At 41.0% G+C, this 111,033-nt stretch overlaps 7 protein-coding genes across 11 annotated transcripts; 2 read left to right on the forward strand and 5 right to left on the reverse strand.

Moving 5' to 3' along the window:
* Positions 1-12,465: 12,465 nt before the first annotated feature.
* kdm4b (lysine (K)-specific demethylase 4B) lies at positions 12,466-55,653 on the reverse strand. 3 transcript variants are annotated; one of them, XM_034583072.1, is made up of 22 exons: positions 55,500-55,653; positions 52,003-52,419; positions 50,344-50,519; positions 49,317-49,431; positions 48,630-48,823; positions 42,060-42,109; positions 36,855-36,958; positions 34,064-34,201; positions 27,394-27,590; positions 26,985-27,244; positions 26,501-26,733; positions 26,036-26,156; positions 24,980-25,140; positions 24,180-24,378; positions 22,377-22,453; positions 22,073-22,128; positions 21,705-21,813; positions 18,199-18,387; positions 17,901-18,077; positions 17,282-17,401; positions 15,464-15,556; positions 12,466-14,553 (listed from the first exon to the last, which is right to left on the reverse strand). In XM_034583072.1, the coding sequence occupies exons 2-22, from the start codon at positions 52,390-52,392 to the stop codon at positions 14,023-14,025; spliced, it is 3,690 nt and encodes a 1,229-aa protein (XP_034438963.1). In that variant the 5' UTR covers positions 52,393-52,419; positions 55,500-55,653; the 3' UTR covers positions 12,466-14,022. The 3 variants fall into 3 exon arrangements, with proteins under 3 accessions (XP_034438963.1, XP_034438962.1, XP_034438965.1); XM_034583071.1 differs by having other exon boundaries at positions 26,976-27,244; XM_034583074.1 differs by having other exon boundaries at positions 13,140-14,553; positions 26,501-26,736.
* Positions 55,654-58,006: 2,353 nt separating this feature from the next.
* Positions 58,007-67,327, reverse strand: uhrf1 (ubiquitin-like with PHD and ring finger domains 1). Its single transcript, XM_034583465.1, has 17 exons — positions 67,057-67,327; positions 64,456-64,618; positions 63,895-64,161; positions 63,022-63,176; positions 62,348-62,563; positions 61,961-62,076; positions 61,664-61,850; positions 61,212-61,335; positions 60,989-61,096; positions 60,739-60,843; positions 60,478-60,584; positions 60,206-60,368; positions 59,956-60,093; positions 59,486-59,597; positions 59,239-59,387; positions 58,737-58,835; positions 58,007-58,243 (listed from the first exon to the last, which is right to left on the reverse strand). Exons 2-17 carry the CDS (start codon positions 64,606-64,608, stop codon positions 58,097-58,099), a joined length of 2,346 nt encoding a protein of 781 aa, XP_034439356.1. The 5' UTR covers positions 64,609-64,618; positions 67,057-67,327; the 3' UTR covers positions 58,007-58,096.
* A 1,364-nt stretch (positions 67,328-68,691) lies between these two features.
* LOC117759787 (small conductance calcium-activated potassium channel protein 2-like) lies at positions 68,692-73,431 on the reverse strand. The gene is made up of 9 exons (XM_034582169.1): positions 73,420-73,431; positions 72,851-73,288; positions 72,149-72,244; positions 71,221-71,639; positions 70,856-70,997; positions 70,438-70,548; positions 69,832-69,959; positions 69,621-69,690; positions 68,692-69,199 (listed from the first exon to the last, which is right to left on the reverse strand). The coding sequence occupies exons 2-9, from the start codon at positions 72,908-72,910 to the stop codon at positions 68,876-68,878; spliced, it is 1,350 nt and encodes a 449-aa protein (XP_034438060.1). The 5' UTR covers positions 72,911-73,288; positions 73,420-73,431; the 3' UTR covers positions 68,692-68,875.
* On the reverse strand, positions 72,942-76,480 carry LOC117760573. Its single transcript, XM_034583696.1, has 4 exons — positions 75,865-76,480; positions 73,420-74,553; positions 73,054-73,288; positions 72,942-72,946 (listed from the first exon to the last, which is right to left on the reverse strand). Exons 2-4 carry the CDS (start codon positions 74,536-74,538, stop codon positions 72,942-72,944), a joined length of 1,359 nt encoding a protein of 452 aa, XP_034439587.1. The 5' UTR covers positions 74,539-74,553; positions 75,865-76,480.
* Positions 76,481-78,713: 2,233 nt separating this feature from the next.
* Positions 78,714-85,363, reverse strand: smim7 (small integral membrane protein 7). 3 transcript variants are annotated; one of them, XM_034582172.1, is made up of 6 exons: positions 85,211-85,359; positions 84,954-84,995; positions 80,563-80,740; positions 79,627-79,816; positions 79,393-79,498; positions 78,714-79,257 (listed from the first exon to the last, which is right to left on the reverse strand). In XM_034582172.1, exons 1-6 carry the CDS (start codon positions 85,234-85,236, stop codon positions 79,053-79,055), a joined length of 747 nt encoding a protein of 248 aa, XP_034438063.1. In that variant the 5' UTR covers positions 85,237-85,359; the 3' UTR covers positions 78,714-79,052. The 3 variants fall into 3 exon arrangements, with proteins under 3 accessions (XP_034438063.1, XP_034438064.1, XP_034438065.1); XM_034582173.1 differs by lacking the exons at positions 84,954-84,995; positions 85,211-85,359 and adding an exon at positions 81,545-81,672; XM_034582174.1 differs by lacking the exons at positions 78,714-79,257; positions 79,393-79,498; positions 79,627-79,816; positions 80,563-80,740 and adding exons at positions 82,623-83,306; positions 83,863-83,953; positions 84,050-84,102 and having other exon boundaries at positions 85,211-85,363.
* A 913-nt stretch (positions 85,364-86,276) lies between these two features.
* Positions 86,277-93,862, forward strand: tmem38a (transmembrane protein 38A). The gene is made up of 6 exons (XM_034582170.1): positions 86,277-86,939; positions 89,839-89,995; positions 91,001-91,185; positions 91,789-91,876; positions 92,391-92,508; positions 93,166-93,862. The coding sequence occupies exons 1-6, from the start codon at positions 86,816-86,818 to the stop codon at positions 93,364-93,366; spliced, it is 873 nt and encodes a 290-aa protein (XP_034438061.1). The 5' UTR covers positions 86,277-86,815; the 3' UTR covers positions 93,367-93,862.
* Positions 93,863-97,309: 3,447 nt separating this feature from the next.
* comp (cartilage oligomeric matrix protein) lies at positions 97,310-106,825 on the forward strand. The gene is made up of 19 exons (XM_034582168.1): positions 97,310-97,515; positions 99,567-99,640; positions 99,891-99,942; positions 100,163-100,311; positions 100,536-100,673; positions 101,299-101,376; positions 102,109-102,261; positions 102,600-102,704; positions 103,017-103,124; positions 103,228-103,387; positions 103,570-103,688; positions 103,997-104,049; positions 104,139-104,332; positions 104,410-104,588; positions 104,698-104,746; positions 104,909-105,105; positions 105,376-105,548; positions 106,063-106,202; positions 106,449-106,825. Exons 1-19 carry the CDS (start codon positions 97,431-97,433, stop codon positions 106,505-106,507), a joined length of 2,265 nt encoding a protein of 754 aa, XP_034438059.1. The 5' UTR covers positions 97,310-97,430; the 3' UTR covers positions 106,508-106,825.
* The last annotated feature ends 4,208 nt before the right edge of the window (positions 106,826-111,033 follow it).

Raw genomic sequence — 111,033 nt, forward strand, 5'->3', positions numbered from 1 at the left:
GAAATGAAATCTGACTTAGCTACGTTTTCATAACCTGTTTGATGAGCTGCAGGTTTTAAATCCATGGTATCGTCTCATGCTACTCAGCTGGATGTTTGTGTGACCACTGCATAATATTCTCAACACGATGAAACTGTTCATAAAGTCACTCTCACATTTCAATGTTTGTCAATTACTGTCATAGATCATAGATTTACTTTAAAAAAAACAGCTTCACACATCTGTGGTTACCAGAAGGTTAAGATCAGAACTAGTAGAGATGGTTGACTTGTGGATGTTTGCAGCAGAGAAGTGTTAAGTCACTTTCAATTAACACAAATAATCAAGCTCCTCGCTGAAGGGGGCGGAGACTGGAGTGTTGGATGTGATAATGATCCAGGGGATGATGATCTAAGGGTAGGGGGGGGCGGTGTTTCCTCCCAGGGTGCACTTCTGTAAGATGTTTAAGGAGGGACAGCCGATCAGACAGGGTGAAGGCTGATGTCTCCATTCTCAGTTTCCGCACCAGCGGCTCATCATCGGTTGCATCATGTCTGCAGATGTGTTTGCACAGACTGTCGTTCACAGGAGCTTTGAAAACAGCTGGAGTCAAAACTGTAAATGGATTCCATGTGGATGGATCGGATGTTTTCTTTGTTGTGTATCCGGTTCGGCCATTTGAATGAGATGCTACCTACAGTTGATGGATTGGACTCATATTACATTATTAATACATCAGACATGCACTGACCCCGGAGAATGTCCAAATGAGTAGATGTGAGAATACATCACAAGCAAGTGGGTGTTGGTGAAGTTTCTTGCGACAGACACACAAATTAATAAAGAAAAAGAAAACAAATATCTCAAGATAAAAAAGCGTTGCCATGCCTGTAGAAAACAAGACGAAGATGTCAAGAGAGCGTTTGGTTATAACGCCGGAGTGAACACATCTGAGCAAAGAATCTCCTGCTGCATGTGTGACATGTAAACTACAGAGTAAAGTCTGGACATTCTCCAGAGGTCATGACCAAAAACGGCCTTTGAGTGTCATAGGTGACTTTGTGGACACATTTTGGACTGAGGACCTGTTCATCGGGAACGGATATGAGGAGAGTTTTGTAGGAATAGTGGAAGGTTTGTGTGTGTGTGTGTGTGTGTGTGTGTGTGTGTGTTTGTGTCCTTACACTCAGATGTGAGTAAAGATAAAAGTTTTTTTTGTAAAAATGTTAGACCTTCTTAAGTGACCCAGAGTCTTTAATATTTCAGAGAAACTAAATAATAAACTGAGGGCTGTGCAACAGGATGTAGTTAAGCATTGTATTAAGACTTGTGCACAATATGAAGTGTGTGAAATGATCTTTATTGAGGACGGTGGTCTTTCAGTTTTAGAGAAGGATTTCACGTTCCTCTGTGAGTGAGAGGAGAAAAACACCAACCTGCATCCTTGGAAAATGTAAAACACTTGTTATACATTATGGATTTCTTGTGTGTGAGAGTATTTTAATATTTTTTACTTAAACAAATAACCTTAGTCTTTGGATAAAGCCTCTAACAGCTGCAGAGATTCAGGTGTGTAGAAGCTCCTCAAGCTTCAAGCAGCTGTAGCTTGAACAGAGATGAGATGTTCATCTGCTAAGTTCACTTCTTTCTTTCTTCCGTCGCAACCTGGAGGCTGATTCAGAGTAACTTGTTAAATGTTAACTGTAAATAGAATTAAACAGTTAACACTTAAATATATATAGTGACTCCGAATCACTCCAAGTCTCTTCATGTATAATTTGTGTGTGATTATAAAATGAAAACTCCCAAATTCTCAGACAATATCAAGGACACGACCTTGACTGTTTTATCTTCCTTTGAGAGGATGTGGAGATGTGTTGCTGCTGCTTTGAGGGAAATCCTTATTTTAATAATGTTCTTGTTCCACAGCGAAATCAAAACCTGCTGAAATCTTTATTGAATAAACGTTCTCATTACCAATTAAATAACTCAGGCACGGTGGTGAGGTCTGATCATTAATGTTCACTGCTTCTCAGAAAAGATGCCAATTGTGTGTGTGTGTGTGTGTGTGTGTTTTTTCACACGTTTCTTTTTCTCCACATTAACGTGTGTACTGTACATCTGTGTTTCTGAATATTAATGTGCGCATCCTTATGGGTGCAAGTCTTTCCTGTACGTACGTGTTTTTGTGTGAACATGCACTGGTTGTGTGTTTGTGTACGTTTGACAGTGTCAGCGGCAGCAGAGAGAGATTTCCTTCCTATAATTAAAAAAGCTGAGATGGAAGAGGAGAGGGAAGAAGAGAGGGAGCACTTTAAATGGCGTTAATTATCCTCCTCTTCTCCTTCACCACACCTGCGCTGTCGTCTGAGGGAATTCATTTGAATAAAACTAAATTAAATCTGCATCACTGAGAAAATGTGTGTGTGTGTGTGTGTGTGTGTGTGTGTGTGTGTGTGTGTGTGTGTGTGTGTGTGTGAAAATCTCCCCGTCCTCCACGTCTTCTCCCCGTGACATCACTCATTGGCTTGTGAGCTGCAGTAATGAAGCCTCGAGACATTTTGAGTAAAGGGCCACACACAAGTTTCACATTTGGCTTTAGGTCTTTTATGTTCTCTGGGATTCTTTTAACATTTTATTTTTGGAACGAGAACTAGAGTTTGGGTGTACAAATCTTCAGGTACATTTATTTAAGCATTTACTTTTCATATTTCAGTTAAGGGAGACACCTGAAACAGGCGAAAAATAAATATAAAGGAAATTATGGTGGAAATTATAAAGGTATGAAACACAGATTCAAACACACACATATTAAAATGTAGGAATAACATGTGACACATAAAGAAATGACATTGTGACATTGTGATTCCAGTACGTCCCTGTAAATAATCAACTTCACTATGATCCTCGATGTTGAGCATTTTCAGATTGCTGGATAACAAACATTATCAGGTAGCTGAGTGACTTCCTGCTCAGAGGCTTTATAGACAAATGTAGAAACAAACAAAAAACACACACACACACTCACACACACACTTCAGGCACTTAGCCAAACAAAAATTACCCAAATGTGCATTTGAAAAATCAACCAATTTGCGGGCAGCTGCAGAGCAGATGCAGTGAAATTATGCTGTGACTCGCCTGCAAAGTAAAAGTGATGAGCGTCATCGTTCTGCAAGCTCTGCAGTTAAGAGCTTCCTAAAGAATAAATAAAAGCGGCGGGGCCTGGCTCTGCTTCACTGAACATCTCTCTCTCTCTCTCTTCAAATGTAAAAACATATGGCAAAGGAGTGAATGAAAGTCTCACAGTATCGATACCCCTGGTGTGGCAACAAGCGGAGGTTTTAACAGTCTCCTAATGGGCCCGGTAAAAGGCCCTTTAATATGTTTCTCTCCTTTAAGTGATCAAAACTCCTTTTCACTAACCCCAATAATGATCCTTATCGGGGAGAGAAAGAGAACATGTTCACAAAGGATGAGAGAGAGAGAGAGAGAGAGAGAGAGAGAAACACAGGTGACGGCACATCGGTTGGGCTAAAGGCTAATTGTGTCTGAAATGAGATTTTAAGCGGCTGAATTAGCAGAGGGTGCAACGAGTGGCAGCTGAGAAATGGGAGGAAAATGAAGGGAAAATAAGCGCAGGTCACATATAGATAAGCGAGCCAGTTCTCGCAGAGCCTGCCTGTGTTTGTGCAGCTCTTTAAGCCGTGCACGACGCCGCCTGGTGATTAATTAGGCTGACTTAGAGCAGCAAACCCTGTCATTACTTAGCATATTCATCTTTCATTCCAGCCGTTTAGACACTGGCTTTACAGTCACGGAAATGAACGGGATTGAATTCATGTATCAGCAAAATAAAAGTCGCTGCAGGGAATAAAAATATTCCAGAAAACAATCATGTGGGTTAAAATAACACCAGGAAAAAACAGTTTCACAGGAGGTAGAAGAGAAGCAGACGTGATGGAGCTTCTCTCCAACGGATGAGTTTCCAGGTCACTTGTGAGGAGGAGGAGTAATGTGAGTATTTAAATGAAGGAGCGAGAAGGGAAACGGGCCCGAGACGTGGAGAACAGTGTTTATTGCACAAGTAAGGGAGTAAATATGATGTAGCGTCTCCAGCTGTGCACTCAGCTCCGTCAGCGCGTGTGGTCCGCATGCAAATACGAGGTGATGGATGGATCTGGACTGGTCTAAAAGGGAAAGAGTCACAGAGAGAGAGAGAGACAGAAAAAAAAGAAGAAGAAGAGGAGGCTGTGGTCGCTAGAAGACTAATGGGCCGATTAAGAGCTTCAAGGGGGCGGCCATTTATTTGTCGTGTGTGACTGGATGAAGATTCACTTCGTTAATAAGGCCCGGCACTTACCGACTTTGGTTGTTTTCCTCCCTCTCCAATGAGTATCTCTCTGTCAAATCAGTCATTCGTGTCTGAAGCAGAGGAAACAAATGGAGACTTGTGAGAAAAAGAAGTGCATCATCCCCAACCTTTCATAATAAAAGAACTTTATTGAACTGTAAATGGTGTGGGCTTTGTAGATAATTGGCAAACTTTTTGGAGGAAACCTGGTCTTGTTAGGAGAGACGGCGTTCATCCCACTTGGGATGGAGCATCTCTCTTATCTAGGAATATTACCCAGTATATTAAATGACAACCCAGAGTTGGGACCAGGACGCAGAGCTGCAGTGCTAAACACGTCTCTGCGCTCCCTCTGGATCAGTCACACAACCACAAACCCATAGAGATTGTGTCTGTCCACCGTCCCGTTACATTATTTAAATCAAACAATAACAGAGGGAGAATTCCACACAAAAATCTAATACAAATTAACACAACCTCTGCAACAACTCAGGAAATAAAGACTTTTAAATGTGGTCTGTTAAACATAAGATCATTGTCATCAAAGGCTATTTTAGTTAATGAACTAGTCTCAGATCATAAAATAGATTTATTGTCCCTCACTGAGACGTGGCTGCATCCTGATGAATATGTCAGTCTAAATGAATCTACTCCCCCAAGTCATGTAAATACACACGTTCCCAGAGAATTTGGTCGAGGAGGTGGAGTTGCTGCTATTTTTAACTCCAGTCTATTAATTAATCCTAAACCTAAACTAAGCTACAACTCATTTGAATGTCTTGTTCTTAGTCTTCCACGCCAATCCAAGAAACACCAACAGCCAATCATATTTGCTGTAGTTTACCGTGCCCCTGGGGCTTATACTGAATTTTTAACAGAATTCCCTGAGTTTTTATCAAACCTAGTCCTAAAGACCGATAAAATTATTATTGTTGGTGACTTTAATATTCATGTTGACAATAATAAAGATAGCCTTAGCGTAGCATTTATTTCGCAATTAGACTCAATTGGTTTCAGTCAGTGTGTACACCAACCTACTCATTGTTGTAACCACACACTTGACCTTATATTATCATACGGTGTCAAAATTGAAAATCTAACAGTACTTCCGCGCAATCCAATTCTATCAGACCATAATTTAATAACCTTCGATTTTTCACTATCAGAATATATGCCACTAATAATGAACTCATTTTCAAGATGTTTACCTGATAGTGCTGTAGCTAAATTTAAGGAAATAATTCCGATTACATTTAAACCCGTACTATCCGTCGATATAAACAACAAATTCATTAAAAACCCTAGCTCCACTGAGATTGACCATCTCGTCAATAGCTCTGTAAGGTCATTACAATTAACATTAGACTCAATAGCGCCTCTAAAAAAGAAACATATAAAACATAGTAAATTAGCTCCGTGGTATAATTCCAAGACACATGAGTTAAAACAAGTATCAAGAAAACTAGAAAGGAAGTGGCGCTCCAGCAACCGTGTTGAAAATCTCCTAGACTGGAAGAATAGTGTTAAAGCATATAAGAAGGCCCTCCACAAAGCAAGAGCTGCCTACTATTCAAAACTAATAGAAGAGAATAAAAACAACCCCAGGTTTCTCTTCAGCACTGTAGCCAGGCTGACTGAGAGTCACACCTCCACCGAACCCAGTATTCCTCGATCCCTAAATAGCAATATCTTTATGAATTTCTTTAATGATAAAATTCTAACCATTAGAAATCAAATCAACCATCTCCTGCCCTCAATTGGCACTAATACCCCATCAAGAATAGAAAACTCAGAAACGGCTGAGAATCTTACCAATTATTTAGACAGCTTCTCTCTGATCAGCCTCGATCAGCTGACCAAAATAATCTCATCTTCTAAACCAACAACTTGTATCTCAGACCCCATTCCTACAAAATTACTTAAAGAAATTCTGCCCCTAATTGACAGTTCATTACTGAACACAATACATCTGTCATTATCATCAGGATATGTACCACAGTCTTTTAAAATAGCTGTAATCAAACCCCTCCTCAAAAAACCCACCTTAGACCCAGAGGTTTTAGCCAATTATCGTCCGATATCTAATCTCCCCTTCCTGTCTAAAATCCTAGAAAAAGTTGTAGCCAATCAGCTGTGTGAGTTTCTCCAGGAAAATAATATATATGAAGACTTTCAGTCAGGGTTTAGAGCCAATCACAGCACAGAGACAGCCTTGGCAAAAGTCACTAATGATCTTCTAATAGCTTCAGATCAGGGGTTTGTGTCTGTCCTCGTTCTGTTAGATCTTAGTGCAGCATTTGACACAATTGACCATAATATTTTATTACAGAGACTAGAACAGTTAATTAGCATTAAAGGAACCGCCCTAAAATGGTTTAAATCCTATTTTTCAGACCGCTCCCAATTCGTGCAAATTAATGATGAGTCATCTGTGCGCACCAAAGTTAACCATGGTGTTCCACAAGGCTCTGTGCTCGGCCCAATTTTATTCTCATTATATATGCTTCCACTTGGAAACATTATCAGGACACACTCTGTAAATTTCCACTGCTATGCGGATGACACCCAGTTATACTTGTCAATAAAACCTGAACAAAGTAATCAAATAACTAAACTCCAAGCATGTCTCAAGGACATAAAAACCTGGATGACCCGCAATTTTCTCTTATTAAACTCAGATAAAACAGAGGTTCTAATACTTGGCCCTAAACACCTTAGAGATACATTATCTAACGATATAGCTGCGCTAGACGACATTGCCCTTGCTTCCAATGAAACAGTCAGGAACTTGGGAGTGATCTTCGATCCTGATTTATCCTTTAATTCTCACTTAAAACTAATTTCTAGGACAGCCTTTTTTCACTTGCGTAATATCTCCAAAATCAGACATGTCCTTTCTCAAAAGGATGCAGAAAAACTAATCCACGCCTTTGTTACATCCAGACTGGATTATTGTAATTCCTTATTATCAGGCTCCAGCAGTAAGTCGTTAAAGACTCTGCAGCTTGTCCAAAATGCCGCAGCACGTGTCCTGACAAGAACCAAGAAAAGAGAGCACATTTCTCCAGTATTAGCTTCGCTACACTGGCTTCCGGTTAAATCTAGAATAGAATTTAAAATTCTCCTCCTCACCTTCAAGGCCCTTAACAATATGGCACCATTATATCTTAAAGAGCTGTTAGTACCTTATCAACCCACTAGAGCACTGCGCTCCCAGAATTCAGGCTTACTTGTCGTCCCTAAAGTCTCTAAAAGTAGAGTAGGAGCCAGAGCTTTCAGCTATCAAGCTCCTCTCCTGTGGAATCATCTCCCACTTTCAGTTCGGGAGGCAGACACCATCTGTACGTTTAAGAGTAGGCTTAAAACCTTCCTTTTTGATAAAGCTTATAGTTAGAGCTGGTCCAGGCTTGTCCTAGACCTGCTCTTAGTTAGGCTGCTATAGGTTTAGAAGGTCGGGGGACACATGACACACGGAGCTTCTCTTTCCAGCTTCTCCTTCCTCTTCTCAATCTTTATCACATCAAAGTAATTCATATCCCATCAATACATGTTACTGACTTGACTTCTTCCCCGGAGTCCCTTTGCCTTATCGTCCGCAGATCCAGGGCCGCGGCTGTGGCCACATCATGGATTAGGATCTGTGGATCACGTATCAGAGGTCGTAATGGTGGATCCAGTATGGCGGATTCTGCATCGTGCTGGCTGATCGTGATAACAAAGGCAGATCCTTTATCGTGTTGGCATCAGATACTGGTAGTGGACCACGACCGAGGTGGCAGCTGATGATGGATCCTAATGGCGGCAGTGGACAATAACTGTGGACTATAGTGGCATCCGATCTTGATGGTGGATCATGATCTTGCTGGCTGCTGACCATGGACTATGATTGCAGCAGGACTGCTCGATACATAGTATTTCTCCTCAGACACTTGACCATTAATGACATTAATCCACCAATTCACTGACCTTCAGTTATACTTCAAAATGTTTACCCTAATCAATGCTGCTAAAACCTTTATCTTGATGTTCTCCTTTACACTTGACATCCATTGCACTTCTGTCCGTCCTGGGAGAGGGATCCCTCACATGTGGCTCTCTCTGAGGTTTCTACGTTCTTTTTTCCCTGTTAAAAGGGTTTTTAAGTAGTTTTTCCTTACTCTTGTTGAGGGTTAAGGGCAGAGGATGTCACACCATGTTAAAGCCCTATGAGACAAATTGTGATTTGTGAATATGGGCTATACAAATAAAATTTGATTGATTGATTGATTTAAAAAAACGAAACAAAAAACGTCTGGTTCCCTGAGCTGAGAACTCAGAACATCCCGAGGTCAGTTTACATTGCACTTCCTGTTGTAACCATAGGGTGTGTCCGAAATCACCCACTGACCCACTGTTCCCTGCTTCACTATATATCGACTTCTATATAGAGGATTACTATAATGATCGGGAAGAGAAAAAAACGCTTTCAGAAAACATTAATTTACTCTGCACCGGTAATAACGTCTTTAACGCAGGATTATGACGTACAACAACATTTGGACACTACTACAAAATGGCGAATAGTGCACTATGTAGTGATTAGTGAGAGATTTCGGACAAAGCCATAAACTAAACAAAGATGAACAACATCGCAGCTCCCCAAAAACTGAAGCCTCTTGCTGCCCCCTAGTGGCTGGTTGCAGTCAAAATACAGTCAAATAGACAAACACCTGAGACTGACTTTTGATTGGTCAAGCACATGGGACCTCAACATGGCAGACCCCCCGCATCCAGTATATTTTGGCCTCATTTTGTACAGTGGGAGGAAGTGGAGACATGTCGTCCATTTTTAAATATCATCTATGGTTACAACCTTACCATCCATCAGACTGGATGAATGGTTATAGTTACCAGGACATCTTAATGGGCAATGTTTCCATGGTTACGCCACTTGTGTCCGTGGGAGTTCATAAAGATCAGCCACCTCCGACTACCCGGCCCCGTCCCCTTCAAACGGGGGACACTGGTGACAGATTGAGCTCCACTAAGTCATTATGATAATACTCCCTCCGTGATGTGATTTACTAGGCAGACATGTAATAAAGGCTTAAGGCAATAATGGAGCCTGTCATATCAACCAGCTTGTCAACATAATTGCCACTTCCATTTGCAATTAGATCCCACTGCATTCCCTGATTTCCATTTCCATGTGAGCCGCTCGGCTGTGTGAGAGCCATCCAGCAGGTTGGAGGTTTTAATGTGGTCCTGAAGGACATTTGGGTGGAGACGGTCTCTCACCGGCTTTCACCACCTTTTGAACTTGTGGTTTCTGTCGCCTCAAGGACACAGACTTTTCAGCTTCTTGGTTACTCGTCTCTGAAGCGATGAAAGTTCCCCGGCTCCTTTTCCTCTACTTCACTCCAGTCGGGTCAGCGTAAACTTTTGTCCTTTGGAGTCCTTTCCCTCGTGTTTCTCCTCGGTTTTACCCCTGGCTAGGTTCAACTGAATAAAGAAATCAAACTCTGGAGTTGTTAAAGTAATTGCCAAGCTGGCACATCCCCAGTTCCTCTGCAAAGACACAGCAGGCACTTCAGAATGTTAATGGCCACCCTGATCCAGCGAGGGCAATGCAGCCTTGGCATATGCACAGCTCGTAGTGTTGAGAGTGTGCGTGCGTGTGTGTGCGCGTGTGGGTGAGCTCATGCCCACATTAACAATTTGTCCATAAGACACCGATTTCTTGTTCTTTCTGTGACCTTCTCTCGCTCCACTTCTATCCTCTTCTCATTGGGATTCCAGATTTAGACGGTCTTAACACCGAGGAGTCAAAGTGAATCCCGTTAGTGCATCAGGACACAGAGGAAGGAAACGCTTAGTGATCACATCGTGTCGATCCGGTGTGTACTTTTGTGTCAATGTCAAACATATGATGTAACTTTCTGATGTTTGATGACAGAAAATGCATATATATACTATATATATATATTCAAACCATTTACATTAGTATAAAAAAACATTTTTCAGGGTATCAGTGCCTCCTGTACAATTATAGACACGAGCTTAAGTTTAAATCGAAAAATAAAGATTCTTGTGACCATGTGATGGCCGTGTAGCAATTTGTGAATTGTCATCCGTCATTCGTTGGCGATCTTTGGGAAAGCAGCGCTCACATGTTGCTATGAAACGCCCCAGACCCAAAGCAGCCCACAGGTCTGGTTGAATCAGTAGAACATCAATGTGGAAAACACAAGCTGAGGATGTGTTGGTATGTAAATGAGGACAGAACAGTGTTTCTGAAGATGGAGCAGGTGGTCCTCCTATTTAAATCCACTGCTTCTGCTGCAGTGACCTCTGCCCACCCGTATGTTGTTGTGGTACAGAATGTAGAAAGTGAAGAAAATATCTATTACATTCTGCATTATGTAAAACAAGTCTTTGTGCACGTTCCTCTTCCTGGTGTGGAAAAATAACATGGACTTATAAAGCACCTTTCAATATAACCAAGGCCTCTTTACAGAATAAGGAAAATAAAACAAAATAAAATAAAACAAAGAACAGAAAATAATAAGAGCGATCCTCACTGAAGACGATGGATCTATTGGATCAAATGTTTTTGTGAACAGACAAGTTTCAGTTTTTGTAATAGTCCAAAGATGAGGCATTGTGGATCTCTGCAGGGAGACTTCCAGAGTTGTACATCTCATCCAGATTCCTGGGAAACCGAGTGAAGTAATTTAATGAATTCTACTTCTGAAAAATATAATGAAATTGTGGAATTAATTTCGGGGGGAGTTTCCGCTGGTCTGGCTGCCGGTTCCTGCTAATTACGTTCTAAAAATAACTAGCACGATGAACCCAGCAAGCCAGTGCAAAGACATACCTCCCCGCTGCGTGCTTAATGTGCGACGCCAGAATTCCTGCCAACGAGACGCCGCAGAGAGGAATAAACAGCACCGCTGCTGTTTGCACTGCCAATTATTGAATATACACTAAACTCTCTTTGTCTGAGGAGGCGGCGACAGAGGATCTTGTCTTCAACATGCGATTACATGCCACAGACCCGGGGTCACCCTGGTGGCCTTAATTAAATTTCACCATTAGGAAGTGAATAAATAGAGGAAAATAACAATTTCCCCTGAGGCCTTGCACGAAAAGCTTTTCAACGCTGTAAATGTCACGCTGAAACTGGTGATATTCTCTTTTGAGATGCAGAATATGGGTTTCCCACAGGCACAGAGATGGCTCTGACAAACCATTAGGTTGGGTTATTACTTTAGTTTTAAAATGGTAATTCATAAAGACGGCTTTGTTTAGACTGCAGGGTCTGAATCTATATTCCTGACATGCAGCCTGAGACTCAAGTCAAACTTCAGTAGCACAAACGAGAGACAGGAGACTTCATCTGATACGATATTTTCAAAGATGCCAGAAAAGTTTCAGGGGTTTTGTTGTTTGGACCAAAAAACATTGAATCAGTTTATAAAAATTATTTACATTTCATTACAAACTTCTACACGACTGATTCCTCTCGGCTGGATTTTAGGATTTGGGGTGGAGATTTAATTTGTGCTATTTAACTTGAAATCTGCACACTGTCAGGGCTGGTAAAAATATTAAACCTCTCCGTCACCAGCCTCCATGACGTCAGTGCACAGGGTTTTTGTCCTGATTAAATGAAATAGAAATAACATGTTAGGTGTTTTTTTTTACCTTTGGACCGAGCTGATGATATTTTACTATATCATACACTGACAGTTCTCGTTTTAATATCTTCTGCTTTTATTAAGGCTTTGACAATAAGATTAGACAAGAAAAGTAGTTTTATTGTATGATTTGATTCATGGGATTATTAAATCAATCACAATCATCCTGAATGATGACTTATTAAAATCACTGGATTAACCAAACCAGAGGTGTCTGTGTGAGTCTTTTTTCCATAACTGAGAATTTGAGTTTCCACAAAACTAAAAGTGTCTTGATTGGTATCTGGATATAAACTTACATTAACAGTTATTCTTTTAATGTATCTCTCTAACGTATAATCATCAGATGTTAGTGGTTCTTCAGGAAAGTTTCTTTATCTTTCCATCAGAGGGTTTCGACTCAAGCGACTTTCAATCCCTGTGCTAACACACAAAACACAGAAGCGCTGGCAACTAGCAACCCACTTTAATCCCTATGAAATACGATTTCTTGATGGATGTCATTCGGATACAGGAACACGTCTGCGTTCCAACATTTCAGTTGTTGTGACAGGGAAGAAAAGGAAAAGAAAGTTACAATATATTCAAGACATTTACAAATTTGATTCACAATACACGAGGCCTGCGGTATGTACAAGGTGACAGTGTTGGGAAGTGTAGTCCGTCAGTAGTTTTAATATCTCTGTAGCACCTCTGCAGCACAAATCGGCCACATCCGGAAAAAAAGCAAAGAACATGTAGTCGTCAGTACAAACTGAGTAATATGCCTGAAAAATTCTGTCAAAAATAAACATATTTTTGGTTCGGCCAAGTTTGTGAAGTTCAGAAAATGAAGATAGAAAGAATACAGTTATAGAAAAACGACAACATTAACAATATAGATTAATACATAGAATTTAAACCAAGAATGGTACAAAATATCTCCAGATTGGAGGGTTCCTACGTAAGTTCCTCTTTCCAAATATCATACCTTCAAGCTCATAGAGATAATGTGACAGATAAAAAAAGAAATCACTCAGTGTCGCAGAGAAACTGTCGCCAGGAGCAAATATGACGAAGCAACGGATATTCATGTGCCATGTTCTCCATCAACTGTGTGACTTGTTACAACTTAATTTATTTTCCACATGTAGGAACCCTGAGACAGTTTTGGGTGAGAAGCTGAGGAGCCGTTTGAATGACGTCAAATACATAAAAGGTCTCATCCGTTACCTACGGTGACACAGCTTCACAAAAATGTAATGCATCCTGCAGACAAACCTAGCTGTGTTTGCATTCAGCATGTTTTCTATTACAAATAATTCTTTCAATATTTGACTAAGACATTTAAATACTGAGTTCACCCCTACAATACCTTTTTTACACCCTTTCCCTCCTGCAATCCAGAAATAAAACCTCACAGTAAATATCCTTTTGTTCCACCATGTTGGGCGTCACAGGAGGCCTGGATTGATAGATAGATAATTTGCTGCTGGTTATTTGATTTAAAGTAGAAAAAGAAAGAGATCAGGATAATTATCTTCCTGTCGAAAAAGAAAACGGGAGTGTGCTGTTACTAGATTAATGCAATGAGGTATGGAGTTGATACCACCCAGAGACGTATTCATATTAAGATGGAGGAGAAAAGCACAGCAGCTGACCAAAAAAACCAAAAAGAACATAAAGACCTTTGCAAAAATAAACCGACAAAATAATAATAATAATAATAACATTGTTAAAAATAAAAAAGCCATTACCTCTTTAGCGGCTGCTGCTTCAGAGCAGGCTAAAGCACCACTGCAAATACATTAACTCAAAAATGGAAAAGCAACATGCATTAAGAGTGCTCATGTGTCCGTGTCTCTTCCTGCTCCTGCCCTGAGCTCAGAGCTGCTTCAGGAAATGTTTTTTTGTCCATTAATACAGCACTCACCACAATCCAGCTCCATTAGCTTACTTCCTATTGGCTCAGCCTCCATTGACCAAGTCATAATATTGTGGAGTTCTATTTATTTATTTATATTTTTTTTAATACAGGGGTCCGGGCCCATCATCCTGAGGGAAATGTGAATGGAGCAGAGTCTCCATGTAGGAAACGTAGCTGCTGCTCGGCGTGTAGCTGTCGGACATGTGCTGGGGCGGCGGGGGAGGGGACGGGGCGGACAGGAGGGGGTCAGAGTTTAAAGTCGACCGAAAGGGGGTCATCTGAGGAGTCAGCGTGGGGTCCGAGGCCAGGGATGACTCCGTTAGAGCTTCCCTGAGGATGGCGCTCGTGTCCATTGGGGTCTCTGCGTCCACATGAATACCGTTGGTTGGGGCGGGGGACCCCAGTGGGTACATGTGGGGCGGGGACAGAGGTTGTGAGGTCGTCGGCGAACTAATACTGTTGCGTGTTGCTGCTGGTGCGTCTACCAGGGCTGCCAGTAGGGGGCAAGAGGGCGGATTGATTATATTCGTGGGGGTCTCAGTAGGTTGGGCTGGGCCAGGGGGCAGACGGCGGCGTTTGGCTGCTTTGGCTTCATCTGCTGGGGGGGCCTCGTCCTGGGGAGCATTAATCGCCTGTAAACAGACAAGTACATACTTAGAGAGGACACATCACATCCTATTTAGTGCTCTGCAATAACAGTCCTCCATGTTAGAGTGTCTGAATCGTGAGCATGTACATTTATCCACTTTATCGAGCACTTAAAACCTCCACAATGGAAATGGCAGGTAAACTGTTCCACATTCCCACAAGGCAATAAGATGCTTTCGTAAATGTGACGCTGGCCATTGCGCATTTCTACAGCTTTCAGTGATGACGCACAATCACGATCAGATGAGTGCTACAGGTTTCAGTAGCTAAAACCAAGCGTTTGAGACAGATGCTGAATAGAGGAGCAACTGTTTCTAGCGATAATTCCAACTAAAATGATGAATTATAAATATGTCTCATTTGCTGTCCATTGGAGAAGATGCATATCTGTTCACCTTCCCCTGTCCTCACTCAGAACATGTTAGTGATCATATTACTCTTTTTTTCAAATGAGGGAGAATCAGCTACTCTATAATCAGGTTCTAACCAGTTACAGTTTAAACAAGCTGCATCACTGTGGCACTTTTCTTATTCACTCTGTTTGAATAATATACAGTAATGAATATATTAAAACACATCCATGTTGAACTGCATGTGTTACTGTGCAGATCAGAGCTCATGATCAGTCCTGTCCGATCATCCGCTGACGTTAGATTTATCCATGAAATCTGTTATTAAGTGTATTCAAAACTAACAGGAGGTTTAAAAGTGAACCCAGGCTTCATCTCTATAAATATTCAAGGACTGTGGCTATTCTGTGGGCTGCAAAGCGTCAGTTGTTTGCTTGAATAAAAACTTGAGCTACTCAAGAGTCCGTTTATTGAACGATACAAGCTGTTGGCGGCCTCTTCTTATTATTATTTGCAGAAGCAGAAATTTCAGCAGATTACTCACAAGTCGGGCTCGGACCCTTTTGGGCAGCTCCAGGTCCAGCTGGTGGATCTCTGAGTGTTTGAGCATCAGCTGAGTCTGGTCCTGAAACTCGACCTGCACAGATGCAATAAAAATCAGGTTTTTAAAACGTACAATATGTAACTTCATGCGCCAGCGATCTCACATTCAAAACAATATCAAAAGACCTAGTTTGGTGACGTGAAGCAGCGTGGGATCATGGGAGTCGTTGTCAACACCATTGCAGATGAAAATCTACCGGACGTGACTCAGGCGCTAATCATGTTCACCGATGATGTAACAGATTCAAGTTTTAATGCCATAATGCAGCAAACAGAAATGAATAATCATGATCCATTATAAGTGACCGATACAAACGGTGGAAGGAAAAGAAGCCAACTACAGTAAATACGTCCTCTGCCACGGAAGTTACAGCAGAAACGCACAGAGACACGAGCGAAGCAGAATGAAACACAACAAAATGAAACGTCCTGTTACCTCGATTGAAATTGGGAAACAGAGGACACATCAGTGAGTTATGAAGAGAAGAGTGTCAGGGTGGATTAATGAGTGAGAAATACAAACATGTACCCAGAAAGTCACAGGCTGGATCTCAGCCATGTGAAATGGTTCATCAACAACCGAGTGTTCAGTCAAAATGTCCTTGACCGTGGCACTGAACCCCAAAGCTGCTCAGTGGCTGAATAAGACCATCAGCTCAGTATTTTTAATGTAAATGTAGATCTTTTAAAGTCTTGAGCAAAAAAAAAAAAAAGGGGCAAGGTCAGGGCTGCGGCTGTGACACAGCGACCAGCTGGAGGATTGTTTTTTTAACTCATGGTCACAGTGTTTCTCATCAAACAGGACTCTCAGAACTGCAGCGACCGAGCAACTTGGGGTCATTAACACAGAAAGATGCAACACTGACATACTGAGGAGACACAAGACTTGATATTTAAGAAAACAAGATTGAAACAGTAAAACGAGCCTGTAACCCCCCTTCAGAATATTTTGGCATTTAATTTATGTGTTTTAATACAGGCTGTTGTTCAGCAAGCGATCTCTCAAATAAAAATTATGAAATGACTCAGGTTAAAAGTTTTAAATGTTCTTACAAAACCAGCGTCATGGCAAAATCTAAGATTAACAACCTCCCTTAACTTTGTCTGCTAATCAAGTCCCAGTCTCCGAGTTCAGAAGTGACTTTCAACACGGCCTTCTCTGGCACAACTTCCAGAATCATCTTCTTCAATTCTGAAATGTCCACTATGCAAGCGCTCATCATATTTGCCCCATGAATCTCACAGCATGCTCCAGTGAAATCTCTACTTTACGTTTTGATGCCGCGCTGTATCCAAATGTTTGGCCATAATCTGTAGGGGCAGCCGAGCGTTTCACAAGCTGATAAATACAACCCAGGAACCAAAGCAGATGGTGGTAAAAACCATGAGACAGCGTTAGCTCACAGGTTCAATCAGTTACATTCGCACTGCAGAAGAGCATCAGATGAGACATTCAAATTATCCCATTACGCAGTTTTGTCTGCACCACACCTGAGTGAGGTGCAACTGTATTTGGAAAAGCATTTTACTGCAATTAGGAATTAACAGCTTGAATGTTTTCTATTTTTTAATTCTCACTTGAATCGACCCATCTTCTGCGTGATTCACAGATTTGAACTATAATTTATTTTCCAAGTGACTCAGCCAGTGATTTAAAACAGTTTCTCTAACCTCCAGTTGACAGAGTTTAAATCACTTTCTAGCAGGTTTGATTGTGAATGAGTGAGGCTCATTTCCAGAGGTTGTGTTTCTCCCTCACCTGGTAGAGCTTGTGGGTGTGCTGCTTGATGAAGTAAGCGTTGAGGACCTGACCCTCGGACGTGCAGACCACGATCAACTCCCCGACTTCGGGGAGACCGTTCCGCAGGCAGTCGTGACTCTGGAGGAGGAGCGAGGGAAGAAGAGAAAGAGGAGGAGAGAAATGGAGAAGGTGAAGGAGATGGAGGACGGAAAATTACATTTAAGAAATGTACTTATGTCATTTAACTTATGTCATTATGATTCATAAACAACATAATAAGTAATTAACCTGAGGCAGCAAGCAGAAAGATTCAGTAAATAGAGTTATGAACTTTGACGAATTACATTTTTAGCATGATTTTCATAATGTTTTCCCATTTTTCACTTTTACACAATTTAGACTGCTTTTAAGGGTTTTAGTTGGCAGCAGAAAATTAAGTTTAAGTTGCCTGATTGCTTATGTTTTGTTATTTTCAAACATTAGATTATTTGAAATCATCTTGCATATGTTTTAAGTGCAACCAATTACTTATAAACATAAATGTCATTAAGTTATGCTTGTGGCTACAAAGCACTTTATTTGAGGAAGTGTCTCGATCAATGGAATCAGTGTGGAACTGAACTGCAAGAGAACTCACCAATAAGTTTTCTGGGTGCAGGTTGTCACAGTATGAGCCGTCGTCAAAGTTGACCTCGTAGAACGTCTGCGTTGCCATGCCGATAATGGTACAATGGTAGTACCAGCCGTCAGCGTTGCGGCCAATCACTCTCTGGCCCAGGTTTGGACAGGGCGGGGCTTTGGGTGCTGACCGCGACTGGAAGGAGAGAAACCAAGACAGAGGTTGAGGTTTTTAACTGGAAAATCAAACCTTAACTATAGAGCTATTACCTTAACTATTTTATCATCACCGACCACTTCCCTTGATGTGCACTTACCTTTGTGGGGACCTTCGTATGCCTGTGGCAGGTGACAGACACCACGTAGGGCCAGTCCGCAGGCTTCATGACTACTCCGGCGATTTGGGCGCAGGTGACGTGGAAGGACGTGGCGCAGTTCTCATTCGAGCACTGGATGCAGGCGCCACGGTTCGGACTGGAGTTCTTGCCGTGGCAGAACACGCACTTCTGCAATGAGATAAAAAAATAATGTTGGTTGGTGATTCATGTTGGAGACGAATCCCCCCCTTGACCTCATTAGCTGTATTTTTTATTTCTTAAATTATATTTTCATGGATGTTCAGAGATCACAAAGAATTATTTTCTGTCCTTCAGCTCAAATCTCGCACAGCTAAAGGTTACTTATGATGCCAGGCAAACCTGAAACTTTCTTTTTTTCTATTCAATGAAAATTGCGCTGTAAAAGATTCAAAGTTTAATATATACTCAAATGTAACTCTAAAATGTGTGAAAGGAACAAAGCTGGGTAAAAATAAAGCTTTCATGCTTACAGATGCTTCTCTAACACGCACTTCTTTTTATAGTATGGAAAAACACATGACATTCGGAAATGATGACGCATTCACCTGCATTCACTTCCTGGGTCATATCAGTCATGATAAAGGCAAAGCTTTGTAATAATTCCACATTGTTGGTCTATAAACATGAATCCCTCCATTTAATTTTCACCACTGTTGTTTGAGTTTGTTCCAAGTACTGTCTGTAATTAAGCTACCGACTGCAGAGTCGACAATCTGCTTCCCGTCTCCACTGGCACGCACAGGACCAGTGTACACAAATGTTGCTGCAGTTTCTGGTGTGTTAGAATGGAGGGTTTAGAATAGCATTTTAAAATAGAAATGTATAGTATGGATGTGGTGTGGATCATTGAACCTGCTGCCACAGCTGGGATTCTCTTCCTATGGCCAAAACATGACACCAAGTGGATGAAAGACCAAACACAACAATTTAGCTACAAAAAATATTACACTCTTTGTTTCAGGTCTTTCACACCTTAAAATCCCAGGTACTGAAACAAGGCCTATGGAGAATTTATCAACAACTTCTCTCAGATCTTTGATTCTGTTTTTTTTTTTTTTTTTTTTTTTTTTTTTTAAATCACTAGAAATGGAATGAATTATTTTCAGGCTTTGCCCACAACATGTTTGTGCAGTTCTCAGCGTCAGTGCTGTGGTGAGTTTCTCTTCCCAACTTAAACACAGCAACTTTGTATTTGTGAACAGCAGCCTGAACCGTCACTGGGGCATTGGAAAACTGTTTTTCAACCTTTTTTTCATGCCTCACTCGCTCAACCCCCCCCAGCATAATCGTAGGGACATTGCCGTTTTCCCTTGGAGCACTTTCCCTTTCAAATCCTCCTATTCCGTCCCCACATCCTGACTGTGAAATCACCACCAGCCAACCACATCTGTGAACCAGGTCTGCTTTTCTGCTGAGCTGACTCCACATGTAACACAGTGCACAACTTACAACCCAGCCACCTTCCTTTCATTCACTTCAAACCCCTTCAATCCTCCATGTCTTCAGTGGTCTTTACACCTTCCCACCCCCATCTCTCATTTGTTCCCCGTATCAGTTAAGACAGAGAGAACAAGGGGGAGATGGATGAATAGCCGAGACGCAACCAGGGAAGAGAGGAACGGCGTGTAAGAGAATTTGACCTGTCAAACTGAGTTATAGTCTCAATACACCAGGGCAACCTCAGGTGTGTTTTAGAAAAAATCATCTTCCCTCAAAATCCTAATATAAGTATTTATTTTTGAGAAATCTCTGGCAGATAAATAGTTTTCATTTGAAAAGAAGAGGGGGAAAAAAGTGAAATCATTGACATTCCACTCATTACACAATGCTTCAATCTAACAAACAGACTCAACCCTCTTTCCCAACAGCTTTGACAGCTGCCTCATCTTGTGTGAACGGTATCTTTCTGTGTATTGTAATCATCTATCACAGTGTCTACGTCTTCCCCCTCTCTCCTTCTCTCTCACACCCTTCCCTCTCCATCCACCTCCTTTTGACAAATCACACGGCCAGCAGCTGTAGTGCAGCGCTTGGCCGATCAATACAAAAAATAAAAATTCTTTATTAAAGTGCCAATACTTCATTTCGGTACCAGTGCAGGAAAAATATACAACTGCTCTCAGCAGAGCTTTACTGAGTGATATTTAACCGGCTGCTGCGGCTTAAAGTTTTCGCCGGCTGCAGTAGTTTTCCACTGGTGAAATCAACGACATGAGACCTCAACGTCATGGGATGAAATTCCGTATACAAACTGTCTGTCCATTTTGTTTATCCCTCATTCCACTTCGCAGTACAGCTAATCTCCAATTCAAAATCCATGGGTTCTGCTGGTTTTTAAGACCATAATAAATGATATTTAAGATTTAACGACAGATATGAATGAATATTGGAGGTCCAGTGTTCCTACCACTTGCCAAAATTGAAGTTTATCAGTTTCATGTTGGTCGGGTTTGTAGTTTTATACAGCATGTATGCATCGTTGAGAAATAATTTTAACACAAGGAGACATTACAAACTACGTATGCAATTCAGATTATTGAATCTTAGACTTTTTAAAGACCTTTTTTAATGCATTTTGAGCATCTATTTGTAGAATATGAGAATCTATGACTTTGGCCCTGATAACCATCACTGAGACCCAGGGATGGAGAAACGATGTTAGACTGCTGAATATAGTGCAATCATAACCGGTTCTGAGGGTGCGTGTTCACTTTTTAACAGCCCAGCCATCCAAATCATTAGACTGCAGAATTTCTTCTCATGGCATTTTAAGGAGAGATGGAAGAAACCTGCTTTGACAGCACTTGGGTGCAAATGTCACCCAGCTTGTCTTTGATAGATTTTCAGAGAGAAGGGGAGGGAGGTTTGTAGATTTGTGATAATGCACCAGCAAGCACTGCTACTGTCTGTGAAGTGGAATGGGAGGGGGGGAGCAGCGACTGGGAAGGAGGGATGGCGGAAGGAAAGGAAGGGGTGGGGGACTACTTGTGTTCAAAGACGCGGCAGCAATGGGAAAATTGCCTCCTGCCCACGGGATCGATGCAGTTCATTTGGCACAGTGAGAAATGACAGCTGATTATTCAGCCATTCACCCTCAGCACATCTGTTTTACCCCGTGTCATCCACAGCTCGCAAAAACATGATCTATCCGTCCACCAGGGAAGGAGGGGGGGTAATGGAGAGAATGACAGATACAGAGGCAGCAAGCGGGAAAGACGGGATTCGCCTAAAGGTAGATGAAGACTGTAGGAGTCAAAGAAGGAAATTAAGTGAAGGAGGCAAGACAAATGAAATGAACAGCTGCTAAACAATGAATACCGAGAACTTCTTTGAAAATGTCTTAAAAGAGAGAGGTTGCTATTTTTAGTATTAACCTAAAGATTTTAACTGTGTTCAACATAAACCTGCCTGACTGGCATCACACTGTACCATGGGAGAGACAAATTAATCCTTTTTTTTCTTACCAGATTCTTGCGCGTTTCTGGAACAGCACTGATGTCCACTGGCTCCCTTTCAATGGCGTTGACAAAGCGAGCCTCAGCCACAGCGATGGCACAGATGATGTGGACCCAACTAGTGACACACAGATGGAGACAGACGCCATCAAAACCTTGTGAATACCAGCAAATGTCAAAGTAGCAGACAAACCATGCTCAAAACTACGTCAGTCATTGCACTTATTCTTAGAAAACAAAAGTCAATCTTAATTTTTCCATGCTGTCTCCGATGAATCCCTGAGCAGTCCAAAAATACATGATAATGATTTGCTCTTTCAGTCCCACAACCTCTCCGTGTAAAAAGCCACTTCAAGAACCATGTGTGTGCCACTAACCAGTTGTCCACGGTCCTCTTAAAAGCTCCTCCACGCAGGTTGCAAAGACAGCAATTCTGAAAAAAAGAGAGCAAGCAAGGATTGGGTTCAGGCACTGAGGGAGTCGGTCCACAGAATTTATTCTGTTACACAAATTGATTTTGTACGAGTAAATAAAGACTGAAATTCCAGTAAAATGAAAGGAGAGGTGGCCTCAGAGTTTTGGACCCCACAGTATTACAGATACAATAATTAAACTTGAAGTCCTGGAAAATATGAAACCGTTTTGTTGATTTGATTTATGTGAGGTAGTGCTGCAACTCACCACTGTCCAAGCTCCTGCTGCACATCTGGAACACATCCAGGACTCACTGACAGACTCTGGTTTGACACCGTAACAACCTACAAGAGACAAGAGATTAATGACTCCACATATCTTTCCAAAACCATCTTGCATTTAAAGTTTCAAAAGTATCATCTAGAATCACATGTGTAATAATGATCTCTTTAGCAACTTGACCTGAATATTTATTAAATACTTCCTACATTTCTACAATTATTTGTTTTTTGAGTCATTTTGTGCAAAGACCATGAGACCAAACCTGCTTGTTTACTACTTTGTTCACATTTTATAAAGAACTTGCTGGATTTTCTCATCACTACCTCCAATTTGTACTTCTGGACCAAAAGACTGGCACATTCATGTAACACCTAGGCAGGTGTGAACGATTTTTAGCTGGATGCCCGCTCAGAAACAATGGAGAGTACGGTGCTGGGGTGCAGAGCTGGTGTTTTTGACAGGAGTTCTTTCTGCTTCATGTCATCTTATCAATAGCAGCACTGCTTCCCCATCTGAGCCCAGCTCATCCCTGGATGACTAATGAACTGGCCTTTTTGAAGGTGCACTTCAGCTTTAGGGATAATAAGAACCCAGGAGGGTTGGTGTGTGCGCTGTGCGTTTTACTGGCTGCACATGTGAAATGATGTGGTTGAATGTGTAGCCCAATACGAATCTGCCACACATGCAAAGATTTGAAAAGTAGATAATATGACTATAAAGCCACGATTTAAAAATATACAACCAAATAGAACTTTTTGTTATATAGATAAATAATGATGACATGTGGTGATGAGAAGCAGAGTCTGCAGAGAACCCTCGAAGCGAACACACTCTTACACTGTTAACAAGCCGCCGGTTCTTTCACACTTTGCTGTGACGGACGCCAAATACCCTTGAAAGTCAATTTGCTCGATTTTGCTATGCTTAAGTGTGGAAACCAGGTTAAATAAGTGCCGGTAAAGTTTATGTTCTGGCGCCTACAGAGAGGTCTCTGCGTTGCTCGAGCAGCCTCTTAGCTGGTTTAACCCGAGTCAAGGAGAGTTAAACTACGGAGCCTCACTGAGCGCTGCAACAAGGGAATTGGGCTGACAGTTTGTTGCACTGTTGTAGTGGAGTCTTATCTTCGGTGTTTTCATATTTTTCCAGGACTGTTCTCAGGGGTCCAGGGATACAAAAAAAAAGTTGTGAATAGAGAGGAACAGTGGAATACCCAGTAGAGCTTGTCTGTAAAACTTGTCAGCTCATGTTTGGGCTTGTAGCTGGCTGAGACCAAGATTCTGAGAGTTATAAATCAAACGCTGCAGTGTGCCCACAGCGGCCAGTGTCTTACTGTTGAAACTGAATCAAATCAAACTTTTCCACAACTTCTTACTGTTTATTTAACCATTTCAAATTCACAATATTTTGTTACCAAAAAGAGCTCTGTTTTTAACATCCATATTTCACAGCCATTAGGCCGTATCAGGTTAGATTTGTATAACTTACTTTTTACATAAATAGAATAAATAGCAGAGATATCCAAACACCACCTTCTAACATCCTTAAAATCCTGTTATCTATGCCTCAGTGGCCGCACTGACTTCCTGGTGCTGCTGCAGTGTAAAAGCTGTAATTACATTTCCTCTGCTAGAAAGCTCCATGCAGCTGCAGGACTGTTGACTTTTCGTGAACAGCATACAAACAATGTGCTGTGCTAAGATTTACCTTTCCTGCTCATTTAAAAAAATATAACCAGTACATTAACCATGTGTTATTGCTCCATTGCTGTATTGAGGGTATTTTACTTACTGGCGTGGACCTGCATTTTGCAAGATGAACAGCAAAGCAGGAGACTGGTTCCATCCTCTCCAATGTGACGGTTGGTGGGTGGAGGTTCGGTGTTTCCTGACCCAACGCTGAAGCACATCTCTGGGACCAGTGGGCGAGTCATGCTGCCTGGACGGGGGAGGGGGGTGACTGGGGCCTCACTGGACACATCTTTATGTGGCTGGAAAAGTTCAGAGTAGGAGTTTGTTTCTTTGTATTTATTTCCCACAGTTGTTGTCCTGTTTGTAGGTTGATGGCGTTTTCCTACCATGATGCAAACCAAACTTCATGTCTTTGTCACGTTAACATTGTATTAAATAGAAAAAAAGCAGTCTCTCTGTTTGAATGGAGATGATGAACAAACCAGTTCCTTTAGTTAATTTTGTTGCCACTGCAATATCATCATGGTATCACAACCCAATCCTAGTTGCTCAAACATTATAACATTGGAGGCAAAGAATCCAAACAATCCTGCGAGCCACCTGCACGTCTTTTTTTTTTTTTTTTAAACTTCCTGCAATTGGTTTGAAAGTCCGAAGTATCCCCCAAAAATATTATCATACTGCAAATGATTTGAACCATGGTTCAGTGTGAAATCCAGACCAAAACCACTTCTTTTGGTCGGACTAGATTTCGGTCCGTTGGTCCGAATCGTTTAAAACAATATTAATACGACCTCTAACCTGAGGAACTACTGCAACTCCTGGTTTTGGAGCTGTTTAAACTATTAATACCATCACTGCATCTCTAACATGTATGTACTCTGTAGTGTGTGGCTTTACCGAGTTGTAGGGACAGAAGAGTGAACAGACAGCACAGTAAGGTTGTAGTGGTGCCACTGCAGCGTTGAAGGCCTTCTCTGCAAGGAAGTTGGGTGAGTGATTCTGCCACAGGTGCTCCTGTTTCTTCATGTCACTGTCCAGCGGCACGGGGGAGGACAGATCTGTGGGTGAAAAATAAGATACATTAGGTTGCTGCTTCACAAGCAGACCATCATTCGAAGAAAGCCATCATTTGTAATGATTTTGTTTTTCTAGTAGATGCATATAAAGTATTTTTGGGAAAGGGCGAGGATCTTTTCAATAGGGGAGCTTTTGCCAAGAAACAAAAATAGCAGCATTCTGTTCCAGACAACAACAACGCGACCACTTCTGAATTATTGGCTGATGAACACAAATAGCAGAGACATCACAACTAGCTGCTGTGGTTCTGAAATCAATTTAGCTGTGAAGCCCCTAAAGCTACTGATCCTTGTAAGACCTGAACAGAAGGCAGGACAATCTTTTCACAAGATTCCCATTTAACTGGCTTTTTTCTCCCAACACTGGTCCTCTCTTTCTCCTTGTCCCCCCTGCACTCTCCTGAAGGACAGGCCCTCCGAGTCAGGTCCCTTGCTGCCGACTTAAAGTGACTTTGAAAGCAGGTAATTGGAAGCCGTGATCCCCAGATCAATAAGTGTCAATCAGAAAATGAAAAAATTCAGAAGGGAGGGGAGGAAAAAGAAGCCTTGTCGCCTTGATTTCATTATCCCCACAGGGAGCTTTAGTCCCGTTTGTTTTTCTTTCTCCAGATAGATAATCAAAACAATAATGGGGTTTTCTTCATTTCAAGTGTCGTGATGGAGAAGAGAATAAGTGGGATAACTAATGACGGGGGCAGAGGAAAAGAAGAGGGTGGGCATGGATAGATAGATACACAACAGTGAGCAAGATAGGTTGATAGAAGTTTCACCCATTTTACCATATCATGCGAAGGAAAATTAAACACTTTCCATGCAAATATTTACAATAACACATACTAGAGTTTAAATAAAAGCGCAATGACACAGAGCCACATACCTTTGTCACTGGTCAGCTCTTGCTTTACGATGGACAGAGGGGAGAGCATGGGAGGTTTGGTGAGGGGATGACGCCGACTCTTTTTCACCCCAGTTGGCATCTTCATCTTGGGGTAGCATGCCTGATATAAGTATAAGGCAAAATATATAAGTTTGTGTCAAAATGTGCTGTGTTTTTTATTATGGGTCAGTGTATTTTTTAAATTTGTCAAACGAAGCAGAAAATATATTAAATAATTTCAATGTTCAACAAGTTGACAGTCATTGTTTCATGGGGCAAATATATTTAAAGCATGTAGAGAGTAAAAATAGGCTAATTTGTTATGCAGCAGCCCTACTTTGATTAAGGTACATATTTGTGTAGTAAAATACCAGAAACTGTGGTTTACAAACAAACTTTTTACAAATAAACAGGACATATCTATTGACTCTCAGACATGAAAAATATGACCTCGGTGTCACTCACATCCAGCTTGTTGTCTGCTGTGAAGTCACTCTGCTGTGGGGTAAGAGGGTTCCCCACCTCTGGATCACTGACCAGGGCGTTGTCTGAATTCCTTATGCCGCCTTTCGCAAACTGCTCAAACACTGCCTCAAATCCAGTGATGGCGTTTTGGACGTTTGAAATCTTTTTTAGCTTTTTCTGCTTCTTTTTCTCACCGTCTTCTGTCAGGTTCTGTGGCTTGGCCTCACGTTCTTCTGCTGACAAAGAACAACAGAATAAAACTTCAGAAAAGGGTGAAGGGGGAATGGGTAACTGGATGAGCAACAGTAATTGGATTTTGAGGATTCAGTCTGATTTTTTTTTTTTTATTAAAACAGATATTTAGATATGATGCTGCAAAGTTTATGAAAATTAGAGAAACAAGAAAAGTATCTATATTGATTTTGATCTTAAAATCTACATTAATTTAGTGCAGTAGTTGTAAAACTGCTCGTACCGTCCTCACCTTCAATGGCTGGAGTCTCAGCTGCTAAAGCTGCCTCAGCTGCAGCTGCCTCAGCGGCCTTCTGATCCTCACGCTCCATGGCTTCCAGGGTCATCATGGCCTCTCTGGCTAAACGCTCCTCCCTCTCCTGCTTGCGCTTGGCATCGCGTTCCTCCAACTGACGCTGGTACTCGGCAGCGTTCAGCTCAATGCCTTCTTCCGCCAGCACCTTCACTTCCTCCAGCTTCAGACGACGGAACAGTTTCATCTTCTGCATGGCCCTGGGGTAGTGCAGAGAAAGGTGAGTAAACACTTCATATAATCCCTTCTGAGAGAAGACACACAAATATTTTACTATGATATGCATGTAAACTATACATGTGTATTAAAATCGCCAAACTAATACAATGCACAGTGTTTAAACTCGCACCTTCGCAGGAGGTTTTCTCTGAAAGTGACGCGATGTTCCCTCCAGCGCTCGAGTTCGGGGCTGTTGAGCTCAGTGGCCTTGAGATGGTCCAACACCATGGAGTCCTTGCCCTGCTTCCACAGCTCGTAGCGATTGGGCTGCAGGCTGCGCACAAACACGTCCATGGAGATCTTCACCATGTCCTTACGACAGGTGCACTGGAGGAGAGAAGAGGTGACTGTAAGATAAGAGTGGGTAAATGCTGCAAGAAGGAAAAGCAGGAACAAACTAGTGTCCAAAGAGGATAATTAATTTCTAGTTAAACAGCTCCTGGGAACTGGTGTTACATTACACACCATTCAAGTGTTTTAAGTGTACTCCTTCACAGAGCTAGAGTACTGGTGTTTGTTTACACACAGGCCAGGTGCTACACTGGCCACTTTCAGCTACACTTCACAGATTTATGACTCTGCAGAGAGTGATCAAAAGAGGAGGTAATGTTCCGTGGTGAACAACGAAAAACAAGCATGGAAGAGGCAGAAATCACACAGTATAAAGAGATTTTACGTATTTATATAAATAATTTCTAATGTTTCATAATTATATGCATAATTATGAGAACTGTGTTATGCATTCAGCCAAGAACCTGTCTCTATTCTTCCTTTATGACGAGGTTAAATGGAAGAAGTGTGAAATGGAAGAAGAGAAACATTTCTCTGCTTTTGGAAAATCATGTTTGCAAATCACTTCAATTCTAATACTCCTGACTTTAATGTATGGGGCTTGGACCAAATAAAAGAATCCAAGTGCACGTAAAACAAATGGTTTGACGGTCTCAAAGATGGTTTCTGTCATTTAAGGTAGTTCTTATCGTACTGATGTATGTTCAAGTGTTCATTTTTCTAGTTTGTTTTGAATTAGTTATTGCTATAAACACTGAGTGAAACTTAATGATTGACAAAGATTGGACTGGCAAGTTTTATCGGCAGGATTTTGATACAGCGGCTCCACACTACAATCCCTGCAGCACAGACTATGGCTCCAAATGCATCTGGGATATTTTTAGCTTAATCTTTGTTCAGCGGGAGGAAGAGGAGATGAGTTGTCCTTCTCTATATATAGATAGATATATGGTGGCAACTATTGAAGCTTTGAGTGTTACACCATTGAAACAACGAGGTATCTTCGATAGAAAGAAGTGGTCTTGAATGTTTTTGATGGAAAATTACTTAAATTTCTATCTTTGTGAGTTACTGGTGCCTTATTGGAAAGATATAACACAAATACCACCAGACAGGCTGTGAGTGAGCAGAGGGGATTGTTGTAGACACAGCATGAAGTAAAGTTACTCTAAGGTACGGTAGAGAGTAACATACAGCACGTAAATATGATATTGCGCTGGTGGTTCAGATGCAAATGAAACTGACATCTGCCTCTGGTAAGCACTCAAACTTCAAAATGTCTCCACAAACCTTCATTATGACAGTACCGCTGTATGAATCATTCTGCTGACTGGGGATGGAGGAGCAGTATAGTGACAGAGCTGTTAAATGAAACCACCGTGCTGCATTCGAGTGCGGGGGAAATGGCAAGTACAGCGAAAAGAAGTTTGGAAATGAAGGAAACAAAAGCAGGGAGATGAAACAAACAAGAGATGGGAGAGGAGAGAGAGAACTGAGATGAAAATATTTTCTTTTGTGCCTTGCTTCCTGTATTACATCCTGGCCCTATTATTATTTCCCGAGCTGCACTGAGAGCCTTATGTTCAATTACTGGAAACACAGCGGCGCTCCCTCCCCAGCAAAACAATATCCAGCCTACATTTCATCTAGACACCACTTGACAGACGGAAACATTAAAATATGGTGTCGGGTGGAGGCTGTTGGAGCAGAGAGTGGGAGGGCAGACACGGGCAAGTGCACATGGTTCCAGCTGATTGATGCCATCATGAAACATCATGAAAGTGGAAATAGCATCATGCCAGGAAACTACAGACGCAGAAGAACACCAGATAAATATTACACGTACACTGTGCCGGTTAAGTTTTTCATTTGTAGATAGGTATAAATACTTGTTTTATTTTTTCTGAAAGTATTAAGTGATTATGGAGATTGTTGCCATCCTCAAGGGCCAGGATGAGTAACACTTAATTATCATATAAATACTTAATTAAAGAATGGGAACACATTTTGAAGATGCAAAAGATTTAGGAAAACAAAAACTCACCCTGAGGCAGGCAGTCAATGAGCCCTGAAGTATACTTGGGCTCCTAATGAAGCTAAATTGCTGGAGCCACAGAAAACCAAGAGTGTGGGGACTCCCTATAGAGTTGACTGCATGTGTTGAGTACTAATGACAAAATAGGCCTCGAGTCTGGCCTGTCTGACTTGACCCACGGCAGCCCTCGACAATACTGAATTCCTTATGCCTTTTTTGATCTGGCCGTTACTGAGGTAGATGAATTAAAGAATGAGGAATGATCGGAGAGGTAATTAAAAATTGTTAAGATGCAAAATGCAGAATATACTTCACAGCAGGGCTTTGCATTACCCAGCTGCTAATGCTATTAAAACCTGCTGTGAAATGGTAATCCTTATTTCTTTGTATGTCTCTTCATCGTTGAGGTTTTTAAATGAGATGAATGTTGTAGAAAAATGTTGAAAAAGTTTAAATAATGACTACTTTAACTAAGTTGTTCTTACCCTCCAACGTAACAAATGTAGTATTTATGACCTACAAGGAGGGGGTTGTCATTCTTAATATACAGTCAATAATTAAACAATCAACTACATCTAAACAAACTAGACACAGAAAAAGTTGTAATTCCGGCAACCAGGGTGGCCGTTTGTGGAAAGAATAACACAAAGCATATGTCATTACAACAGAAAAGTTTGTTTACATGGCTGAATATTGCTTATATGTTCTTGATAACTGCAACTCGATTCCCTGAACTTTCATCAACACCAAGACTGCATAAAATCTCTGTGCTTGTCATGTTATTGTGCTACCCTATTAAAATGCAAGTGAGTTCATGCTCAGTGACGAATTTGAATTTTTAATTTGAGAAATGAAGAAGTCACATCTTAAATGTGGGGTCCAGCGTGGGACATGCTGCCTCTGGGCTGTTTCACATCCTGCAAGCACCTCAAGTATAATTGTGATAATAGGTGAGAAATCACAGGTTTCTAATGTGATAATGAACATGGAAGCTATATACTGTGAACTTTGCTTCCTATTGAAAATGTGAGTTTTTTTCTCTGTGCAGTGTTTGCTATAAGACCAATCCTCCTCTCTTACCTGTTTAATAATGCAGAAAGGAATCGACATAACTAGGAGAAAACATTGTGTTTATCAGGTATAATGGAGATAGGTTGCACCTAGTGTCTAATAAAACATCAGTATGTCCGATCACAGCTTGTCTGGGCCACAGCAAAACAAGACAAGTCTGCAAGCACTGCAAGCAAAGACGGAGTGAGTGATCTGCAATTCACTTTCAAGATGAAAAAGTGATGTCATTTAAACTGTGAACTGCGAGGATGATTTCTGCACCTCCACCCAGACAGAAAGAAATCACCCGGGGAGCCTCGGGGAGTGGCGGCAAAGTGTGACGGAGCACCAGAGGAACGGAGAAAGGCTTTCATGGAGAATACTACCGACCCTGGACATGTAAACTGTTAATTGCTATTTTTAGAAATAATCAGTGAGATGCTTTTTGCCGAGCTGTTTTCTACCAAACTTGCCAAAAAACGTAAATATCTTGCCAAGATATTTTCCTGTTCCATCCAAACAAACATGTTCACACTTAAGGGTTTCTCTAAGCCCTGGATGACACTGGGTGATCAGAAGTAAACAAAGAACTTTGGTAAGTGCACACAGGCAAAGCACAGAGTTATAGGTCTGCTTTGACTGCAGGTGTGTTCGCTCAGCCAGTAGAAAGATGGGTCTGCAGTTGAGGAGCTTGTATTTAAGAAGACTGAGACATGAAGCACACCCAAGCCGTCTCTCTTTCTTTCTTTCTTTCTCTCTCTCTGTGGTGAGTCGGCAGCCCCCAAACTGTGACAAATTCAATACCGGGCTCAATCTTTCACAGTCCTGTTTGGTGCTGACTGAACAGGGCTCGGTTGGGGAGGGAGAGGAGAGAGAGTGTCAGAGTTGGGAAGTGACTGCTTGAGAGAGAATGAGAGGGAAGAGAGAGGCCGAGAAGAATGATAAACCAAGCAGGTGGATGATGTAGGTGAACTATTTAACTATAGTGGTGGGGGTGGGTGTACTTGTACGCTTACATAGAGTGAGGCATAGATTTAGTTTTAAACCATTGAACATTTTGTGTGGTCCTCGTTTTCTGACAATTATCAGGGCTGTTTGAGTGTGAAGACTTGGAAATGTGGTTAATAAGGGATGACTTGTCCAATTGGGGACATTTGTCTTCATTCCCAACAGAATGGAAACAGGGACAAAGGCTGTGTCAGCAATTGGGAAAAATCTCACTTTTGGTCAGTAGTTAAGACGAAGGTAAGGATCAGTCAAGTAGTGGGTATGGTAGAGTCTCCAAGACCATTATGAACCACTGCCGGGAATGAACCTCTGTGTAAAATCCCCAAACGTGACCTGTTTCCTTTTAAGAGCTAAATTGTACTCGATGTAATGTATTTGAAAACCTGATGTTCAAGAGCCTTGAAAACATGTTATATGATTCATGTTTTTACAACATGACGACATTTGAAAATAAACCACAAAGCAAGTAATTACAGTTACTAAATTGTCCACCTTGAAAACACTACTCAAAACCCAACTTGAACAAAACTGCCTTTAATGTTTGATTATCACACGTATCTTATAATTCAATGCGTGATTAGGACGTGTATTTTTAAGTATTGGTTTGTATACAGTGTCTGCGAATTTTTTAAGTGCTATACAAATAAAATGTATTATTACTATATTTGTTTCTTTGAATACATGCGTCTGTTGTCACTGCAGAACTAGAACCACAGCTAAAAAGCCTTATTCTAGCGATTCCTGTTGCTGCCCTCATGCAGGCAGGGGAGAGAAAAAACAGAAAATGTAGATAATTTCATTTAATTTCAGTATGATTTATGGTGCTATTGTTAAGAAAAGATAAAAACGTATAACTGCCCAAAAAATGTAAATGGTGCATTAACAGCAGTTTGAGAAGCCAGTACCTTATTAATAAGGAGGAGCAGAATTTGGAGGCATTCAGGGAGGGAACATAAGTAAACTTTCAAAACCCACTCTAAAAAAGACATTGAGCCAACCTTCCAACTCAGAATTATTCACACTGAGGAAGCCTGGATGGCTTCAGCATGCTGCTACAGTACATACAGAATGACTGCTGCTGGGACTGAATTTAAGCAGCACTGGTTGCGAGACAATCTCTGTAACCACTATGCTACCACACCAGCCCCACAGAATGAAAATGTCTGAGTCAGAGACAACGAGAAGGAGTGAGGAAGGTGGACGGGCAGAAAGAGCCCGTCTCACTGGCCATGCTGTCCTCTCCTGACTCGCTGGGTGTGGTGCTGCGCTGTCGATTTGTCAAGTCGGATTACCAGCGCAGAATGGGCCACTCATCTTTATAAGACGTAGAGTGAGGTGGAGAGTAGTGGTGATGCTCCCTTGGGCACCGGGTTGGGCAGAGGGGAGACTAGGGGAGACTGGACTACTGGCTCTTAAATTACAACTGGCCACATGGGAAAAGTAGGAAGGCCGAAAATGAGAAAGAGGGAGACGTACTTCTGCAAACTGGCACCTAATAAATCTGACATGCAGCCAAGTAAAGAGAAAGCAGGGAGACGAGGGGCGTGCACACACACACACACACACACACACACACACACACACACACACACACACACACACACACACACACACACACACACACACACACACACACACACACACACACACACACACACACACACACACACACACACACACACACACACACACACACACACACACACACACACACACACGGGAAGTGAACAGGAAAATGAAGTGGAATGTATTAAATGTAGAGACAAGGGGGGCGGTTCTTCCAAGGGACATTGTAGTTGCACTCCCGTCCACAACCAAACTATGCTCTGTCAATTTCATGCTCAGCAGCCCTCGAGCAAAGAGGCAGTTAGCATCAATGGAAGGATGCGAGGGTATGGTTAGTGTCAAGGGGGACCCCGAGAACCAGATGAGACTTGTATATTTTTAAATGATCTATTCAAAGAAACACGCCGCTGCTGATTCGCACATCAACATATGTTAAGAGTTTCACTTAAAGGTTTCCATGTGTTTTCTTACACGTTTTACAGACGCTGCTAATGCTGCTAGATTACTGAAAACTGACAACCGACAAAAACTAAAAATCTTTAAACATTAGGGTTTTCCAACTTGCAAACATGGCCAAAAGCAGGGCTTCATTCTTTTACTAGTGACAACACTCAACTCCACAGTGTTCTCTCTGTTCATATCGTTAAATCTGGATATTTACATGTATGCATGTGGGAGATTATGCTAAAATAGTAAATCACTCTTCTTGTGGGGATGTGGGCACTGTGCAGTTAAACGCCAGTTTGGATGTCGCATTGGCAGTGCAACAGATAACACTGCGCTGTAATCTCTGTTGCTCTGATATCGTTTCATCGCTACATGACGGATTAACCAGTCGCTCTTATCTTACCTGGGTGGCCATCTTGCCGTAGTCTACCCAGCGCAGGGTGGCAAAGTTCGTGGACTCCGCACAGTTGAAGCCGTGGTTGAAGCCGGCATGGTAGCCATACGGAAAAGTGATCATGAACTCCCCTTCATTCTGAGTGATCTATTGATAAAGGGAAAACAAATCTCAATCAATATACAAAAAGATTTAATTGAATTAATTGCTAATTAGTTTAATGGCCATGCATTGTCTGGGACGTTAATTCCAACGGAGTCCCGGCCAATTCCATGAAGATGGAGGAAAATACTTCATTTAAAAAAGGTCCACTGCAGAGTCAAGTCCAATAAAGACGACTATGTATCTCATAAACTAACTGACTAAAATAAAACAAATTAGGTCAATATATGTCTTCCTTCTTATTGGCTTGGGAGACACTTGGGTTTTGTTCGGTCATAAACACGGTCATTGGTTCCCACGTTTTTTATTGAACATTTAAAGTGTTCTTGACTCAGTAAAACCAAATATAAAAATAACTTTTTGCTTTTTGAATTTTTCGTGGCAAAGATCATATGAACCACTATTAAATGCACATTCTGTCTATTTTTGATTTTAGGTTATTTTACTTCAAAGAAACTAATGAAACTAATTGAAATTGTCCAATAACTGTAATGGATAACCTTTCAGCCCCCACTTACTGAGTGGCCATTTTGCATTTCTTCTTAATGGTGTTTACAATTTTATCATTAAAGAAACGTATTAAGTCATTGGTATGAAGAGTTGGAGGAATACTAGGTTCAATAGAGCTGTGACTCTTTGTCGGTCTGGCTACAGTGCTGAAAAGAAACCTGGGTTGTTTTTATTTTCCTCTATTAATGCGGAATGGTAGACAGCTCTTGCATTGCGGAGGGCCTTCTCATATCTTTCCAGGTTAAGTGAATTTCATTAAGATTGTTGGAGCACAACTTCCTTTCTATTGTTGGTGAAGCTTGCTTAGATTTGCACGTTTTCTACCCCGGGTCTCCTTCTGGATGGGGGTGCCCAGTAAACCTCCAACAGAGGGCACCCAGGAGGCATCCTGACTAGATGCCTGAACCACCTCCACTGTCACCTTTGAAATTGAAGGACCGGTGATTTTCTTCCAAGCTTCCCGATGTCTGAACTTCTCGCACTATCTGTACAGCTGAGACCAGCCACCTGATTTATTTTTAACCAATTATTACTTGCAGCTATGACAATTTTCTGATCATTAAAAAAGTATCTGATCTAATACTAATTAATAAAATATATTCCACTATTACTAATGAAGCTTATCTTCACATCAGTTGTCATTAAGGTTTTAAGGATATACAGGGAGTTCAACTTCTCAGTAACAACTTCCCTCTTAACTTTTCTGACTTGTGAGCAAAATTAATTCAGTCTAACATGACTGCTTCTCCTCTCGCGTGCGTTCCCATGAGCTCAGTGTTACTCTGAGAATGTTTAAAAATGCGAGGACAAGTTAAGCACATTCTTTTTTTAATGTGTTGGCCCGAACCTTAAGCCCTCCATGTCTGCAGCGGATCTCAGTGTCTGTCTCGACATCTTTGTGAAGCCTGGATCCAGGCAATCAAGAGACACATCAAGCCAGACAAGGTGACAGACATGGAGGGGGAAACGGGGGTAGAGGCTGCGAGCGGGATATAAAACTTTCTCTGCTAAAGGCAGTGGTTCATATATCAAACGTCCCTTTTTGCTCTCACAAGAACGGAAGAAGGCGGTTTTATTTTTACACATGAATCGAGAGAGGTACTGTAGGTGTGTAACAAGTAACATGTTCGCTGTGATAATGAATTCCTGAAGCGGGGGGGTGAAAAGATAAATGGGATGGGGGGGCCTCTTCCGACAGTGGAGAACTTCATATGCCTGCTCTCTGCCAGTTTTTTTCCTCTTCAATCTTCTATTAATTTTTGCTATGTGAAGATTTATATTGCTTGCTGAACAGAACAAAAACAGCAAGGTGGGAAAAAAATGCCAATTAATATTCTATGACAGACAAGAGATGATCATTACTCATACTGTATCATAACCACAGCCTCTAGCAGTTGTGGTGTTTGTGTCAAAGCTGAGCCACTAACCTCCCTTGCGTTGTTGTTAATCATTCGAAACAAGCCCATCGCTATTGTGAATTACGCAATACCCACTTCTGTGGGTTGCAGAGAATAGAAGGTATCGAATGCGTATATTTCAAGCTCCTTAATTATTTATCATCAATGCCAACGTCAATTAACCTAATAATGATCATCCCTTTAATGATAAGTGTTTTTAAATGTTAATGTTCAGGTGTATTGTGCCTTGACTCATGTCGAAGAGCACTGGAATCAAAAGGGATACAGTTGTTATATTGAATTTGTTTCCCGTTATTTTACATGGTAAAGTGATGAGAATGACCATGGCCTGCTTATCGTGAAGGACTTTATATTGAAAAACATGCAAGTTAATGTTGTTGGCCACAATTTTATCATTTCAAATGGCATTAGTCTCTTGTAACCAGAGGATATTGAAGAACTGCTTCCACCGGCAAGTTCAGCTCAACATTTGAGCCAGCCCTTGAGTGGGGCGAGAACACTGAATGATGAGTAACACTGTGTCAAGGCTAGAAAATGGCTCTACCTTTGTGCAAGCATCATGACGTCATCTAACACAGAGTAAAGTAAAAAGTTTGTAACAAAGACTCTATTTAACTCCCTCTAATAAAGACCAAAATGAGAACTATTTGCTCAAGGTGACCTATAACATGTCCTATACTGTCATGCACCATGGAGTTGCTGCCACTTACCCTGTCAAATGGAATGCTATATTTCTTCAGGATGGATGGAGATATCAGCGTCATCTTGTGGCGAAGGAAAGCATCGCAGCCTTGGGAACTGCCAGGGAAGAATCCTGCAGAGGGTCACAAAGAGCACATGACGTTCAGGGCCTTTTACTGAACCAATTCTTCAAAGCATTGAATGACAACAAGAATACAAGAGGCAGTGGCTAAGCATGATTAGATATCAAGAAAAACGTGCTGTATGCAGGACTTAATCAAAAGTATGTTGCAAATCGCATCAATAAAAACAGCTTGGTTCAATTTGCAGCCCTCGTTTTAAAAAGCCTTCATTTATCATAATCAATTCTTGGTTCCTCAGTTTTCCTAATACATTTCTCCGATGCATCAAAGAAATGTATTTCTATACATGATTAATTTTTTTTATCGCTGTGTGACTACTTGAGTTGTGCATCTTCACTAGCCTCATGATTTGTGCTCTAAAAAGATATCTTAGATGGTCACTGTTGAAGTTTAAATAAAACTCTGCAATGTGTGATAATCTGCAGGAAGACCTCGCCTGTGTGTGTGAGTGTCAAAAACTGATCGCACATATATTTAGTTATTTATCGATGTCTCGGATCATGAATCCTGATCGTTCAGGTCACTTTAACCCTGATGTCCTGGCTGTGCGAGTCTCGTTTTGTTTGTAGCAGATGACCTACATGTGCACGGTACGCACGTGTTTAAATTCGTGCCTCATGAACTGTAAACTGAATCAACAAACACAAAGTAAACGTCAGTACTGTTCAGGTCCTAATAACTTCTGATTAGTGTCAGTGTTTATAGTTGAAATGTAAAGTGAGCGCATTGGGAGAGTGGAGGGAGGACACTCTCCCAATTGTAAAAACACTGTAAAAACCGACCCGACCTAAATGTGCGTCTGTCCGACCCGACCTAAATGTGCGTCTGTCCTTAACCTGAAGCAGCGGTGGTCATAATTATTCAGTGGTGGGACATCACAAAAAAAACAATGAACGTAGCAGAAAAGATGAATCCATTATGTACCGTCTCTGCATCGACGCAGAGTCGGTACATAGCGATGCATCGAAGAAACGATACATTTCCGCACCTCTAACTTTAGGACAGTTTTGGAAGAGAGTTTAATTAGCGGATAAGTATTTGATGAATGCTTTTAAAGTATTGTCAATGACACATGTTTCTTCAGCTGAAATGTTGTTATTGTAAATCCCGCAACTTGGAAGAGGAGACCTGGTTTTCCTTTGACATCGGCATAAATTAATTTATGGCCTAGAGTGTGGTATAATCACATTACCTCAGTGCATAAAAATGCATTGTTTGTGAGCCTCCAGGTTGGATTTCAGGGGAAAATCTCACGGAACGCATTATGGCACAAAGAAAAGCTGGAAGCACTAAACTGAAACTGGGTGCTGTCACTTCCAAAAATTGTTAACCCACTGAGCGCAACCAAAGAGAAAACCTTGCCTGAAGATGATCTGCTTTGCTGTGGAACAGCTGCGAACATTCAAACTGTGCAAGAAAAAGCAGCAGTTGAATTGAAATATGGAGGCATACAATTGTAACCATGATCCTATTTGTTTGCTGTGTAATTAATCCCAAAAGAATACAGCGAGGTCCTTTAACTGTCCACACAAAAGAAATTCTGCAGTCACAGTACATTACAAGACCATTAATATCGTGTATTGGGCCAATGCGCGACTGCAACTACAACTGTTGTCATCTGCAGAAGCAACTCACAAAGCTGCTGGAACTTAGCAATGTTACCGCTCGTGTTACAAAACAAACCCTCTCCTTAAAAAGCAGAGACCGCTTTGAGATCATAATATTCCCCTCTGACATATTGGGTTTTCAAAGCCCTGACTCTCTCTCTCTCTCTGTAAAACGAAGGACTTGTGCTGTTGCAGACTGAGAAACTCAGATGGTCTTTGCATAATCAAAAGGTAGAGTTTCTCCTCACTTACATCCTCTCTTTACTGTCTGTACCCACCAGCACCTCAAAAAGGGGGAGTGGGTCACCCAAGCATCCACCCAGTTAAACTTTAATGTGACTGACAGTATAATCGGTACCTATTTCATCCTTCATTTTCGCTGCATTGTTTCAGCCTCTGTTCTACTCTACAAAGCCAGAGAGGCAGAGAGGGCCTCTATTCTCTCGTCGCCTGCCTGCTTGTTGGAGCTGATAAAAGGTGAATAATGTGCCGACACAGCCCGGGTATTAATCCCCATTAAAATGCAGCTGGCTCTCTGAGCTCTCTGCGGGGTAATATTAACTTAAAGGCTTCATTCTGTCCTTTCGAGTTTGAAAATTAAGTTCCTACTTCCAACCTTGCCCCCCCCTCCCACCCACTCACACCAAAAAACAAAAAAAAGTCTGAAGTATTGAATGAAGTAACACGGAAATGAGGAGTGATAAGAGCAGCGGCTGTCGCTGTGACAAAATGTTTGGAGAGGAGTTTTCAAGTAACAGGACCAATGTCCCAGCCACATTAGGCATTCCTACGACACTCATAACTGTCTTTTTAGGATCTCGTTAACAGTTGGCTGCCTGCGCTGACGATGGCTTTGATAGGTCAGTGGGTGCTTGTTAAATAACGTTGGCGCTGCTTCCCTCCCACTGCCAGCTGCTTAGATAAGAGAGGAGGGCTGCGATCTGACTGCGAGTGAACGCTGAACGCCGATATGGAAAATGACAACAGATGCCTACTGCATGTATTTTAAGATTGGCATTTGAATGCATTTTGTCATATCTACAGTTCCAGTATGGAATTCACCCATCAAATCTGAACTCGTTCAAATCCAATATCAAATTAATTTGTATCTTTATCTATTAATCGTCCAACAATCACATTGAAAATCACGATTACTATGACAGAACGTATTATCTCATATTGGTGTTGGAGAAAAAAACATCCTAAATTTTACTTCATAATAATTGTTTTAATCAACAACTATAAACTTCAGCTACAGATAAAAACATGAGCTTGGCCGACTACTGTGAAATACTCAAAATGTTCAGCTGGATGATTTGACGACAAACAGTGAATTAGCCCTTATCAGCTTGGGAAGATGAACAGCTCTCAATGACTTATTAAATTATCAGTATCAGTGCAACTGGCAATTTTATTTCTTTATTCTGTATTCCAACCAAATTCGGAGGTCAAAATTTCTCAGTTGAAAATTACAATTTCCAGCCAAAAAGTGTTTCAGGTGCACTACAACAAAACAAAACAAAAAACATGTTAAAAGTTGGTGATTTTTTGGCAAGTGAGGACTGTCACAGTTTTAAACGACGCGCAATTCTTCAAAGGAATGTTAGAATTTTCACTAACAAATGTTTTCTGTTACGTTATTTTGACATCAATATATTCTTCAGGGTAGTTTTCACAATACGATATTATATATTACTTTGAGTAAATGTAGGCAAAAATACTTAATGTCGCCTTTGAGGGGTTTACATTTACAGAATAAGCCAATGTTGAGTGACGTCGGACAACTGCTTCTTTATGGAGTACGGGTAAATGGATTTGACCGGAGTTCACCAGTGGGAACGTCGACTTTGAGACTTTAAGAGACGTTCAATTGTACTTTTTCAGTTGTCTGTCAGAGGGGCAGTAAATCAACACAAAGAACACAAGGGCTGTGGAACTGAGATAAATAAATAGAAACATCCATTGTTTTTTATTAATGTCTGATATGAAACTGGTCTAAGCAGTGGTTCTTCTTAATAGTGTTTTTGAAGCGTTTTTATCGTGTTGAACAGACACTAATGACAGTCAGAGTAACAAATGGGGCTTGCTCACTGCTGATGATCAACATGGCTGCATGTCTTTTAGGTCCACCACTTCCAAAAATGATTCTGTCACAGAAGAATTGCTAAAGTTATGAGTTAAAACATTAAATCACTTTATAATGTTGAAGCCACAGGACTATTGACACTGTGAAAGGTGTTTAATATTACGTGGACTGAGCCGTTTTTCCTTTTTAAGGGAGGCTCACTTGTCTGTCACATATTGTGCACAACATATGACACACACTCTCGTATAAGTGAGAGATAGCAAGTGACAGAGGCTCTGCATTGGTGATTATTGATTTGCTCTGGGCTCTTCGCAGCAACAAGGACAAACGATGTGTCTATTTCATGTAGTTTGGATTGAACAACTCTCCCTCATCGTCCCCACGTCTTCTACCGTGCTCTGAACAACATGCTATACACAAGTTAATCTTAAGTGATAAAAACAAGGAGGAGGAGGAGGAGAATGAGAATGTGTGTTGAAGAGAGTTGCAAGGAGACATCTTGTGCCAAAGAGAGAGAGAGGGGGGGGCAGATGGTTGACGAAACACTCAAGGCAGAATGACTCAAGACTATCTCACTTCAGACCCCATTTATCTGAGTCAGACAGGAACTTATAATAAAAAAAAATAAAAAAACTCATGTTAGAACCATTCAGCAAAGCTTTTAATGTTCAGGTAAACTAGAGGTGGAGTCTGACACCGTCATGCTAACTGGTTGTAATGGGTTAGATTTGTCAAAATCTGCTCCCCAAAAGGGAAGCAAAACTGTTTTGATCACCCCCAGGTGGCTGTCTGCAGTATAGGTGATAAACCCCAACTCCTCCATGTTAGTGGATGGGTCAAATACGTTTTTCTTAAAGATGGTTGTTCATCTAGGTAGTTCTTATACTACTGATGTAAGTATACATTTTTGCAGTGTTTAGTTTTAACAAGTTATTTGATGCTATTAAAATGGGGTGAAATATCATGATTGATCGCGATTGGTCAGGCGCATGTATCAACAGAACCTTGACTTCCTGGCTCCATCTCCCAAACCCTTCTGTGCAGACTAATAAATCCATGTCTTTATACGTGGTTAGGAAAGCTGAACGTAAAACTTTTTCATCCAATGAATGCAAGCAAAACATATTTTTCCACAGTGTATTCTTACTGTTTACTGCGAGGACCACTGTGTCAGCCAGACAAGAAACTGCAGAGAGGTTGTTTATTGTGAGTGGTAAAGCGTTCTTAACAGCGTCAAGCGTGCTGTGCTTAAGGGGGAATGAGACAGGATGTAGCCGAGAGCTGCTACTTTACTTTCTATTCTCCTGTGGAAGGCAGAATGGGTTAGTGTGTTTGAGATGTGTGCTACCGTCTATGTTTTTAAGGTATGAAGGATTTTAACTGAAAACAGTTCCTCACCTTGTGCCAGCCTCTCCAGCCTCTTGCCGTGTTCAGGTGGGATGGCGTACCTGCAAACAGAGGAGGTAAAAATCCTGATCAGTTTGGTGAAAGATTGTCTTTCCTTAGATTTACTAAGGCAGAAGGACAAGAGTTTGACATCAGCATCGACATCAAAAACAATCACACCTTTGTTTCTAACCTCTTACTTTTCTAAATCTTCCTCTTCCAATATTCCCTCAAATCCCCACTGAACATTTTTCCATTATTCCACTCATGCAACTTCTAAAAAGGTATTAAATAAAGCAGACTAAGAAATACTTAGAGTCTTGCAGCTGCAGATGAGGCAAAGACACGACCATATGAGCAAGACAACAATACTGCAATTATCAGAAATGAGAAGAACAATGGTACTGAGACCAATAACAAAAATTTTAAAATAAATATTTAAAAAACTGCACGATCACTCCAGCAAATCGGATTTGCTCAAGAGGACACACCACTGAACACACCTTAAGAATCAAAGCTAATAAAATAGTATGAAAACACAAAACGCTTCCCTACATAACAGCCTTAAAACAAGTAATAAATTGCAGGGACGAAGGAGGAGAAACAGGAGGTTTGGTGGGAAAGATAAAAATGACTGGTGAAGGGCAGGACCAAGAGAAATGACTGTTTTGGGAGTGCTGGCTTATTTTACAGCCCTCAGCACTTACCGTTTTAAGAAATGAAATCACACGAGCTCTACACCTCACCACCCCTCCCTACCCAACCTTCCCTTTTAGCATGCTATGCACACATCATGCACACCAATCACTGCTTTGGTCAATGTTTGCAAGGGTGCGGAGGGAGGGAGGAATGAATTGTCTTTGTGTTTTTCCACTCGGTTTTATTACTGTGCAAATAAAGAAGCCCTGTGCTGCTCTGAAAGTGGAGAGAATATCAACATTACCAGGAAGTCAAAATGTCTGTGCTGTTAATACAATAGATGGGAATTGTAAAGTCTGTATCATTACACCAAACATCAGATGCTGCATTTAGACCGCAACATTATTTGTAAAACAGCATGAAGCGATGGAGCCAGCAACGCTCAGCTCTCATCCCTTTGAGACGTTATTACAATGCTTTTTATTACTACAATTATTTCCTCTGGGTTGCTGAAGACTCAAGAGACCTTAGGCAATGAACTATGGGTGAAAGAAAAAGTCTACACTTCTCCTTCCTTACTCGAGACTCAACAACCACATGAATGTTTGACAAAAAAAAAAAAAAGGGAGAAACAGAAGGAGAGCGTTAGAAAGTAAGAACGATTGAGTGATGGTGAGAGGCTACGACACGTAAGGAGAGAGAGAAAAAAGAACAAACAGGAGCATGAGACACAGAGAGAAAGAGGGAGAGAGAAAAAAAATAATAAACAGAGAAAATAAAAGACGAAGATGATTTCAGACAAGGGAGCCAAGACATGGTGCCACACTGCCACCTGTAGATGAAACCTGAGAACTTCAGACAGGTGCAGCATCCCTTAGTGTTGTATTATTACAGCCTGGATTTACACAGCTAACCACCATCAGAAGCTCTTTACCCAAGTGCTTGATGCAATTTGGGAGCACGCAAGTGACAAGGAACACGTGTATTTAAATACACACATTGTTGCTGTTAATTACCCTCCCTGCCATTGTTGTAGTTTTGAGCATTTTGTAATGTGTGCATTCTGCACTTGAAGAGAATGGGTAATGACTGAGACAATTGGATCAGGTAATGAGTTGCAATTTGTCCTGTGGCTCTAAGGCGAAAGTCAACAATAGAGAAATGTCAGATGAGGGTTCATTTTATTGGTCAGAGTTAAGAGACGTGACCTTGAGTTTTGGTTTTTCATTGCATTAACTCAAGCTGTGTCTGCTACTTCGCGGGAGTTCCCATACGTGCAGATAGAGCACAGACTCATCGCAGGCATCACTAAGCCTTGTTTACTTTTCTATACTGTGCATTTGCAATAGGGCCGTGTATTGGAAGAGTGTGGTGGTACGCATCATGATACTGGAGGTTTAACTCTATATATTATGATGTTGCGATACCAAATATTATGCAATTTCTTTTAAATTCAAATCAAGGAAGAATTGTCATAGTATAAAAACACATATATACCCTGTATGTATATAATAGGATGTGTCCAGTGGTTGAAGATAGATTACAACCCTGCTCCCTCATGGTCGGGGATTTGAGCACAACAAAGAGAATCACCAGGCATATGGAATATTTCTTAACCCACTACTTTGTCATCCCTTCTCATTGGCCACCAGCTGCACCGTGCATATTGTTCTGCATCCTGTTGATAAAGGTTTTAAATAATTCAGCTGTTGTTTTATCCAACACTTGCCAAGTTTTGGTGCATCCTATAATGTGTGTTGTGAGGAACTGTTTGCATTAGTAGTGTGTACCACTTCAATGGCTAAATATACATTTTAAAACTAGATGATGTTAGGTCAGAAGTTTGGTTGGGACGAAGCCACACACTAGTCGTTAAGTTGAAGTGCTTGTGTTCAGCGAGTCTATAACCGTGTGCTGAAGATAAAACTGACAGAGCTCTTCTCATCTTTTTTCACACAAGACAGCAATTAAGTACATTTCCCAAAATGCTCAAGATTTCCCAAGTTGTTTTTGTCCACCGGGAGCCTCACGTTGCAGAGCTTTCTGTGTAAATGTGCACAAGTTTTGGAGCAGCCTGCGCCACAGAACATCCCTCAGACAATCCCTTTCATCCCAGCATCAAACTAAACAAATCAGCCGATCAGCGTGTCTTCTCCTGTTCCCTCCCTCCTAAGGCCACGGTTGCCATGGCAGCAACACGTCTGTCACTCTGGCAGCAGAGAGATACATACAAAACAAAACAGTAAATGAAGGCCTGAAATATTCCACCTCTCTGAGGAAAAGTATGATTTGTCAGCGGCGAGACAGTTTTCCTAGCAGCTGGAATTCAGACATCTTTACGAGCGACACTGTGCATGTTTGTCACATTCACAGAGATGTTGAGTATTTGTGCATTCTTCTCTTTCAGACTTTTACTGTTCAAGGTCATTTCTATCAAGAGCTGTTTCTACTGCTGCAGTACAAAAGTTTATCCCGTCTAGTATTTGTTAGTTAAAACCCTTATATGCTATCAAGTAGGTCATGACTTATTTTACAAATACAAGTTTAATTTAAAATACCAGGTGCGCATGTCCCTCAGATCACAGACAGAGGGAGTTTTATAATGCTTTGTAGATCAGACAGCGCACTGGGATTCTTTGCTGTAGGAGAAGCTAGGATATTGAAAGCAAGCGAAATGATTGGTTGAATGTTGTATTTTATTTTATTGAAAAAGTGACCAAATAATACCAACAACTATCACTGGATCCAAAACTCTTAATATCTCCTTATTGTCTGTATCCCTCAACATGTCACATAATGACGTGACAGAAAATGCAACTGGTGCAACTTCATCACAAACTGAACTCTATCACTCACTTACATTCTGGGATGTAGCTCTGGACCGTATCTGGTCCAGCCACAGAAAACTGTCAAACGAGAATGAGTCAAAACCGCTGGAGTACAGAGGAGGCTGAGGACTGGAGGATTCATTAAAAATTCCTCCATTCCCTGAAGTTGCAGCTGGGCTACGCTTCCAAATATCCCTTTAAATTCTCTTTCGTCAGCCTTTGCCCACCTTCCCCTCACATGTTCTGAGGCGAATCTTTTATCTGACAGCCGATCTACTGCTGTGTGTGTTGGGGCAGAGGGTTGATTGACAGGATTTCAGCAATAAAAATAAAAGAGAAAGATGGAAGGATAAAGACAGTGACTGACTGCTGAGGCTGAGATCATTTACACATCCTCGTGTGTGTGTGCCAGTAATTATCCCACCACACACAAATATAAAAGTGAAAATGATTCAATTTCAGAAGAATAAAGATGGGATGCTTGGTGTGCACTGAGACAGAGAGAGAGAGGGAGTGACAGAGGGAGAACAAAACCAGGCGACAAAACGAAGAGAATCAGACAAAAACAAGGAAAGGGAGGGGGAAAAAAAAGTGTGCATTTAAAAATGGAAATGAATGGTGTTCATCAATCCATCTGGGAGTTAATTAGTCTTAGATGACAGAGACGACAGTCAGGGCAAACTAAATGGAAGTTAAAAAGAGAAGCAGGAAAGAGGCAGAGAAGTTACAATGCAGGGATGTGTGAAGAGCAGAGATTCTTCTCAATATGGGTAAAAGAAGTGATCACAAACCATATTCCTGCATTTTGTCACAGACAGGGCACATCCTCATTGGATCATTAAGTCACTCTGCTAATGCCAATAGATGTGGGGTATAGCAACACAGGAGAAAAGGGGAGAGCAAAGCCGCCCCACAGAAAAGAAGCGAGAGTGACGTTGACATCAACAGATTGACAAGCTTGAAGTCAGTTGGCCCAGTGAAAACAATATATTCATATTTCATGTTACTGTGAAGGCTGGGGTTAAGGTCAATAAATAAAGGTCAATAAAAATGGCTCTTGATCACAAAAGTAATCAAGTTACTATCAAATATTGAAAATCATTTACATTTAAAACTGATTAGAAACTAAATTCTACTTGACAACAATTCACTACATGTGTTCAATTAGGGAGGTAGAATGTAGGGTTGTCACTTTTTATTCATTTATAAAAATGGATGCAGCAGAACCAGAGATATTTTTTTTAATTCCCACACGTTCTTCTTCCTTATCAAACCTACATGACCCACAGCAGACCTCAACCATCAGCTCAGTGAGACATTTTTGTATCTTATACTCGAGCAGCAAATGGAGCCTGAAGCTTCTAGCCTCAAGCAGAGATTTTAAAAAAAATACTGCAGAGGTCTGGTAAACTCACTTCTTTCTGCCTTAATACCCACAGATTAAATTAAATTTTTTAACTTGTATTAAGGTAGCATTAGTTTTTCTCCACATATGCAGTAACACTCCTCAAGGCCCATGAAAGACTGATGTATTCCCTTCTGCCCTTTAAATATGCTTGCATCTAGAATCTTACTAATGTTGGTTGTACGTTTTTTTCCAGCACATCATTGATTCAAACCATTCAAATAAGGTGTGTTGCTGAAGTTGGTACCATCAACTCGTTTGCCCCTTAAGCACTGCATCTGTTAAACATCTGACCAGAGTGGGGGTTCAACAACAACTATGGCTCAAGAGAAAAAAGAATAATACAGGTCTAAACAACACAGGTTTTCTATAAGCATGGTACAACCACCACTGCTCGGCCTGTATAACCAGACTGAGAATCACAGTTTGATGGATGTTTACCAACACACATCCGCACTCTGTATGTTCACACAATAGTTAATTGTAATGATACAGAGCCACACTCCATGAGAGGAGTGAAAACGAGACAGGTAGATGTTTTTTTAATGAGATCACATCGCAGAGCAGGAACTGTTATATCCCTCACAAAGACAAAGACAGACACGAAGAGGAAACGGGGGAAACGGGGTAGGGAGGCATACTGTGACAAGAAGGAAGACAGGTGAGAGAACAAACGAAGAATGGAAGTTTAGGAACACACACACATCTGCAATACTAAGTGTGTGTGTGTGCGCACGCACACGCACACGCGCACACACACACAAAGTTGGCTCTGCTTCCTTCCTGCAGTGTCAGGGATCCAAAAAACAGAGGGAAAGATGGGAAAGCACGAGAACATGTATACAAGCACTGGGGGGGAAAACATCAACAGACATAAAAGGAAAAGAGACAAGTATTTTTCTTTGGGTACCAGGGCCCTCCAGTGGTGAGTGACAGAAAGACAAAAGGAAATGTAATGATACATAGAAGAGAAAGTGAGCGAAATAACAGCTCAAATCAATAGAACTATACTATAACTATATATAACCTCTACTGTAGACCAGCTGCTAAATGGTTTCAGCAAAGTTAGTAGAAAACCTAAAACAGGGGTGTTTTGTCTTTTTCTTTTGTCTAATCTGAGAAGAGATTACATCTGAGCAGAAAACAAAAGAGGAAAACATTTGCAAAACAAGAGGATGAACAGAACTGTTGGTTGGTTCTAAAATCTAAAAGGTCAAAATACAGTTGTAACACAAACTGATTTCAAGCTCGATCAAATATCTCAAAAGCATATTTGCCAAGTAATGACCCCTCAGATGGTGAAAATACCAGCCAGAAGCCCTTGTATAGCAAGCATAACACAACATCTCAATGAGACAACTGAAGTCAAGAGCCAAGACCAAATCACTTGATAAAGCAAGTATATAAAAGTCTGTTGTTTCAAAAACACAAGCATAAAACAAGAACCTCAGTACTGAGCCTAATAACGAATAAAAAAGTATTGTAAACACATAGGAAGTTGTTTTTATTTGTCAATGTTTGTATTTTCACTACCTAATTGCTACTGCTGTCAACTACAGCCGACCATGTTGGTAAATATCTGGTAGCTATATTTACACACTGCTTCTATGCAGCAAGTAGACATTTTATAGCAAATTTCAAATCTTAAAATGCCATGTGACACGGGTGAGGTTGAAGAGGAAGTTTCAAGAAAATAAAAATGTGACTGACCAGGACTTGGATTGTCCGAAGTGCAGGTAGTTGATGCTGTAGAGGTCCATGTCCTCAGTGTGCCATGCAAATGTGGTCTTCCACATGCCGAAATACAGATAAGGAGTATTGACACCCTCAATAACGATGCCGCACTCCTGCTCCACCATGTCCAGCAACGTGTTGAGGTGGCCAATGTTCCACTCTCGAATGTCCTTGACAAAAAGAGGCATTTTTATGAACAGTATGCAGGAAACAGTCTGATTCACAAAGACTATCAATTTGTTACCACAAGGTGGTGCTGTAGTAGAACAAAAATGATAACGTCTCATTCAATGAGCAAGGTAAGAAAGTAACAGCATGTGGTGCAGAAAGCAGAATACATTAAGGCACTATATTCAGGGCAAAATATTTTAATTATCAATGATCCATTAATCAGTGTATTTAAAATATGCATCCCATAGTGGACACAATAATCACCGTACATTTTTTATTAAGTTCTCATGTTATCAAATCATATTGATAACTAGATAATTCAGACAAATTAAGATTAAGTAGTATGTTGTTATAAAAAGAGTTACAAATTGATTTTGTAAATTCTTTTTTCTAATATCATTTGGTTATGAAAAATTACCTTGATCAAGACAAGACAAATAAGATGGGCTGGCAAATCTCTCTCACACACACGCACGTACGCACACGCCTCACCTCATCATAGATGGAGCCACTGACATCTGCACCATAAATGGGTGACACAAATGTCAAATTTTTCCAGTATTTCCTTTCTAGGTCGTCAAAGTCTTTGTGGCGGGGTGTGCAGTACCTAAAAACAGAACAGGACCAGATGTGTTGTCAGTGGTGAGCAGAGAGGTGGCCTTTCAGCTACACCCTCATCTTGGCAGGCATCCATCATTGTAAGATCAGCAATGTGTCAGTTTCAATTACTAGCATGTAGCATTTGAGTTACTTCACAGGAAACAGGACCAATACAAAAATGGTCACAACAGGGTATATTTTACAATGATCATGCTGACACGATCAGTTACTGCAGCAGAGAAAGCACTTTGACACTTTTATTAAAGATTCATGTTTTTCAAATAGTTTTAACTTCTTTCCAGCAGAAATGACCAATAAATACCCAACTGCAGTCTTCCCCATTGTTATCTAGACTGTGGTGGCCTTGTCTAGTTGGTAAAGCAAAAGTTTCACAATCTTTTTTTACACTTCTCATAACAGCGTCAAGTATATCTAACTCAGAGTTTTGTGTCGTTGAGTCATTCTAGAGCTGTGTGCAGAGCTCTTTGCCCAGCTGTCGCGCTCCCTCTCTCATACATGTTTACAATTTTACATGAATCAGAAAACCAGCAATAACATCTTCAAACGGGGATTTGTTCAACTAGCTGTTTTCAAATGATGATGTATCTCAATTACAACTGAAATAGAAAACAAACACTTTTGTTCTTGCTGGAGAAGTTCCGTGCCAATCATACACATGAATGAAACCAAGTGAAAGAACTGATTAACCAATGATCGGTCCCAAATTGACATGCTCATATTGTATTAACAAGGGTTGTGTCAGCACTTATTATAAAATTTGACTACCCGAGAGAAAACTGCTTTTAAGTAACTTAGCAGCATCTCATCAGTTTGAGTTCCTTCCCCACAAGCAATGTCTAGGACCATAGAAGAACTACCACATGTATAAATGAGAGCCCTGGGCGAGGCACTAACTTACTTCTTGCTGTTGGCCAGCTTGCGGTACTCGCCCACGGTCATAGACTTCTTCTGGATGTTGTATTGGGTGAACAGACCCGACTGACCAGTCACTACCTGCATGATGGGAGCTGGAATCACCATGTCCTCGATGGTGTCGTAGGAGCGCCGCGGCTTCCAGCCCTCTGGGGGAATCACCTATTGAAAGGAGGAAATGGTTCGTATTACAGGCAGTGAGCCAACATTCAAACTGAAAGGATTGCATTGACCTCCAAACTGTAAAGTAAATGTTTTACATTCAATAAGATTATAATCAACCACCAATGTTTTGTTGAACTCTAATTTAACAAATTATTCTATTATATTCCCCTGTAGATTTTAAACAATTAGTACTCAGATAATCAAATACTATGCATCTACTATCTATAATCTATTTGACTGAACAGCAAATTATGAAAATGCTGTGAAATTTTAAACATTTGCTGATTTCTGATTCTAAAATGTCTATAAATCATTGTTTTCTTTATCATTACTAGGGCAGCGCTTGTTAAAAACAGCCTTGTTATCTCATTAATGGCTGTATAATTTATTCAATCATCTAATCATCATCACCACATCTCTAGGTCACTGCTAGATGAATTACAATTTTGGACCATGCATGGTTTACATTACTATAACAGCATCGTTGCATAAACTAATCTCACCTGTTAATAATGGTTAATATCCTTATTGGGTGTTGATAAAAATGGAACAATACAGCACTGCCTTGCTGTCGCTGCATCTTAAACAAAGCCCTCCAAGATGCTTTCACTTAAAGTGATTATATGCCTCGCTGGTGTGCTGCTGTGATAAACTATGACCAGGCGTACCAATGTTGTTATCATGTTAATGAGGTCAGTTACATGGAGGCATCGCCTCACCTGGAACCAAATGTTTAACGGTTTCTCCTTCTTGAGAACTGTTCATTCAAAATATCTGTGAAGGTTCTCACTCAACCAGGTCATAGTATCACCAGGAGTCATACAAGTGTACATAGAGAACTGGACTTGCTTGTATTGCTTGAATACGTTTCACCTCTCACCCAAGAGGCTTCTCCAGTTCTGACTGACGAGTGGAGGGTTTCAGGTATTTAACCTCTATGGGTCTTCACCTATGCTGAGAGTCGTTATGTCAAACATGTAGGTCATTCGCCCCCCCCGGCCAACTAGTGGGTCGTTTGGGTCCCCCGAGTCAAGGGGTGAATGGCTGTTGATAGCTGTAAGCTGTAGACCCAACCTGCTATTGTGTGAAACATCTTCAAGAGACACAAGCCACTCAAGTTTCCACATGTTCATTCAAAAACTTTGAAGTTAACACTGCTCTTCATTCTAAACCATTCATTACTCAGGTTTGAAGTTGATCAGATGAGCAGTTGTTGAGAAAATCAAAGAAAAGACAGAGACTCCCCAATTCATTGTCTTATAAATACAAACAAGTTCCATTTTTATGGCTCTATATATTTTTTTAAAGGTTTTAAACAACAATAATAATTTTAGATGGAATCTTGCCTGTGCATGAATAGGCATGAATGGATAGTCACTGCTGTTGATAACATTGAAAAGCTAATGAGACCTTACCATAACAGGACTGTGATGTGATAGTGTGTACAATATACTATACAGTATGCGTCTGTTTTCCTCACCTTTGCCAGGCCGGCCCGGTGAGCTCCTTGGCTCTCCATGTAGACCACGTATTTGGCGAAGTCTTTGAACTCCTCCATGGTGGGCCGGAAGGTCATGATCTTGCAGCTGGGGTTCTTGGCACTGACTGGTGGCAGGGGTGGCAGCAGAGGGGCTGGGGGCAGCTCCGAGTCAGAAACAAGTCCTTTGGCCATCTCTGGGTCGGCAGGCTGAGCTGGGCTGTGATCTGGAGCAGCATCTGGAACTGAGGACACTGCTGTGTGAGGGGTTTCAGCTATGGCTGGCTCCTGGGTGGGAATCCGGTCTTGGGTTGCACTGGAGCTGAGAACAGGAGGTGAGGTCGGGTCTGGGGATGAGGCAGGCACCGTGTCCATGGGCATGTCGGTAGCCATTTGGTCGTGGAAGTGCTGCAGGTAAACCTAGGGTGGAGAGCGTGGGAAACTGGGTCATATTCAGTTTTCAGCTCCTTTCAGAAAAGATTAGGAATCTACAATTCAATATAAGAATTGAAGAGTGCTTCTTTAATGATATTATGTGAGAAACTCATGGGACTCAATTAAATCTTTATTTAATCAGACATTATCATTGAGATTTCAATCTCTTCTACAAGAGAGACCTGAGAATAGGAAACATTTACCATAAGCATATAAATACAGCACCAGGAGTAACTAAATAAAAGCAACACAAGGTCACTAACAGGCTCACCTGTTTATCCAAATGATAACAGGAAGTAAAAATGTTGTCTCGCTCACAACTACCCTTTCCCACAGACTCCACGCTCCAACATACTTGATGGTTCAGGGCCAGTCAGGTTTATACAAGGTTAATAGATTGACCAGTCTCTGGTTCGTTCAGGCCAGTGACAGGCCCACTTATAAGTGGACAGGTGCTCTTTTTAAGAAACAGAGTAGATATGGGATCCTAATACATCACCTATGCAGTAAGTGAAATGTAAACTTCAGAACTACTATAAATATGATCATTTTATTGTTTAGACCCAAAACAGGGTGGGTTGTTAAGGGTCTTGACTAATACAGCAGTTTAACATTAGCCCAATTGTGAGACACTTTACTCAGGTACTTGTGTTGTAGGTAGCCGTGAGGATTTAGCTACAGTAACTGCTGTTGTTGCTTCAAGTTTAGTGTCCGGTGATGCGTTTCACCAACAGTTTTTCCTGTTAAATTCCCCTTGGGTTTGGGTTAGGATAAGATTGGGTTCAGGTTCAGATAAGGGGAAACACACTCCAATAGTAAAACAGCCTCCGACCCAACACCGGCACTACTACTTGGTACTACTGGTAACTAAAGCTTGTATTGTGAATGACAGTTAGAGAAACCTGCAGCATCCCTGAGGCTTCTGTTTGAACAACAGCAATGTTAGAACAGTCATGTTAACTCAGTCTTCTTATAAGAACAACCTCTTCATCACAATGTGGGAGTGCCAACATCTATGAACTATAGGAACTTCAGAACTAAGAATTAGCTGATCAATCTATTAGCTGATCAAAAGCATATTATTTGCAGCTGAGTTGAGGATAATTTATGTAAAGATCTCCAGCAAAATTACAACTTCTTGTCTAGTTCCACCTTATACACTCTTAAGGTTGTTCTGTTTTATACAATTGTACAGTAGATCTAATATTTTGCAATAGGAACTTGCGACAGTTTGAACAAAATACTTAGGAAATCTACATTCGCCAATCCAAAAGCCTAACACTGTATCTCCATGACAACTATCTTCTCATCTACTATCTCATCTATACGTTTCAACATTTTCTTTAAAAAAAAAAACTGGTCACATGAAACAGTAGTTTGTTGCACACAATCTCCTGACAATAGGTTTTCTGGTTGAAGATCAACTTGGAACTTGTATGGTTTTTATCTTTAATTACCTTGGTGATTTGGGTGATACTTTACCAGCAGGAGAGCTCTAGTGCTCTGGCCATAGCTAGCTACTGCTAGCATCCACTGTTGCCAAATTGCATTTGTTAACAGTCAGTGATACTTTGTCCTGACTCTCAGATATTTGAGGTCAACATCTGCATTTAACGCATAATGTCTGTCTGCTACATTCACCTTACGTTAGTATTTGACCCTGGCTTTGTTTAAATGCGATTGTATTTTTCCTTATGTGCATATTTGATTAGCTTATTTAAGATTTCATTTCACCGGGCATTACAGTACATTTTTTATTATTAAAGAAACACTTCTATATTCTTTACATCTAGAACTTATTGAAATTACTTCACTTTGTGGGTCAGCACTTCCTTGAGACATTTTAGCAAATTTTAACAATACTGCAATAAAACTGATAACCACAATCTTTTTAGTCAAGTCACTATAATCATAACTACATTTTCACATCATTTAATATCTAAATAGGCATTCTGAGAATATATTTATATACAAGGAACGATTAACCTACTTCACATCTGCATTTGTGCTGCAAGACTTGCACATGGTTTTCATCATGTCAAGGGCTGCGTATTAAAAACACTTTATCTCATCCACAAACGTGAATTTATACAGTAGCTTATTCAATGTCACACACCTTTTTTGGCACAAGCAGTGTTACAACATGGGTGTTTATTTTAGCCTCCTGCTGCAAAGTAAGTGGTTTTCATTGAACCAGTAATTTGCATGAAACACAATCTGCCTGTGGAGCAGGTTGTGTGAGCCGGAGATGGAGGGAGCCAGGTGTGTATGCTACAGATAAGCTGAATAGACTTTGTAAATAAACCCCCACTGAGAAAGAAGTCTTAAAGTCTAAAACGATCCAACTTACAATCCATACATTACTAGTGTATACATCCACAGCTATCAGTGATGCCACCAATAAGTTGGGATGTTATCTCACTAGACTCAATTACAAGCAGGGACCCTCTTTCTAATGGGGTCTGACCTAATCAGTGAGCTGAGGGCCACATGACCCCCCAGCTGTCTAACCACAACAGAAAGGGGCCTACACAGACCCTTTAACTCCACCTGGGCCTCAAACTTGTGTTAATACTGCTGCACCCTGCCCTCCCAGATACAGACTGGGTCGTGAATACTCACGCCGTGCAGTTGTTGACCTGCAGCTCATGTCAGGTTAAGTGAAAGTAAAAGGACGCTGCCACAGGCTGATGCTGCTGTTAAGGGCGACGGTAGCTCTGCACAAGTAACACCAACTGTTAGCATTTTACCCCAAAACGACAAAGAACCGCAGCGGAAAGCGCTTGAAAATGAGCCGAAAGCCAAACTCATACAAACGTTAACATCTACCCAACGAGGTCGCGCGCGCGCGCACACACAAACACGGAAGCAGCTGTTGGCAGCGTTAAAACAGCGCTGAGGTATTAGGCTAACACTTGCTAGCATGTCGCTAGCTACCTCCATATCTGCAGTAGGGGAAAAAAACAAAAACACCGCGACGATACACACACACACACACATTAGGGTTAGAAGGAGAGCACAGTCCGTGCAGTTGGATGAAATAAACCCTCAGTGGGAAACCTTACCTCCTGCAGTCCACTGGCAGCGTCTCCCCGCTGAGCTCAGTCCAATTTGTTTCGATATGTAAGAATTCCCTGGATCGGTTTTCTTCTAGCATTAGCTAGCCGAGACTACGTCGGGGGTCACGCCCACACCAGGAAACTACGCCTGGTGATTGGTGGAACGACGCGGATGCTACGGATCTTTAGTAAGAAAGCCGGTGATGCGATTGGCTCGCTTGGTTACGGGCACATGAATCAACCAATGGCAATCGACGGTGATAATCGGGCATGCACTCCATGCTCGTGCCTGCGTCCTGTGCACGTCACGCACGTACACACTGCCGGGTTTGGTGACGGCTGCTGAGCTGTCAGCCATCAGACAAATAAAACACCCTCAGTGCGAGTCAACGAGATTTATTAATGTTCTCAAGTTGTGCGAGTTTAAACAACCTCAGAACACCTTGAAATAATGTGCAGGGTTATCTAGTTCATATTGGTGCTTTTAAAAGGGATAGTTCACCCAGAAATGAAAATCCACTCGTTATCTACTCACCACTATCCTGACGGAGGGGATATTGAAGCTTCAATGGGTGAACCATCCCTTTAAATCAATCATAAGACCATTTGTTCTTTAAAATCATTGTCAGAGTTACACACGAAAGTCTAGTTACACTTTAGTTCAGGATAATTTGCTCAAGTCTTCCAGGCAGGTGTTGTGTACTCGCTTTTGTTGCCTCTTTAGGACCTTCTTCAGTATAAACTGACCAGTAGACCCCAAGGGGACCAAAGCCTGGTCCTACTGAGGTAAGACATCATTTCTGAGGTCCTGGATGAGGTTAGGTTAAGGTCAAAGTTAGGCATGAATTGATCATGGTTACGGTTTTGTTTAGGCTCGAAGTTAATGTTAAAGACTTATAGTTAAGTCTTAACAAGGCTAGCCGCACATAACTCTTGTCAGTGTGTTTCTGTATGGGTGTGTGGGAGATATAGATAAAACATAATTTCACCGTTTTATTGAATAACAAAGAATTTATTGACAAATTTTTGCACCAAACATGTGCAACCATTTCTAAAAACTACATATCAAAACTGCAATGGACTAAAAATTATACAATTATAGAAAATATACATTTCCCGGTTTATGCAAATCTTTGTCTCTCCGTTAAAAACTCAAAGTGCTGCACATGTCGATGGACATCATCACACACTGCCACTGAAATTCAACACCAAGCATCACATTATCCATACAAAGACAGTTAGAGGTTTAAGTAGTTAATGACACATTTGGATAATTTAGTTGATTCAATGGCAAATTTTAGGAGCAGTGTGAGATTTAATAAATTTTTCAACTTAATGCAAGCATTTCCTGTTTTTTCTCTTTAATGAGATCAAGTGACCTGCGGAGACACAAAAATTGGACTGAACACCCCCCCCACAGATGGCAGTAAGATTATAAAAGATGAAAAAGTACACATTTTAAATTTTAGCAAAAAAATAAAAATAAAATTTTTTAAAAAACGTGTCTAGACTCGATTAGCTTAAAATGTCAAAACAAGGTCTAAAGAGCTAGATAGACGGGAGTTCTACATTACACTCTGGATTAAACAGGTTTCTTCCTTCAGACTTTAACAAACTTTTCAAAATGGGGGATTTCCAAATCTATGCCATGGAATAAAATTCTAACATGTTTGGCTTCTATACCAAATTCATAGAAACTTTTTTAACCAACTTTGAGGAACTTCATATACAAATATAAAAATAACTTTATGAAAATATATAGGGAACCAATACACAAGCTAGAAAATCCATCCAAGTTTGATGACACGGTTTCCCAACAAGACACTTCCTCCAAGACGGCTGAACCACAGAACAAAAACAAAAAACTAGTTCAGTTTGTTCTCAGTTTTTAGGTCTCATCTACGTTTCACAATCAAAGCGTCTTATTTCCTCCCAAAGGCGACTTTGTTCTCTTGACACTGCAATGCAATTTCAAGATCTGATCATGCCAGGACAAAAACAAAGTGGTAGAAACCTGTGACGACGACTTTACCCAGTTAGTCTAGTGTAGCCGACCGATTTCTAGATAGCAAATCAAGTTGCGATGCTTGCAAACACAGATTTGTAAAAAGAAATACTGAGTACTGAGATGTAAACAGCTACAGGAGACAAAACCTCAACTGCATCATCAGATTGAGACGATTGCATCAAAATGACAATCAGCAACAGGTCCACATTGTACTACTAATAATAATAATAATCTCCAAACAATTAAGGGAAACAACTTAACGTTCTCTTAAGGAGTGCTAAACGTGGAGGGCTTTCCTTAAATCATCATGAATAACATTTGCATTAGCTAACGGAACATAACAAAACACAGAACAACTGAGGATTTTAGCGGAGGAGTAATGGCAAAGGCTGTTATAAAGGAATTTTCAAATTATCAGTAACTACACATCAGGGCAGATCCAAGGTGAAAAATGGTAACATTGAAGTCCACAAAAATTGTAGTTTTATAAATCATAAAAAATATATTAAGAGAAAACTGATTCTTTATTGCGTCAAAATTCCCCTTACAGTTTACATCGGCTTTCCCCGAGGACTTGTGTGAGCGGAGCCAATGATCATCGCCCGCTGCTGTACCCTGGGAAAAACTGATGTAGAATATCCTGCAGAGGTTTGTTGATTGCCATGGAGTTGTTTTTGCCCAGGTCGTGTCTGCAGGCCGGGCAGGTGTACACCTCTGCTTTGAAGGACCGCTGAAGGCATTCCTGAAGAAAACAAATACAAATAAAATAAAATAAAACAATGGCCTTAATTTCTCTGGGCCTCCACTCAATGTATATTTTCACCCAAATTTAAGTTTTGTTTGTAATAATTTTGTGATGATCTTTAATTGGAAGTTTCGTCTCATTCTCAAGAATATTGCAGTTTCGGTTAAATTTCAGAGGTGTGTGTAAGGTTGTGACAACTGGCCAAAAGTAGTTACAGCTCCCATTTAAGGTAAGGTCTCACTACTGCAACACTTAAATAAAAACCTTATGGTTATTAGATAATCATTCATCACAAAATATCCCTTTAAGAGGTGTGCTGAAAAAAACTCCATAGAAACATCATGTTCAGAGAATAATACATTTTGTTTGTTTTCCTTGCTCTATTCATTTCAGATGTGAATGTATCAGGAGCTTGAAAGCTCATTTACTTCATCACGTCATGTGACCATGGGGTCTTTGTCATTATTCCAAATTTGTGACAGTTTCTTACCCGGCAGACGTTGTGTTGGCATTCTGTGGTGATGGGCTGAAAGACCACTTCTTGGCAGCAAATGCAGTGGAAAACTTCCTCAACCTTGTTCAAAAATTTCTGCAAAAACAAAATTTAAGGCATTAAAATATGTTCTCTTAACAACACTCCTGTACCTAGTTATTTTGTGAGTGAGAGATTTTACTTAACACCTCCCATTTATTATTTACAAAAAATCAAGCACTGATGGAGCTTCAACTAGTCCTTTGTTTCACAAACCAAATATCTTCATACAACCCATTTTTCAATCCCATAAATACATAATCTTTAATCACAGAGTTGTCAGTAAAATCTTTTATGCACAAGCAGCAAGACAAATTCTTGATTAAAGTTACACCAGTGAGACATTAAGTCCTAACTTTGCTCTATACAAACTATTTACTACAACAAATCCTTATTGTCTCGACATCAAGCTTAAGCTTATAAAGTCCAGCAGCGAACTTGACCAAAAAGTCATCCTCACCGGTCCAAGTGACAGTGACTCCATGGCTTCATCCCACAGCTTCTTGTTTGGCTTGTCATTCTTGATGAGAGTCTTCTGCCCCTGGGAAAGCTTGTACATCTCTAACTTGACTTTCTTCGGATTCTTGGCAGGTGAGGTCTTAGAGGATTCTGACAGAAACCAAGAAACACATATTTCCATAAAAGGTGTTGTAGAGTTGAGGGTGGATACTACACAAAAGTTAAAAAAAGACCAAAAGACAACTTACCACTGCCCTGAGATTTTCTCTTCCTCTTGGCTTTGCTGGGTGTTGCTGCTGCTGCCGCCGCCTCCTCCGCCTCATTTTTGTTCTCCTTCTCTTTCTGATAACCGGCAGGATACTGGAAGACATGGGGACAAACATGAGCAAGTTTATAATCAGATCAACAACAAGCAGGTTAATATTTACTTTAACAGCTATTAGCCTCTACCAAGTAACATTGTCAAATTGTATACATTAACATACTTAAGTAAGCATGGTAAAATGCTAACACTTGTTTAATATGTTGCTGTAACATGCTCATGTGGGTACGAGAGGTTGATTGTTGTGACATGGCAGTAAACACACATGCGATATGCTCTCATTCTCAACTGAGCCCAAGTGACAGGTACACAGACAGGGCATAACACCCAGATAAACCAACATGTTATTATTTTGTATGCAAAATAAATAATAAAATGGCTCTTATCTAAATCTACCTGCATGGTGAGCCCAAGCTTCTTGATGCGATCCTTGCCATCTCTTGTCCACGGTGCCGGCTCATCATCATCCCGTTTCAGCAGATAGCGCCACACCAAGAAGCCAGATTTGCCCTTGTCAGGCCAGTACTTCACAATCTGAGGGAAGTTTAAAAACATGCGACGTAAACAAACGGATGCTTGAAGTCACAATCTTATAAATCCAACATGTCAAATGAAACTGGAGGAAATGTGTAGTGTTTCGTCATACCTTGTATATGCCATCATATCTGTTTCCTTCCTCCGGGGAATATTTACTGTGCTTGCGCCCCTTGCAGCTGCGAACAACTCTAACTGGTTTGCCTTGCTTCCAGCTCCTAGACTCAGCTCCATTTTTGTCATTGACTGGGACGTTGCAGTTTAGTGCCAGTGCCCTGGTGAGTCAGAAAAAAACTTTTTAAATATGCAAAATAAAACGGAGCAAAAAACTGAGAAATTATTGTGATTTAAAGCAGTTATGCGTTATGTACTTAAGTGTCATACCTGTTCATGTGGGTAAGTGTCTGATCACATGACTGCTCAGCAGTCCTCTTATTTCCAGACAGATCTCGTCCTCCAGAGCCAGTGTAAGTGAACTCATTGCCATCGTCCTGAGATGTAAAATACATAAATTAAAACAATATAACAACAAACCTCAACTACTCTTGTGATTCCCTTAAATTATGACAAAAAACAGCTTTGACCTTATTAAAACTTACCTTTACTTTGAAATAACTGCAAAAAAACAGCAACTTATAAACATACCACATCATCCTCGTAACCTCCAGCCAAGACAAGAGAGTAAGCACCATCGTTGCTCCTGCCGTGAATTCCAGCTACATGTGGCCTGTGGACTCCAGACTCGCTGACCTAGATGGGCCAAGCAAATGAAACATTATCACAGGCCAATAAAAAAAAATTAACAAATTTATTGTCATTTAGTTTATAACCACTTAGATCCAAGTTAATCTAAAGTTAAAGACAAGAACCATTTTTGCTCTTTGCATGGACTGACCTGAACTCTGAACTTCCACAAGGAGCCAACAGGGATGCCAGGGATTGGGCCGTGGTGGTTGGACGGGACGATAGTGCACTGCTTGGTTCGACCAACACAGGCCATTCCCTGGAGAGAGAGGAGTCGAAAGTGTTTGTAGGTTAAGACTTTGGTGTTTAATAACAAAAATAATATAGTGGCTAGTTGTCTAAAATGGAACAGAACATGTGAAGTCAGTTCTCACCTTGCCCCAGTCCCTCTGGCTGGAAGAGCTGGCGGAAGCCATCTTTGATTTCTTCTTGCTCTCCTTCAGCTTCTCTCCAGCCAACACAACCTCACTGGTGTCATTACGGCAACCTGGGCAATACCTGCAACAACACGACATGTGGAGTCAAGGTCAAGTTTAACGTATTAAACACAGGTGATGATCAAAACGTTACACTTTGTCACAAGTAGCATGAAAACACCTCAATACTGGATTTATTTGGTATAAAAACAGATGAAATCATTTAGTTCTTGGCTTTAAAAAATATTCAGGCTTATATTGAGGACATTCGGTAATATTTGTCTTTTTTAAACTACAGGTCACAACTGCCTATTAATCATCAACACATGGTTGATATTTTCTAACTTTAATTTCCAATCAAATGTCTGGACATCTGAACACAGTGGCATTCCACCTCTGCTCTTACTGACCAGTCCTCGTCTTCAGGGATGGAGGTGAGCGGGGGGTCCAGGCAGTAGATGTGATAGGCCATGTCACACTCGTCACACAGCAATTGTTTGTCAGGATCTTGCTTGATGCCGCAGATGTGACAGTTACACAAGCGACAGTTTTTATCTGGGTCGTCCTTACAGTGCTTACACTCGGGTCCATTTGATCCTGGAGAATAGAGATTATGCAATATATAAACAAATGTATTTCAACACTCAATAACGTCACAAGTGGCTAGAGTAAAGAAGGTTTCATATTAATACAATTGAAAACCGTACTTTTTAGTGGACTCTCAGAACCAGCTGGAGCATCCCCCAGAGAACCATGCTCCTCGATTTTGTAAATTTCAGTCAGGAACCTGATCCGGCAATCATTTAGAGAGTCACCAGCAATGCTGCAAACAAAGAAACAAACTGTCAATGTAACTCAGGGAAATGGAAAGTAACATGCTGTGAGATCAAAATATAAAATATAGTGGTTCATATCACAACTGCTTAAAACACAAAAGCCGCAGAGAACACATCTACATAGAGACACAAACAAGTAAACACAGCTCAGCCCACCTGCAACTGTGGCTTCCAAAACCCCAAAAAACATATTCCCCTTCCACCACAGCTAGATCTTCACTTATTAGAACTCCACCTTACATGAAACAATGCTCTTACCCAAGGATAATCTTGGCATAGATTTCTCGCACTGTGCGCGTCTCCCTCCTCCTCTGGATTTCGGCATCATACCAATAGCCACGCTCCTTGGGGTCATCTGGGTTGTAGTTGACCATTACAATCATTCCTGGCTCCAGCTGGTGCCACTGATAAACGGTGCGGGCCCGCGGACGAACATCCTTGGCAAGCAACGGAATCACCCCATTTTCTGGGTAGCTGCAACAGTAAAAAGACCACATCAGTTTGTGGATCGCACACAAGCCACACACCATCACAGGTGCTTCCTGAGTGTAGCTGAATGTACAAAAGCATGTTTCAATGACGACGAGCTACACCACTCAGATCCATGTTCCCTTCAACACTAAGATATTAAAAACTCAACACAAGATTGTCATTCAGGGAGAGCAAAGACAGCAATTAAGGAAAACTATGACTTAATTGTCTTTTTTCCACGAATAGCTCAAAATGTTGAAAAGACAGCACTGCCATTAAATACTAATATTAATACTAATATAATATTTTTTTAAGTAATGAAATAATTCAAATATCTACTGTTGTACAATTACCAGGATTTTCCTACGAAACCGATGAAAACATTGTTAGCTGGGCTCAAGGAATGTGGATCGACAAAATGATTAAGAAAAATTCATGGGTAACAGAACAAGGATTCTTACTCTTCATATTTAACGTGGTACAGTATCTCGTCCTCTGCTGACTGGGCCTCTGCAGCCTCGTCTATGGGCGTCTTTGGCGTCTTCGTAACATTCGTTATCTGGGCTTCAAACCACGCTCCCATGTTCAAGTCTCTTGCATCCACCAGCTCATTGATCTTCAAACACATAAACAGAAAAGAGTTAGTTAGATCCCCAGAGACATCTCAATTAATAAAGATCTGTTTTTCAAAACAGACTTTTATCCTTACGAACACATTTTCAAAACATGGTGTAAAATGACATTCTCACCATGTCTATATGACACTAGATGAAGACAGGCTTTAATACAGTATATTTGTGTTAAGCGTATAAACAGCCATGTTGGTGGGAAGAACAAATGGACAAATAAACCCATCTATAAAAACAGTCCAGAGTGTTATGGAAGGGGTGACAAACTTAATTTCATGGTGTGATGCATCAAACATTATTGTGTTCATCCACATAATACACTTTATTTTCTTCATAAAGCCATGGTATACAAAGCCAAAAAGCATACCACTACAAAGTAAAAATTGAAAAGAAAAAATGGGGCCATAATGCAATTAACAAAACTATTTTCCACAATCCCATGAAGACACAAAGTGTTGCACTCCACTGCACACAAAAAGTGTTAGGATGAAAAATATAACAATATAACTAAATCTAATGTTTTAGATGCTTTCCAACCCCAAGAAGCTCAGCACTAATCTTAACATCTAAAGCGCTTTGGGCAACACGATTGTATGAAAAGGAACTGTACAAATAGTTGAATTTACTTAACAGCGGTTCTCCACCTATCTTCAACAGAAATATTAAATTTACCCCTTCTTCACAAATACCTGCTTCATAACTCACCTTGTAAAATCCAAATCCCAGATCGACGAGCTCTGGGGTGTTTGCCTGGGCAGAGGTGCCGGCGGCCTGTACCTCTACCTCTCCGTGAGTGGAGTTCTTGTCAGACTCGCTCTGAGTTGAGCCACAGCCTGAGTCCGAGTCAGAGAGCTCAGCTTCTTTGTCCTTGCTTTTAACAACATCAACAGAGGTCATCTTCTGCCTAACCAGCAGCTGCACTATGTCGTTTAGTCCCACGTTGTAGTCGAATATGGTATGGCCGTCTTCCATCTGATTAAACATGCATAATGAGGTTAAACACAAGTCTTCTTGAGTTTTTCTGGCTTGTTATTATTTCAAACTAGATATTCACATCACTATTTAATACAAGCTTTTAACTTTCATATTTTATTCATAATATATTTTGCTCACGAGTAAATGTTAAAGCAGCAATCATGACCGAACTACAACCATTGTGGGAAAATTCTCAACAAAAATTCAACTGAAATATTTGTTTGTGAGATAAAAACATGGTGGCCGCCATCAAACATCTCTCTGAGCAAAATTTTAACCATGTCGTCTCACCTGCTTGCCGCGGTAGAAGAGCCGCTGCAATTCCGGCTCCACGTTGAAGAGCTCCATGATTTTGAGACGCAGCTCGTCCACCTTGGTGAGTTTGGACAGGGAATCCACCCGGTGGGTTTCCTTCCCATCCATTGTGCGCACTTGAATCCACATTGCAGCTGCCCTGTGTCAACGGCGAAACCATGACCCATTACAACCACAACAATCATTGCATTTATTTTACAGGATATTAGTAATCAGAGCCTGACCAGTGGCTGTTCGATAACAGGGACTAAGAAAATCATATCAATAGATCAGCCATTCTTTGAATTTATTTATACACAGTATAGCCTTAGAAGGGAAAATGATGGGGTTATTATCAGTTAATTTCCCATGCAATCCATAAGAAAAATAATTTACCATGTTAGCATTTACCACGAGGACACCACTTGACCGTGTAGAGTGTGGACTCCGTACTCTGCTACATGACATGCAGATAGTGCCTAGTAATGTAAACAACTGAGGCAGAGCGCACTCTGCTGGACAAACTGAGTGATGACAGATGTCTATATTAACCTATATACCCCTGCTGACTGATATATCGGTCCGGCTGTAATATTAAAATAATTTTTTGGGGATCATTTGAACCAATACATTTTCAGAACACATTTATAAAACAAGTAAACCAAATATTTCAAAGCTGAATATCCACAGCTGTGAAGAATCACTGAACAGAAAGGGGTACTATGCTGGTTTATTTCTGGCTTTCTCAAGTTAATTGGAAAATCGAAATGCACGCGACAGTGGCTGACATCAATTCAAAAAGCTACATTACACATTCCTGCTATAGTTCAAGATTTAGGACAAGAACTAAAATGTGTCTGATACGCATCTGTTTTTATTTGTATTAAAGTGTAACTTTTAAAAATGTAATGCATGTAATTATTTAATCTTCAAGCCCAATATTGTATATCATCATTATGGCTTTGTTTAATTAAATAGTTGCTGAACTTACTGCATGTGTTAGAGGAAGTGGAATCAATTATCATTTTGGGTCTTGAGATTTAAACAGAAATGCACAACCTGTATCTGAACACATTTCTTACTGTTGATAAATATCTTGAAGCTGTTCGTGTAGTGACTCACATTCTAACCACGTAGTCCCGTCTATTTTTGGAAAATATTGGAGTATATGATAAATTTCGGGATTACCATTTAAATGCAACACGTTTTTTCTTTGAATGCATGATTGTGTTACTGTTCCCGTCCCTCAATAGATGAGATTCACTGGTTGTAAGCTTGCGATTGTGCCCAAATGCTCACACCAACTTTGAATAATAATAATAATAATAATAACAATAAAAACAACATTACTATTTCTATGGCAGTTACCTAACGTAATTTTTGTAAGTGCTTTACAAACACGAAAGGGAATAAACCCTAAAAACAATTCACGAGAAAAGAAAAATAACCATGAGCTGATGCCGTTTCAAACCACTGCGTGCATCCTGCCAAAGCAGAGAAAAGGGCTCCTGCCAATCCCACCATTAATACTACAGGCATCTGCCCTTTGTGCTCCTCTCTTCAGGCAAGAGAGGAACAACTCCAGTGTTTCCCAGTGGCAGAAGTATGAGTATTGCCAGTGCATTGTGCTGCTGTCAGCACCGGGCATCTCACTCCTGCGGGCTGCGAGAAAGGGAGGGAACAGGCTGATTTGAATACAGTGCGGGAAACCGAGCTGCAGGCCACTCCCAGTTCTTTTAAAAGCAGGCACATCCGGACGCGAGGGAGCGCTAGCAAACAATGTGGCTCCGCTCGCTGACAATAAAACACACAGAAACATCGCCTCATGCGCGGTTCGCTCGCGATCACAACAAGAGGGAAAAGGCTGGTTTTCACACACACACACACACGGGTCGAGTTTCGTGCCCGTGGAGGAGCAAGAGACGAGCCGAGCGGCTTCCTGGCTCTTCCTCCCTCAGCTGGGGGGGTGATCCGCCTCGAAATAAAAACCACTGAACGGAACATGTGCAATGATGATAATACTTATAATAATAATATCGAAATAAAACCGCTTCCTCTCCCACATTATCCCACCATCCACCTGTGTTCCAATGGGCAAATCAAGAGCGTGACCCCCCGATTCGACCCAAGCCAATGGGAAATGGGAGGAAATGAGTTAAAGGTTAGCGTGTTTTGTTTTGCTTCGTAGTAAAGAGCGAAGTGTGCGAAGCCGGAGTGAGAACCGCACCGTGTTTCATTCAACATGGAGACGGGACAGACACACAACACGGCTGCAGCAGCAGTCAAGTTCATCCCGGGTCTATTATCACCGCAGAACCGCGTCCAACTGACTTATTGTCCCGCAGCTTAAACCTCCGCGGTAACACGCCAACAGCACCCACGTGTACTCACACTATCCCGGTTAGCTTTGTTTCAACTTTACCCGCAGCCGGCTTGGACAACTCGGGTTAAAAAAAAAAACCAAACAGAAACGAGGCAGGACTTTGTCGGGTTAGCTTAACCCGGGTTAGTAAGCTAGCTACTAGGCGGTTAATTCAACGGCTGCGGGGTTTGAAAAGTTGTGAGAGCGTGAAGGGGAGGGGGGGGAAGTTGTTTCACCTGTTTGTTCGTCCGAGTGAAGTTAGGAGATCGACGGTGGAGGAATAACTTCTGAGCCGCGGGATTCACACAAGCAACTCTCTGCCTGGATGGAGACGGATCAATGTGTTGTTCTTCAAGACTTTCACACCCCGCCCGCTCTAACAGTGCGGCGCGCCCCATTGGCCACTCGGCTCCGGGCGAATGACGCTCATTGGACGGCGCGGCTGTCGATCGCGGATGTGACTGGAGCTTAGCCTCAGCGCGCGAAATGACAGTCTCGTGGGTGCAGCTCGCCTCCGGACTCACTCATCGCGAGAGTTTGCAGCGCCGTGCAAAAAGAAATCCCGTGTTCCTCCACTTGTTGTTTCCCCCCCCACCCCCAGAGGGGACAGATGGTGGTTGTGGTAAACAAGTGGTGGAGCTTCTGTCAGCAGAGTCACTGGTTTCACTCAAACTCCCTGTGTTGATGTGTGGAGCTCGTTCCCAGCCACCTGACCTGAGTTACTACGACAAGGCATGATACACCCAAGAAAGTAGTTGGGCCTAAAACACGCTTCAAGTTTTTATTTGTCATATTATGCAAGTTAACACAGGGTCAAAAGTACAATGAAAGTTGTTGGACGAGAATAAACCGGTCAGCTCAGCAGTGCAATAGTTAAATTAAAATAAAAGCAAGCAACACACATTCAAAGGTAATTGAACTTTAACTGTATGGAGTGTGTGTGTGAATAGTTATTGCATGTGTGTGTGTGTGTGTGTGTGTGTGTGTGTGTGTGTGTGTGTGTGTGTGTGTGTATCATTCACACTAGGCCGATGAAAATAAGAGGATCTACAGAAAAGACTGTGTGTGTTTGTAAAATTTCTATATGCACCAAATTTCAATGGTGCCTCTGCTGTTGCTTGTTCACTCTAATTAACTGATATCTTCGGCCATTGATGGCCACTGGTCACTCTACGGTATCAACATTCAATCAGGCAATGTCTTTACAAATTTGACATTGGCCTGTGAAAGATAGAACTAGTCAATATTTTGTGAAATTTATTTTTTTCAAATGCAGGCAACTCACCCGAGTCCTGCCAAGGGAAACAAAGGAGCCTCAAACATACATAAATACACAAAATACTTTATTTTCAGTGATTTAATACACAGGCTGTATATTAGTATTTAAAATAGAATACTATGCAGCTGCTAAAAATATCAGAACTATTTAATTAATGCAATGTCTAGATACATGTCTCTTTAATGTCTAAAACCCATGATAACAATGTTGTGTTGGCTACGGCCAATGACACGAATCAAGGTTTCAGAACTATACTGTAAAAATGGTTCTCAAAAGAATAAAGATGAATAAATATTTGTATTAAAGTTTTTCTATTCTTTAGAACATTTTCATGTTTACAACTTAAAGACTGATGATACCACTGAGATATATAGACAGGCCTATACAATAACATTTATTAAAAGTAGTGGAACACAGTCTAACAAAAGTCTAATATAAGGGATGGGAGAAAATGAATGGATTGTGTTAAATGGATGTTTCACCTTCAGGCAAACTGTTTTAAGGTGTAGGGGTTGTCTGTAAATCAATCAATAATGAATATTTGTTCATGTTTTATATATGCATTTGTAAAAGTGTTTTTCATGAGCTCCATGAAAATTGCTCACAATTTGCTCACAAACAGGAGGAAACCTGGTTCCTGAACCAACAACTTGGAGCAGAGGACACTAAGAAATGATGTCCATCCCTTCCTCCAGACTTGACTCTATAGCTGTAACTCCCAATGCTGAATGTTGGTTGTGGAAATTCATCCCAGCACAACAAAAGGATGTCGAGGTCTATTGGCTGTACGGTGTCTCTGGAGGGGTGGATCCCGGACAGAGCTGCCTGGCAGGCACAGGACAGCACTCAGAGCTCAGGGAGGACGACAGGAAGTGGACACGACAAGCCAAGTTGTCCAGGAAATCCCTCTGTAGCTTTGTTATTGCTTGAGAAAGCACGATCGGCAGCGACTGCACGCTGAGGAGGATGGAGTCAAGTTTCGCCTCCAGAGCTACGATCCTCCCGTCCAGCTCCTCGCTCCGATGCTGCAGCTCCGACACCAGATCATACATCATGTTCTGAGTCTGAAGGCAGCAGGGAGGACAGGTCACATATCTGACCTTGAGGTCACTTTGAAGAAGGCATCACAGAGTCACTCAGTGTATTAGATTGTGATGATAAAATACATTTAATTCTTTATCAGTAAAATCATGATTACTTATCTTACTTACTTATTCATTTGCAGAGCTGTGGACTCTTAATGCTTCCATACCAAAATGAAACTATACATCACGTGACATGCACATTTCTTTCCACTTGTGATCCCTGAAGAGGCATTTTTCACTGCAGACATTTCGAGATGTCATGGAAGGTAAAGTACAGGTTTTAGTTTCTTTCCTTCGGTTGAGCAAAGGGATTTTTCCCAGATGTGAGGGTTGGTCTCCCAGTTTGAGCTCGATGATTAGGAATGATTACTATTAGCTGACTCAGTTTCTCCTTTGACCATTTTTGAAAAATGTGAAAGAAACCACACATACAGACCTTGGCAAGGTCAGCGACTGTATTGGCCTGGTCAGTTAATTTCCTTTGCTCCATTTTGACTCTTCGCAGTCTACGGTAAAAAAGAAAATCAGAAACACGGTCACTTTCTTGCCAAGTAAAATAAATGCAGAAATTTTGTTGTAACAATTTAATATTTAGCAAATTGACGTAACATGCACAATTTCTACAAGTTATTTCAACTTATTCCTACTGGTGGATGGCTTGCAGGAATTTTCGCTGATGGTGGCGTACTCTGGCGTGATCGATCTTCTTCACCAGCTTAGTGTTTTTGTAGATGAGCCACGTCTCCCTCAACACGTTGGCTGCTGTGTTTTTTATCTGGGGAGGAAAAAACACACAAATGAAACAGCAGAGAAGGAGAAGCTTTTACAAGCCAATATAGCAGCATTTACACGAAGTAACGTTTGGGTCCTGTACTGCAAACTGTATAGAGCCTGACCAATGAAAAGAGTAAAACATTAATCCAATACCCAAAAAATTGGCAATGATTCCTAACAAGCTGTTATCAAACCCTAATGATGAAGAAATGTAATTAAGGTTTGTTGTTTTTCAGTTTAACGTTATTATAAATAATTTATAAATAATAATAAAATTACAACCAAATTTACAGAACTTGAATGAAGAAAATAAACATTCTTTTTTAGGGTAAAATCTTGACATAAATGCAGGTTCCACTGTAAAGCTCTGAGAGATAAACTATACAAAACCTAAACATGCCCAGTCTGTTCAGGCTCAGCTTTACTAATAATATTATGAATAACGTACAACAAATTTGCATCTCTGATCGTGAAGTAACCTTTTTGTAGAGTTGAGTGTCCATCATGAAATTATGGACGTGCTTTTCGGCTCTGGTGAGTTCGGACTTCCTCGCAACAACAGCAACAACTAAAGCAGTACAGCCCGCTCCCTGAGAAGGAGAGCAGTGGTTAGTGACAGCGGCATTACTTTAAAGTACTTTAAATTATAATTCAATATGTTGACTTATAGTTGCTGTCAGCAGAAATAATTTAAACATGGAACCGTTACTGACCGCCCTGTGATTCTACCTGCATGTGATTTTCATCAGTTTTGTACAAATTACATGACTAAGTTAGCAAATGATACAAAATGTTGCTTCACTCATAGATGAAATATTGCTTTTTGGTTGGTATACTGTTTTTGTTTCAAAAGGTTTACCTTCTGCTACATGTCTTGTTGTACTGTATGAGTCTCACCATAATTCCTGTTAATAGGCAAACACCTTTTCCACAGTAGGTGTGAGGGACCATGTCTCCGTAGCCGATGGACAGGAAGGTGATGGAGATCAGCCACATTGCTCCAAGAAAGGTACTAGTTACCTCCTGTGCATCATGATACCTGAAAAGACATGGAAACTGGGGGTGAACACTGAGGCTGGGATGTCAAGGGCAAACTTTACTTTACAAATTATAGATGAGAAATTGAAAGCATTCAACAGGAAACAGTTAAAAACAAGGTTGACTGGACTTCAATAAACCTTTTAATGATACTTTACTAATGCAAGTAGTTACTAAAAGGGATGAAGGAAGATGTGAGAAGTTCAGAATTTGTTTGCTGATACCTCTCACACAGCCGCACGGTCCACGCTGCAATGATCCAACAGGTCACACTGAACACCAGCAGCACTGTGCCGGGGCAAATGGTCATCAGGGTCTTCATCACAAAACGAGTGTCGAAGCTGATCTTGTTGAGGGCCCCGATGCTGCGGGAGGTGGCGTCCGTGAACAGTTTGCTGTGGAGCAGCATGACCCGGCCTATCAGGTAGAGGCGCAGGAACATGGGCACGGAGAGGAGGATGTCCACGTCAGCATCGGCTACTGATGCCGTGTAACTGACGGCCAGTCGAGCCGTCCAGGTGAACATATACCGGCCCGGGATTGGATGGATGGCACAGACCAGAAGCTCCAACATGACAATGAGAACCCGCTCAAAGGTTATAGCTATCCTCCAATCGTCTGCCCCGTTGTCCACCATGAAGAGCTGTAGAGAAAAGAACAGAAGAGTGACATAATATAGTAGATATAAACTGTATATAATAAATTGATGTCAATTACCAATAATAAACTGTTATATTTGAACTGTAGTTTTCATTTCAATGTTTTATTCATATGGTTGATACATTTATGAACGCTAGACTAAATTAACTAAACCAGATTTATATTTGTATCTGCATCCAATTTCACACACATATCATAAATAAATATTCCTAGACATGCTTGTTTTATTTCATCAAGATTCAAGAATTATTCAAGGAAATCAAGGAAATGTCCTATTTCGCAATATAAAATAAATTTGAAAAAAATTCTGTTCTGTGATGACAATTTAAAACCCAAATAAAACAGACTGTGACTAAAGTTCTTGCTAACATGGGTTGTGTTGTGACACAATTAGCTTCCACTCTCAGATAGTCAGGTTTACCAATCAAAACAAAAATACCACATGTAGCCAAACTGAATGGTCTTTATTATTCATTCATTCATAGTATTTACCTGGATTTCCCTCGCATGGTACATCACAATGAGTCCAAGGAGAATAGCAGTAGAAAGACTGATTAGGCCTTTCATGACATATGAGTATATGGATTCCTGCAAATAATGGAAACAGAAACATTACAACTACACAAGTGACCAGAGCAAATTAACAGTGGTAAAGGAGGGAATTTCTTCCATCTAAAAGCCACTAATTCTAATGACACACTTGATGACATTAAATTATTGTTGACATCAATTTCATGAGCATTCCCTTTTCTTGGCTGCATTGCTGAATGGTGTCAGAAAGTACAATGAATCTGTATTTATTAAATTGATGACACTTCGTAAACTAGAATGGCACAGTCCACTTTAATTTAATCAAGCTGCACAAAATTCTACACACTCATAGATATAAGTCCCCTAAATAGGTTTGTTGTATTAATCAAGCTCCATTAATTATTCACTGGGAAATCAGTGAAAAAAAATAAATAAGCACTATCTCGTAATGTTAAAGAAAGTGATCTAAAAAAATTAATCTTGAATCTGCCCCCAAATTTAAATCATCCTTCCATGACCGATACTCCATCCTGCTACCAAGTTTCGTGTTCATCCATCAAGAAGTTTTTGCGTAATCTTGCTTTCAAACAAACAAACAAACAAACGGACAGGGGTGTAAGTATAACCTCCTTGGCAGAGGTCGTAAGTCTGAAGAGGACGAACCTTGCTGTAAAATCCCCTGGAAAGCTCTGTCTCGATCACCATGACGATAATGCCCAACATCCCAAAGACCAACGCGTAGTCACTCAGTTGTTTACGCTTCCCAAAGAGAGTTCTCCTTTGGCCCAGCCGGTAGCTCAGGTCCTTGGTCCTCTTCTGTGGTGCGCTGCCCTCCTCCCTGCTCAGGTTGTCGCTGTTGGCCTTACTGGAGTCTTCTCTGAGGACTTTGGAGAAGGCGTCCTCGAGGATGGCACTGTTAAGAAGCTGAAGAGGCTGTTGGCCCGAGGGAAGATCTGCGAGACTGGATCTCAGAGCGCCGTAGCTGCTCAGCGGTCGCACTGCATCCCCGTTAACTGAGCCACTGGTTTCTAAGTTGTCCGCTGGCAGGGGTGAATGTTTAGAGAGGGAGACTTTGGACCCACCGAGGAGTTCAGAGGATGTCTGAAAGTAAGAGACAGCACAGGGAATGTCATCAATCGTACAATGTACCTGGGTAAAAACCTTAAACAGAGTAAATGAGAGAAACAGGACTGCACAAAAAGAAAATACACGATTAAGAGAAGTACATGTACCTGACTTTGTCCCTGTTTAGCTCTCTCCTCGACTAAATCCTGGTTCTCAAGTGAACTGTACTGGCTGATGGAGAAGGACTGGACACTTTTGTCTGGAGTGGATGACCTCTTCATGCGTGCTGTACTGGTCAGGAGGTTGTAAGGGAGGTGACGACACTTGAGGATGATCGAAGGATCCCCAGGTGATTTGCAGGCCTGATCACCAGTCATGGAGCCACGTGAGTCTCGATTTTGACGCTGTTGAACCAAAAGTGGTTCTTTACCAAAGATCTCTCTCCAGTTGAGGTCTGCAGTGACGGCTGGCTGAGGCCGCTGGTGAAGTATCTGATTCGACTCAGCACACTCAACTGAGTTTAGAGGAATGTTGAACAAATTGGGGCAGGTTGCTTGGCTGCTGTCCTTGAGTTTGAAATGATTGCAAGGGTGCTGCCGCTGCGAAAGCTCCTTCTGACCGTCATGGTCACTGCACTGAGGCATGAAATTGTCATGCGGTTGGTTTGTTGCAGGTTTGAAAAGATCCGTTTGGTTGGTTTGCTGTGGTAAAACCTGGCATGAGGTTGAACCTTGGCTGCTCTGAGAGAAAGACTGGGTATGTGGTGAGCATGAAAGTCTTCTCTTACTTGAGACTCTGGAGGGACAGTCCTGCACTGTGCCAAGTGATGATGCCGGTTGAAAAGTCTGTGGATGCTGGTGTGCGTCAGGACAGGAACATCCACATCTGTCGTTGTGGTTTGGATGGCCCCCGCTGGTTCCTCCTCTCTCTGCCGAGGGCGAATCATCTCCTACGCTGCTGACCTGGCCACAAAGCAGCAGCCACTCCTGATCGCTCAGCTGGGATAAGGTTAGGTTCCGAGTTTTCAGCGGCGACATCTGGTTTGAAACTTGATTGATTCCATTTGATTTTTCATGGGGTGAAGGTGCTACGCAGCACAGACTTGTCTCCTGTGGGGATGAAGATGCCTCGACTGGGGTTCCAGAGTACTGATCGTGCTCAGGGGTTCTTGTCGGAGGGGGCGGACCGCCCGAGGCGCAATGCTCATGGTCCCCGTTGGGGAAGACTTCACCTGTCGAGTCGAGGCGCCGCGTTGCGTTGGTTGGTTTAACCAGAATCAACCTCATGGCATCAGCGCAGAGCTGAAATGAGATCACAAGCAGATCATGTTTCATGACACTGGAAAGAGAAAGAAGAAAAAAGAAAATACATCTTTCTTTCATGTACCATTTCTGTTTCTCATCATGTTGTCTTGTAAGCCTGATTTAGACTGAATACATAATGTGCAGGACACAATAATGAAAATCAATCATATATTTAAATAAGGATGTCACACTTTAACAACATGAACATATTATACATTCATTTAGGTTTTTTCCTTAACTGTGATGACCTTTAAAAATGAAAAAAAATGTATTTAGAAGAAACAAAATATAAATGTTATTTTCCTTTAGAAATAAAGTGTATTATCTCTATTTCCTGTCTTTGGCCTCCTTAATGGCTTTTGCTCACCATGAAACATTGTTGGAAAAAGGTTAATTAAATCTAATTATGAATGTAATAATTCACACAGTTGAGTATTTAATCATGGCACAATCATCACTGATATAAAAGCAATGAATTTCTGAGCCTCAGATTGTGTGTTTAGCTGTTTCTGAATGAGAAACATTCTGTCAAATGCTCATATGTTAGTCTACTGTGCATGGAAAATCAGAAAGCCTCTGAAAATTATACAGATCAGTTCCACACATTATTCAGAGGAATAACAGGAAATACTTAATTTGGGATTAATCTGTATCAATGTGCTACATTTTTAATCTTTCACCACGGAGGGTGTAAATCTGTGTTCTACTTTTATGTGTCTTGTTTCTTTTGAGAGAAAAAAAAGATTACAAATTTTAACCGATGATGCTATTTCATATAATATAGCCTATATTTTACATATACATATATTCTAAGAAGAATATATAGATATTTTAAAATTGTATATATCCACAGATACACCCATATTAACAAATCCTACAAAATTGTCACTTTAAAAAATATATATGTTTATCCTTTTTATTTTCCTAAAAAATATGAACCTAACGTGACGACCATGAGGACTAACACTATGTGATCTACACTGTATGTTTGGTTTCTAAAGTTCTGCCTGAAATGTTGGTTAATTGTCACCATCCACATAGAAAATGAGCCCTAAGAAAATATAAATACACAAAGACAACAGGTTGACCATTGTAATAGTTTGTCTTAACTTGCATATTAACTTGAATATCAAATTTGTCATAGGTGAATTTTTTTTAGGACAGCAAATCTATCAAAATGGTGGTTACCCTATTTATAGCCCTTTAACTGCAATTCAAATTATATAAACTTATATTTTTCCCTCATGAATTTGTCCTAAAAATAAATAGAAATAATACATCAACAAAATCCCCACTGGTGATCATTACCTTCTTCTTCCATATCTTGCTTCCTCCAAACTCAAAGAGGCAGGTTACAAATAGGAAGTGCTCCCGGTCTGCAGATCAGAAGTGGTGAGAGGAGCAGCCTGAGTGGGTGTCGGACAGTTGCCTCCCTCCTCCCAGTACGGGCAGTTGATAAAGGAGCCTTGGAGACGCTTTCCTTTGAAAGTGATGATTAGAATTCATCATGAAGAAAGAAAAGGGCAGCAGCAGCTGGCCTGGTAAAGGGTGGACATGCAAATGGACAGAGAGTGGGAGGGCTAGAGGAGCGGCAACGGGTTAGGATGCAGAAAGACAAAAAAAGCCTTGTAACATCAGACCGGAATACGTGTGATGTTCAGGCGCAACATCACACGTACATGAGCTCAAAGAAATCCCTATAAAGTGGGAGTGGACTGATTGGTTGCTAGGGAAAGAGAAAGGGAACTGGTTTCTTTAATGCAAAATGGAAAGTAAAAGGTCAGTTGAAGTTGTCATTAAAGCTCCGTATTTCAAAGGTCTTCACAGGGTCTCTTATCTCCTCCGCCACAAGAGCCTGGATGGACAAAAGTGTCCATTTATAAATCTGCCCCAAATGAATCAAGCCAGTGAGCAGAGGGCTTGTCTCGTGTCCTCGAAATCTAACAAACACATCAGCAGCAGCAAATTTATAAGAACGCTAAACAACACTCCCCTCAGATTTTCTAAATTTAGATTGTTTTTGGGTTATGTAGACCTGTAACCTACAAATACAAAACAGATCTGATGCCTCTGAATATGAAATACACCACATACACCACTTTCCAATAAAATAATAGTGACTCAAAAATCATGTTCTGTTTTTATTTTCCAGTTCCTTTTTTTTGCATTTTTTAATAATTGAAAACCTGTCAATAGTTATTTGTTTATGTACTTGTAGTCATGCGGTTGCAGCCCTGTTATTGTGTTTGCCGTCTCTCCACCTGGCATCAGACAAACCTACAAAGCAGTTTGCTGCCTCAGCAGCTCAGTATATGAATGTTGCTGCGCTGGAGAAAAGCTTTGTGACCAACAGAGCCACTAGCCACAATAAAATAAAAAATAAAAATATCAGGAAGTACGTCCCAGATAAGTAAATCTTGTTACGATAAGCTGGATTTAAGTTGAATTGTTGTGTAACTACCAGAGACATCTCATGATAATATCGGTCATTTTATAAACAGATTTGTGATTAATAACAAGGCAGCACAATTCTGATTGTTCGATCACAAGTGTTTTCAGAAATGTTCACATTTTAATTTCACCAGCCCACCAGAATTTGAGAGGACACTAACATAGCTGGCGAGAGGCCAAAGAGTCTGGAGCCGTTGATAAGAGAGGCCAGTTTCCTCCTGTACAAGATGGAGGTTTTTTATTTGAGGAAATATATCTTGGTCATTTTAGTAATGTCAAAACCTTTAAAGTCTCATTGACACAATAACTTTACCAATAAAAATCTGTTTAGAGCACATGCCATTCCTTGTTTTCTTCTTCTTTCTTGTTGGTGCAGATGGGTTACAAATTAGCCAAGGTTCAGCTTCTACTAAATTTTCTACAGTTAAATAAAAATAAAACTGAAGTAATTGTTTTTGGAGACGAGGAAGAGCGATTATAAGTCTGTAAAGTTAAAAAACACAAACCAAGATAGAAATCTTGGTGTAGTCGTGGACGCAGGCCGTAACATTAACAGCCACATTAACACCATTGCAAAGTCACATTTTTACCACCTTAAGAACATGTCGAGGATAAAAGAACTTATGTCTCAGCAGGATTTGGAAAAACTTGTCCATTCATTCGTCTTCTGCCGACTTGACCATAGTATTTGTGTCTTTAGAAGGTCTCTGGAAAAAAATATCGATCAAAAAGTTGCAGCTAATTCAAAATAAAGCTGCTGGAGTCGTCACTAACACCAAGAGTGGATCATTTCACTCCAGTTGTGAGATCCTTACACTGGCTCCCTGAAGAATTGACTTCAAAATCCTGCTGTTGGTTTATAAAGCACTGAATGGTTTAGAGCCCAAACATATTTCTGATCTCCTGCTACGTTATGAACCATCCAGACCCCTCAGGTCGTCAGGAACAGGTCTACTTTCAAAACTAAACATGGAGACGCAATGTTCCACTGCAACTTCTTTTTAGTCAATGCTGGGGACTTCCTGTTTGCCACAGCCTTTTATTAAATCAAATAATTACCCATTTCTTACACTGCATTGTTGTTTTCACTCATTTATTTATGTATTTATTTGTTATGCTCTATGTAACTTTTTCAATGCTTCCTTTTCTGTTTTGTCTTATGTTGCTTTTACACTTTGTCATGACGCCTTTTATATAAAGCACATTCAATTGGAATGTGCTGTACAAATAAACTCGCCAAACTAGACACACTGAGGCTCTGACACGATTTGATTCCAATGTCTTCCTCATATAATTTCCTCTTCAGTGTCAAATTGTGCTCATGGCTCATCAGAGTACAGAGCCTTCAAATACTGGAGGGGGAGCATCAGCAGTATTATATCAGCATTGTACAAGGCTGTGAGTAAAACACTCTTGTGTCAACACATAACTTCAGCCTTTACCTACAGCGTTGCACCAACTCCACAGTCAGGACTCACAGAACAAGCAAATTTCATAACAGTCACCTGGTGGATGGACCTGACAGTAGAAATTGTTTTATCTCTAATTGATCTAACAGTTAATGTCCTGTCTTAAATTGACCAGGAAGCCTACTTTGTTGTAGGCTGATGAGTATTGTCGACTTTCTCCGTGAATGAATCAAAGTTTGAACTCCATCATCTTCTACTCGCCTGTGTCTCCAAATAAGAAAGATCGCAAGACATGACTGATGGTCGAGCGGTCAACTTTAATAAGTTACTCTCAAAACATCGAATTCCCCACTTTCAAAGAAGTGCTAAAAAAAAAAAAAAAAAGGAGATGTCATTAAATTTATTAGATGCGCACATTCAAAATTAGAGGCCACGTGCACGGACATGATGATTAGTTGTGACGTTGATGGGCTGGAGGGGTGAGCCTCTCCTTGGAGGTGTGTCCTCTGGTACTGGAGATATTGTTTCTGAGCAGGTCGTGGCCACGTTAATTTAAGGATGAAATTATTTGATTTTTCCAATTAAAGTCTCCACAGTGCACAGTTTTCAAATGGCGTCATGATGGAAGGAGTGTTATCACTTTGAGTTGTATGAGGAAAAGCGCTGGTTCAAGGGGTTCTCTGGTGACTTCATCCATTCCTTCTTCAGCTGCTGCTTCAGCTGCGACAATCTCATGTTGGGGTTCTCCTTTTTTAGGAGAGGCATGTTCTCCTCCTCATAGGCAAGAAATGCTGCTTTCATCCTCCGCTCCGGGTGGCGGTCCAGGTCCTCAGGCCCCGTGCTAGAGGACGAAGCAGACAGAATGAATAACAATGAATCGTTAACATTCACAAGTCACATTTGCTGTCAATTAAAATCAGCATCGCAGAGATTACTAGGACAACAGGGTGTCACACAGAGCAAACTGTAAATGTACCTCAGCACAGCGATGGCATCTTCTATTGATCTGGCTTCCACTGCTCCTTTTTCAGGGATAATTATGTTCACGTTCTCCTCCAGTGGAGTCTCCAGGTGGCTCTTTTCTGTAGGAAACAATCATTTGAAACATGAAAAAGGTGGTGTCATAGTTAAACAAAACCCACTTTGGGGTTTCAGCCACTGCTTTCTGATTTTATCAGATCCTGACTCATCTTGACAACCCGATCTTTACCTTTCGGTTGGAGCTCCTCTTGCTGCTGCTGCTCATTCTGAAGCGTCTCCTCGATCTGGGCCCGGGTCACTTTTCCTACACCTGCAACCTCATTTGATTTGCCTTTAATCGTGGCGAACTCTTCATCCAGAAGGCGCTGGTTTTCTTTTTTCCTCTCCAGGAGTTCCATCCTCTTCTTCTCCTTGTCATCCTGGAAAAGCAGGATGATTTTATATTCTTACAGACCAAAAATATTGGATCAGACATCTAAAATACCTCATTATTGATGGTTCTTTAAAACTATTAGATATAAAGGCTGTATGTGGATCTTTTAAAGATGGCAGAAGTTGTGCATTTGCTCATCTTAATAAGTCGGTTAGCCACAGAACAATGACTCACAACAAAACACTTACAGCATAGTATATTGTGTGCTTGACAAAGAGACATTCAAATAAATCCCAAGTTAAGTTCCCAAAGAAGTGAGTCCATTATGGTTTGTGAAGCGTCTGTGTGCACCTAACAAGACGCAGAGTTAAGTCGAGGTCAAGCTCAGCCTGTCTGGGAACATATTTTTTGTCTGTCTCTCTCTGAAATCAATGTAGCTTTACTTAAACGCATCCACTGTCATTTTGTACACTAGGTACATAAAGATATTTAAGATTACTAAATACATTTCGGTCTTAAATGCTGATCAAAGAAAAGGGAATGTGTTCTATATTTTCTCTCTGTTTGTTTGTGCTGTTCTGTAATTAGCTGCTAATACAAAAACCAGCAGGGGAAAGTTAAGACTTAATCCCATCTAGACTTCAGACCTGTGGATTTATGTGTGAAAAAGGTAAGACAGGATTCCTGCCCCGCACTAAAAGCTGTTTTCAAATATGACAACATTTCTGTCGTGTTTCTTTCTTCCTCTCTGAGCAGGCTACCCAGGGGGAGCCGGTTGGAGTGACAGCTCACCTTTCTCTGCCCCTTCTTGAGCACATGTTTGTCAGTTTCCTGCCACAGGGAGTCCTCCTCCTCCTTCTTCTTGCGGGCGTCTTCCACCGCCTTGGCCTCGGCCTTTCGGGCTCTGGCTGTGACCGCCTTGGAGTTCTCGCCCTGGAACTTCTTTGGCATCCCAGCAGTTGCTCTTCGGCTGCGAGAGACACAAGCAGACAAGTGTGAGTCACGTATCACTGGCAAGAGATATTTCAAGACTTATGCATGGTGATACGGGCCAGGCTTAAATGTCATTATTCAACTTGAGCTGAGACAATAAGCTGAGTGATGATTCGGCAGAAAAATAATCTGTTTTGATATTCACTTAAATCTTTAATAATTTGAAGTTGTCCCCTGAGGCTCTGCAAGAGGCGTGAGTGGCATTTATTCACGAATGTGGACACTTTAAATTCCAACAATCACAATAAAAAAACCAACGGATTGATAGAATATGAGCTGAACCATTATGTGAGACAGATGGTGTTCGCTTTTCTCCTTTCTTTTAGTGTTTCTCACACATGTAGACATAATATCTCTGGTGGCTCAACGTGCAGTGTTCACACTGTGGTTAATGTGCACCACAAACTGAAACTGAACAGAAATATATAGAAACAACCTGACATTCATTTCGTACACATGAACGAAGGAAACGCAAGCTAGTGTATAACTTCCATTACTTAGCATCGGTTCAAATGGGTGGGCTAGCTAACTGATGAACAACACAGGCTGAACTAGCAGGTGAATGTAGCCTAGCCTTCATTCTCAGAAACAACAGCATCAGCAGCGCCTCTGCTTGTTGCGTGCAGCTGGTTAGCCTTTAGCTAGTCGCTGTTAGCCTGGTGAACTGGACCGTTTCAACAGTCAACAAACCAAATGTTCCCAAATCGACGAGCGCCGAATCTTAGCTAAGGTGCGAGCGGTCACAAAACCCAAAGGCCGAGCTCTGCGCGAGGTTTCATACCAGAACGAGAAGAGAAACAGGTCGTAGCTGGACGACTGTTGTTTCGAGGAGGCGTCTCTGCCGGAGACGTCGACCCTGCGTCAGCCGCTGGATCCTGCGTCGGCGGCCTCGACGTCACTGCGTCGAATTGAATGGGAATTTAACCCTTTGATTCACAACATGGGTCAAAAGGGACCTGGCTCAGTTTTTATTTTCTATATCTTCATCATTCAGTATTTCAGGTATTTTCCCCAATTAACTTGTTTTTGATCATCACAAATCCTTACGAATAAAAATCATTTTTGTACCAGTATCCTTCAAATGCACATGAGTCAAAAATGACCCGTATTCATTACCTGTGTTGTTTCATGCATGAGTGTTTCTTTGCTCCATGTTCTAAATAAATGTATTTTATCTTTTAATATTCGAAGTATTCATTAAATATCTGTTTTTTGATTACCACAAATCATTATTTTCCTTTTCCCTTTCTTAATTTATAAACAAACATAGGTTTTGTATTTGTATACAGAATGTATTCACCATGGAACACCTTCCATTCTGCAGCTGCTTTTGAACACCTGATGCATGTGAGTCTTATTTTACAATCCATTACGAGTGAGAAAGAGAAATATGTACAATACTAACTAGCTGTTAGCGCACTAGCTTCTTTTCTGGCTAGCTAAGCATAACTAGATCAACTAAATAAATCTCGAAAAATAACAGTATGTACTTAGTAGACTGATTGACGCGCATTTAAAAAATATGTTATTGAATTTCTTCATCCAGAGTGTTAGTATGGCTGGTCGCAATCATTTCAGACTTACGGTGTAATGGTCATAAAGATGCTGCATGAAGAACAGGATGAGGAAAATGAGGAGGCAATTCTTGGTCTATAAATAAGCTATAAAACAATACAGCAGAGAAACACCCAGCCATGCATGAAATAACAGGAAATGGATAGGGGTCATTTTTTTTACCCCATGTTGTCTATCTATCTATCTATCTATCTATCTATCTATCTGTCTATCTATCTATCAAACATATTTAATGCATCATTCATTGTAAGGTCAGTATAGTCAGTCATTTAACAGACACTGGATAAGAAAATTGTATTTTTATTGGAAAGAGAACAAGGACACATTTACATCAAAGTGCATATTCATTTACTTACAGCCCAGGTGTCCCAGACCACAGGAAATGACAGTTTCTATCTGAGAGGCTGCACATAACAACAGATGAATTTTGAGTTGTTTATACATCTTATCATATATGCACACAGGAAAAGGGACCATGGTAAGTTTGAGAGGCTTTAGGACAGAACAAGGTCCTTAAATGATGACAGTCAGCTAAAAAGCCACAGAAAAAACAATTCTATCCTGTTAACAAAGGCTGTGCATCGTTTACAACCCAGGTGATCTTTTTTTTTTTATATTGGCAATGCTGAAGAAAACATCCCATTTTCTGTACAGAAGCTCGAGGGCACATGACAACACATGTCCAGCAGAGGGCAGGGCTATTCATAGAGTCACAGTTTACAGAAAAGTAAAAATGTGAAAACCTCTATCAGACAAAATAAATACAGTGATTAATAAATTCCTGTACAGCGACACCAGAAGTAGTTTTTGAATTAGAGGTGGTAAAGAAAATAGAGTAGACTTATAGTTTAAAAGGGCCAAAGTAACAGAAAGGTTCTATAAAGAAGTAATTTAGAGCATCCATCTTGAAAAACCCAGAAGGATTCCGGATTCTGGTCCCTGCAAATGTCGATCATGATCCAAATAATCTGTGAGGATTGAAGACAGTCAACCAGTTAGATGAGGAACAAGTTCACAGCACATTTCTGGGACTTTCTAAGTATTTTTAAAATGTAGAAAATAAACTGGAGCAGAGTTGAGACAGGATGAAGGAAGAAATATTATGAATAACATAATAACTAATTCAAACAAGATATCACAAGATGGTTGATATTCACATTCTTACTTGAAAGCTGTGACCAAAAAATCCTATGCTCGACATTAGCTAATTAGGATCCTACTAAAAAGATCAATAAAATCTATTATGGGTTGATTGTTTTTAAACAACAATGGAGCTCTTTGGAACAGTTACAAGACAATACATATTTGGGGCATCTATTAAGTATCTATTTATTGTTGGTTTTGATTTTTTAAGTGATTTTGCCAATAATGTACAAAATATAGATTATTACCACCATTGTAAAAACAGACACCTTTAAAAACATTGCGTGAGTGAAAGTTACAGAGCAGCAAATTCACCTTTACATCCAATACTAACTCATTTTAAGTACATGGGCAGCAGTGGGCTCCCAGCATCTTACTCACACTATCATGCAGAACATGATGAAGATGTTCCAGAGAGCGATGAAGATCCGAAAGTATCGCAGGCTGAGCAGGAACTCTCTGATGTTGTCGCCTGAAGAAGATACCAATCATTTTTAAATGGCCAAGCTTTTACATACTAGTGTCTTTCTTAATTGTGATTCTATCTCTCTGTAACACTCATACACACCTGTTGTTGGCGCTCTGGAGTCATCTCCAAATCCCTGGGCCTCCTTCCTTTTGCTGTAAAACATGGACAGTCAAACTCCCCCAGTTTCATTTTCTCTGCACCTCTATGAGTTACAGGTCGGACATTACAATTTTACTGACGTGTAACTACGCCTTTAAGCATTGTTTAACATTTACATTATGATTGTTATTTCATTTGCCTTGTTGATTATTTCTTGTCTTTGTGTCTGATTGAGTCAATAATGCTTGATTCTTGTTGTTTGAGTAATAGATTCTGATGCTGTATTACTGTATTTATGTTGTGCTGTTTCCTGTTGCTCTGCGGTGGTTATACATTGTCTTGACATTTCTGATTTTGTTGCTATTGCTTCATCTTCTGTCTGTGGCATGTAACCCTCACTTCACCTGCATCAGAGCATCTCGCCAAATGGTAAATGCAGTTTAAAGCAGCACGACACCTTTTTATAAAGAGTGGGTGGGATAATAATAAATAGGGCCATCCCTTAAATATATAAATATTTAAAGCTTGGTTTTATTTACAGTAATATAACTGACATTATGAAGATTGAGAAAATCGACTGAAAGTGGCTTTGACACGCCTCAACACATTCATATCATAACCTCAATACCCTTTGCTTATTTTGTATTTTCTTCTCTTCAACTTTATGTATTTAATTCTTTTGTTGAGCTTCTAATGATGACAAAATAAATACTATAACTTTATTTATCCTGAATGATACTGAAAGAATATTTTTGTACAACCTTGATCTTTTCTTTGATCACATTTTGAGTGATTATCATTGAGCATTTGACAGGTAGGTGTCTGTGGGTCGTTCTTTCCAGTAATTTAACTGTGTTTAGACTAGATGCTGAGTCAGACTTGTGTCAGGGACGTGACCACTCACAGTTTGAAGTTCAGCACGGCCCCTGCATTCACCAGTAAGGTCCTGTGGAGCACAGAGAGACACGGTGTCTACAGGGGAGCTTGTTTACCTGCGGGGCTAACGCTAGCTGCTGAGCTGGCATTAGCAACGGAGCTAGTTAGCTTGTCACACCGCCATCTTACTGACGCCACAGTGGACAGTAACACACACAGAGAAGAAGACGGTTTAATAAAAGAACTGTTTCCGTGTTAAAATCCGTCAGACATTGAATCATTTACCCGAATATCAACAGATTCGCGATCATCTTGTTTCTCGTCACATCACAGAGACGCCTCACTTCCGCATTCGGCTACGTCACCAGGAATGTGACCATTGAGGTTCCAGTGTACCGACTAGACTTGACTCAGGGTTTTTGCTGCCCTCAGTTTGACTTGTCAGGAGGTCGAGAACAAAAACAGCAACGAGCGCCACCATCAGCCAAGAAATATAACAACAACAAAATTTCATATGTAGACATCAAGAAGAAACTACATGAGACTAGTAACTATTTCAAACACTGCTGGGAATATAATGATCAATATTTCCTAAGATAATCACATGGTATGTATGGAAAAGCTTAATCTATTGAGTAACTAAAGTAGCTGTGTAGAAAGTACAATACTTCACCCTGAAAGTCCAGCATCAGTATAAAGCACCTTAAACAGAACCAGTGAAGAATGAAGCAAGTTTACAAAATCCATCGAAAGATGAAAACACATTCAGGGGGAAGTAGAACAGACTGACAAGCAAAGTCTAATTAATTATATTTATGTATGATAATGATATATTTATGCAGTACTTCTTACGACATTGTTATAAAGTGCTTCACAAATAAAAACACACCCAAGTAAAAAAAATAACGTTCAATGTGCATAAAAACTAACTAAAAATCAGTTATAAAGGAACAAATAAACGCTTAAAAAAGACCAAACGTGACAGAAGACTACAAATCACCCGCAATACAATATGTTTATGTTATTTAGGAAATGTTGTCAAAATTGAATGAGACAATTGGGTTAAATAATAATAATAACAAAAATAAAAAAAATTATAATAATAGCTGGTTAGGTTTCGTGACTTTGGTGCCCCCTGGTGGTGGAAAAGGTGGCTGCTGTTTTTATTAATCTCCTTAGGAATGAAAAACGATTAAAAAAAAAAAACAATATTAAAACAATTAAATAAAAACATATAATAAATATACGAGGCGTTTGAGGAGCACTGCACGTTTCACTACAGCCTTTCTACGCGGTCTGTGAGAATGTAAACAAGCGGTGACATCAGCAAACGTTGCGGAGCTGCGGGGGATTAGACTCGGGCACTTGGCTGCATGCGAGTCCGCCTCGGTGCAGGAGCTGATCCGGATTTATGGATGTTTAATTGTGATTTTTTTCATGAACGAGTGAAACAGTCGTAAGTGAACGTGGACGCGAGGCTCGTCTCGACGTGTTGTGTCTCCAGGGCTGCGGACAAACGTCCCTGTGATGCAACAATGAGGAGGATGAGGAGGACGAAGAGGAAGGCAGGAGAAAGAGCAATTGGTTTGTCAGTGTAATTCTCAAGCAGCTGGCATGTGGACCTCCCCTCCACAGCAGCTGGCACGGAGCTGCTGCTGCTGATGATGATGATGAAGATGATGAAGATGAAGATGAAGATGCTGTGGAGATGAGCGGTATTAATAGGTGGGCTTCAGTGTCACAGGCTTTCACTGTCGAGACCTCGGTGGGCTTGGTGGAGAGTCGGTGGACCGGGTTAGGGGGGGCTTCCGATTCAGAGTGCGCGCTTGGAATAACAAATAGAATTAAACAAAGACATTAAAAAACAAGGATCGTTGTCAGAGACTCAACATGGAGGTGCTGTCAGTTCTCAATTTGGACGACTTAGCCCAAGCGTTCTCCAAAATGGGAATGTTTCCTGTTTTTGATGTCGCTTATTACATCGTGTCCATCCTGTACCTCAAGTATGAGCCAGGTGAGTTTCTTTTCTGTTTGCTGATCAAGTTAAAGGTGTTTGAATTAAAGATTAACACGATAAACCTGTTTCTATAAGGTAATACAGAGGTGCAGCGTCTGTACAAGCTTCACACTCACCGGACTTCTGTGTATTTACAACTATTTAAAGTAAAAGAAAACACAGCTAAAATAACATATTTCTAGTATAAATACAAATATTAATATATAAGTAATAACTGGAATTTAAACAATCTAGTGTTTGTAGAATAAATTGAATAATAATGTTATAATACTTCTGTCAGTTTTAACGTTCATTTCTGACATTCTTCTGTGATATAAACACTCCGGGCTCTTATATCCCAATATGGGCTTTCTGCTGTTATCTCTACAGTTGCCCTATATCCTTATAAAGCATGACCTGCATAAGCCGGAGCACCACAGCTCTCTGCTTCACTTGCTGTGAGGTGACTGTGTGTGTGTGTGTGTGTCTGCTGCAGCCTGACCTCATTTACTCTGTGGGAAACCACTGGAGTAGATTAAAACCACTCAGCTTTGGGTCAAGTTGGATATTTTTCCAAGATTTAGCTCCTCTGAATTGACGTTGACCGCCGTAAGGAGGCTGAAACCCGAGAGAAGGCCTGTGCATACCAGCGACTTGGGGCAATAAATAGAAGATCCTGAAATAGCCGGTGTCAGTGGGCCTCCGAGACACCTCATGCTGCAGGAGGCTACATTTGGGCCGAGTGTGTTATTTAGTGTTAAACATGAATTCAGTTGTTGAGCAAGTAGCACAGCGTGACCTTATTGTCCCTTGGGGGGAGAGTGTGTGTAGAATGTGAACCAAAGCTCACAACCTTTACTGGAAGTTTACATATTGTACAACATGATTCACATGTTTCATACTTAGACAACCGGGATGCTGGAAAACAAAATTCATCTTTATGTAATTATCACCCCCATCTTCCTCTGCAATGATGCTCAAGCCACTTGCAGAGAGGAAAGTACAGGAGCGTCCAGGAAGGTGAATGAACGTTCGCGCCCCTCCTCTTCATTATTTGGCTTCAGGAAACTAAAAGGAAATTAATGGATGTGAAAAATCTACATTAACCATAATAGTTTGTTGGGGATTTACTATGATGTGGAACTTCCTGTGTGTTTATTTACAAACACAGGAAATAGAAAACAGATGACTTTTTTCCTTTGAATGAACTATCGCTTCAATCTCATCGAGCTCACAGAGTCAGATACTCACCAGTCTGTTCACAGGTCTCCGGCTGAACTTCTTCATATGTGAGAAAAGTTTTAGTTTGAAGTTCAAGGAAGCTGCATGAAATTGGCTGATTCGTCCTAAGTGATGTCACTCGAGTCACCGTCGATTGGAAGACTGGTGTCGAGTTAGAAAGAAGCAACACTTCATTCAAATTCAGTTTTAAGCACAAATCTGATGCTTTAAAACTGTGAGAATTTCACTTCACTCAGCTCACTCGTAAAAATGCATCAACATGTGTCAGTAAGGACTTCTGTATCAAAGTATTTGTGTAGTGAGTGTAAAGCTGAGATCAACTTTTAAATTAGTTTACTTCAAGTTTTACAGGTGTTAAAAAAAGCAGATGTTCCGTAGTATAGAGGTTAAGGTGATTGTCCTGATAACATATTCGTTTTTTGTCAATCCATCCATCTATAACACTTATCGTTTTGAGGGTCGCGTGGGGGGGAGGGGAGCTGGAGCCAATCCCAGCTGTCATTTGGCGAGAGGCAGGGTCAACCCTGGACAGGGCGCCAGTGTATCTTAGAGTCGACATATGAGGCAAACAGCAATTCACACTCACATTCACACCTAACGACAATTTGGAGTCTCAAGTTAACCTAACTCCAATCTGCATGTGCTTTGACTGTGGGACGAAGCACCTGAGGAAAACTCTCCCAGAAATGAGGCGAACATGCAAACACCAAAAAGAACCATCCCTGCAAAACCAGGATTCGAAGTTGAAGGCATTAACGTGTGTTTTAGAGTTAAATCCATTATATCATTGGACTTCAGGCTGAGCTGCAGTCTGTGTCTGTGCCCAAACTCGACTTCATGACTGTAACCGAACGACTTCACATCAGAATATTTCACAGTCAAATGAACTAGCTGCCAACATTTGGAAGAATCACCATTCATCCCCCCCCCCACATGTCGGAGTAGTTCACACACTCGCCACATATCAGAGGAGCACATGAATGAGTTTTGGGATCCGCGGTGACGGAGGGGAGAAGGAGAGAGACAAGTGTGGGGGTCAGAGGTCAAGACAGTTGCAAGGCAGGAGAAGCAGTTGAGCGGGTTTTATTTATAGGGCCACATTTCTCAGGATCGGATTGCCCTTAAACCGAGAGCCGCTCACACCACGACACCCTCGCCCACCTGTTGTCGGAGATCTGCGCTCGCATCTCGATTCACTGAGCGTCTCCCACAATGCTGTAACACTGGAAAGACTTTTCTCATTTAAACACACATTCTTTAAATCGTATACTTTGCATTTAAACGACTCCTGAGTCAATATTAGATTATGATAAAGAGACACATTATCAGGGCGTGCACAGACATGGTGGACAGGGTGTGGACGAAGATACAGCAGACAAACACACAAGGGATCCACAGATATTGACTTGAGAAGGTCATCGCCAACAGTTCTGAGCTTCAAGAAGAAACATTTAAAATTTTATATCTGATGCTTGTAATTTCCCCCAAAAAAGGACAAAAATAAATAACAGAACTATTTTCCCCGGTCACAGCGGAGAAGGAATTGAAGGAAAGTCTGTATATGGAAATATCTATCTATTGAGTGATTTTAATTTTAAGAAAAGACATGATAGGAAGAAAGAAAAGCGTTTTAATTGTTAAGACGCTCCCTGACAGCTGCTCCTCTGTGTTTCAGGCTCGGTGGAGGTTTCCCGCAGGAGTCCCGTGGCCTCCTGGCTCTGTGCCATGCTCTACTGCTTTGGTAGTTACATCCTGGCCGACATCATGCTCGGGAGCAGCCCCGTCGACTATTTCCAATACAACAGCCACATCCTGCTGGCCTCATCTGTCTGGTGAGAGAATCCTCAAAGTGTCTTCACCCTTCATGAGGGGAGGAGAGATTCAGTTTCAAAGTCGCACACGGTCACAAATCTGCTACTTTTAAATCCATTTTTTTTCATTAAACTTATAAGATTGTGTACGTTTTTAAAATTGTCCACTGCTAGTCATTGTATGGAGGTGATTCCATTCCAAAAAAATAATTTGACTGATAATTGGTTGATTGTGACTGTACATTTAGTTCTGACATAAAAACATAGAAATCTCAGAGAGAGCCAAATGTGAAGGATCCCTCTCCCAAGACAGAAGTGGAACTGAGCAGTTTTTATAACATTGATTAGAACAAACAGTTTGTAACATAATGGAAAAGTGTGTAAAAGTTTAAAATATCATAGTCCACAATCAGATGCCACCATGATCCACAATCCATCGCCATTATCCACAATCAGGAGTTCTCTGAGTTCACGGGAAAAGAATGAAATCTCTCCAATAACTGATTAAAACCAAACGCAACAGGAAAATGAACAGTTGGACAAACATCAGTGTGAAAAGACGTGTACTTTGACTTTTTAGTTTGGCTTATGTTCCATCTGCTAACATGGAGGAGATGGGGTTTATGACCTATACTGCAACCGGCCACCAGGGGACGGTCAAAAAGATTATGCTTCCCTTTTGGAAGCTGCCATGATGTCCATCTGTTTCTCAGACTGTTTGTGATTCCTCGATAGGGGAACATTTGTTAAAGCTGTCAGAGCAGGGACGTCCTCCTCAACATGAATCTCTTAAAGACTCAGAGTTTCTTAAATCCAGGTGACTCGGGGTCATTACCTCCACCTAGGAGGCTCTGTTTTAGCTGCTGTCAATTTGTTTGTCAGCAAGATAACAAAAACTTACAAAATGGATTTCCACAGAACTTAGAAAACATTCAGAACATGTGTTATCATCAAAGCTAAATCTTAATTATAGTGGTGAAATCTTTCCCTGATATCTTATCTTCTCTCTGTCATATCCAAACACAGGTACCTGGTCTTCTACTGCCCACTGAACCTCTTCTATAAATGTGTGGCCTTCCTGCCCGTCAAGCTGGTGTTGGTCGCCCTGAAGGAAGTCGTCCGCACCCGTAAGATTGCCGCCGGCGTTCACCACGCCCACCACGCCTACCACCACGGCTTCTTCATCATGGTCATTGTCGGATACGTCAAAGGTCAGTGTCTCACGACTTGTGTTCATACAGGAGAGCACAACAGTTTGTGTTACAATGTTGGCAGAATCCTATGCAGCATATTTCAGTGTATTTAAGTGTTTTGGATTTTGAAATTCTCATAACAACAAAGGTATAATACTCTTTAACATTGAGGCCCTGCAAGGTCAAAAATCTAATCTAATCGTTGTGCCTCACCCAGTTAATCAAATGTTGTGTTTAATCACAACCTGGAACCAGATAATGTTCAAAGGTGGAGAAAGTCAACACAGACACTCAGCACAAATCAGCCTAACAAAGATTTGAGGGATTATTATGGTCCCAGCTGCTCATTTTTGCCCCCAGGGCCTCAAATCAGGTTCACACATCCCCAGCCTGTGTTTACATGTTGAATCATTAATCCTCACAATTTAAATTAGAGCTCGGTTCTGTGCCTGCGAGGTCCAGTCCTCTTATCAGGTCTCATGTTACTCACCTACTGTAAATCCTATTTCCCCCTTTTCTTCCTCAATGTGAAACTATCCCATGAAACAGAAATGGCCACAGACAACAGGAAGGCCCTGCAGGCGACCAAGTTTTTTACACTGTCTATTTTTATCTTCTCAGGGTCGGGAGTCGCTCTCATTTCCAATTTCGAGCAGCTGCTGCGTGGAGTGTGGAGGCCCGAGACCAACGAGATCCTCAGCATGTCATTGTGAGTCTGTTTGAATGTGTGATGTTCGAATGCTGTCCGTTCATCACTGCCTCGTACAGCACGTCATCAAAACCCGAGACAGAACAAACTCAAAACCCGAGACAGAACAAACCAGTAAATATGATAAATATGATCACAGTCAAACACAAACTGCAGTTGACGTGTTGGAATCACACAAGTTTGGTGAAGGAGCTACTGTATGTCGTATTTCTTGATGTTGGCGCCCCCTAGTAGCATCATCCAAAAGAGGTCCTCTGTATGAAAATGTCCCCCCCCCCCCCAAAAGGAGTTTTTATTGTGTTAAAAAGTATTTCTAACTTTATTACATGGCTTTCATACTGTGTCATAAACACTTACTGTTGGTTGAGAGAGATAATGAACTTAACCCCATAAATATAAATGTGCTTAAAACCAGTGGAGGAGCTTTTTACCCTGCGCTCCATCTGTGATTCCACTTGTGGTGAATATGATGAACAGATGTGTCGCTGACAGTTTGTCTTTTCCGTCTCCGCAGCCCGACCAAAGCCAGTCTGTACGGAGCGATCCTCTTCACCATGCAGGAGGCTCAATGGCTGCCCGTGTCCAAGAGCATCCTCATCCTCGCCTTCACCGTCTTCATGGCCACGAGCAAGGTGCGTTTTGTCGACTGCCTGAAATTCTGATGCAAGACATGTTATGTGCATTTTTCTGCTACTTTCCTGTGGCCTCGTTGAACTCTAGTGCGTCACATTTTAAGGAAAGTGAGGAAATTCAGACTACAAGATATATAAGAAACAGGAGACAATATCATATGAAATTCAGCATTAAATTGAATAAAAAACACATTAAGGAGGAGAATATAACCGATACTACAGTTACAGTAAAATGCTAAATAGAAATAAATAGCCAAAATATCTTGAACGCAGCCATCTTGCCGCCATTTAGAGCCACAGTCTGTGCAGTAATGATCGTGGTGTAGAAACTTATCTGACGAGTACTTTGACTTTGACCTAATGTCCCATCCACTAACATGAAGGAGGAGGGATTTATGAACTATACTGCAGCCAACCACCAGGGGGGCGATAAAGATGCTTTGGATTCACTCATGAGAAGACTTTACGTTATAGCTTTATATCTATGTCTATGGTCAAGCATCAAAATCTCAATCCTATGATTCCCATGATGCAACTCATGGGCATCTTTAACTACAGCCTCCCTGAGATCATCAGAGTTATTTCATCAGGAAATTCTTTTATGATGTTTTCACTGAGCTGAGCTGAACCTTTCCAACCCTCTCTCTCCTCCTCCAGGTGGTGATGACCGCCCGACACTCCCACGGCTCCCCCTTCGCCCTCATCGAGTCCTGGGTCTGCCACCTGCTGTTCGGCTCCCCTCTGGGCGGCTCTGAGGAGGACCACCACCACGCCCCCGCCGCCGCCGCCTCACCTATCAAATCCAAGGAGGAGCTGAGCGAGGGCGCTCGCAAGAGGAAGGCCAAGAAAGCCGAGTAGGAACGTCGCGTTACACCGATGAAACTGCATCGGACTCGCCCTTGCGGCCGCCACATGATGGGGACATCCCATTCCTTTCTGGGGAAAGGGGCAGTTTGATGAGGCCCTTCCTGTTAGAGCAAAAAATGGTGCTTTCTGCATTTTACATGGCATGAGGACTCTGTAAATACCACAGCAACTGTTTCACACTTCAACCCAACCTGGACATTTTAGACCCATTTATGTAAGTGTCTGTGAACATCTGTGCCCGACACTGTGCGCTGATCCCTGTGTGTAGGACGGCCTCTCTTCGCACCACATCAGTAGTTGTGTTAGCAGGTGTCAGTGGTTTCATTCTAGTCCAAACCAAACCTTGTTTTATTAAAGAAAAACTAAATACAAATTAAATTGACTCAGAAATTCAAATATGAATAAAGCATTATGTGAAAGAACATTGCTGCTTTTTACATTGCGACAAAGACAAATTCATATCTTTGAATAAAATCAAGAGAAAATTTGCATCTTGCGTGGTTTTTCATTTTCTTTTTTTAATGACATCAACTTTTGTGAATAAATAAATGTTTAAAATCTGTTATTTAGATATACTTTAGCTTCAGAAGTATGTATTTGGGTATTGTGTTGTAGCAAAGCAGCTTTTATATTTTTATTAAAGGAACATAGACCATCTCAAAGAAAGTTTTTCAGTAACTTTTAACTTTCTACCAAGCAAACTCAAATCTACGTTTACCTCAAGGTAAGTTTTTTGAAAATGTTCAGGGCTGTTATGTACAAAAATAAAAAGAATCACAAGTGCCGACCTTCAGCCCAAACATTCTCTTAGAAACTTTAAACCCACGATGAAAACAATATTCAGGCTTTCATAAAAGTAGAAAGTGTAAAAATTAAATGTTTATAAAGATAAAAGACATATAACCTATTTTTACAACAACTGCAACTTGAAACAGAAAAGAATGGGACACCGTGATGTTAAAAAAAAACTTTTATGACTGAATCCAGACTTAAATGACTATAAGTATAAACTAGCATAAAGTGGAAACACTCAGTAAAAGTACCTCAAAATTTAAATTAAGTGTTGTTCCTCTGCAAATTGACTTTCTGAGATTTGACTAACAAGCTTTTTCAAATCCAGTCTTGACACAAACTGTATATAAAGATGGACGACATGTCTCCTATTCCTCCCACTATCAAGAAATGAAGCCCAAATATCCAGGATACCAACGCTGCCATCTTGCACATTTGGAGCTAGAGTTTGAGCATTAGCAGTCTGGATATGGAGAAGCAGCAGCGAGGTCCCGAGTCAGTCTTAGCTTTCAATCATGACATTTCACCTTGTTTTTTTATCTCATCAAATAATAATAAAAATCATATCCCAACCATTAACATTGGCGAGGTGGGATTTATGACCACCAGGTGGTGATCAAGATGCTTTGGCTTCACTTTGTGGGGGTTGTCAAGTCGTCCATATGGTTTATGTGTTTTCATATGTGAGTCGAATCTTTTGGTTCTATCTGGTTATTGTGACGACCTTGTATCTTTTGATGAACTTGTCAGTCTGAGGAACCCTCTTAATTTATTTCTAATTAATTTCACTTTCGAAGTAACTGTAAAAATAAGACGTGTTTTACTACTCACATCTTTTCCCTGAGTGGCTTCACACACACACACACACACACACACTGGTGCAGGAGTCGGCAGTAACAGTCCTCATAAAGTCTGTTATGTAACTGTGAGGCTGTTGAGCGGTGAGAGGTGAGGTCTGAGGTCAGTGGCAGGTCACGACCTGAGAAACTCTGAAGTCTCCTGCTGTGTTGACAAACACAGGCAATAAAACACTGCTGATGAACTTTGCAGGAGGTCGCTACACTCGACCTTTGACCTTAACATTCCTCACAGCAGCACAGAAGATAAGGGAGATAAAAGATCTGTTTTTTTAACCAAAAGTACATCATCAAAACAGAAGAAATATATATATTTATACACAATAAAAACACAATAAGACATTTGAAGATATTAAAAGTGATGGTTCTCTGCAAACGACCCAGTGTGGAATAAAAGTCAAAACATAAAAGCAAGAAAAACCAACAACACAACGAAAGAATGAGGAATAATTAATAAATAAATAAAAATTCTTTGTTTGAAAAACACCAAATTGATAATCACTTATCAAAACTGTTTTAGTTCATTCATTCCTCTGATAATTGACAGTCCAAACTAATTAATTAATTGACAAATAAACAAAATGTTTTAACTCATCAGTTTGTCCACTGTTGGGAGTTGTTTTTAAAAAGCAAAGTATTAGTAAATATTGATTGTAAAGTAAATTTAAACGTATGTTGGTAAATGTACTAAGTTAAATTTGAACATTGCAGAAAAGCTGCTTAAAGGACAGAAGAGGCCTCAACCTTAAATGAAGGGATTGTAAATGACCAGTGGTTCCCTCCACATCACTGAACAAACTAGAATTGAATTATATAATATTCATTCTGTGTCTAAGGGTCCAGTTTTCCTGTACGATGACAATAATGAGGTGTCGTGTTTGTTTTTCCAGAGAGTGAGAATTTCCCTGCTCCTTTGGGCAAGGCAGCCAGCAGGCGAGGACGGAGCGAGAGTGGAGGTGGTGAGAGTTGTTCAAAGTGATCTGAAGCAAAGCCTCAACAGCCTTCACTGTGAGGAATGTAACCAACATCTGCTGCTCCCATTACTGACAAATACAAACACACACACACACACACACGTATACATTCTCTCTTTACCAACCGTGGACAATTGGACTATATGACAACGAAAAGTTAAATGAAATAAAACTTTCACTTTATTTTTTTGACAAATATCTACGTGATGAGAGTCGACTTCTTTACTAACAGTAATAAGGGTTGAAATCTAAACCTCAAACCTTCAAACTGTCCTCACACACTACGAGACATCCACTTAGTCAATGTCTCTGGATTTTTACTTTGGATGTTGGACATAAAATACTCAGAGCCTCGTAAATATTGAACCCACATCCTCAGAACTTCCAAGAACTCCCATGACATACCTTATTTATTCGCCCTGAGAAAACTGAGCTCCATTTTTTTTTTTAAACTCCTTTAAAGCTTCATGTGGGTGTTGCTGGTAAGTTCATGGAGGATTGAACCCACGACGTCAAAACGTTAAATTCACTGAGCCGCATGAAAACCAAACCACAGAGCTTCCAAACTGTCTTTAATAGGACGAGGTATTCAGCAGAAGGACAGGTCGTCTCTTTGTCTTTGAGCAAATATCCAATATCAAAATCTACACTGTGTAAAAGGTCAAAAATGCAATGTTAAACAAAATGGAAAAAATCCTGGATCCACCCCTTTGTTAGAATCCGTCCCAAAATTTTATGAGATCTTTCCTGGCTCATTTCACATCCTTCCGCCAAGTTTCAAGAAAAGCAATTTTTGCGTAATCGTGCTAACAGACAAATAAAATAATTCAAGTGTCTCTATTCGAACATCTCTGGAAGTTAAAGGACCTCATGCAAGTTTTAAGATGTCGGTTTGAACTTCCATGGATTTTGTCGTCCGGCACCTGCAGGAAATATTCAAGGACTCTCAAGGAAATTTGTTTGACAAAATATTTTACAATGTTATTTGTAAACACTGAGGTTGATCCTTTTGAGGCTCAGTGACGTCCAAAATCCAAAGTGACGATTGAAAAGGACTGGAGCGAAGGGGTCTGCATCAGGGTCTGGTTCAGGGTCTGGTTCAGGGTCTGGTCAGAAAACCAACCGACCAAAAACCCAATTTGTATTTGTAGAAAACACACAGAGACTGATGCCTCTATAATATGTGAGGGACCATGTTGTGAGCATGTTGTGCAATTCAATCCCTGTCCTTGTTTTCCTGGACTTCTCTACTAAGTGATTTGCAGGACATAGGGTTGGGGATGTGAGTCAGGGAGTAGGGGTGTGGGTGGGGGATTTGGGGCGGCGGTATAAAACCCAAGCAGGGGACAAACGACGAAAACTATGCTGGAACCAGGTTTGCACGAGGAGCACTGACACTGAGCTCGAGGACGGAGCGAGACGAGACGTGAAGATGACCAGAGGTAAAACCATCCTGTGGCTCCTGGTCCTGACCTGTGTGCTCTCCATGGGAGGACACGTCACAGAGGGACAGAGAGGTGAGACACAAAACCCTGTTCTACCTCTTATACTTGTTTTAGTAGGTCAGGACCTGTGCTGTCCCCATTTCACTACATGGCAAAAAAACATAAAAAAGACAGATGATGATGTGACAAATCACAAAAGCACATCATCAATATAGAATCTCATCTGAAAAGCTAAAACACAAACTTTGTGCTGGAGAACATTCAAATTAAAACTGATTGATCTAACTTGAAAGCTGCCGAACACGAGGACAGAAAACGTCCTTTAAACTAATCAGAATTAATTTGCTTTATTTGTTTGCAAAACAACATCATCTTATTCTTATTTCTTTATTTTTAATCGTACCTCATCACGTAGCCACGTATTTGACTTTTACTCGATCGCCGCGTGAAGGATCCCACCAACCTTTCTATTAGCAGAGTGATTTATCTGCAGCTCTGAGGAATTCATTCAGTAAACAGAGTTGCAGCTAATGAGAAGAACACATTTCCTGAGCTTCCCGCTCAGCAGCTCTCGGCCCTCGTACGGCTCCTCAGGGGGAAGGGGCAGCGTCTGAAGTGATTGAAGGAGGGATGTTGGGGTCTTTGGGTCAAATAAGTACAAGCAGTGCGATCAGACGTCTCTTCAACACTGGTTTCCAGCTTGATTTTGGAGATTTGGGAATCTGAGAAATTGTAAAACTGGTATAATTAATGTTTTTATAATGACGATGTCTCAAAAGGTAACGTGAAAACAATGTGACAATGAGAACAGAAAACTATCCCCTGAACTGGTTCATAACTTCTGCTTAGTTTTGGTGCTCAGCAGCAACCAGAAGACGGGTGAACATTTAGCAGGAGATAAATAAAAAAAAAGAGGATGAATCTTGTGACCAGAAACAAAACTCTGGTCTGTAACTGTCGGATTGAATTTCGGATTTTTTTTATCAGCCAATCACAAGACAACTAGGCCTTATGATTCAAATTCACAAGAAATTATTTCTTTATTTTTTTTAATAAAATCAAATTGTATTCATGGAGTGCCAAATCCTAACATGCATTATCTCAGGGCACTTTACATATTTAAGGTCAAGACCCTAAAAATATCACAGAAACCAAACAGTTCCCACAATAAGCAGCACTTTGGTGCCTGCGGAGAGAAAACACTCATTACCAGAGCAGAACCAGACTCAGTGCGGCCGTCTACCTCGACCGGTTGGGGTGAGCGGGGAAAAGAAGTTATTGTAGGACAGCTGAGATGCTTGAAACTTGATATTCTTCACGGAAAATCCAGATCATATGGAGAGGTGGGACTCTTAGTGCGTTACTCGTAGAAACACAAGGACGCCCACGGACTGTGGTTCCTGTAAGCATGCAGCCTGATATCTTCCAGAGAATCTTGTATCATTCTGTATCTGGAAAATCAATCAAATCATCTGTGACTCCCGTGGATGTGTGGGCTGTGGATACACATGAGGTCTGTGGTGACTCAGGAATGTCAGGTATTGGAGTTTGGTATCAGACAGGCAGTGGGTCCTCTTGTTGAGGAGGACGTGTGTTGGACACTTGGCCGTTAGAGGACGTTCACCCTTTTTGGCAAGAGCTAAAATTGAAACAACACGCAGCTGCCATTGGAAACATCATGGCAACCCCCCAAAAGTGGAGTTGAAGTGTCTCAATCACCCCCTGGTGGCTTGCTGCAGAATGGGTCATAAATCCTGCCTCCTCCATGTTAACAAATGGGACATGGACCAAATTCAAAGTGCAAATTAAATAAATTTTTCTGGAAAAAAAATTCTGTCATTTTCAGAAGTTCTTGTCACACAGGTGTTTGATCAAGTGCTCATGTTTCTATGAAGCTTGGTTTTAATTAGTTATTTGATGGTGAAACCTGATGATTGACAGCTGAGACTGACTCGCGATTGGTCAAGTGTATTGACAGGACCTTGCTTTGGCTCCATCTCCCGATCGCTCACTCACCCATCCATTTATTTCACCTATATCGCTTATTGGATGGATGGATCTCACATACACTTATTTCTGTATTGATGTCAGTCTAACCATATGTTGAATTTTTTCATATCCAGATGGAGAAATCATCAGTCAGATTAAATTGACGAACATTGCGCTGGCTGAGATTAAAGAGCTTCTGAAACAACAGGTAAACCACCTTCACTCACACAGTCAGCAGCTCCACCCTCTTTTTCAGCTGTGCTCCATGCTTCTTAGCTGCAGATACATGTGACACTGAGCTAAATGTTAAACGCACCTCTGATCATGATCAATACATAAATCAATAAATCATAAAGGTTAAAGAGCAGGGGCAGTGTGTTGGAGAAGACACTGTCAGTGCTCAGTGTGGGTGTGTATTTACTGTTTGATAATAAGTTATTGATCCTTTGTGTTTTCAGATTAAAGAGATCGTTTTCATGAAGAACACAGTGATGGAGTGTGAAGCCTGTGGTGAGTTGATCTGCCAAACACAAACTCTCATCAGTACTTATTAACTTCTGTTTCCCTAGATTCAATTTAGATAGTTAAAGACTTACAACACAAATACATGAATATTATTAGGAGAGAACACTGTATTACGTATCTGTGTTAATGGAAGTTTAATATCTTTGCATGGATTTGAGTCAATGCACCAAGACAGAAGATACTCACCTATCGTCTCTCTCCTCAGGGATGGGAGGAATGAAGCCCCGTCCCTCCTGTGTCCCCAACCCCTGCCACCCGGGGGTGACGTGCATGGAGACGCCTCAGGGTCCAAAGTGTGGACCCTGTCCTGACGGTATGGAGGGTAACGGTACCCACTGCTCGGACGTGGACGAGGTACGTCAGAGGAAATAAAACTGTATTATTTTACAACATAACACAGTATGATATGATAAGTTACATCACATTAATATACCTACAATATTCAAGATATATGAAACAATATGAGATATAATATGAGATGATCTGAAAGTGCACTTATCAGGTTAGTTAGTTAGATAGATACTCTTACAACATCCTGAGGTGTGCGTCTGTTTACTGTGTCTCTGTGTTGTATGTAGTGTACAGTGATGCCGTGCCACATGGGTGTGCGTTGCATCAACACCTCCCCGGGCTTCCGCTGTGGCTCCTGTCCTGCTGGATACACTGGGCCCCAGGTGCAGGGCGTCGGCTTCGCATACGCCACCGCCAACAAGCAGGTCAGCCACGGTGAACACACACACACACACACACACACACACACACACACACACACACACACACACACACACACACACACACAGTTCATCTTTTTTAAACTGCAAATTCCACTATCACTATTACAACAGAAGGAAACAATAACGTAACAAACAAAATATTTAATTCATTTTAACACATCACAGCCTTTTTTGTAATTTTATTTATTGTATTAGGATCTCAGGTTTATGCACATATGCTAACTGCTAATTTCAGTTGTGTGTAATAATGGCGTACTAGTACTTATTAATAGTAGTATTGCATAAAATATCAATATCAATACTAAATTAAAAAAATTATTGTTTGGTCGTGGATCAAGAAAAAGTTCAAGACTGATTATCTACTCAAGAGTCAGATACCTACAGTGATAACTACACAATGTTATCTTTTTACAATTATCAAGATGCTAAATAAAAAAAGATTTAACACCTCCTCACTCCGGTCCTGTACGTTACAGTATATTTCAAACAAAGTGCACTGGACTGCACCTTGATCCTCAACACTTCACTTTCTTTCTGCCTCCTGGTCCAGTCCTGACGTGGAAGCCTTTAACCTCAAGTTTTAACCTTCTTTCTTCCCTGTTTCAAGGTGTGCAAGGACATCAACGAGTGTGAGGGCCCCAACAACAGAGGCTGTGTGGAAAACTCAGTCTGCATGAACACACCTGTGAGTATAAACACGAGGAATCGCTGACTGTCATGTTTGAGGGAAATCTGCTGCTAATATAAAACTTCATAGCACCAACGCCCCACAGCAAGAAGCTCCCGGTTCGAATCCCAGCTTGGCCCGGACCTTTCTTTGTGGAGTTTCTCTAAGTGTCTGTGTGGGTTTTCTCCGAGTACTCCGGCTTCCTTCCACAGTACAAAGACATGCTGATTGGTGTTAGGTTAATTGATGACTCTAAATTGTCCGTAGGTGTGAATGTGAGTGTGGATTTTTAGCTGCTTTCAGACATGCACTGAATTTCCAGACATTCTCCGGAGGGGCTGCACAACAGTAGGAGATTCTCCGCAGGATTCATCGCGAGCAAGTGGGCTTAGGTGACGTTTAAAAGAAACGATAAAAAAAATAACCAAAAAGATTACAAATATCTGGGACACCCATAATTTGGTGATAAATGCAGTGTGTCGATGTGCTGTAAACAAAAACACATGATCTGCAGCAGAAATAATACGTTACATCCTGCCTCTGCCTGCTGCTCCACCCCTCACCTTCACTCTACAGAGATTTCTGTGTTGTTGTGAAAAGACCCGGTCTTGACACCCGAGTCTGATTGGACAATGACAGTACAATCACAAAGCAGAGTCCCATCAGAAGGCAGTTTGTCCTATTGGCTGAAAGGGTGGGAACTTCAATGACACTGATGCTCATGGACTCAGTACATTTATGTATCATCAGGGCTCGTTCAGGTGCGGCCCCTGTAAGACGGGCTACATTGGCGATCAGCGACGTGGCTGCAAGCCTGAAAGAGCCTGTGGGAACGGCCAGCCCAACCCCTGCCACGCCAGCGCCGAGTGCATCGTTCATCGAGAGGGAAAGATCGAGTGTCAGGTGAACAAATTCAACCTTTAGTTGAGTTTAGTTTAGTTGAACTTTTGCTCTGAGCGAACCATCTTCGCTCAGAGCAAAAGTTCACATTTTTACATTTTCACTTTATTACATATTGTCAGGTAGAGTATTAAATGTATAACAGTAGCAGCTGAGCTCATATGAAGCTGAAAACCATTTTTGAGGCAACTCTTTGAAATATAACTTTCAGCACTTGTGCCAGATCTTGTAAAACCACAGGCCTGTTTGAAGACTTAAGCCCATCTGACGATGTTTGCAGTGCACAACAGGGCCAAAGAAAACAGTCTGCACAGTTCATAAAACCTTTTCCATCCTCGCAGTGCGGAGTTGGATGGGCTGGTAACGGCTACCTCTGTGGCTCTGACATTGACATTGATGGTATCCCCGATGAGAAACTGGAGTGTCCTGAGAAGAACTGTAACAAGGTAAACCTCCTCTATGTCCAAGATACAAAAACAGACTGTGTTAGTCATCTGCAGAGTATAACGTATGCACATGTTGTATGTAGATGTAGATACACTGTATGTAAGTGGACTTTAGTCGACTCTTTGTCGGACACTGATAATGATCCTTAAGTTCTCTTAAAGTAAAAGTTTGAAGTGTACTAGAAACAACACTTATACCAACATGGGGTGCTAAAATGAAAAACTGAGTCTAACTTCTTTCTTTAATCTACTTTTCTTAACTTTTTTGTACCTGATTCTTCTTGAATTAACAGTGAGCAAATTTCTCCACAGGATAATTGTCTCACTGTTCCCAACTCTGGTCAAGATGATGCAGACAGTGACGGAATGGGAGACGCCTGCGACGAGGACGCAGATGGAGACGGGATCCTCAACATGCAGGTTCATGCATAAAAAAATGAGATGAAAATTAATCAGGTTTAAAAGAGATGCAAATGAGAAGGATTCAACATCACCTGCAGAGACTAAAAGACCTTTGTTGCAGGATAACTGTGTGTTGGTGCCCAACGTGGATCAGAGGAACATCGATGAGGACGACTTCGGCGACGCCTGCGACAACTGCCGTGCTGTGAAAAACAACGACCAAAAAGACACAGATGTGGACAAATTTGGTGACGAGTGCGATGAAGATATTGATGGCGATGGTGAGTGAGCCATACAACATCATGACGTTATTTGAGTCTTTTGGTCATTATTGAAAATCCAGAATTCTGATGTTGGAATAGGCTTTTTTTCCTTCACTGATATTATATATATTACATATGTAAAACTACAGTAAAACAAACCAGGCTGGAGTTTGAATATTCACTAATCATTTTAATTTCAGGAATCCTCAATTACCAGGATAACTGCAAACGGGTTCCCAACGCCGACCAGAAAGATCGAGATGGAGACAAAGTGGGAGACGCCTGCGACAGTTGTCCTTATGTTCCCAACCCCGACCAGGTCAGACGTCTCTTGTTTCTGGAAACAAAGCAACAACAAAACACCACAACATTTTATCAGCATGTTGTTTACCTTTAGTTTGCAGGTTTCAAAACCACGTGTCTTTGGACTGTTTGGCTTTCCATACTTTTTCACTTTTGGTTGCATATACCTCTCTCATATTGACAAACTAAACTTAATAGTGTACGTGTCCAAACATCGTAACAGTAATTTAAACACAAAATTTCCCTGGAAGAATGTTTCATTCCACGGAGCGGTAACATCTGAGAGAAAAACTTAAATTCCTGTTTTTGCATGTTAATCAACAGATGGACGCGGATAACGACTTGATCGGAGACCCCTGCGACACCAACAAGGACAGGTATCGTGTGGGCTAATCAGTCGCATCACAGATATTTATCTGGATAACGAGGAAATAAAAATAACCAAACCAAACTTTCCTCGATCCAGTGATGGTGACGGCCACCAGGACTCTCGGGACAACTGCCCAGCTGTCATCAACAGCTCTCAGCTCGACACGGACAAAGACGGAAAGGGAGACGAGTGCGACGACGATGACGACAACGACGGCATCCCTGACCTGCTGCCACCCGGTCCTGATAACTGCCGCCTGATCCCGAACCCTCTGCAGGAGGACTCTGATGGTGGGTTCCTCTCCTGACACATTAACCGAGAAATTCTAATCCATTCTAAAACTCTTTTATTGCAATTATCTTCTCAGGCAATGGTGTGGGTAACGTATGTGAAAGGGATTTCGACAACGACACCATTGTCGACTCCATCGATGTTTGTCCAGAAAATGCTGAGGTCACCCTCACAGACTTCAGAGAGTACCAGACCGTCGTTTTAGATCCAGAGGGAGATGCACAGATCGACCCCAACTGGGTGGTGCTGAACCAGGTGGAGTAGTTGGTTTTTCATTTTCTGTTGTTGTATTTCAATTTTGTGTCCCATAATATGTCTTCATCTGAGTAAATCCCTATTAAACCCATGTTTATTGTTTGTGCAGGGACGAGAGATCGTCCAGACGATGAACAGCGATCCTGGGTTGGCTGTTGGTAAGTGCATTGTATCGTCTATTTAAAAGAATAGATTTTTCTATTTGGAAAATTATAGCTTTTGGGCTGTGAAACAATCTTTCTATGAAAAGTATCGACTCTCCAGTAGCTGTTGGTCCATCAAGATCCGTAGTTACACGTGTGCAAACATTTTTCTCCCAGGTTACACTGCTTTCAGCGGTGTGGACTTTGAAGGGACATTTCATGTAAATACAGTCACAGACGACGACTACGCAGGATTTATCTTCGGCTACCAGGACAGCTCCAGTTTCTACGTGGTGATGTGGAAGCAAGTGGAGCAGATCTATTGGCAGGCGAACCCGTTCAGAGCTGTGGCCGAACCCGGCATCCAACTGAAGGTAAAACCCTTATTTAATTATTCCTTGAGACTGATTTACTCTACCAGTATTTCTCAGAGTCAGAGGCTCTACAGTAAGACATCATATCTTTGTTTGGGTTAGAGGCCTGTTAGCCGAGGGTTTTGTATCTTAACTTATCGCATGTGTGTTTAAAGTTGACAATAATCCATGTTTCCTAAAGATTTGAACAATAATGATCTGCTGTGATCAAAGAGTCAAGGAATCACTTTATCCAGAGACTCACACTGTCATTTGTGCTTTTAAAAAAAGGCAGTGAAGTCAAACACGGGTCCAGGAGAGAACCTGAGGAACGCCCTGTGGCACACCGGTGACACCAGCGACCAGGTCAAACTCCTGTGGAAGGATGCTCGTAACGTCGGCTGGAAGGACAAGACTTCGTACCGCTGGTTCCTCCAACACCGGCCCGCTGACGGCTACATCAGGTACTGACGTTTAGGGAAATGTGCTTTTATAGTTTGGTCCGTAGACTGTATTTAAGATGGACGACATGATGGCTCCCCAAAATGAAGCCAAAGGATCTAAATTCCCCCTGGTGGCTGACTGATGTGTAGGCCGCTGCCTCCTCCACGTTAACAGACAGGACCTGGTCCCAGCTAAGAAATCAAAGGACTCAACACAGAATTGTTCTTTGAGATGGTTTACATAATTTTAGGTAGTTTTTAATCACACAGATTTCCGTTCAAGTGCTCGTTTTTCTGCTAAGTTTGGCTTATTCTTCATTTCTGTATAGTTGGAGAAAGTGGACATGTCGACGTCGTCCATATTTATACAGTCTATGGTTTGGTCCCTGACATGTTAAGCTTAGCTTAGCACAAAGACAAACTGCTAAGTGCTAGCAAAGAGAAAAAGAAACATATCGAAGCTGTTTCTAGATTTGTCTTGTTTACGGACACAATAACGTAAAAGTCTGTATTCTTCACTGTGTGATGTTTTCAGAGTTCGTTTCTACGAGGGTCCTCAGATGGTGGCAGACACGGGCGTCATCATCGACACCACGATGAGAGGAGGCCGACTCGGAGTCTTCTGTTTCTCGCAGGAGAACATCATCTGGGCCAACCTGCGTTATCGCTGCAACGGTGAGTCCAGCGTCACAGACGATCGACTGCGGCCAGTCAACCTTCAATTGTTACAAATCCATTTGCAAATAGTCAAATATGAACTAAAAGTGTAAAATTATAATTGCACGTTTTACTCGCTTGCCAAATACAAATAAACAATACAGGTGTGAATGCAGCCGTAGATGTTCCAGTAATGTTCCAGCTCCATATTCCTGTCGGCTGCTCGGACACTAAATTAACTTTCATGTGGTCATTTTGTTTCAGATACTCTTCCCGAGGACTTTGACACCTACAGAGCTCAGCAGGTCCATCTGGTGGGCTGATGGGACAGGGGGACATGACCCGGGAATTCAGGGAACTCTCCACTGCACAACTGAGTCCAAGAAAGAAAACCGACGAACAAAAGTCAGAGGAATGTGTCTGAAGGGAGATGAAAAGACTCGTGTTGGAGGAGAAGAAACTCTGCGGCTGTAAAAACTCCTCAGAGGGAACTAGCGATATAAAATTAAATGTTCAACAGAAATTCATCGTTTTTTCTATAGAGATGTGTGTAAAATAACGTTGCAACTAAATATCATTAACTATATTTTTACAACTGTCATTGTATTCTTCCAAACAAATAAAAGTGGATTTTAGTAAATTATGTGCAGTATCTGAATTTTAACTTCTTTTACCCTCCATCATGGAAGTGGTGTTTACGTTGGCAGGATTAAGCAAAAACTACTCAGCTGACTTCCATAGAATTTTGTGGAGGGGCGGGACATGAATCAAGTAAGAACCCATTAAATGTTGGTGTGGATTTGTTTTTTAGTGTCTTTAACATTGCGAGATGTTTTTCAACATTTTTGTTGATTAGACTTTTAACTAGATGAGAATAATTCATCCATCTTGATAAGAAACAAATCTGGCATGTTTAGAGGACTGATATATATGGGTGTTTGGGAAATGAGTGAGTTATGAATAAATGTAGGGTCTTGGTGAAAGTATGTGCTCTACTGGTGCTAGTGTTGGCAGCACTGGTGATTGTTTATATTCAAATATACAGATTTTGATCAATAATCATAGAATATTAGCATTAAAATCAATTGTGAAATAATCAATTTGAGAGGTAGCTTTAAAATGCAAACATGTCAAATGCTTTAAGTGTGGGAAAAATAACCGATATGGATGAAATCATAATGAAAAAAATAACATCTTTGAGTATTAGCAAGTGCAAGAACAGTTAAGTGTAGTATAGTAAGCGCTCCATAAATGAAGTAATATATATTATTTAACATATATTCATTCCTATCCTCTATAAACAAGGGAAAAAATGTGACTTTAACAGACGTGACCTTTTTTTTTCAAACTCAACAGCTTTTAGTGGAAATCAACATTCTGCACATTTCACAAGCATGCACATATCCAAAATAATCTGTTAAATTTTGCATTTGGAAATACAGATTACAAAATAGAAACGATAGCAAAGACAATATACAACAGGATCGAAACATCATGCATGTCCACAGCAACACGCTGCTGCCATGTTGTCAGATGACATTTTGTTTTTAAATTGATATTATTCTGCAAATCAAGACGTGTGCAGAGAAAAATCTGTTTTTCCACATTCAATTTAATTGACATTTTTCTTTCCTCTTATAAACAAATGGTCACATAAGGAGAATCACGGCAACAAATAAAGAACTACAGATCTTTTTACTACGACTTACAGGACAACAGTGATTATAATGCTATTCTCACTATAAGCTTGAAGTGGAACTTAAACTGTGTTTTTTTTTTTCATAACCTTTTACATGTTTCTATGAATTGTGGTTAGAAAACCCAGGTTATTAAAGGGACACGTTATTCAGACCTAAAGCTCTCAGGGAAAAAGCAGAAAAACGACTGAGCAGCAACTCTAAGCTTTTGTTTTCGGGACCGAGGAAACACAGGACGCCTGTTTGAGCTTCACTCATCTGCGTTTTCAGATTTAGAATCAAGGCTTTTTAACACAACGGAAACATGGGCTGTGCTAGAAAGAGAAGTGGAGTCTCAACCTAAAAGAAGCAAGTGAGTGAAATGTCAATGATTTACGAGACGTGGAAGATGATTTGAGCTGATCCGTCCTTCTCGTGTTTGAAAGATTGACCTCCAGTTTTAGTTCGTTGGCCAGAATTTATTTTTAACAATTCAGTGTTTAGTTTCAGACTCACTAGATTTAGTGACACTAATGCAAAGTGTTAAGATGAAAAGTCAAAGTCTACATGTGAGAAGTAAAGATGTAACAAAGGTTGTATTTCTTTTACCCTAAAAAACGATCTTTTTTATTTTTACTGTTTGTCTGCAGGATTCTGCAAAAAACTACTTAACGATTTCAATGACATTTTGTGGAGTGGGAAACAACCCAGGGAAGAATCCATAACATTTAGTTGCAGACTTCAGGAATCCAGGTTATTTTAGTTTTTTTCGTCAAGATTGCACAATTTTACGTATTCTCAGAGAATAATTCATGGATCTTGATGAAATAAAACCTGAATTTAATTGGTTTTCCCTATAAGACTGTGGGGCCTGGGCGGAGGTTTGTGCTCCACTGAGTGACATTCTAGCTCCAACTTTAATCAAAGTCGTATTAGCTGCTTAAATCCAACTCTTAACCTTTGCTGTTCCCTCTGTGTGACGAGTGAAATGTCCTGGTCTCATATGTCATCACTTGGTGATGACAACTTGGTGACCTTCACACATCTTGCAGCTCACCGTGCTTTATCCACCATGTTTCTAGCAGCTGTACACATCTGGTAGATCACGGTGTTCTGCAGGAGAACTGCACATGTTTGACTTTTGACAGGAATCACACATTCGTCATGTCACCTGCGTTTTAGGGTCTGGATAATTTCAGGAGGTGAGACTGCGGAGGCAGCACTGTTGCGTTGTTAGTGGCAGCGTGAGTGTCGAGTCTTTTTGAGGCTGAAACTAACCACTGCACTCGGGTCGTTTTAATGTCACCGTTTGTACGTGACTCACTCAGATGTGTGTGTGTGTGGGGGGGGGGGAAATGACCACCAGAGAAATACATTCGGAGCGCCGTTCCTTCCCAACACGAGCGCGCAAGCTGCACTGGAGTAAGCCCTTTCTAGTGTTGCATCTCCTAAAATCTTCACAGATTAAAGAACAAAAAATAAAATAAAATAATTAACAAGATAAGCCAAAATATAGTTTACAAAGGAAAATAGAGAATTCATCTTTTCTTTGACATGAAAATATCTCCGGTGTACACATCTGTAGTGAAAGAGTCAGCATTCACATCGGGCAGAACAGTCCCTGCTCAAAAGCCAGGAAGCCACAAATAAAGTGCCAAGCAACTAGTGGACAAACCATTGCACAAAAAAACAAAACAGAACAGAATTACACTTTACCCAGTCCGGAACCTGACATGATAGGCAACGAGATAAAACAGTCAGAATCTTCTTCACGTGTCTATCATGTCATGCAGTTGACTGCGTAATGCAGAGGCGTCAGAACTTTCAAGTCTGCGTATGCAAACGACCAGTGCGCCGTGCCAATCTGCAATCGGACGTCGCCCTCTCCCATTTTCTCAAGCAAGCCAAAAAGGTAGTGCAGATAGGAGGAGGAGGAGGTGGGGGGGGAGGATGCTCTTTTTCATACGAGAATTGACCATTTACAGCGTCTCGTGCACAGATGCTACAGTAGGAAGAGGAGTGGAACGAGCAACAGTCGGGAGGAGAAGATTGAAGAGCAGAGAGAGAGAAAGAGAGAAGGGGCCAAACACAAGGGCCAAAACACTCCAAAGGTCGGGGGTCATTCGGCAACAGGCTGGAACTATAGGACGGTGCCACAGAGATTACATTCTTTTATCATTCGTGAAGAACCATTATACAGAGATGGAGGTAACAGAGTCACTTTAACAGAAATTAAAACTTGTCGCACAGGAGAAACCCATACATGCATCCCTCTAGACTGTGTGATCGCTTGAACGTTACACGGATCAAAACCTGTGGAGCAAGAGAAGGTCTTCGTTTATCGAGGTTCTGTCTGTCAGTATAGTCATGCATTTAGTTTCAGCTATAGCGTATGTACAAGGTCAGTGTGGATGACTGTTATTCAGCAGGATGAGAGAAGAGGAAATGACAGGAGAGCTCCAACCACTGGCAATACCCACACTGCATCGGTGACATCAGGCTGAAAGATCAAATAAGAACATATTTTTTTTTAGTAATAAAAAACTTTGAGGAAAAATCCGACTTTATATAAAGAAAATCAGCTTCTGGTAAAGTGTTGTGCATTTCTGGGGGTTTCGTTTTAGTGGCTTATTTTTCAGTACCTGGCTCGTAACTGCCAGATGTTTTCAGTAACTACAGATAAATGTTTCATCGATCTAAAACCTTAAGTTAAGTTTTGTTCCTTTAGGATTCTTGAAGAGCAACAGTCACACAGAAGTCATTTACCGTAGAAGAGGCAGAGATGCAGTTTGTGTGAAGGTGGTTGTCGAGATTATCAACAAGTGATTCAAGAAAAGAAAAGGAGGGGCGAGCAATTTAGAAAACAAAAAAAAGAATTAAGTAAAGCTGGATTTATGCTTCTCTGTATAAATTCGCAGTTCTGCAAACTATTTCATTTGATTGTCATAGCACCACTGCAAAAACTCCACATCCTGCAGCCAGCATCCTCCAACCGATCAAGTCTGCGTCTTTTCACAATTCAATTTGATCCAAGGAGATGCAGCCTATTCTCAAAATACACATTTGTCTAGTGATTGAAATCCAAGCACAAGCAGGGGCTACTTAGATGTGAAGGTTAAAGTGAGAGCAGTACAAAATCTGAAGGTGAAATCAAAAAAGTCCAGCTCTCAAAC

The sequence above is a fragment of the Hippoglossus hippoglossus genome, chromosome 4 (genome assembly GCF_009819705.1).
Source record: "Hippoglossus hippoglossus isolate fHipHip1 chromosome 4, fHipHip1.pri, whole genome shotgun sequence".
NCBI lineage: Eukaryota > Metazoa > Chordata > Actinopteri > Pleuronectiformes > Pleuronectidae > Hippoglossus > Hippoglossus hippoglossus.

Coding starts and splice junctions, on each gene's coding strand:
- LOC117759787 (XM_034582169.1), bottom strand. CDS start 72,910: ATGTTGGGCATTATCGTCATGGTGATCGAGACAGAGCTTTCCAGGGGA. Junction 70,998..71,220: donor ACCGTGCGGCTGTGTGAGAG/GTATCAGCAAAC, acceptor ATGTCTTTTCAG/GTATCATGATGCACAGGAGG. Junction 70,549..70,855: donor GCCTATTAACAGGAATTATG/GTGAGACTCATA, acceptor TCTCCTTCTCAG/GGAGCGGGCTGTACTGCTTT.
- LOC117760573 (XM_034583696.1), bottom strand. CDS start 74,538: ATGAGGTTGATTCTGGTTAAACCAACCAACGCAACGCGGCGCCTCGAC. Junction 73,289..73,419: donor CTAAACAGGGACAAAGTCAG/GTACATGTACTT, acceptor TCTTACTTTCAG/ACATCCTCTGAACTCCTCGG.
- comp (XM_034582168.1), top strand. CDS start 97,431: ATGACCAGAGGTAAAACCATCCTGTGGCTCCTGGTCCTGACCTGTGTG. Junction 105,106..105,375: donor AACCCGGCATCCAACTGAAG/GTAAAACCCTTA, acceptor TTTTAAAAAAAG/GCAGTGAAGTCAAACACGGG. Junction 105,549..106,062: donor CCCGCTGACGGCTACATCAG/GTACTGACGTTT, acceptor TGATGTTTTCAG/AGTTCGTTTCTACGAGGGTC.
- tmem38a (XM_034582170.1), top strand. CDS start 86,816: ATGGAGGTGCTGTCAGTTCTCAATTTGGACGACTTAGCCCAAGCGTTC. Junction 89,996..91,000: donor CTGCTGGCCTCATCTGTCTG/GTGAGAGAATCC, acceptor ATCCAAACACAG/GTACCTGGTCTTCTACTGCC. Junction 91,877..92,390: donor GAGATCCTCAGCATGTCATT/GTGAGTCTGTTT, acceptor CCGTCTCCGCAG/CCCGACCAAAGCCAGTCTGT.
- kdm4b (XM_034583071.1), bottom strand. CDS start 52,392: ATGGCTACCGACATGCCCATGGACACGGTGCCTGCCTCATCCCCAGAC. Junction 50,520..52,002: donor ACCGGGCCGGCCTGGCAAAG/GTGAGGAAAACA, acceptor TCCTTTCAATAG/GTGATTCCCCCAGAGGGCTG. Junction 42,110..48,629: donor TTCGGACAATCCAAGTCCTG/GTCAGTCACATT, acceptor CTCTGTTTGCAG/GTACGCCATCCCACCTGAAC.
- smim7 (XM_034582172.1), bottom strand. CDS start 85,236: ATGATCGCGAATCTGTTGATATTCGG. Junction 84,996..85,210: donor GCGAATCTGTTGATATTCGG/GTAAATGATTCA, acceptor TGTGCTCCACAG/GACCTTACTGGTGAATGCAG. Junction 79,258..79,392: donor GATGCCATCGCTGTGCTGAG/GTACATTTACAG, acceptor TTCGTCCTCTAG/CACGGGGCCTGAGGACCTGG.
- uhrf1 (XM_034583465.1), bottom strand. CDS start 64,608: ATGTGGATTCAAGTGCGCACAATGGATGGGAAGGAAACCCACCGGGTG. Junction 64,162..64,455: donor TCTTCTACCGCGGCAAGCAG/GTGAGACGACAT, acceptor ATGTTTAATCAG/ATGGAAGACGGCCATACCAT. Junction 60,844..60,988: donor TGTGGAAGTTCAGAGTTCAG/GTCAGTCCATGC, acceptor TGGCCCATCTAG/GTCAGCGAGTCTGGAGTCCA.